The following is a 117,500-nucleotide window of genomic DNA, read 5'->3' as shown; positions in this document are numbered from 1 at the left end:
GTGATTTTAAAGGGTATATTTATCTAGTTTAAATATTTATACTGCAGTAGCCTATAATTGTTATGATAATCTGTTCCCTTTGTCTTCCACTTCTCCATTTCTTTCTTTCTTTCTTTCTTTCTTTCTTTCTTTCTGTCTCATCAGGAAAAAGATCTGAAGCAGTACATGGATGACTGCGGGAGCATCATGAGTGTTCACAATGTCAAGGTAAGTCAGAGGAATACATTTGGTCTGTATTGAAGAAAATTCTGCAGTAATGGAAGAATTACTATTCAATATGATAATTCAAATTGAAATCTATGTGAGTTGAGGTTACAGCTGCCACCTTTTCTTGATTTAGACTTTAGACTATGGCATAAAATTGTCCGGCAGCTTGGCTTTTGAAATATGCGTTTAACATTCCAGTACAAATATGAATCTGAAAGTAAACTTGTGTTTCTTGGATAAAATGGCAGTAATTATGCCATCCACTTTTCAGATGTAACAATAAATTACTTTGTTACTCATTAAAGTAATAGTAAGCCTGTAACAATGAGAAATGCTGTAATGAGTCCTCTCCTCTCCTCTCCTCTCCTCTCCTGTAGATCTTCTTATTCCAGTTATTGCGGGGTCTAGCCTACTGCCACAGGAGGAAGGTCCTCCACAGAGACCTCAAACCCCAGAACCTGCTCATCAATGAAAAGGGAGAGCTCAAACTGGCAGACTTTGGTACTTACTTTGGTTTTACTAGCATCAGTCTTGTTTATTGTCTTGAAATTTCATGTAGTGGTTTGCCAGCGAATTTTCAGATGTTAAACACAAAAACTAAAATAAATGTGTCAAGATTTGCTTAATTTACTGTCACTTTCTGTGTTTGAAATAAGGTTTGGCCCGAGCCAAGTCTGTCCCTACTAAGACCTACTCCAACGAAGTAGTGACATTATGGTACCGGCCACCAGATGTGCTACTGGGCTCCACTGAGTACTCTACACCCATTGACATGTGGTGAGCACACACGCATATATCTACAGTAAACACACACACACACATACCAGTGAAAAACACTGGTATGTGTGCGTGCACTACTTCTCTCTCAGCCACAGCTCTCTGTTGCTCAGTCTTCCTTTGTTCCCTCTCTCTTTTTTTGTCTTTGTCTAATGCACTTCTCACAATCCCCCAAGCTTCCCTTTATGTTTTGCTTAGTGCATTTCTTCCCGTGTGTACATTCGCTCGCACAGCAACAGTGTGCTCTTAGCCGATGCACTATCTGCCCATATCCATTTTGCCTGGGGGTGCGGTTGTACTTCTCTGCTTCCTGTCACCAGTGGTTTCAGGATGTGACAGTGCTTAGTCCTCGCTCACCACTCAAATGTAGCTGTGTCACCTAGCTGTGACGCACATACCTTCTCTCTGCTGTGTCTATAGACTTGGGGAAGAGGACTGGGCTGGGAGCTTAGCATAGCCCAACATAGTCCTACAGCATAGTCTCAACAAGGCAACAGTAAACATGTCGTGGCTCACAATGATGAAGGGCCAATCAGTAGCAAATATGTCACCTTGTTTTGAGCTGTAATTGTAGTTCCTCCTTTGGCCAAAAGGTCAGATGCATCATTTCCCAAGGTTTTGTCAAAATTGGATCAATGGTGTCTGAAATATTGTGTGTGACACATGGATGAGCGAACAAATAATGTAGTGGCCCCCCCCATGGACTGATCAGTGTAATTTTGAAAGTGTGAGAACACAGTGCTGAGATGCATCATACCCCTAAGTTTAGGCAAAATCTAACAAATAAAGAAATGTTGTAGCGCCCCCCTGAGGCCAATCAGTGCAATTTTAAAAAATGCCAGAATAGAACAATGAGAGGCATCATTCCCTCATTCCCTGAAAATCCGATAAGCGGCATTCGAGATATTAGGCATGACATACAGACAATTAAACAAATGTTGTAGCACCCCCCTTAGGACAATGTAATTTTGAAGCTGGCAAAATCCGATCAGTGGTATCCGAGATATTGTGTGTGATGGACAGATGGACTGACCGTGGCTAAATATATGTACATATTGTCCCTCCCCCGACTTCATCGCGAGGGACATATGATAGTGTGTGTGATCAACTGTTCAGTATGAAGTATTCTGACTGTTTTTCTACTGTTCTCGTCTCTGTGTCCAGGGGTGTGGGCTGTATCTTTTATGAAATGATCACAGGCAGACCTCTCTTCCCTGGATCGACTGTGGAGGATGAGCTCCACCTCATATTCCGCATCCTTGGTGAGACAACACCAGAGGAGTTTGGATGTGTATTTGATAGCATATGCATTCTTGTGTGTGTGTGTGTGTGTGTGTGTGTGTGTGTGTACACTTATATATGCTGACTGACCCTCTTTCCCTCCCAACAGGCACTCCTACAGACGAGACTTGGCCAGGCATCACCACCAGTGAAGAGTTTAAGACATACAATTTCCCCCGATACCATGCGGAGCCACTTGTCAACCACGCACCCAGGTGTGTAGATTTGTGTGTGTGTGTGTGTGTGTGTGTGTGTGTGTGTGCGTGGACAGGCGTAGGCATGTGTGTATAGATTAAGTGACTGTGAGACTGTTACAAGTAATAAGAGAAGATGCAGGATTGATTTTCAATAGGAACTGTAGTCAAGCATTTCCGCCTCTGTTGAGATGGCAGGAACACTAGACTGCTCTATATGGCAAGGGTCAGCATTCGACTGACATGACACCCAATTCTCTCTCTCTCTCTCTCTCTCTCTCTCTCTCTTGCTCTCTCTCTCTCTCTCTCTCTCTCTCTCGCTCTCTCTCTGTCACACAGGATAGACAATGATGGCCATGACTTGCTCTCATTGCTTCTACAGGTAAAGAACATTGCTGTATACAGATAATAGCGAATAATAATGAGATCATTTGTTCACCTTTTGCATGGGGACAAAAATAACTCCCATCTCTCTGTTTCTCTACCCCTTCTCCCCTTCTCTCTCTGTGTCTCTCTCTCTCTCTCTCTCTCGCTCTCTCTCTCTAGTTTGAGGCTAAGAAGCGTGTTTCAGCCGAGGAGGCTCTCAGACACCCATATTTCAGAAGTCTTGGGGATCAGGTTCAAACACTGGCTGACAGTGAGTACATTCCTTCATACAAGCAGATTCACACACACACACACACACACACACACACACACACACACACACACATACACATACAGATACAGTACACACCCAGTCTCACCAACCTCCTATGCTTTCAGCTGCATCCATCTTCTCAGTAAAGGACATCCAGCTCCAGAGAGACCCAGGGAAAAGGTCCTCAGTCTACCCAGAGACAGGTGAGTCCTCCAAGATAGGAGAAGCGGGGGGAAAAGAGGGTAATGAGTGAGAATAAAAAAAGTGCCTTTGCTCCAATGCGTAGGTCTTGCTCCCTATCCTCTTCCTTTCTCTATCTCTCTGCCCTTCTCTCTTTCTCTATTTGCCTTTCTCTTTCTCTCTGTCTAACAGTGTGCTTTCTGTTGTGTCTCATGCCACTGTGTGATCATACATGTCACACACAGTCACAGTGTCCCAGTCAATCACCAAAGCTACGCCTGGTTCATACTCCACCAACCCCCAATATTTACAGAAGCTATTGAAATTCACTCTACTGTAACCTCTCTTACATTTAGTAGTTTTAATGTCATAATTCAGATGTAATTATACAATTGGATATTCAGAGATGCATGAAGAAGTCTTAGGTGGTCTTACTTTCCCTTATGTATCCATTGATAACCAAACAAATGGAACAAAGCAGTATGTGGTTGAAGAGATGTTGCTGAAGAGTTCTACTTTTGTCTGAACCAGGCTACTGTACATTCACTGTGCATACTTGACATCTGCTCAGATTTACTCCAATGACTCTGTCTCTATCACTGTCTCAGTCTGTGTGTGTGTCTTCTTTTTCTCTTCCTTGCCTCTTCCACTGCTTCTCTTATCATGTTCTGATGAAACTGTCCCTTCTCTTTCTTTCTCTCTCGGTACCCATGCTCTCTTTTCCTCTATGTCCATCTTTTCCCTAATCCTTTCTATCTATCTTCCTTGTTGTGTGCCCTACTCCAACTCCTCCATAACACCTCGACCCCCCCCCCCCCCTCCACCCCCAAACCCCTCAACCCCTCCCCAACCCTAAAAAGCGATGGCCCATAAGCTAGGCTCCGCCCCCTCGCAGTACTTCCAGAGAGAAGCAGCCAATCCCAGGGCTCAGAGTCACAATCTCTCCTCCCCTTCCACAGGCTGAGTGGCCCCTACCATTCTGGTAAATACGGTCTCTTTCATTCTCTCTTTCTTCTATTCAGTTCTCCCTCTCTTGTTTCTACCTTTTTCCCTTTCACATTGCCTCTTTTCTTCTGTCCATCTGTGCTTTGTCTTGTTGCCATCCAACTTTGTGTATGGCTCTCCTCTCCTCTTGCTGAACTGGTTTGAATGCTGTTCCATCTCTCTTTTCTCCACTTGCACTCCCCGAACCACAACAACATATTTCTTAATATTTCTTAACGTCTTTATGCTCGTATCCTTCGGTCCTTTTTGTTGTTATTTTCTCCATTTTCTTTTTCATTTCTCGCATTTCACCTTCCCCTCGCATCTCAAGCCCCGCTGCATCCAACATGCATCATCTCAGCTTTCACTTTACTTAATCCTCTTTTTCTTTGAGGGAAGCAAGCCGCTCTCGTGTTTTTTCAGGGATATGCTCATCAGATCCTGGGAAGGATGTGATGGGCAGTAGAGAATGGGGAGTCATTTTGATTCTCTTTATTTGCAGTTCTGTTCAGGTTTCTCCAGCGGGAGATGTAGCCTTTTTGTTGAGTCTGTAAGTGTGAGTCTACATGGGTTTGGTGTAGTGTGTGTGTGTTGCATTTTTTCTATTTCTTAGCATGAATATGAGTGTGTGTTTTACTGCACAGTTTTGAGTGTTACAGCTACTGGTAAGTATGGTTTAGGTTTTTGACATGAGGTTACCTAACAGTATCATATAGAAACATATGATCATATTGTTTGGGTCTTGGCCATTGTGATACTATATGGTTTGTTGTTGGCATGGAGTGGAATCTGGTGGTGTGTGTGTGTGTGTGTGTGTGTCCATCAAATCCAAACCATTTTGTCATCTCTCTCTCTCTCTCCTTCTCTCTCCTTCTCTCTCTCTCTCTCTCTCTCTCTCTCTCTCTCTCTCTCTCAGCCCAGGGGAAGAGCAGGAGGCAGAGTGTGTTGTTTTAGTGCTGGCGGGGGCGCTGAGGTGAGGAGGACAGCGACACATGGAGCCGTCCTGTCAGACATACATTCACTGACCCTGCCACACACACACTGAAGGAGACACACACACACACACACACACACACACACACACATACACCCTGACACATGCACGTTGAAGGAGAGAAAACACACACACACACACAGACACACACACTGCAGAATGGAAACAAAACCACACAGAACTAAGACTGAAGAATTCGTACTTGAGAAAACAAAAGCAACTCAACACTAAAGACAGAAAAAAAAAACACAAGAGAAGAGCGTGAAGAGGAGGATGGAAGAAAGGAGGGAGAGGAAGAGATTCTCCTTTGCTGCTACTACTACTGCTGTCCAGAAGAGGGCGGCGCTTAGGATGGTTGGTTTGAACAGAACTTGCTGTATCAGTGAGCTGTGAGGAAGAAGGGAGCTAGTGCCCCTAGGAGTGAAAAAGTGGGCATGTTTTTAAAAAGGAAGGAGAGAGGGAGGAGTGCTCTCGCTCTCTCTTGTCCTTTTTCTTTATCGGACTGTTGTTGTACATAAGAGACTGAGCTGTAGAACTCTGCTTTTTCATAACACGCCTCAGCCTGAATCCAAACTCTGAATATTGCACCTCAACCCTAAACCCTTGCCTAGCCTCTTGACCCTTTATTACATGATCATTAAAAACAGACACTCTCTTCCTCTCTCTCTCTCTCTCTCTCTCTCTCTCTCTCTCTCTCAAATACACACACACACTATTGGTTCACTTGAACGTTAGGGTGTGTAGATCATTGGAGTTTACAGAGATAAACTTTAGCACCTTATTGTCCAGTAGAGGTCAGGTTGCTGTCATTACTTTACCTCATCAGTCACTCAGGCAGAGTAGGATGCAAAGTACACACTAGATGTTAGAACGAAAAAGAGCTAACCGTAGGAAAAATGAAACTTAATTTCACTGATGGAATTGGCCGCTTCTCCACCACGTACACCAAGTACACTCTGCAATTCACAAGCCAAGAATAGACAATAACTACATCCGTCACATGCTCACATGCTGTAAAGAACACTACGCCGCAAGATGCTCCTGGTTCAGTACGTGAGGAGGGCAACCTTACAGGTCGGAGAGGTATAAAGGAAGTGTACAAAAACTCACCTGCTCATTCTCAGACACCCCCTTCCTCTTTTGCCTTGACTCAGAAGTTGTCTTGATTTGTCGTGTGCCGTAGCATTGATGTACAAGTGTTGACGTTGAAATGTTCTCTTTGCACCTGATTTTACCTCTTTAGATCATGAGTAGTCCACTACCGACGACCCTTCCCTCCCCCTCTCCCCACATGCATATATTTTTACTCTTTTTTTTTTTTTTTTTTTAATCTGTATATATGATCATACTTTTTACTTGTCAGAAGCAATGATATCCCAGGATGCCGTTCTTTCAGTCTTTTCTGTGTTCCCGTGGCGGGAGCAGCTGGCGACTGACTGGGGACGTGTTGCACATTCCTTGAGCTCAGGACTAATTGGTAGTGTAGATTTGTGGATGCTGTGAGGTACAGCAGGTCTCGTATGTCTCCCCCCCCTGCTAGAGCCGAGTGTGTTGAGCATGGTTGAGTCCCTTTGCGAAGCTGGTTCAGACTGTATGTGAAGAATAATAATGATAATTTACAGAATCGAAACGTCAGTCTTGTATGTTAGTCATTCTCTGTTAATTTGAGCATAACGTTGCTGTTCAGAGACACCTTACCCATGTCTTTCTTTGTCATCTCTTTAATTAAGCATGTTTGTGTAGTAAGCACACAGATGTTTTCAGTTGGTATGTGAAATAGCTGCTGCCGGATATGGGCACACTGGAAGAGAAAAAATCTGATATGGAACGATCCTTATCACATGACTCTTACTCCAAACACCATATTACCCCATAGTGGGTCTTCATCGTCGCTGGGATGAGAACTAACAACGTCCGGGGACTGTTCATCGAATAAAGTGAAGACAATGACAACATAGTAATCAACTTTCTTTGACAACAAAGTGTATGTGCTGCCAGTGTTGGGACCAGACAATTTGACTAAACGTTGAATCTTCAACCAAGGTACAGTACAGCAAAAACATCTGTTTAGCCTGTGTAACCGGGCACTACAGTCTGTGGATATTTAGCACCACTTAAAGCACTCCTACACACTGTTGTTTCATGCTGTTATTGTTACAGGCTGCCAGAAACAACAGGACCAAAGCATTGTTAAAGAACCAAGTACCAGGTGCTCAATCACACAACTGTTTCACACACCAATCAGTTGACATGTCAACATGTACTGTATCTATGACATGGCTAGTAGGTGTAAAATGGAGTTTCCAGTTCCTCAGACACTGGCCTGCGGTCACTTTTCCCGCCAAATGGATTTGGAGGGTGAAGTGGTCCCAAGTCTGTGTCTGTCAGAAGGACTACTTATTTACCCAGAGTGTGACAGTATGTAGCATGTACATAGATCCCTCACTCTGTATATACAAAAGTGTACAGGTTTGATACAGCTATTCACATTCTGGCTTTTTTCTTTTCTTTAATGAAAGTCATAGCAATATTTCTGTAATCAATAAAAAGCCAAGGTAATAGGATGATTATGATTGAAATTGTGTTCATTTAGAGTGGGGAAAATGACTGTGAATGATCAAACTGTGAGACTTGACCAAAATGACGCGAAAGGTTTTCTGTGCTGTTTAACATGCTGGATCCAAAAGGCTGGAGTGTGGTGTCGAGGCGCAAAGGAATAAAACATACTGATTATTTTGATTTTTACCAATGAAAGCCATAAAGCTCATAAGAAGATGACAAAGGCTTGTTTGTGTGTGAGGGGTGTGTACCATGTTTGAGCACAGACCTTGGAAAGCAAAAGGGTTGTGTACACCTAATAAAAAATAAAAATCATGTGATTACTTATTTCTTGTCATTAAATCCTTTGAAATTATATTGCTATGAAGTGTGATTAACTACACTGTGGTATATGTTTAAATGCCGGACGGCCATCATTACTACAGGGCTATGCCAAAGAGATTTCAACAGCCGATCGCTGCAAATCCTTAAGGAGGAGCTAAATTTTTACTTAAATGATGGTTATCTGAATTTCCTGCTATACGGCATCTAGCTGAAACAAATCATGATGGGACTAAAAATGTACTACACACAAAAACAAAATTCTGTTCTGCTAAAAGAAAAATTGCGCTCACATCTGTCTGATATTTAACTCAAACTGGAATTCAGAAATGTTTGATATAATTTGTAACATACATCTGCAATTAGAAATGTTGTTTTGGCTCTGTCCCTCAAGTGTGTGTGTGTGTGTGTGTGTGTGTGTGTTCTCTTATAGCTTATATGTAAGCTACTTAACCTAAGTAATCCAACCACTGATGTAAATCTCCCTCATGAAAGGGAGATTAATTTCTGACATTAGAGAGGTTTCAAGGATAATCATAAACACTTAAAAATACCACAAACACATCAATCTCATCATTAATTAATATTTATAATTGTCAAAAAATATTTTCAACAAACCATGTCTGCTCTTTAAGCAGTATGCAATTAAAAGAAAGTAGGAGTTGTATTATTGTGAAAATGTATTTTTTAATCTAAAACAATGAATTCAATTTTCACACAACTCCCACAATCCTCATCGCGTATTCAGAGAGAATTATACATCATCAACAAATTATGTGACAGAGGACAAGATAAAGCTGTTGTGTTAATTGTCAGAATACATGAAAAGTTATGACAGTTTCAGACAATCAACATTTGAACACTGCCATTAATGGGAAGTCTCATATTATAGTGTATGATGCCTTCCCTTTCTTTCTGGTTGCCTCCATTTCTATCTATGGGATTGTACAGAATCTCTACGGCCTTCTTCATACCTGACATTAATATGCGTCTCTTATCCAGACTGTGTCTATATGTTAATGTGGTCAAATTCATCTCTGACCACCTCCAGAAATAGATGACTGAATCTTCAGTGCTTCTTGGGTGCGTTTATACCTGGATTTTATGCGTTTATGTGTCTTTGGTCTATCAGATTACATTCGAATCACCCAGGATGCATGTCAGGTATAAAGGGGGATACATATAGGGAGGGACACCATAGGGATACATATACAATGTTATTCTTTCATAAGCTCTTTAGGTGAGACTTTTTGGCTCTTGTTGAGAGAAGAGACGGTGGTTTCCATCTCAAAGACTTGAGGCTCTGAAGCCCACGGGTTCCACCCACACAGGACAGTGGGAACAGCATAGTCCCGGAACTAGAGACACACAGAGAGAGAGAGAGAGAGAGAGAGAGAGAGAGAGAGAGAGAGAGAGAGAGAGAGAGAGAGAGAGAGAGAGAGAGAGAGAGAGAGAGAGAGAGAGAGAGAGAGAGAGAGAGAGGAGTATTTCACACTTGGTGAATACGGTGACACAATATTATCTACATGGAAGCTTTTATATGTGTTAAAGCATGCAGACTATTACTTAATATTTATATTTATATGTTTGTGAATTTATTTGCTTGTCTTTGCTTGTATGTGTGTGAATATACATGTGCGTGATGAAGGATTACCTGTCTGTTCATCAGTATATATATGATGGGGTTGTAGACAGTGCTGCTTTTGGCCAAGTAAACAGGTATGGTAGCGATGAGGGGGTCAATATATAGACTTGGGTCGATGATGACAGCGAGGGCCATGGCTGCATAGGGCAACCAGGTCACCAGGAAGGCCAGCACCATCACCACCACCATGCGCGCCACCTGCACCTCCATACGGTTTGTGCTGCCAGCCTCAGACACCTGCAGCTTGGTCACCTATAGGACATGCACAGAACCAAAATACAAGCAAAATGTATCCAAGCTATCCTTCACACTGTACCCCCTAACCGATGCAGGCCTACATCAGCACCCACCTGTCGCAGCGTCCCTAAGAGACGCAAGTAGGAGACCATGATGATGGAGAAGGGCATGGCGAAGCAGAGGAGGAAGTAAATGATGATATAGGACATGTTCCCCACATCCCGGCTGTACCAGTTAGGGGCGCAGGAGGTCTGGACGCCCTCCAGCTCAAAACTTCCCCAGCCAAACAGAGGCGGAGTGTTCCACACAAACGACCACACCCAGGACAGCACCACTCCACCCACTGCATGCCTGGGGAGGACAGAGAGATCAACATGAGGATGCAGCCGGTGGGTCACATATCAATCTTTGTACACAGTATAAAGGTACCAGGTGAATGTGAACATCTCTGTGACACCTACCTGGTCTGGAACAGGACGGCACCCATGGGACAACACACCACTATATAGCGTTCGACAGCAATTACTGCCACTGAACACAGACTTGCTATACCTGGGGGAGGGAGGAGGGGATGATGTCAGACCAAGCCCACTCTCAGTCTTTGAAAAATGCGCCGCCACTGAGCTTTGCACTGAATAACTGAATAAAAACACACAAATTAAATCATATCAAGTTGAAAATAACACTTTCACATGCAAACTATTTATTTGGGTGAAAAAACAGTGCAGGCTGGCTCTGAACTGACTCACCGAAGAAAGATACGGCAAAGCCCTCCAGCACGCAGCCCAGGCGTCCCAGGCTGAAGTGTCCCATGGCACTGGTCACAGTGGTGGGCAGACCTCCGAACACAGCGCAACCCAGGTCACATATGGCGAGGTTGACCAGGGCGTAGCTGAGCGGCTGCCTCAGCTGTCTGTGCCTCACTGTCACCACGACCACCAGGACATTGAGGATGATCCCCGCCACTGAGAACACACCCATGATAACGGCCAGTATTGTGTAGCCGGTCTGAGACAGGGGGGCCGTGTTGACTGAACTGTGAGATGTTGAAGAGTTTCCATGGAGGCTGAGGTGGTCCATTTTGCTCAGTGTAGATGGGAAGATTAGGTGAGGGATTATTTCCTTGCAGGCTTGCTGAGAACACAAACTGCTTCCTGATGCGAAGATAAAGTTTCAGCAGTCCAGTTGCAACCTAAGTTCAAAAGAAATCCAACTCAAGTCCAAAATGTCAACAGGTCGTGACAGAATGTGCACAAAATGTGAAAACCCCCCCCCAAAAAAACAGTAAGATGAGTCAAAAAGACCATTTGGTAATCCAACAATATCACCACCTGATGCAAGAAGCAGCAAACTGGAGCAAGCAGAGACCATAAGGAGCTGCTTTCTACAGATGCAGCATGACTGCTATTCTAGTGCAGCTCAAAAGGAGAGATGAGGATGGGACCCTCTTAATAAGCCTAATCAGAGGAGAGGGGCTCTACACCATGACATTTAATTCTCGAAAACCAAATCCTTAGATCCGGATTGTGGAGACAATCATTCTGTTTAATATCCTAAAAGTCTGCACTTTCCTTGATTGCTGGGTCTACAGCTGCCCATGAGTAATGGGCAGCTGTAGTAATAATAATATCTAATAATAATAAGATAATAATAATAAGATCTGTGACTGATCTGAGACCTGCAGTTTGGAAAGCTGCTCTCTCTTGTCAAGTCACAGCACTTTCAAGTAGCAAGTAGTAGTAACAAGTAGCCTACTTTAAATCCTATTCTATTCTAATTCTATTCTAGTCTATTTATATTTGTTGCTGAATCATTAAAAATAAATTTTAAGCACCTGAGTATAAATACTGTCAACTGAAGGTGGAGACAAGATGGTTTCTGCACTTAATCGACAATGTCTGGGAGAAACTCAGAGTACATATCGTAGTCTTAGTCAAATCAAACCAATTAAATATAGGCTATCGTGGTCATATCAAAAAACACTGTAAAGTATGTGAAGATAGGGTCTAAAAGCCAGAAATAAATGTGGTAACATTTTAGATATTTTGGATAGTCCAATGTTGATATTCAACTATCAAAAAATAGAATTTCAACAAAGTGTCTTTTGGCTTTGTTGCATCGCTACAGACTATGTAACCCTAACCCTGATCTTGGCCTAGGGCCTAACCCTAACCCTAACCCTAAAATTAATCCAGACCTAAACCCAGACATTGATTATCTATAGACTGGTTTTCAAATCCAAGTAAAGTGTGACCATAAATGTTTTTCTGAAAATAGAATATTATTTTGTTGTATATTTTGGATGTTTGCCTTATGTTCACCACCTTTTTATTTACCCCATCACTGGGTAAAATACACTGCGTGCTCAAATAAGACTAAAAATGCATGGCAAACGATGTCCAACATAAATATTGAGTTTTAACTGTTCACTGGAAATTCTAAATTGCAATATTTCAAACTCCAGTCGATCCAATATACCCCTCCTCCTCGTCCATGCAGATGAAATGCCCTCCCAGTCACTAGGTGGCGGTAAAGAGATATTTTGCGGCAGTACTATCAAAGCTCTTTGAGCGGCAGCTTGAGACTGATCGGTAAACACTCCAGTCAACATGGCTGCCTCCATAAGGAAAGCTGCCCACGACATCGAAACGCGCAAGCGGACCGACGATGTGCTGTTGTCGGAGGGGATCGACTTCAGCTCGCTGCTGCTGTCCCAGGCCGTGCTGGAGGGACTGTCCTCCTCGGGGTTTCAGAAACCCTCCCCGATCCAGCTCAAAGCTATTCCGCTGGGCCGCTGCGGACTCGGTGCGTCCAGCGAGCTGTGTGCTACTGCACGCGTGTGTGTGTGTTTGAGTATGAGAGAGTATGTGTCTAGCAGAAAAAAACAGGGTGATTGAGTAGATCTGCAGTCTATAAGGGCCTATGTATTTATATATTATGCTGTGTCGGTGAACAGATGCCAGAATCATGTTCTGTCCTGTGCTGTTACTAGTATCGATATGAAAATATGTTGTGTGTCCCTCCTGTCAGGCTACACAGCGATGAGAAAGATCAGTGGATAAATTTTCCCCCTCAGTGGAATGATTCACAGAGAAAACCACTATTAGGCTGGTGGTTTTGTTTTTGTCACTGTATATTGGGGGAAAAACGGCACAAATGTGTGTGTGTGGGGGTGGGTGGGTGTGTGCAAACGGTAGCCTATATTCCAGCCCTTAGCTGTAGAGTTGGCTGATTTAAATTATCAAATATTAGGTAACCTAACATTATTTGTGACGCTTCCAGTATTTGTGATAATAAATCACTAAGTGTTACTGCACAATTCAAGACTTGTGCTGCCACACTAGTGCCATAGGTTAGCCAGCATATGAAAGCACTGGAAGTCTTTGGGCTTAAAAGTTTAGACGTTTTCTAACTAATGCCCATCTGTTATTTCAGATTTGATAGTACAAGCCAAGTCTGGTACTGGGAAGACATGTGTGTTCTGCACTATCGCACTGGACTCTCTGATCTTGGAGAATCCCACAACTCAGGTGAGCTGGTTTAGTCCAGTGGATCTAAACCGGAGGGGGGGTCGGGACAGCCCAGGGCGTTACAAGATCATTTGTGGAATATGAACAAATCTATCTTTAATATACAAAATCATTGCCATGTTCTTAATCTTACTGATGAATGCCCTTCTCTTGTGAAATAATGATCACTTGCAGCCTGTATCTTCCAATAATTAATCAAGTAAAATATCCTTAAAAGGGAAAGTAAAATTCATCATTTGGTGTTCACCCTTCGGCAGGTTTTTGCCCAGGGTCTTTAGTAGGCATCACTTTGTTTTTGGGGTCTTAATCTGATGAGGTTGAGAACCAGAGAGTCAGCCTTTCAGTCAAAACTGAGTGCTCATTTTCAAATATGTCAATTGAAAAAAGGAGAGGTACATCAGGTAACTTAGGAGACATTACGTCTTGACCCACTTTAGGACCTGCCTGTATTCTAACACACTGTAATGTTATGAGCTTAAATGTCTTACTGGCTGGGTAATATACTTACCTGATGCCTTTCCATTCTTAATCTGCCTCCAATAAAATATCAGCAGTCATTGACATCTCACTTGCTTCACCAAGAGCCTCCCTCTGTTCTCCTGCAGGTTCTAGTGCTGGCTCCCACACGCGAGATAGCGGTCCAGATCCACTCAGTCGTGATGGCCATTGGCAGTGCCATGGAGGGCCTGGAGTGCCATGTGTTCATCGGCGGCCGTCCCGTGAGCCAGGACAAAACCCATCTGAAGAAGTGCCACATCGCTGTGGGCTCACCAGGTCAGCGGCCAAAAACTGATGCAGGAATAATGGGGGAAGTCACCACCATAACCATGCTGTTATTGTATTTTATAACTATGTTCCTTGTCCTGGTTATGTCCGCAGGTCGCATCAAGCAGCTTATTGAGTTGGGGATGTTGTCCACAGCCAGCATTAGGCTGTTTGTTCTGGATGAGGCAGACAAGCTACTGGAGGAGGGCAGTTTCCAGGAACAGATCAAGTAAGATGGACAGACACAAACATACTGATACATACATTCAGACAGATATATAATAAATTAAACGATAGAGCAGCAGGATGGCAGAGTGAGTAGAAAGGCTGTTCTACAAATGGAGGCCCTGGGTTCAAGCCCTTGATACCCTGTAGAGATCAATGAAGTATCACACACACTCCAAATCATGTACACACTCACAAAATCACACACTCTTAAGTTCACCCACTTCCCTGCTTGTCACTCTTCTGCAGCTGGATCTTCTCCTCTCTGCCCGTGAACAAACAGATGCTTGCGCTCTCTGCCACCTACCCAGAATCCCTTGCTCAGCACCTTGCCCGCTACATGCGAGAGCCCACTTTTGTCAGACTCAATCCCAATGACCCGGGACTTAAAGGTAAGGGCCTTTCCATAGTCAGCCTGTCATTGTCCTATTATTACCATTACCACACAATACCTGAATAAGATTTTGAGACTCTTCCATTTCTTCCTGTGGCTGTCTGGTGATTGACAGTAAGCAGAGTGTAATGTAACGTGTGCACTGATATGAAAACACTCAACTCAGGCACAATGAAATAACAATAAAACAGAGAAATGCTGACAAAACCAAATAAGGCTTCATGTTTACTGTGATGGATTGTGTAGCTCGGGCAATTTTCAACTCTGTGTAAGTTGTTTTTCATACTGTACAAAAGGGAATGGCAGCAAATAGCTTCTTCTGAAGGAAAACAAGCCCTGATATATCAAAATATGCTGACTGAATATGCTGAACACTGCCTGAATGAAGGTTCTCTTGTTTATGTTGTCCTTGTGCGCCCCCTGCCAGGTTTGAAGCAGTACTACAAGCTGGTGCAGTCCCATGCTTTACCTCACAAGGTTTTCGAGGAGAAGGTGCTGCACTTACTGGAGCTGTTCAGTAAAGTCCCATTCAACCAAGCGCTGGTGTTCTCCAACCTGCACACAAGGTGACACTGTTGGTTTAATACATAACTTCTATAAGTGACAATGCTCTTGATAATCATCAGAGAACAAATATATCTTTAACTGGGAATCTGCTCTTTGTGTGCTATTGAATTCATACTGTAGTATGCATGTGAACTATGAAAATTGAATTTGTAGTTTGAAGAACTGTTTCCTAAATCCCTATGTGTTTGTGTGTGTGTGTGTGTGTGTGTGTGTGTGTGTGTGTGTACAGGGCTCAGCACCTAGCAGACATCCTATCCTCCAAAGGCCTACCTGCTGTCTGTATCTCAGGTTAGAAGGGGTTTAGTACAGCAGTGGTATTTGTATAAGGGTGGAATATCATGAGTTGGGTTGATTCTCCCCTTATGTAAAAGGAGGCTTACGGGGATTTAGCATATCTTTTATATTTGTGGCTGTCTAAGCAGAGTTTGTTTCAATTGATGTGATCTGATATGATGTGAGGATTTGTGATGATGTGTACAGGTGGACTGAGTCAGGACCAGAGACTGGAGGCCATGTCGAAACTGAAGCAGTACCAGTGCAGGGTGTTGATCTCCACTGACCTGGTGAGACACACACATCTTGCATCACCCTCTATGTACTTACTAAATCCGTTTCATCAAGCATTTCACTAGCCACTGTTGTTTACTATCAGCTTCTATACTTTGATCCTTGTCTTCCTCTCTCTGTGTGTCCTGTCCTCTCTTTCAGACTTCCAGGGGGATCGATGCAGAGAAAGTGAACCTGGTGATAAACCTGGATGTGCCTCAGGACTGGGAGACCTACATGCATCGTATCGGACGGGCCGGGCGCTTCGGTTAGTCTCTATTTCTGTTTGGTTACCGTGGCAGCATGACATCAGAGGCAGCAGCAATTAGGGTCGTTTCGACGTCCAGCATTTATACATCGTCATATCGCCCAATGGCCGGTGACATCAGACGGGGGGAGGGGCTGTCCGAGTTTCATACTCTGTTTGGTTCACATTAAGGGGACAACAGACATTGTTTTCAGATGAACATTTTTCTCCTAAAACACAAGCTTTACTAGCCTCGCCACAATTTTTACTTACTGTAAACAAGTTAAAAGTGAAGAGAAAGTGCTTCGCTTGGGAACAGGGGATGTGTGAGCTGTGTGTGTGTGTGTGTGAGAGACTTCAGGCTCATCTCTTCCTGACTCAGCGGAGGATTGTTCTCAACGCCTCTTCGATGATTTTGTTGTTTTGGCTAATGGCTACATTCCAAAATGTTATTTTCAAAATATTTAAGAAAAAACTCACCGTTGCCACATGAAAAAGTCACATAGCTAACAGCTATGTGCAATGTTTTGGTCTTTCTCCTGGTGTCATTACTTAAAAACAGTTTCTCCTACTTGTGATTTTGTTCTAAATTACAGTTGATTTGCTTGACCAAGAAGCATTGTCTGCTCTTTCTGTCCACATTAAACACCTCTTGGAAGATTAGCTCTTAGCCTCTTGAGTGTTGGCAGGTTTGTCCCAACTAGCAAGGTCAATAGGTTCCTAATCATCTCCATTTAATTAGAATAATTATCTTGACTTAAAGTGTGTGTTGCCTGGGAAACAAGATATAATTCAAATCTAGCTTGAACACTGTGTGTGTGTGTGTGTGTGTGTGTGTGTGCGCTTGTGTGTGTACCCACTAACCCGGGGCACAAAACTCGCTCACCCTTCTTCACACCCTTCTTGCCTGTTATGAATGGCTTCTCATAAGGAGTGTGCTTTGTTGGCAGGCACTCAGGGGCTGGCGGTGACCTACTGTTGCCATGGTGAGGAGGAGAACAAGATGATGGCCATCGCTCAAAAGTGCAGCCTGAGTTTGTCTGCATTGCCATGTGAGTCCTGTCCACATTAGTGCTGAAACGATTAGTTGATTAATTGATTAGATGATCAACAGAAAATTAATCGGTTGGAATTTTGACAATCGATAAATGATGTATATTAGTATAATATAATATAGAAATATAGTAAAAATACCGAAAAATTACAACGTAACAGATACTAAGATTTGCTTGCTTTTCACCATTTGATAAGCATTTGTGATTATTTTTGACATTTTATAGACTAAATGATTAATTGATTAATCAAAAATAATTATCAATAGCTTAATCGATAATGAAAATAATCGTTAGTCGCAGCCCTAGTCCACATCTCTGCTAGGGGCTTGGTGTATTCATCTTTACATGCAACATGTGCAGCATTTCCCTTTCTTGTTATGTTTTTCCTCTCACTAAAACAAAGCCTTTTATTTAATGTTGATGTAGAAAAGGAATCCCTATCTAGAGTATGTGTTCGTAACTGTTATCTAAACCCTGTCTTCTATCCTCTCAGCCCCCATAGAGCCTGGGTTGATGGAGGAGACCTGTGACTGGGACGTCAGCGTTGAGGCTGCCGCCCCAGGCACCGTTCCCCCACTCTTCTCCAGGACAGAGAAGAAGAGACGGGCCAAGACTGAAGTCCCTGCTTCCTCCTCCTCCAGGGAACAGGAACCCAATCCTGCTTACCCAGAGGACAGCAGACCAAGCCAGCCAGCCAAGGGCCACCCTGCACCCAGGCCGGTGTTAAAGGGTGACAGGCATCCTAAAAAAGTATCTCCCACAAAGGATGTGCTCCTTGCTGCTCCTCGGGCTGCAGGTGATCCTGAGGCCTCTCTGGCTCCCTCTCGTAAGGAGCTGCAGGAGGCCCTGCCGAAGATCCCGCCCCTTAGCTCCTTCAAGAGTCAGAGGTCAGGGTTTCTGACCTTTGAGGAGGCGGAGCTGGACTTCCAGAACTTCATCACCAAAGGGTTGGGGAGATCAGTGGAGGTCATCAGGCAGTTCAAAGGTCAAGGAGAGGACAATGGCTTCCAGCAGGGACATAGAGAGATTCTCACACTCCACGATGACGAAGGTCACACTCTCGCACGGATGCAAAACGGTGAACGTCGGAACACCGACCTTTCACGTCCGAGGTCAACTTCTGGTTCTTCGAGCTCCTACTCTGACATGGAGGAGAACCAGCAGGATGACAAGACACTGGGAGGCTTGGATCAGACTAGAGTAGGCGAACACAGAGCGGTCGCCGTCACCCAGCCTCAGACTGAAGCTAGGCAGAAATCCATCGTGGCCAAACCAAAGGCAGGTCCCACTAGAACCAAAGCTCATGCTCCTTCTATTCCCGAAATGTGTCACCAGACAACCCCTGCACCAAAGGAAAGAGCTTTATCCCAGCCTGAGAACAATGAATTTTCACCAGGCGTTAATCGGAGCAGGCAGACCAACCAGAGGGTTCCAGCACAGACTGGTAGAGATGCATGGAGGGAGATGAATGGAGAGACTGGCAGGGAGAGCAAAAAGATAGGGAAGGAGCGAAAGAGGGAAAGGGAAATGATTGAAGCAGAGGAAGAAGAGGAAGAGGAGGAGGAGGAGGAGGAGGAGGAGTGGAGTACTGAAAGTTACTGGAGAGCCTACTACAGAGCCTGGGATCATTACTACGCCTCCATACCCCCTCTTCAAGAGCACGGTTACCATAGCTACTATAGTGTAGCCCACAACTGGATGGCAGCGTATCGTATGAATGCTGTCTACATTGAGGAACTGCTGAAACACTGACTGGTCGATAGGACTGTCTGCTGAGATTTCCAATCATGCTGTCTGTCTAACAAGAACTCAGTGTTTGCAAGGGGAGCCAAGGGATTTGTCTGAATATCGCCTGCAAACATGAAATTGGACAGAACTAAGTTTTGCACTTTTGGGCTTTAATTCTCTGAAGTTATTCCTCAACTGTTTCTAATGGCACTTATGATTTTTAGGGCTTAAAAAGTATGTTGTTATTCAGTGAGTTCAAAACATGTCCTGTATAATTTACCAATTACCCTTCTAATAAATAATGTTGCATTTTGTTTAAATAGATGTCTCTCCTGGCTCACCACATATACAAGCGAGAGACTTTCTTGTATTGACTCTGCATTGATTCACTGTATCACGTTAAGCTCAGATACATTCCCAATCATGAAAATACTCGATTCATCATTCATTCATTTTTCTTTGAACACATTGGAGGGGAGCGGGGGCATCCAAATCCACTAATCCACTATTAATCTAAACCAGTGTCTAGAAGGGAATGTGAAGAAAGGGACAGAACTGTAATTTCAGCAATCTCCTCAGCAGGGCACAGCAAGGTCAGACATAAACAACACTCCACATGCTCTTGATTACAGGCTAATCAACCACTACCTAACCATTCGCCCAATCAGCACTGGGGAGCACAATTGGAAGACATCCTTGAATAAATCAATTTAAACCTGGGGCGCACTTCAACCACTAATTTGACCAATCTGTGCCGTCATAGGCTAGTCTAGACATCCAGGCCAAGTTTCCCCGACGTGGTTTGTGCTTGATATACAGGACATTCAGCTCTTCTTTTTAAAAGGAAGCGCTGAGGTTATGAATTGCACAAAATAGGATGAATGGCATATACAGGATCACTTGATGTTACCGGTCGTATTCATCATCACCCACGCAGGTGAATGGTTCTTTTTATGCACACACTCAACCAGACCAGAATGACGTGGACTGTAAGCCAGTCTCCCAGAGAGGCATATTTGTCTGCGACGATGTGTGAAAAAAACCCTCAGTTTTCACAAAACGCGCTGTCCACTGAAGGCTTCACCAGGAGAGGAGCCATGAAACACAGGTGAAATTATGGATCTGGACACTTTTTGGAACGAAACAAACGCGCACAACGAGACCCAGGTGGACACGGTGTTTCTCGTGTTCAACTGCGTCGTGCTGAGTTTAACCTTTGTCCTGGGTTTACCTGGGAACTTGTTGGTGTGTTGGGTTGTGTACAGAACCAAGAGTCTTCAGACTTGCAATAACGCGCTGCTCGTCAGTCTGGCCGCCAGTGACCTCCTGAAGTGTTCCGTGGACACACCGCTGCTGCTCTTCTCTTTCCTTCATTATGAGACGGACAGTCAGGTGTCGGTGTCTCTGTGCACCCTGCAGCAGTTCACCTATGCCCTCTGCAGCTGCGTACAGCTGCTCACGTTGGTCAGCATCAGCGTGGAGCGCTTCCAAGCCATCGCCTTCCCTTTCCAAACCGAGAGGAGGAAAGCGCGGATTCGTCTTTGGATCCTGTCCATTTGGGCATGCGGGCTCGTCTTGGCTGCTGTCTCACTCACTCTGTCCAAACAGGCTCTGTTTTACATGCTCTGCCGTCGGCACATCTGGAGGCATCGGGACGAGCATCCTCAGTACGCAGATCCGTTTGGAGCGTACGTGTTGGTGCCGGTGTGGGGATTGTCGCTGACTATGATTGTTATTCACTACGTGCGGATATTTAAAGTTGTAAGGCAGCATAGAAAAAAAGTGTTCGACCGCGGAATCCAGCTGAGGGCGACAGCGGCGGGACACGTGTGGAGCTCTCTCCCTGCTTCAGCACGCCGGATAGCTCCGCCGCGCGCACTCCCCTCTCTCCCGACTGTGGGCTCCGGCAGCCCGCAGCCTCCCCGGCGCACGGTGGTCCTGGTGGCTGAAGCCAGTCCCTCCTGTGTGGACAGTTCCGCGGGAAGCGTCCCGGGCCGACCTCCAGAGATCGTGGGGGCCGTGTGTCTCCTGACGCCCCGCGCCAGGGAGCGGGGGAAGAAACGGATGGAGGGCAAACTGGCCCAGCGTTTCGGGTACATCATCATCGCTTTCACGCTGTTCTGGGTGCCCATGGTGGTTACTCTACTGATGAACATCATCTCGTGGCACGAAACTGACAGAGTGAGTGTCACGTGTAATGCGTGCAATTGCGCATACAATAATTTCACTATATGAAAACAATACTTTTTCATAGGTATTTCATAAAGTACAATAATGCCTGATAGTTCTCATGCAGAAAAATTTTGAATGCGTATTTTGTGCCCAGCTCCATCCCCACTCCCCACTCCCCACACCCCACACCCCACACACTCTCTCTCTCTCCCTGTGTTTCCCCCAGTTTCTGATGGAGCTGGAGACGTCAGCCATGGTGCTGACCTGCGTGCCGGCGGCAGTGGACCCGCTCATCTACACCATGGTCACCCGACAGTTCCGCTCCGAGTTCAGCAAGATCCTGTCCTCCATCCGTGGCTGTCCAGTAAAACTGAGGGCCTGAGGTTTCCGCACTTACAGCCACCTGCTTGGACTGAACACTTGGTCAGGTGGACTGCTGCTCTGAATGAGCAATGACTGTAATTTTAGGAATTGTAAAAACCCTTCTAACTTAATGACATGCATATCTGCATGCTTGCACACATATGCGCATGCTTGCAGGGCTGTACTCAGGAACATTATAATCAAGTCCATGTCAAGTCCTAGACCAGGTCCAGTCGAGTTTGAGTCAAGACCAAGTCCAAAAATAGGTCGAGACCCAGACCAAGTCCTGGACAAATCGAGTCCATGTCAAGTCCAAGACCAGGTCCAGTCGAGTTTGAGTCAAGACCAAGTCCAAAAATAGGTTGAGACCCAAACCAAGTCCTGGAGAAATCGAGTCCTATTCAAGTCCAACACAGAAATAAGCAATACACCCTGCCCTTCTAATGCAAAAATGATAATTAAGGAATTTCTTATTTTTCTCTGGATGAATGAAGATGTAGATTTGGAATGCATGTAACTAGCCAATCATTTTATTGGAGATCAGGTGGAAAAAAAGCATGTTGTGCATCTTTAAAAAAATCATATATGCTGAGAAAAATCGAGTCAGGCAAAAAAAGAACCGAGTCCACATCCGATAGAGGCCGAGACCAAGATGAGTCCGAGTCACAATAGGCACAAGACCAAGACAAGTCCAAACACTACAGCCCTGCATGCTGCTGCTCACACATACACACACACACATCCCTATCTGTAGTGGCACACACACGTACACAGACTAAGAGTCAGAGGCGTGTGAAGAATAGAGCCCACAGGTTTTGTATTTGTGGCAGATATAGATGTTTTTATCAGGCGTTTCACAGTTGGGACACAAGACAAGGTCATAAATAATATCCAACACCTGACAAGATACGCACAGCAGTAGTCTCAACAACGACAGGTGGCAGAGGAGGGCAAAGCAAAGAGTGAGAGGGAAACTGACTGAGCCGAGAAAAGAGACAATCAAAGGAGAGTACGCAACAGAGAGAGAGAGAGAAAGAGAGAGAGACAAACACAGTCACAGACCTCTGTTTTTGTTGTTTGTAAATAAAATGCAATCATTTGACACTTCGAGCGGAGAGATGTTGACATAATCATTTGAACTGTGGCTGACGCAAACCGACCTCCATCTTGAAACAGGGAAGCAGGAAAATAATCTTTTTTTCATTTTTTTTGTTTATCATTGTCCTTTCAACTGAATCTAAAATAACAGGGAACCTCACTTCTGCCATGACCTATGTCATACCCTTGTTATAGTGTGTAACAGACTTGATGCTGTGAATATGAAGTCAATGTCTATAACCCTTCTTTCAAGTTGACACTGAGAAAAGCTCTGCCTGTCTGTGCTTGTTTTCTTTTTGCTCAAGGTAAATTTGCGTACAGTTTCACTAAACACTAATACTGGGTCTAGGCAGCTCTTGTCACTGTGTACAGTACTAAATTACCAGCAATATCGTACTAGGTCACTACTAGTAATACCAGAGGTACAAGATCTCCTGTTCCAACTCAGTGTAGAATAGTTTTGGCTTTCTTTGGGTCGGTACGAACCTCAGAATCAGAGAGAACTACGGCACAACAGCAGCAGAGTGGAATGGGCCTCGAGGTCCTGTGTCCTGTCTGTGTGCTCTATATCAACACTTTGTTTTTATCTATGCCGGGTAGAGGTGGGTGCTTTGTGCGCTAGGACTGAAGTTGTTGTTCCCTGCTTTGGGCGAAACCCTGTCGGTGGTCTCAGTCTATCTAAAGACAGGTCTAGCTCCTGCCTGTGGAGCTGCTGGACTCAGAATGGTGTTCAAGACGAAACAGCCCAACTGAGAGTCAACTAAGAGGTTAGCCGAGCTTAAAGGTCGGGGTCCATAGTTCCAACGGTTAGTGGTTGGGGCTTAGATGAGAGGTAATACTAGAGTTAAAATGGTTCAGAGTACAGACAGAACAGCATGTGTACTTGGTGGCAGAGATCTATGGACGGCTCATCCAGTGTCCTCCATGTCTCTGCGGGTCACCTTTACAACAGACGTCCCCGCTTCAAGTTCTCCAGAAAATAAAGTATATAAAAAAAACAAAAAAAACCAACATAAAAAGGAATCCAATGAACGAGAAATTCCTTGAAAACACCGAGGAGGGACAAAAAGTACAAACACCAAGTTTCCTAACCACATAGAGTACACATACTCAACAACTTTGAAAAATGCCCGCTGAGTTTTTGGGGAGAAAAACGTTGACAACTATAATGACTACTGAAAGCATATTGTTGTTCACACAGGAGGTAGGGATACAACAGGACAACAACGAGAGAGAAAAAGGCAGAGAGAAGAGAGAGAGTAAAAGACAGAGGGAGAGATAGAGAGAGAAAGAGAGAGAGAAAGAGAGAGAACGAGAGGACAGCTTCACTGGTTCTGCCAAACGATGGCCAAATATTACAAAATATTCTATTAACAATATTCACAATGAACCCAGGCTCAGGACAGATCTGTGTCAGAAATTCTCAGCAAATGCCTTGTGCTTTTAATTAATTGTGGTGGTTTGTGTTGAAAATGTACCTTTTTTTTTTGGTTTCCTTGTTAGAGAATTGAGTTATTTGAGGTCCGTTGGGCTAAAGAGCCGAGAGGGAAGAGAAAGGAAGAGAAAGGAAGGGAAATTCAGCGACAGGAAAAACTACAAAACAGAAAGAAATCTCTTTTCGCTCAAACAAAACAGGCACATATTGTGTAAAAGGCTTGTAGCTGCTGAGAATTTTGGACAGAAATGTGTACAATGAACCCTTCAGAGTGGCAGCTAGTCAAATATACCATACATCGAGCCATAGAGACTTCCAGAAGAATTGAAACGCAAGTTTTCAATTAACTTAGACACACACACACACACACACACACACACTCACACCTCCTATCCACCTCCTAAGTTGTTCACAATTCCTCTATCTAGCAAACATACACACATACACAAATATGAAACTCACTAGTAACTCAGACATAGACACACCTACCATGTTTCATCTTTTTAAGAATTTTCACTTCAGTGAAATAATATTGAACCTGAAAAGGAATGGTGGCATATTTATCTCGCAATAGGTTAAGTGGACCAAAATGACACAAAACATAAGGGCATGTCAAATCAGTGGGAAAATGTTTTTGATAATGTACCGTTCTTCTTTCTTTCATTTTGATTTTTCTTTTCTTTCCCCTTGTATCTCCTGCTAGACAGACCATAGGAGTCAAACTGAGGCTGAAATCATAAAAAGGTGCTTTGTGCACAGTGACACATGACTTACTCTGGGAACTCATGTCTGATACTTTGGAGGCACACTCTCACACACCCCCTCATCTAAAATGACTCACAAGACATATTTCCCATACACACACACACACACACACACACAGACACACACACACACGCAGACACACACGCACACATGCATGCCAGCCACACACACGAATAGACTGTATCTAAAAGCCATCCTCCGTCTGTACAGGGAGTCCATGTCGTTACAGTACATGACCAGCAGAGGGCAGGCTCCACCACGGCCAGACTAGGACTCTGAATGCCTTCTCCTCCATCATTCCCAGTCCTCCTCTGTCCCTCAGTCTGTCTCAATGAGTCTTTATCCGTCTTTCTGTGCGACGCGCCTGCTCCCCGGTCTTCACAGTGCGGACACCTTCACAACGTTCTGGAGGGCGGGGCCTGCGGGCGGGTGGGCGTCGCCCTCGGGAGTGGTCGCTGGTGGTGTGGGAATGCTGATGATGGCCGTGGTGATCTGGCCGCTCTGGCAGTTGAGGGGCGCTGGCTCGTCGACGCGCATGTTCAGACTGGAGCGGCTACCAGAGAGAGACAGAGACAGAGGAAGAGGATCAAGGCATGAGGATGTTTCATCTATTTTTGAACATTTCACTTGTTAGATCCGCCTCTGAACCACTAGCTTAGAGTTTTTCCTGTGAAATTCGTACTAGTTTTCAGCCTCTAGGCCTCTGACAATTAATCAAATAAAAGGAAAAGGGAAAATCATTTGTTGCTTGAACTTTTCACCACTCTGCATATACAGCCTGTGACAGGGGGTTTTAGACAACGCTTCGTTTTAAGGGGTCACGAGCCAAAAAGGTTGCGAACCACTTGCCTAGAGGAGAGGGGGGTGGGCTTGTGACTGTGAGGTTGCTGGTTCACATCCCAGACCAGCTAGGCAAATCTAGGTGGGGAAAGTGAATGAGAAACCCTCTTCCCTCCCATAAATACTGTTGAGGAGCCCCTGAGCAAAGAATTTCTCCTCTAATTTCTCCTGCTAGTATGGTCCAAACCTTTCCTGGTTAAATAAAGGTTAAAAACTGTAATGCTTCAGTCAGGACCAACTGCTCTTCATCCAGAAGTATTGGACTGGCCAAATGTAGACAATGTGATGTCAAGTTGAGATGGATTTAATAGAAGAAGAAATTTCAACTATCTACAACATCAACGAAAAAAGGTCAATCCCTCTGAATCAAAGAGCTAAGGGCTTCTTTCCAGACTCACCATTTTGCATTGATGTTCAACAATCATACAAGAATAAATTCATCACACAAGAGGCAGAGATAACAATTTCTCCACTAACTATATAATGTTGTGAGTATTACATTATTAATGCAATGCAGCCACAAGACATGTTGTGTTTCGAGTAAGGGGCACAACTCACTTTCTCTCAACTGTAAATATCTGCTCTCTTGCTGTTACTATGCTATCGCTATTCTTCTCTCCACCTGTATATACTGAATGCAAAAAGTTCAGGCACATTCTGTGAGAGTTGTTGAAAGGCATTCTGGGAAATGTAGGAAACCACTGACTGCAGGTTGAAGGAAAGTACCTCAAAAAAGTCAATTACAACACTTCATCGCAGTGTTCAAAGGTGGAATTTTCATTTAAACTCATTTCATAAATTCAACATCATAACACAGAAGTTAAAGGATATAAAACCCTTTCCGCAATTAAACCAACTTTTTTAAAATCTTAGAGCGTACCTGGTGCTGAGGGGCTGGATGTGGATGGTGCTGAGCTCCTGCAAGCCGTGTTGGTGTGTGTGCGGGTGGTGTGTCAAAGGGTGCATGTGCGCCGGGGCACTGGCATTGGGTAAAGGGGAGTGGCGCTTCTTGCTTCGGCGGGTGCAGCACGTGCCCGTCACTCCGTCTTGGCTGGAGAGGGAGGGGCTTCGAGACGGGTAATTCTGCCCCGCCTCTAGGTAGCTCTGCTGGTAGCACTGCTCATCCACAAACTCGTGGTTCTACACACAAAGAGGAGGGGAGCGAGAAAGGCAAAGGGAGAAAGGTATGGAGAGTGATAAAAAAAGATGTGGCATTTAAGACATTTAGATTTATGTCCATGTATACGGCTTGATATAGCCTCTCGTTTTCTGCATCACTGCCTGGGTCAATAACTCCTTTGAGAATGTGTGATTATTTTTTATAGGTGTGTGTGTGTGTGTGTGCACATGGGCACAAAGTGTTACTCTTTATGGTGTGTTGGACTTGGCTCAGAATCAATTTTCACCATAGTCCAGGGTTTCCTTCCTTCAGTGATTTTCATATAGGCCTTCATACAGTTTTTTTTCACAAATAAGCAGAATGAAGAATGAGTGTGTGTCTCTGTGAGTGTGTGTGTGTGTATGTGTGTGTGTGTGTGTGTGCGTGTCTGAGATGTGCAAGGCTGAAATGTACAGCTCCTTCTTGCAGTGTGTCTATATCACCTCAAACTATGCACAGCCAAATGAGCATGCTTACAGTATATGTCATATGGGAGATGCAGTGTACCGGACATCACGCTACAGCGGGCTGCACTAGTCCATGCACATACATGTAGTTCAAAATGCCTGGCTGTTCGCGGCTTATTTTCATCTCATAAACCACAACTGTACAGAAATATATGTATGATTACATAATCTTGGATTTTCATGTTGATTTTAAATTACTATTTGGAAAACATAAACAACTGAAATGTAATATATTATTGTGTGATTCTGCAAAAAAAATGGGTTTTCTGCCTTGTTTTAATTTGGTATTATTAGGAATATTATTATGATATTATTAACATAATGTGTGTGTGTGTACTCACAGTGGTTTTCTCCAGACAGTGCAGCAGGTGGTGGTGCTGGCTCTCTAATAGAGAGGTAGACTTGGTTAGCCGCTGCTCCTCCTCAATGGAACTCTGTAATGACACACACACACACACACACACACACACACACACACACACACACACACACACACACACACACACACACACACACACACATACACACACACACACACACACACACACACCCTTGAATGCAATGCTACACTTTCTTTTAGGGAAGACACTAATCTGATGTGGGAGGTATGCGGCTGGTAGCTGGCTCAGTACCTGATCTGAAAGGTTCATCTTGTATGGAAGTTGCTTCAGGTGGAGAAGGAGACAAAAGGAGACAGACAGGAAGAGTTTTACTTGTGTTCATAGTTCAGTACTGAGCACAGACAGCTAGCAGGGCCACAGTCATGCCAGTCAAACACATTGAACATTAGCATTCTGACCCTGAAAGGCATGTCTGCCAAGATCAGTGGAGCCAGCACATTGATCTGCGGCGGAAAGGAGAATTCTGGCACAACTCACTTCGAATGGATATATATACAATTCATATAAACATATCCATAATGACATTTTGCCCCCATCTCTGTGATTTCATACACTGGCTACAGGCAACTCGTTAATGACTTGTTTTCCATATTCCTTGGGTTTTTGTGCTGTGGCCTGTTTACGTGTATATTTGTGTGTGTATCTGTGCGTGAACAAGTGGGTGCTATTTCTAGTCCTGTGGTGGCTTGGATACGAGGCTCATTTCCGAGCAGTGGTGAGGTGAGTCAGACAATGAGTGGGCTGCGGAGTGATGTGAGCCCTGTGGACCCTCTGAGAAAGTATAGGAACCAGGACAAACAACCTAGCAGCCATTAGATGATAAATATTCAGCAGTCCATTGGCTTATATTTGCCAGTCCGTATGTTTATATTTGTTTTATTACCCCAATAACTCATGTGATTGTCAAGCCTCGAGTTAATAGAGCTGAAGAGCTGGAGTGTGTAAACAACATATACTGTAAACAGAAAAAAAGTAAGATCATATCCTGATAGAAACCAAAACATGATAGCTGGGATAAAGCTTTAAACACCTTATTCAGTTAACTGTTGCTTTTTGTGTTTTATGTGAACTCTATTTCTCAGGTAATATTTGGAATAGTCTATTCTGTTGATTTATATTTTGCAGGATATTTGCGAACTGGATATAAAGAGTCTTATATGCAACACCTTATCCTGAACATGACCGTAAGCAGGATAAGAGCTAGTGCACAGAATACTCTCTGCACAAAAACACACTCATTGTCTATTGTAAATATTTGCCATAATAGCCTTAGCCTGAGCCTTGGAACATTTCTTTTCAGTACATTGCAGAATGCCATCATTGTGCCTGTCAGAAGTGCAGCAGTGTTCCAGATATACAGGCTTTCAATGGGTTGCATCAGTCTTCCCCAGTAGAATCTGTGGTTGAGCTGTTTATAAAACACAAAGCTGAAAAATACTGCCCTGATCCTGCAATGCTCCGCAGCACTGCCGAAAGCGAAGAAATGCCATGTTTGGAAGATTTGTAGTAGCAATTTCTGTTTGTTAAGCGAGTGTCTAGTGTTGTAAACAGAAGCCTCTTTGCTGAGAGGGTATATTCCTGTGCTGATGACTCGGTTTGTCCTCGGCAAGACGGTGCTCACCTGTGTTCATGTTGCTTATCTGTACCTAACACAGCAGTAAAAGACAGATGTGTAGGCTGAGTTATTTCTGTCCTCCCCTATACCTGCGACTGGAACCCCATATCAGCAGTCTGACTGGACGCGGCTATGGCTCACCACCCAGGTGGCCACCGTACTCTGCAGAGCGGAAGCAGCTAGATCTGCTGAGCAACAAAACACACTGCAATGTACTGTACACATAGCAGGTAGGTGCCTTAAAGGGATATTTCAGTTTTATAACAACTAGCATTTTATTTTCACTGTTTAGCATGCGTAGCCGATAAACAGCTGACCTCTGACATTAGCAGCCAGTAGGAATCTGTAGTTACTACCAGTAGTGAGACTTTTAATTTAACTGTTGCTATTTTTAATTCCAAACTGGCAAAATGAATGTTTGAAAAAATGACCTGACACAGGACACAGGGAAAATGTGAAAGCTATATATCTGTGCAGACAGTAAAGGTGACTGACTGCTCATGAATTCAAATGGCTATATATATATGTAAATAAGAAGAAAAGTGAAATACTGATAATGATGCACTATCACTTTTGAAAATGCTACTGGTTGGATGAGACAGAGTTTTAAAAGAAGACCGCAGGTCTTTATGGTAATTTTATTTAAGTTTGAGCATAAGTGCTGGTATCATTCTGTTTTTGTCCCTGCAATTGCTATTGAATGAATACAGAGAGAGAGAGAGAGAGAGAGAGAGAGTGAGAGAGAGAGAAGGAGAGGAGCACTTGTTTTTTGTTTTTGTGCCGTGTCGGCCCCAGGCCAATGCAGTGCTCGTGAACCGCAACATTTTGGTGAGGCAAGAACATCCTTGAGTTGTGTTTACATTTCCTGCTGCACTGCCTCAAGTCTGTTCCTCAGCTGGGCTCAGAGATGCTCACATTAGGAGTGCCGCTTATCTACTCTGATCACAGTTAGCCGCTCTGATGAGATGCTGTCTGCATTCTAAGAACTGATAATGAAAGGAGAGGTCAGCAAGGCATGCATCCAACTGCTTAGTTACTGAAATCATCAAAATCTTTTTGCTGCAGAATAGGAGAGGACAGCAACTCTGTGAGATGGACTGAGGTCAGGCTTTCTGTGACGTCAATTCAGGAATTACTGCTGGAAGTATGTGGGGTTTGAGTTAATCCTCAGAAAAGGTTAGAAGAGCAGGCACCAAAGTGCTGTGGTGTCTCCGGGTCAGAGGCTGGTCTTACCGTGAGCTCCAGGGCTTCGTTGAAGAGGCCGTTGCGCTTGCTATGGAGGAAGGCGTTGGAGCTGCCTGCCTTGGATATTCGTATCCTGGCCAAGCGGGCTTTCTGCAAAAAGCAAGAAACCAAGGAAACCACTTGTCAGTCACTGCCTTAACCATACCCTATGTCAAAATGATTGTGTATCATTCTGACAAAACCCACTGGTTTGAGTCACGGTACTTTAGCGTGCTTGAACTTCAGGTGGGACCTTATAGTTCAAACCAAACACGTGCCACTAAAGCATTTACTCTGATCTCCTGTGATACTGCTGAATGATTTATGGTGACTACATGATAACTCATTCCCTTGGTTGACAATCAGTCAGTGAGGCAGCTAGGAGTAGTGCAGGCAAATCTAATATGAATTACAATGGCATTAAAGTGTCACCCTGTATTGAAAATACTGTATCCAATCTAATGGGCTCTGTTTGTGCTGCTATGTTAGGAATTGGACTTGCTCCATCGCCTGGTGAAGTGCCTCGGTTTTGTTTATGCAAAATAAATCAAGGAAATGTCCAGGCCCATAATGCTCTACATCTCCAGTCCTGACCCACTATGTTAGCGTCGGCTTGAATACATCTTTACTAATCAAACGCGTATAGCGCGGCTGGTGCACAGACCAATCTCTCTTCCCAGCGTCTCTCCTCTGAAGCAGTCAAGAACAAAGATGAACAAAAAGAAGAGAGCGAAGGAGAGGAACAAAGGAAAGCACAGTGGGCCTTTGAGTGAAATCCCCATCCATCAATAACATATGCTGCATGTGGTCTGCGAGCTGCAACACAGGGAATGGATACACACTGGCCTCCACTATCTGCCTAGTGTGTACTGTACCCACTGTATGGGTGTGTGTGTGTGGGAATGTGCGTCTCAGTAAACCTCTTAGTTACCAGAATGACTGCTTTTACAGAAAAGTGTAATCTGAGTCACTCACTTCTCAAAGGCCTGCCATTTTCCTGTCAAAGTCGACTGCTGCGTGTCAGGCTAGGTGCAGCAACAAAGCGTGTGCATTTCCTCTGTGTACTTGCTTTGCTTGCTGCGCTCCACATAGAACGAAGCATTCATCGAAGAGAAATAAGTAAAAGTATAATGTGAGTTGTGTAAACGATACACAGACAGACAGCTCGTTTACTGGGGTGCCCACACCCTGCTAAGGGGTTAATACAGTGTGTGTGTGTGCATGCCTGTATGTGTTAATGCACGCATGTCCTGTCTACACAGCCCAATTTCCATATATCTACATAGGTGCCATATATCAGCAGAAATAACTGCTCAGTCCCACTCTGGCACAGCTAGAGTATGGTAATATATGGTAATACAGGCTTGTCCCTCCACTTGGGCTCCATTTAAAGTGGGGCAGTGTAGATTGGCCAGCAGTTAGCCTGCCGGCCAGTCTGATAGACTCTAAACTGTTAAATTTAAAAAGGGAAGAGGGATAAACAGGGTTACTAATACAGATTCGTACACAGAAACACACACATTCACTGTGACTAATCTACACTATAGCAACTATAGCACCAAGATGCCCAACTAACTCCCTTCTCATTGTTGTGCTGAATCAGCATCTTTATCTTACACTATCTTTTGTCTCTTTTGGCTTTGCCTCTCTGCACCCCCTCCCTCCCTCCCTTTTCTCCTTGACAGGTATTTCTCGCTCTCTTTGTGCCTAACACCTATGTACCTTTGTGCTGGCACAGCATTCCCACAAGCCTTTGGGATAACCCTTCTTTATGTTCTGGCATTGAGCTCGGCCAATGGGATCGTCTCTCCGGGGTCATCGTGCAAACAGGAGCCTCTGACTCTCCTGTGCCGTGGTTATGGTTGCCAGGCAGCGCAGGGGTAATGGAGGAGGTGTTAAGAACTTGTCCCGCAAGATTGAATCTACTTCTGCTGTTCTCTGATAGATTCCTGGGGCCTTTGGGACCCTGGCGCCTGTGTCTAAGGCCCATCTGTGCGTCCAGGCACAACCACTGCACGACAGATTGAGCCTGAATTGCTGCTGAAGCATCATTGCGAGCAAACAGGAGGGTAAGGGAGCCATGGAGAAAGGGCTTTCATTAACAGACACACACACACACACACACACACACACACACACACACACATGGACTAGCATGTGTAAGGTGCATGGGGAGAAAGAGCACGCACATTCCAACACACAGAAGCAGACACAGATACAGTCACGCACATACAAACACAAAGACGCAAATTTGGACACACACATACACACACACACACACACACACACACACACACACACACACACACACACAAACAGACAGTGTGGAGAGTAAATTGCTCAGTTCTGTTAGAGAAGATTGCAATCACGAAATGGAAACAATTTCTCTGTACTGTGTGTACAGTGACAGTATTTTCTGCCACAGAGACTGTTCTCTGGGTCAGAGCTTCACAGAAAGAGCCGCCATATAAGGGATAATAGAGCATGAGTTTGTTAAATGATTTGAATGGATGACACTGAGGCACAATTCTGCGGTTCATCCAATTTGTTGATATACACGCCAGATTTTTATCCCACTTATACCCTGGTCACTTGCCAAAGATAATAACATTTTCACACTTTTCATATTTAAATCCAAAACATTTTACTCGCAATATCTCTGTTTCCTTGGTAACAGGTAAGGGTCTGACTAATACCCGGAACACAGTAACTTCTGTCTCATATAAACATGTGATTCTTATGCAATAGAGATTTTACTGTACTACTCCAGCAAACGACATGGAAACACAACAGCTTTCTAGTCCAAAACATCCAAAATAATGGACACCCTCCAACCAATCACATGTTCGATGTTCGATATTGCTGCTTGGATTGGTCCAGAGGTTTTCCACACACCCCAAGTGTCAATATATTGATCCAGACACTTTTTTTTTCTCTCTTTGTTTTCCTTCTTCCTGCCATGGAGCCGCGATCTAGGATCAATCAGGCTTCAAAAATTCCAGCTAATGATGCAAGCCAACACAAATGCTTCATTTAACATCACTTGCTGCCAGCTGAGAGATCCAAACTGGCATATCCTCAAATGATTAAAAAAAAAAACAGTTAGATATCCGCTTGGCTCCAATGCCATACTACATTGAGCACAGCCAGCAAGTTATGTTAGAAGTAAAATTTTTAGCTGAGAGTAAAAGTTTAAAATTCATGGCACCTGGTGAGTTACAACTTTGCTAAACTGCATGTATAGGATTTGGCTTAGTAAGAAGTGGAGCAATGGAGCTAGGGGACCGGATTAGGCTCTGCCTCAGGCCTGCCTCGCAACCACGCAAATGAAAGAGGAGACCATCTGACAAGGAAGTCCACACACACATCGGCACAAACACATACACACACACACACACACATACACACACACACACTCACACACACACGCACACACCTTAATAGCTATGGAAGAGCTTTTTCTTTTTCTTTTGGACTTGCCACTCATCTAAACAGTTGCTTTTACACATCCTGACGTTCCTGCCACAGGGAAATAAGTCAATTACTTTCTCTAAAGTATGTTGCTTTACAACAGTAACACACACACACACACACACACACACACATAAACAACAGAGGGACAGAGACCTGAGAGAGTGAGAGAGACAGAGAGAGACAGAGAGAAAGAGAGAGAAAAACTCATTCTTCACTCAGCATATTTGGGGAAAATGGACAGATAGAAAGTCCATCTGGGAGTCAGTGAAGGAAGGAACCGCTCTACTATGGCAAGAATTGATTCAGAGCAAATCAAGTCCTCAGACACCTCTGGCCCACAGATATCTGCCTGTGCAGCAAGGAGAGCTTAGCCTAGGCCTGACACCACTCAGAGAGAAAATACATTTGCTAAGCCTGGATTACCTCCTCTTTATAGACACCAGAGAGGTACAGCACAGCTCTGCAGGATGGCCCGATGCTGTTGTTCAGGAAGTCTTACAAATGACACGATTCATAGTAGAACCCTTGACCCCCTTCAGTGAAATCCTCTGTCACGATCCCTCCGTCTCTCTCTGTTTGGTCTGTCTTCTCGCTATGTGCAGACAACATTATTGATTGTCTAGAAGGGCAAAACACTCTCAGCCAGGAGTCAACTCCACCTTTTGACTTCTTCAACTTTCTAAGGGAGGGCTAGAAACACAAAACACTGGTGCGATGATTTAGGGTAATGTCAAACACAGTGAATAGAGACAGATGCTATGCCGTTTGAGGACGGACCTCTGGTCAAAACCGGAGAATACAAAAGACTTTCAGTGAAAGTGGGAAAAAAGGCAGTAAGATAAAGATGGAAATTGAGTTTTCACGGAACTGGGAACAACAATGGGGGGCAAACAATGAGAGATAGAGCCTGCGGCCCTAAGCCTGGGGCTAGATTCATAATTTATTGTGAAGTAAATTTTTTGGAAGAAAAAGCCCACACAGTTCACTGTTCATCTATAGACTACATTTTTCTTTGTGGCGTACATTTGGGGGTAGTTCACAAGAACTACCCACTGAACTGTAAATTAAGCAGAATTAAAGAGAAATGGGTGTAAATTTTGGAAAGAATAAACCTCCTCCCTTCTGTGTGAGTAGGTTTGAAGTGGCCAATCACTGAACAAAATGAATGTTGTGTTTATTAGAGAAAGGCGAACAAGTTGCAAAAAAACAACATAATGAACAGCTAAAAAAGTGCTGACAAACATTCTTTTTACTCAGACTAATCACTTCGTTCTGGACTATTAATTCCATTTTAGTTGTGTATCTTTTGGCTATAGTTAAGGCTATAGATAAATAGATTTGATCACTGCTTGTACATACTTGTTCATTGTGTCTATCCAAGGAAACAGATACAGGAAACTATAGACAGACTGCTGTTTGAGACAGACACACACTTTGAAACTAAGCTCATCTTTCCTGCCCCTCTCTCTCTCTCTCTCTCTCTCTCTCTTTTTAATCCCTCTGCATCACTTGCCCTCTGTGATTCTTCATTTAAATCTTACTCTCTCTCAGGTGTGCTATTCACAAATTGTAATTAGAGCTTCCTGAGGATATCCTTAACTTTATGCAAATAGGCTCTGAGGAATAACTAAAGGGTAACCTCTGCAGACTGCCACTTTGTCTCAGAACAAAGATCTCCTCCTACTATCACTTGATGGGATCATGCATCAAGCCAGGAAAGGACTTATTCTCAGTGTTCAATTCATTGTGGAACAAAGGCAGTGGCACTGAAGACTATAGCTGGGGCAGTAGAGGGAGTATGTGTCTGTGTTTCCGCTGTGTGTAGCGCCCTGCCACCCACAGCAACTAGTGGCATCCTCATGTATCTTTCCTTTGTGCAGTGAGATAGATCAGCGGCTGTCTCTCCACCGCCACCCAGATGGACGGCTAATTGTAATGGGAGCCCAGAACAGCTAACGATTAGACCTGAATGAAGATGGATGTGGATGGGGGGTGGGGGGTGGGGGAGGATGGGGACAAGCAAGTAAGGAGCACAAAAAAAAAGAAGAGAGAAGAAGAACGAGGGGAGAACAGAGGGGGAGAGGAGGTTGCAAAATGCTGAAGGACTAATACTGCATTTCCTCTCCTCCTCTCCATAACTTCCCTTCCCTGTTCCCCCCCTCTGCTCTCCCCTCTGTCGTTTAAATACTGTGAAAGGCAATCTTGGATGGCCATCTTATTTTACTCTCAGTTAAACATCGCGTTATTCTTAGAAATGATCTCAGGATGAACGGATTGTCTGTGAGATATAACCGGGCGCAGGTAATAAATGCTGAACAAATGGCGTTTTGCTATGGTAAATGACCAGTGACACTAGCTAAATGGTCGGCTTAATGGCTGAGAAGGTCATGTGTCATTAAGGTTATGGAGCATTAAAGAACACTACATGTCACATAGTAGGTAGTAATGGGGCTTTGAAGGATATGGTATGCCTGAGTAATTCATGGCCGGGGTGGGACATTAAAGATCTCAGTTGTCATTAGCAGTGACAGGGGGGCAGGAGAGTGGACCAGATAATGGTAATGACTCTATCATACACCCCAGATTGCCGTCTTTTATAGTATGATAGGCTGTTATATGTTACCTTGATAGAGTCACAGCACATTTCATTAGTGTGACATGTGATAAGCTTAACTGTAGTTGTCATGAAGGACATTTGAAACCCTTTTCAGTGCAACACATTAGCTAAGGAGGCTGCAAGAAAAGGTTTAGGAAAAGTTATTTTAGTTCACTACCAACTGGAACATGAAATCAAATAATTTTCATATCATCAAACATCTCCACTCTCTTTAAACAAATAAGCTTAAATACTACGCTATGCTTAATCTCATAGGCTATGACAGAGCCCGAGCTTGTAAATACTGAAAAATAGAACATTTGCAAAGTTATCATCATCCTCTGCACTCATACCTTGATGTGCAGTAGTAATAATTATGCACTCTTTCAAGGCTTCCAGGTGGAATATTATTAAGTATTTAATAATAAGGCGTTTGAGTAATGGTGTTACAAAATAAAGGAGAAAGCCTATAGCTCATAGGTGCTCCAGCACAGCACTGACCTCACTGAAGGCAAGTGAGTGAGGTGCTGAAGTATGACTTGTGAAGGTGTCACTTAGTGTTGCCTAATGACAACAAACACTGTCATGCTACACTGGTCAGTTAGTGGGCGCTTTTGGAGGTGTGGATGTTTGGTATTGAGTGCTGTTTGGGACACTGCACCACACTGCGGCTCAGCGGAGAACACACAGGAAGGTGGGACAGACCAAGGTCAGGTCTAAACTGACAGGAAGTATGGTGGACACACACACACACACCCACCTACACATACACACACACACACACACACACACACACACACACACACACACACACACACATACACACACAGAGACGCACACACACAGACGCATAGACACACAAGACAGACACGGACTCATGCGCACACGCAGATACACACACACACACACACACACACACACACACACACTCCTTCCTTCCAGCCAACACCTCATCTGGGTGATAGCTATTTCAGGAAAGAACACAGCATTAGGACACACATCGCCTCAAGCTCTCCCCCCTCTCTATTCTCCCCCTGCCTCCCTTGCTCCCTCCTTCCCTCTGGCCTTCACCACTCCTCCTCTCACCACTCCTCCTCTCTCTCTCTGTGCATCAACCCTATACATCTCACCTGTTCCACCCTGTTTTCAATCTACCCAATTTTCTCTGCCCCCCTCCCCCGCCAAACCCCCCCTTCTACCCCCTCTGTGTCTCTTTTCCTCCCTGCATGCTTGGCTGTTAGACCGGAGTCTTGGTTGGCAGACAAGGTTACGGTTAGTTAAGACTGGGCAGCGGTCGGGCCACGGTCGAACTGCAGGACTTTAAACAGATTTAAACTACACCCAGAGCTCGTGCCGAGATGGATGACAGTAATCACGCAGAGAGGGAGAGAGGGAGAGAGAGAGAGAGAGAGAGAGAGAAAATGAATGGAGGCAGGGGAGGAAAGATGAGGGGAGAAGTGCAAAGGAGAGGAGAAGAAATGAGAGGAGAAGGGTTGAAAAGGGCCTCGCTAGGAGAAGAGACAAGTGGGAAGGAAAGGAAAGGAAGGAGATCAGAGGAGAGAAATGAATTCTGAGAATATGTGTCAATGTGTGCACTTCTGGTACCAACTCCAAATAACACGGACTCTATAATTAGCCCGATGCCTTAGCAGGGGACAACACATTGCTATCTATCTCATCAGAACAAAGTCTGTCAGGCTTGCCCTCAAACTACGATTACCAGCCCAGTTCTGTATGCATGCCAGCTGATGCTGCTACCCAATTTGGCCCATGGACACACCGTGACTGATCACATCCATTCTTTAAAGGAAACTCATTTGCATACATTGCTGCGCACCACTGGGCAAACAAACGTTACCGGCTTAAAATCCCAGGGCAAAACTCCCCGAGGCTGTCACGATGCCAAACTCAGCCTCCTCACAGTGCCTGCTATTGACAGGAACACACCACATCATTTAGTACTGTAGCTCTAAAGGCTTGGATATTTTCCAAAGGGAAGATAAGAACCTTTCTCTTAAGCTCCTACAATTCAAACATACAAGTTGTCAAAACCTCTGCCATAAGGCCTCAAATAGATTCCATGAGTGCATTTGTGCCTGTGTATATTTCTGTGTGTGTTGTATTTATATACTTTTATTCTATATTTCTATACATAAAGATCAAATGTCCTCACAAGTATAGAAAGATGAGGAAAATCCTCCAAAGTGAAGATATTCTGCTGCTTTAAGGGGCTATTTCAAGGTTAGGACTTGGGTTTAGGGATATGATTAGAATTAGGAATAGGTTAGGATTAAGGTTAAGGTTAGGGTTTAGGGAATGAATGTTGTAAATGAAGGTCCTCTGAAAAATAGTAATACAAACATGTGGGTGCACACTCATGTGTACTGCTCTGTTGTTACACGTTGTGACCAATGATTTTAAAGCATCATTGGTCACGTTGGGGACCTGAACCCTGTTGAGTCCTCTCCTCTGCAGGCAGAGACATGTCTCAGCTCCCTTCTGGACTGGAGGTCTGGAGGTCCAACCCTCCGGAGCCCATGTTGAGGTGATATGAAACTGTATTCACCTGTACTTTCTGCGCTCGCCGTTTGTCTGCTCTCTGGTTCTGGTGATAGATGCGGCTAAAGTTGGACACGATGACAGGGACGGGCAGGGCAATTACCAGCACCCCACTCAGAGAGCAGATCGAACCGAAGATCTTCCCCGCAATCGTCTTAGGAACCATGTCTCCATACCTGCAAGGGGTGAGAGGGAGAAAGAGAGAGAAGGAAGTTATAGAAATGTCTCTTATTATCCCTTCAATCAAATCTCTTTATGGCAACTCAGTTCAGCTCAACCTCCCATTCACAGTCACACTCAAACACGCACACATAGTTATCCTATCAGCCAGGTCAAATGCCTATTCACACCTCTGGTATAGAACATTCCTCTTTCTTTTTAGGCCACTCACACCCCTGGTGTCCAAACCCCACCAGAATGAAGTCTCCTCCACAGACTCTATCCCATCCCAAGAGAAACAGACTCCCATCAAACCTTCCCTGTCATTGAATGGCACAGTACACTCTACTGTGTCATTCAATGACAGTAGATACTATTAACCTTTAGGAGAGGAGAAAGAGGAGGCCTACGGAGACACAGTGAATGCCAGGGACATTTCTAAAAAGTCATTTAGTCCATCCAATCTGAAATATTTGCAAGTCAAACGCAATCTCATCTGAAGTTCAGAAGACAGACAACACAATTACAATAACCATATTAGATCTGTTCTTTCCTAGGATGAAGCCATACTGTCGGAATGAACAGTGGAAGAAGAAAAAAAGATTGAGGGAAAAAAAATCAAAAGCTCGAAGAGCATGACTCAAGTAAAAAAAGCAACCTTTATTTCTAATGGTGCTCATTTCGTATTCATGAGTAAAAAGTGCAGGTAATTTGTTCTTGTTTTGCTGCTGAACAAGAAGTTCTGCTGGATTCATTTGAACTGATGCCAAGGCAGACTCCAAATAAACCTGACACAAATAGACTTAGGCTTGCAAACTGGGGTTACATTTAACATTACATACAATATATTTAAAGTCTGAATGCAGAAAGCCTTTTATATTAACATCAATAAATGCAGTATTGTAAAAATACACCTTTTGTTCTTCATAATGAGTTGTATTAACATGTAATCCACGGTAAAAATAATGTCTTTTCTTCTAAATCCAACCTCAAGATAGCCAGCTTAGAAAATGCACAATACAGGCAACTATAAGAAATCCTTTTCATTCATCAAATTAATCTCAGCATGTGAAACACTCACCCACCCTCACACACTGCAGCCGGTGGACTCAATCTGCAGGAATTATGGTATGGCTAGTGTTTCATCTGAAAATCACGGTTGCCAATTGTCTGTTTGTTTACATCTCTGCCATATGGATTTCAACAACAAAGTCCCTGCTTAAATAGTATCACAAATACTGTGTCCTACAAAGCCCATGTGCTAGGCATGGAGATGTGTGCTTTGTGTAAGCAGGCAAATAGGATAATGATCCATGGACACAGAGACATCTGTGTACATACGTTTTGCAAATCCGCGGTTTGGTTGGAAGCTGAAAAGGAGAGAGGAGGCACAGCGGAAGAGAGAAAGACAGCAATAGAGAGTCTGTCTCTTCCCTGTCTCCCCACACTCCCCATTCTCGGAAGCATTATGACGTGTCAGAAGAAGTGAAAATTGAGAGATATAGTGGCGTCGGTGAGCTGAGTGAATACACCACAGATAGGTGGAAGTAAAGAGAGATTAAGCTATCCTCAAGCACTAATGGATTTACACACACACATACACACATGCACACATTCTGTCTTTTAGAGATAGAAGGGAGGCAATTTATGGCGAGTGTCAAAAAGCACTTGTGGCATTGTTTTTTCCCCAGTATACTCAGACAACAGCAAAACCACACAGCCATAATGTCTCCCTGTGGTTTTCCCTGTGAATCATTCCACTGAGGGGAAAACTGATCCACTGATTACCATACTTCTCATCACTGAAAGCTATTCCCTGACAGATGGAGGGACAAACAACATTTTTCACATGGATACTAATAGCATAGGATAGAACAGGATTCTGGCATCTATCCCTCGACACATCCATACTATATACTATAGGCCCCTATAGACTTGGCAGAGTGCAGATATCGTCAGTGAACCTGTTTTTGCTGCTTGGCACACACGCATATCAAAAACACTCACTCACACACACACACACCCACTTGCACATGTACAACTTCAATCAAATACATATCGCATTCGCATAAAATTAAGGTAGTTAAAAGCAAAAAGCTCAGTAAATATCAGTGCTGCTGTATTGCTTTATGTCCCATTTAAGTAGCACACTTCACACCAACCTAGCAAGTCATTAGCTAAACAAGGAAGAGACCATTTAAGTAGTAATAACAATGATCGCATTCATAAAATTCATCCAGGTTGACAGATCAGAGAGAATGGCACTGGTGTGTCATGTTGTTTCAGGTCTTAGCAGGCAGGAGAGACCCGAGAGGCTCTCCATAAATGAACAATAATCTGCTTAAGAAGCTGTGCTCATGATAGCCGTTTTATAATGTAGTGAAGCACCTCTGTCACAGTCTGCTGGAGACAGAAAAACATAGAATGGTAACACACGCACACACGCACACACGCACAGACGCACACACACACACACACACACACATATGCACACACACACACACGCGTGCGCGCGCGCACACACAAACAGATTCACACACAGACAGATTAAACCCATTCAGTTCATTTAGGGGGAGGGGGGTGAAAAAGAGATGAAACCTCATACATTAGTCACACATTTTGGCAAAAATAAGCCAAATATGCTGCTATTTAGGTGGGGGCTGGCTCTTGCATCAACAAAGCCAGTGCTGCCCACACACAGCGAACTATCGCTCCATGACCATAACTGAGAACATACTTACAGAGAACATTCATCCTCCTTTCCAAGAACTTTAATGGCCTTTCTACTCAAATTAGGCAATAACAATTCCATCAGCTGTACAAAAGCCCTATCACTACAAAACATTTCATCTCCTCCCTTCTTCAGAAGATGTTTCCATTAGGAGGAATGAAAAGCTAATCATATTCATCTGCAAGCCTTCTTTAATGGGATCCTATCAGATTGCCTGATAGAGGCCCTTCTCTCCTAATACTACAGTCAATTTGCCGCTCCCATTTAGTCAAGCTGGCCTGTCTCTAATGATAGGATCTCTGAGCCATTACACATGCCATGGAGATGGATCTGGGCTCACACACATTAAAGAGAGAGAATGTGGTAATAAGTGGTGTGAGCGTGTGCGCACGTGATAAGCGAGGAGGTGAGATGTCATTTCTTTCCCTCCTGCCAGGATGAATGCAAGCGGCTGTTTGTTACCCTGCGAGGCCACAGTGAACGCGAGAGAAAGAGGTAGAGGGAAAAGCAGCAGAGAGGGAAGAAGAAGAAGAAGATGGATAAGCAGCGAAAAGATATTTTTCTCAGCAGAGTTTGTAGTGCGCCCAAGTGGCTTTACCTCTCTGTCTAACTTTCCCTTTCTCTCTCTCGTTCCATCATCCCCCTCCCTCTCTCTTGCTCTGTCTCTCTCTGATGCTCACACATGTGCACAAACACACACAACACACAGACACAAACACAGGCCGCATGCACAGATCCCATAGGCACACACACACACACAAACAACCAGTCAGGTGGGTAGGTCAGTCCTCGGTCAGGGTTGTCATATTCCATCGTAGGAGGACAGGGTCTCTCTGGGTTATATTAATAAAGTCTTGGAAGGATAGATGGGGGAGGAGGGTGATTGAGTGGGCCTGAGTGCTCTTGTGAAGTTGTGTGTGATGGATGGGCTCAACTGAGAGGGTCTGAGGGTTGACAGACACAAGACACAGATTTGTGATGATGGCAGGTCAAGGCAGGTCAGGTCAGGTCAGGATAGCACGGTACAGCACAACATAGCACAGCTCATCCCCTAAAATACCCACTGTTGAACACACACAAACAACAGAAACAGCACATACAAGCACAACTGTGTTTTCATAGAAAACATATGCTAAAAACCTTCTATAAGCATTAGTTAATTAACACATCAAGTGTTTCATTATACATCTTGTTGCCCATAAACCGCTTTTGTATATGTGCTGAATGCACAATAAAAGAGAAACAGAACTACAACCATAATGCCATTTTTATTGCTATCTGGAGGATAGGAAGCTTCCGTTCCATTTTCCATTTTTCCTACGGACAGGGAGAGAGAGAGAGAGAGAGAGATGAAGTGTTAAGGGTTGGGTTTCTATTTACAGACCAAATCCCACATGATTCCTCTGCAATTTTCCTCACTTCCCTTCAGACATACCCTAAGTGCCTCTGTTTGGACCACAATCCCTTGCTGCAAGTTGACCCCCCGGAGGACTGAAATCACCTCTTGAAGTGCGTGTGTGTGTGTGTTTGTGGCAGTACATTGAGTGTTAGCGTGTGGGTCAGAGGGTTTATGCATCTATGTGTGACATGTATGTTTGTATATACAGTATATACTGTATGTGTGCGTGCATACATGTGTGTGTGTGTGTGTGTGTGTGTCAAGAAATCAGAGTGCAAACCCCCATAAATCCCAGTCTGAACAGGGGTCAGAAGGCAGCAGAGTGCACATGGGGGAAATTGCAAGTGGCACTTCAACTTCCTTTAATCTAGCCAAGGCTGTGGATCCCGTGGGGGGTTTTCAAATTTCAGAGTGAGGAGAGATTGGGAGTCCAAGAAGGCAGGAAGCATAAAAAAAATATTTTGGCCAGTTTGACTTGAACCTTCTCATTTTATACCTCTAGTATGGAAAAAGGGTGAAAAAGTGAGAGAAAAGTGTGTGTTTGCCTGCAAAGAATGCATATCAGGCTGTGTGACTGCATGGTCACATGTATGCTTGTGTGTGTGTGTGTGTGTGTGTGTGTGTGTGTGTGTATGGGGACGGAAGGGGTGCTTGCATGTGTGTGCTTGTATTGAAAGAATCGAGGGTAGTGTATTAGTGGCAGTGTGTAAGTCTGCCACTCTCTGTTCTATTCTATCTGTTCTATAAGTGCTATCCATCATGGTCTCCTGCTGGCAGCAGGTTCGCCGAGGGAGCTGGGACCCTTCAGCACCATGGAGAGCTACTATAGCTCCTATCTATAGCGAAACGCCCGCAGTGCACACACTCACCCTATTCACACTGCTGAATACCAACATCTGTTTGCACCATGCTCAACAACTCCTGATCACATTATCCCTTCAGGATGATTATAGCAATGTCTAGTAGCCTACGCTTATTTTAAGTAGGCTATAGGCAAGTGTTGTGCAAAATGAAAAAGTAGTTTAGTAGGCTATGGGCAAATGTTCTGCAATATGTAAAAGTAGCTTAGTAGGCTATATGCACGTCTTTTACAGAATTAAAGAGATGGTCACCCCTTAGGTACATGCTACCATTTGTGGTCCATAGCTAAAGCTCAAATTCAAACAAGGCAGCAATATCAATATTTGCCTTTAACCTAAGCCAATGCTGCCCCAAAACTGCATGTAAGTTTAATATTTTCATACTATTTTATTCATTTAAAAGCCACACAATTTTCTAATTTGATATTTAAACGATAGGCCTATGTTCATCAAAATATCACATCCCATTGTAGTCCTTATTTAAGAATACAGTAAGGCTAATTTCAGCACCTTGAGCAATTCCTTTTCCTGCCATCGTTGAGCTCCACTTTGAGGAATGCATGTGTTACTACAGTGGCCATAAAAAATGATGCAACATAAAAATAGCCATAAGTGGTAGTAGAGCTCCATTTTTATTGGGAAATCCGCCCCAGACCAGTGAAGCTGAGCTGGTTTGGGCTCAGTAGTGTCTCTCCCCAGGCCTCTAGCCCTCAACCATCCATCCATCTATACTCTCCTCTGACATTTCATGGCCAGTCACTCAGATGGAAGTGACTCTGGTGACACATGGCTCTCCAGGGATGGGACAATCATCTACAATCACCTCCACAAATGTCACTGCCATTCCCTGCCACGGGAATGGCAGGAAAAAGGGAGGGAGAGAGACACAGATGGAAGGAGACAGACAACGGATAGACAGACAGACACATAGATAGATAGATATATAGATAGATAGATAGATAGAAGAGAGAGAGAGGTAGAGAGTGAGAGAGAGAGAGAGAGAGAGAGAGAGAGGTAGAGAGAGAGAGAGAGAGAGAGAGAGAGAGAGAGAGAGAGAAAGCAGGGACACAAGAGATAACATATAAGAGGATAGTAGAGAAAAGGAGAGAGACAACACACAGAAAGAGATACAGCCAGCATTGTTTATGCTAATATGCTAAGGGCCTGATTAATGTGGTTAAATACGCCTTAAGGATTTCTTAATGTGGATTAAGTCAGATACGCTGGAGCTATAGTAATCTCAGCTCTCCCTGAAGGCGGCTCCATACAGACATGATCTCTGATTGTGATCTTGATTTGCCGGGCTTGACTGAGACTTAACTTGAAAATTGATTGCTAAACAGCTGTCCTTATTAGGAAACTCCAGCAGTTCAAAACCAGTTTTTTGTCTGACAGCTATGATGTCTTATTTAAAGACACAAGCAGTTCATGTATCATGATCCTCTGTTAAAGAGCAATATCCAGCGGTTGTTATGAAATACCAACACACAGGAGGACATGTTGGTCTGACTGAATTCCAGGGAAATAACCGGTGAGTCTCTGAAGAGATCAATTTATAAGATTGAGGATCAAGTTCAGAGGTAATTGGGGACAGCTTTGAAAGTCCTGCTATTAACTCTTCTATACTTCACATTAATATTGTGCATCAGGACAACAGCTAAAAACATGACAAATCATTATTACAAATGATTTGGGAGTTTTTGGCAATATATGTTTTGCTCAATAGAAGCAATGTCAATCCTAACTACCAAAGAACATGCAGGCAGGTTAGGTGGTGGTGATGGTAGGCAACAGTGATCTTGGATGCAAATCAACAGGGAATGTTGTCAAGGCCAAATTACCAATTACTACATACAACTCCTAACCCTGGCTTACACTGATCAAATATCTTGTTCAGTAGGACTCATGCTTTATCCTGGCGCAAACAACCAAGGCTACAGAGACAGAAAAAAATAAAAAATAAAAAATATAAATGGATTTTTCCCAGTGAAAATATCATGAGGCCTGTAGCCTATGAGTGAATAACTGTCTCTGAATGGTATGTTAATTGCTGCGTTGACCTTGTTTTGAACAACTCTACGACTGAACCTGGGTATAGTGAATGGTGGAACGATGTTAACAGCCGTAAGCTGTAAAATGATGTGTGAAAATGACAGGTGAATGTTGCTGGCAGCTGCCCGTATGGCCAGTCTTATAGCTCTTCCAATAGATTTACTGTCATTCACGTCCAAGTAATGCCTCCCTCCGCCACCTCTTATTGTCTACAGGAGGAAATAGCTAAAGTAATTTATTGTGTTCACTGTACAGTAGGTTTATCATCAGGGCCTGGGAGATTCTGTGTTAGGTTTAAATGGACCATTGTATTGCTGGAATGTTAAGGAGTACCTTTGGTGTTTACTGTAATGTAATGGCATTTCAAAAATGCTGTGATAGCATTGCAGCTCCAATTCCAGTCTCTCATGTTGTCATGTATGATTTCATAGACATTACAATTGCCATTTCCATGTATGCATTGCTGTGTATATGCATTGGCTTGGCTGCATGCTTATTATGCCCCATGGGAAAGGTGCTGTGCTATGCTATATGCTGTTGCTTTTCACCGCTGGGGACACGGCTGTTTATCCTTTTATGGAGAACACAACAAATAACCATTTGGATGTGCCTGAGAGCAATAGGATGGTCCAAAATCTGTTGAGACAAAACTTACATTTCTAGCCACTGGGTAAATGGAAACACTTCACCACCACCCCAACATTTTAGCTGGATTGCTTAGTTAAATCAGAACAATTAATCCGGCATAAACCTTTTCAAATAAACACAAGATTATATTATTCAGTGCTTACTTATTCATCCCCACACATATAAGCCACCTCAACTGCAAGCCCATGGCAAAATCCAATTTCTCAGCCTTGCAGGGTGCACCGTGAAGCAGGCATATAGGTTATTTCCCCATTTACATTCGTCAAGCGGGGGGGAAGGGGATGGGAGAGGGAAACACACAGATAAGTTGATAAAGTGAAGGGCATTACTCTCATACTGCACTGCACATAGAGGAAAGGTCATTATCATCATTCACTACTTCACAGCCAATCCTACAGTGAATCACATTTGAGGGATGGCCACCATTTCTCTATAACATCCATGCAGTAAGCTGCAGTATATGGCTTGGAATGGAGTAACTATGTAACGATGCAGACTCTCATCCTAACATTTACTTTCTGCAGGTTTGTGTTTTATATCTTGGTAGTTTGTCAATGCATGTATCTGACTGCCCAAAAATCATATAATATAATCTACCAACAGCAGGAATACCAGCCTATCTCGATTATGCTCCCTACTTTTAAATTTTAGGGCTTCTTAGAAGTAGCGAAGCCATAACATAAAGGAATCAACATTAGTAAAGAGAGAGACAGAAGAGTCCGACCATTAAGCAGTGCGAGTACACTAACTTGTCAGGAGGCCGGTGAATAATAGCAAGGGACCCTATTACAAGTCTTGCTCATTTGTGTGTGTCTGTGTGTGTGTGTGTGTGTGTAATTAGCGGTTACCAGACTGCTATCAGCAGAACGCTTCAGTGAATCCACTTCCAAGAGCATCCAGGAAGTGCAAACACAATTACCAGAAGAAGAGAAAGAGCATAACAACATTTAAATATGAATTAGATCTGAGATACGATGAGTCCCCAAGCTTGCACTGCTGACTGCCTGCATGGCGACTAATTCACAGAAAGTACTAACTGCCATTAACACATTTGTGCTCTGGCTGTGTGTGTGCCTGTGTGTGTGTGTGCGCAGATGTAGGCGCATATGTACGTGGTGAGTGTGTGACAGTGATAGAGAGTAAGTGTCTTTGTTTGTGTGGTTGTGTACACACTCCTGAGTACTTCCAAGCCTCAGAGGGCTGATATGAGAGGATGTATGGATAAAACCAGTAATGGCTGTTGGTAATTGAAATTGGAGCCCATCTATCTCTGTGAGTCTGGGCACACAGCGCTGTGGGGGAGAGGAGGAGGAGGAGGGGGGGAGGGGGAGGGAGAAGTTGGTGCACAATTACCTTGATATGTGGTTCAATTATACTGCTAACGAGAACTTACTGCGCTTAGCTTGAAACATGAATATCTGAAGAGAAGTTTGAATTCTTAGACGGATCTCTTTTGTTAGATGCAAGACATTACAATAAAATATTCAGTGTGTCTCATTATTGAACAGTATTTCATGGCACCGCATATTACAGAATATAGGCGTACACACATGACACATCTTTCACACTGCTGGTGAGGTGACTACATCCTAAACAACCTATGTTACAGTCCAGTGGAACAATGCAGCTGCTACTGTATGTCTCCAATAGTGTGTGACATTACTAACTTTGATTCCAATCAGCCGTTCAAGGAGAGAGGTGGCGAGAGAACAAAAGATGAATGAGACTGCAATTACGATTTTCCACAAAACCTGCCACAGACTGAGAACACAAGCCTAATGATTTATCCAGCCAGGATGGGAAACTTTCTCTCTTCCTTTCTCTCTGCCTCTGTGTGTGTATGTGTGTGTGTGTGTGTGTGTGTGTGTGTGTGTGTGAAGTCAGAGAGGCAGCTCAAGCCATCTCCTGACAAAGATTATGAAATTGGATGAAAAGCAGCATTGTGTACAGCTGATTTGGATTGTATGTGCTTTACATGAGCAAAGTGGTGAGATAACAAAATATAGGCCTATGAAATACAGTACTATAATCTGATTATGTGTATGAATGTACATTAGAATAGAGAGAGACAAGCTGATAAAGTGCAGGGCATTACTACTACTGTATAATATTCTATTGTACCATAAAACTTCCAATAATATCTGAGGCTTTTATTTACCTCAATAAAAGAGAGCATCAGGGCTTTATTAAAAACAGACTTTTATTAGAGACAGGCCATTATTGATTTTTGCCCGGTCCATAGTACCCAGTATGCCTAAAAGTGACTGTATTTACCGGTATTGTGTAAACATTTATGGTGCTAAAATTTATACAACCTTCTCTTTATAGAAGGTTTATCAGGGCATCAAAGAGGGCATCTGCTCTCAATTGACCACCCTGAAAAAATAAAGGTAAATAAATAAATATTATTGACATCATTCTATTCTGTTCTATGCCCATTTGACCCAAATATAATCTCTCTTATCCATTTTTTTTAAATTATTTTTTATCCAAACTCGATCCCGTTTGAATCCTCTTCCCAATCCCATTTGTTCCCAGTTCACTCCATCCCATTTCATGTCCTTGCCTTGCTTGACCCCCCCTACTGGAACTGATTTCCAGAGGTGAAAGGAAGCAAGGCTGTCTGGAGAGATAAGAGTGGAGCTCAGGAGAGACTGAAAAAAAAAGGTCAGAGCCTGGAAGTTGAGGGGTCATCTCTACTCTGCAGGAAGCCCAGGGTCACAGCGGCAAGGTGACTGACAGGGAGGCCCCAACATAGATTGCACCCAGAGATGAAGGAGTGAAAAAGAAAAAGAAAGGGAAAAAATAATAGAAAAGAGAGGGGAAAAAGAAGGAAATGAGAGTGAGTAAAGAAAGACTGAAGGGCGGAGGAAAGGAAAAAAAATAAAAGGGAGGTTGCACTGCTGTAGCACTGTGCAAAGAAAAGCGAGTTGAGGGTGACCCAGGCAGAGACAGACACCAAATGAGACAGAGGGGGGGAAGATAAATTGGTAGAAAGAGGAGGGAGAATGGTAAGGCACATTTCAGGACGTCAGATCCACTCTGCCTCCCATTCAGGTCACTGTGATTGTGTTTGTTTGATTCCACTTAACTTGGTCAGACCATTTCCTCCTGTCGCAAAGAGTCTGGACGTGTGTGTGTGTGTGTGTGTGTGTGTGTGTGTGTTTGCTTCAGGTTTGTGTGTGTTTGGGGTGTGTGTGTTTGTGAGAGGGAGATAGCGAGAGAGTGGAAAAAGGAAAGTGGGAGAGAGAGTGAGAGAAAGAAAGAGAATGTGCGCATGTTTGTTAGCCTGGTAAGACCATCCTGATCACGTGACCTCACATTCTGTTTCGCTCCACGGATCAGTCTGGACTTCTAGCCACCCACATCGATTTCCTGAAATTACAATGTACCCGGGCCATTCAGGGACTGCGTCGTAGTTGATGACGTGAAATATAGGCCGCCGCTGGCAAAACAGTAATGGCGTCTCCCGAAGCAACGAGCGGTAACGTTAACGTTAGTAGAGTAAACACAGCCATAAGTGCAGTTATTGCAGAAATAGGCTCAATAACAACAATTAAACAAGAACAAGAGTATGCACTAGCAGAGTTTCTCGGCAGAAAAGATGTTTTCGTCGTTCTGCTGATTTCGCCGTTCTGCTGATTGGCTGAAGGAGTTTGTCTGTCAAGGCAAGTACTCCCGCCCACTGAAATCGATGTGGGCGGCTAGAAGTCCAGACTGATCCGTGGAGCGAAACAGAATGTGAGGTCACGTGATCAGGATGGTCTTGCCAGGCTACATGTTTGTGTGCTTGCATGTGAGTTTCTGTGTGTGTGTGTGTGTGTGTGTGTGTGCACGCATGCGTGTGTGTGCGTGTGTGCTCGCACTATCCCACATACAGCCTTGTTAAGAGAACAGAGGTACACAACAGCAGAGCTGTCCCTTCACTATCTGCTGGCCTATTCACACTGTAAACATCTCACAGATTCACAGGCAGACAAGCAGAACAAAACACACACACACACACACACACACACACACAGAACAAAATGAGAGAAACAGACAACACAGAAGTGATGGAAAAGATCAGACACAATGAAAACAACTTGTCAATGGGGAGCAACAGAAGGCAGCTCCTGCTCAGTTAGACCTTTTTATATAGCAGCACTCACTACACATGCATTTTTTTTTTTTTTTTTTGCTTCATTCATTGGTACAGTTTTGCAACCGGGGAGCTAGAACCACATTTTCATAGCACAATTCAATATCAATATGTCAATAAGTAACCACATGCACCAATTCAAGTAACTCAACATGAGTCCCTGGTGGTGCCATAGGTCTGGAGTGATTGACTAGACTGAAATATTACTGAACTATTGAATTTTCCCCCCAAAGTAGATGGGAATTAATTAAACCGTACTTCACTGGTCTTGGTTATACTCCCACCTGACTCCACAGGTGAAGCTGTTCTGCTACACATAGTTCATGGATCGTAAATCGCTGCCTATCCAATCAATGAACACAAACCCACTAAAACTAAACCAAAGTAGGGCAAGAGACAGGGATATAAGTAAACCGTGTGCATGTCTGTCTTCTTGTCTGCCTATCTGTGTCAGTAAAACCTTCTTTCAGATATTTTCAGGAAATCTCAACATTTTGGTGAGCCTAACCTGAGAAGGCTTTGTAAAGTGAGATAGCGGAATAACCCCCTCTCATCCATCCTCCATTTCAACACCAAGGCCGGTTCTTATTCTCCATTCTTTGATGTTGCCTGTTGTCATGGGGACCTCGGGAGTGCTGCAACGCAGAGTAGCATACAGAGCACCATGTCACTGCGGTTAAGAGGGTTACATTAGCATCAGCAGCAGGTTACATTAGAGCAGGGCTACATTACCCATTAGTGGTAGCAAAAGACATTTGTGGTAGCAGGGCCAGCACAGTTAGCATTTTAGCGCTAATCTAACTTAGCAGGGGTAAACTCTCAGACAATTTAGTTCAAGTGTAATTAGTACTCGACCACTTTCTGAGAGCCACAAGTTCGGAAGCACTTTTCTTTTTGGTAAGCTATACTCTGCACCTCTACACTGCACAACACCGAGTGAAATGAAACAAAAAAAACCCCACTTCAAGTATCAGACAATAGAAAAATACCCAACAATGGTAGTTCTCACGCCAGCACTGAATGTGGATTCTGGGGAGAGCAGAAGTTGATACGCACAATTTGCTGCTCATCTCTCCTTGAATCAAAGATGTCTCTGTCAGATTGTTTATCTGCGGCCTAGAATATTGGCTAGTTGCAGGCCCAGCTTATCACACACTGTTGTACGCTGTCTGACTTATTGACTGTGAGCATGGCAAACATGGCTCTTCTCATCAGTGTCAGACACAGCAGCAGCATCGACTGTAGTGATCCACGACCAAGCCTGATGGAGAGCCAGTCAATGCAGCTTACTAGAGCTGGCCGGTGCCTCTAAATCCGCTTTAGGCTGGTCAATGGTGCTGTCCAGTCAGAGCGTTGGAGATAACAGCAACATGTCATCTCAACTTGACGTGCCCATCCACAGGAAGTCAACAGGGTAAAAGTGAAACTAGTGTATGCTGATTTAGACCTGCAGCACTTAGAAAGTTATTATCCATATTGCATGTAAGAATCAAAAGACCATATAAGCAGCAATGCTGCCCGAAACCAATCTTGGCAATAGCTAACAACAACAGTCAGCCTGTCAGCATGTATCAGTGTTTCTGGATGACGGTAGCTGTCTGGATGTGTGTGTTAGTGGAGAAAAGTAGGCTGCAGGAGAAACTAGGGCATCACTGAGACTCGGGAGAGGTGTCTCCAGCCCAGCCTTCTGTCCTATTTCACTGCCTTGTGAGACTGGCATGTGTGTGTGTGAGGTGTGTGTGTGTTTGTGTGACTCAACAGAGGGAGCACCCTGGGCAGTCAGGGGAAAGCTTCGGGCACTGGAGGAGGAGAGATAACAGGTGAGCTCCAGGGAGGCTACCTGTGGGAGAGACGAGGCCCAGTGACAGGCCTCTTTGCTGGGGTAGAGTGGCTATGCAGAGGCCCCCAGGGCATAGACCAAATGTCAGACAGTCTGTGCACACACGGTGGAAAACTGCTCTGAGGTTTATTCGAATTTGTCACCTGTGTGTGTGTGTGCGTGCGTGCGCGTGTGTGTGCTTGCTCCAAGTAGGCAGATGACTCACAACAGGAAAGAGAGCTGAACAAGGCAGCATAGACAGGTGGGGGAAGCGTGTATGTAGGTGTTTTTGTTTGGTTGCGTGGGTGAAAGAAATAAGCTGTAGAGTGTCACTGTATATAAGCTACACAGTTTCACTGCAAAAATGGACACTGTATAGCACAGCACATACTCTACACCTACAACTACACCCACATCCACACCTACACCCACCCACACATACACACACACATACACACTCACACTTTTTTGTTTACTGTACTATGACAGACATTATTCATCTACCAGTGCCTGCTTTCCTCTAGAGTCTTCCCACACATTCCCTCCACACATCACTTATTCATCCCTGGCATTTTCCCTTGCTAAATAAGGGCAGCCTTTGAACTGACATGCTGGCCCTTTAGTGCTGGAGCCAGGTTACACTCCGGCTCCCTCTGTAAACCTATATCCAGGCAGGGCTCATCCCACTGCAACCCTACCCCACAGTGACCAGGCCTTGTTTTCGTATCAGAATGGATATGTAGGTTAATGCGTGAATCCCGCACAGCTAATTGATCTTTGACCGCGTTGTCCATGCAGCACCGTCATCAGCAGCAGGTATTCTGGTGGGTGTGGAGGCAGTGTCGGGTTTCCAGGTTGGGTTTTGATGGGAGAATTAGCTGGTCATGTATCCTGACGTGTAATGAGGACTGGGCTTGTGTTACAGCAACTGTGGATACAGCACACTACAGACTTAACTAAAACAAGAGTGCACAGAGTACAGAAACAACTATAACACCTGTTGAACAGTGACTACAAGTTAATGCATAAAATGCCTATTAAAAAAACTAGAACTCACCACAGTTTAAATTAAATCTCCTGCATCCCCTATTGTGTGAATAATAAGTTCTTTAGAAAACAAATCTTATCACTCAACATTGAACATGACCAGACCCTCTCTGGATTCAGCAGGTGAGATCCTCTGATGTAGCTTATTCTGTTTTAGCACAGAGAGGTGTTTGAGATGTATTGATTCTGTCTGATTGTGTGTTGACCGACCTCAGAGAGAGAGAGAGAGAGAGAGAGAGAGAGAGAGAGAGAGAGAGAGAGAGAGGAAGAGAGAGGGGGGGTGTAGAGAAGAGGGCAGGCTAGTGGGAAGCACTATCAAATTTTAAGAGGTCAGTGTTTCCTCAAGGTCAAAGGTAAAAATAACCTTCAAAGGAAGCATAGCTTGAAAAATAGTAGCTCTCGTTTCGCTCTGTAGTAGTGGTGTGGATGAATCCATAGCTTAGAAAAGTGATATATTTCACACTGAGAGCTGATAGGCCAATATGAAAAGAACAGGCTGTTAACATGCACTATAAGCCAATTAGTAACCATGGTGATGAATGAAGGAGGAGGGAAGCATGCTGTCTTTAACACAAATAAGCTTTCAGTATAAATTCAGTATAAGTTTTTCAATAAGTTTGCAGCACATTAAACTTACTCTCACACATTATGCAAATATGACAGACATGTGCATGCAGGCACTCGTATGCATGGGTGCAAACATATGTGCATAGCGCACACACCAACACACACACATACACACTCACACATATACACACACTGGAGCTTGAGAATGATTTAGAGCCGGCGTGTTGTAATGGGATCATGCTGGCAACAGTAGAGAAGGATGGAGGATGGGGGAACCCAGCCAACACAAATCATTCCTATCACACATCAGTGCTAATGCCACTGATACTAATCCATCAGACAGCCATCGCTAATGCTGCAGATAGCCAATCTATCAGATTGTGCTGCACGCATACACTGCCCCTCCTCCACACACACACACACACACACACACACACACGCACACACACACACACACACACTTACAGTACACACATGCGCAAACACACACTCACAAATGCACTTCAAGGCTAGGCAGTGTTGAGACAGTGTTGATGTCTGCAAGAGACAGCATTAACTCCTTCAGGCACTCAAATGTGACACAAGCATCATTCTCATAACATACGGCATCATTCAGGCTAACTAGAGTCGGCAAAGAAATGTGCGTTATGAAACTCCAAAGCACAGTGTTTATGGGATTTCCATTTGTGTGGTTTAAAAGAGGGAAAGCAAAGCCATATAAGTGTTGAACCTTTCATTTGATACTAGTTTGTCTTGCTTGATATCTAGCTGTTACATGTTTGCCAGCTAGTTTGTCAGTTTATTATGAAATAAATAAAAAGAGGTTATCACCACAGTGGGCTATTATTCTTGAAATAGATTACTTATTTACTCTGCTGCTCCCCTGATTGCCTCTTAACTGGCTCTATGTCCACTTAAAGGGATTGCATTAACCTCTGCCACTCTCTGTGGGCAGATGAGCTGCTCTCTCACCCTCCCTTTAAGACGTGCTCTGTATTAAACTCTTCCTTCTTTGGCTGGGATCCCTGTCTGGCTTCAGTCCAGATAAATACACACACACACACACACACACACACACACACACACACACACACACACACACACACACACACACACACACACACTTGAGAAACCAGACACACTCCAGCATCTTCTTGTATATCACGGTATAGGATCTGACACTTCTCTGTGGCCAGGTTAGGGTTTTATGCTTTTTTGAAAGCCCTTTGCCACTCAACACTTTTTATATGGATAGGTTCGAGACTGCCTATGAGATATAGGAGTGGGAATTGAGGGTGGGGAGTAGAAAAAGAGAGAGAGCGAGAGAAGCTGAGAGGTTACAGAGAGAGAGCGCATGTTCTTGATTATGGACGCTGCTGGGTTATTGGAGAGAAGAGGATAAAACAGTGGCACATTTTTGGATATGCTGCTTACAGTATGTGGCTCCCTCTGTTTCCTTTTAAATAATGGCAGAGGCTGGACTGACATGCGTTTGCACACACGCTCTTTATAATTCTACAGTCATAAACAGATGGAGATATAGAGACATACACCCACGTACGTATACCCAGCCCCTCTTCATTTCCTCACCCACGTCTTCCTTACATCCGTTCACTCTTTCTCATGATCCCTGTAGAGTTTACCTCTCTTAGCCCACCTGTATGTGAAGCCTGTGCATATTGCCTGACAGCCGGTGTGCCTGGCCCTCTCTGCTGCTCGTGCTGCCCTGCTCTCTGCCCTCTCCAGCTGGCTGTTCTAGCCTCCTGCTCCCTTCTTTGCTGTCCCTACCCAAGCAGCTGGTGTGCCTGCCAATCTCTACCCCTTTCACAGCCCACTCTCCCCTTGACCAGCTTGGAACAATCGTATTTCTTTCCTCCGGGTCTGTTGTTCTTCATCTTTCCTCTCTCTCTCTCTCTCTCTCTCCCTACCTCCCATCCATCCTCTTTTAATGAGAATGTGCTCAATCCATAGAGATCCATAGAGATCCATCTTCAGCAAAAGCAACCGAAAAAGCTCTGGAGGAAGTCAGTCAATGTGTGCATCGGGACGGAGCAGGCATCTGTAGCTGGACCTTGGTCTGCTTGCCAGCATCAACTCAGTGAAGCTCATGATATTTAAGGTCAGAGCGGAAAAAACCAATGAACAAAAACGACTTCTATTCTGAAAGTCTTTTTCCCTCAGCAGAGACAACAACATCAACAACAACAAGAACAAACATGGTTACGGCCCTGACCTTGGATTCAGGCAAGACAGCATCTCTGCTTCCCACATCAGCTCCAGCTCCCTCCCTCCCTCCCCTCCCAGCCTGGGAAGGGTCAGCCTCTTCCACAAATGAAACCCTCATCAACACAAACATGGAGAGCAGGGAGAAAAAACAGCATGTTATTTTTAGGGCTGTTAATGATAGTTGCAGCAGGCCTGGTCCCTCGGTGTTAGCACATGCACAGTGGCACAGAAAGATACACAAACAGATAAATCCACACGCATACAAATGCACACACAAACACACACATGCACACACACATGCACACACACACACACACACTGAGCTACAATTAGACTGTCATGGCCTGACATTCCTTCCACGGAGCTGTGTATGCTGAGGCCAATCGCTCTGTCAAAACATTTCACCACAGCTGGGGAAGGAATATACAACAACAAGACCTGACTCTGTAAGCTCTATCACATGCGCGCATACACACACACACACACACACGCGCGCGCGAAATACACCTCTAACCACATAGAAAACCTAAGATGCACACCACTAGGCCAAGCTGTCTGCCTCTGGAAATATGTCTGTCCGAAGACAAGACAGTATATAAGGGAGTGGAAAACACAATAAATCTGCTGGGCTGCTATTATTTTGTCTACATGCTGGGAGAACAGAGAGCAGCAGGGAGCCATTGAGTCAACGTGCATAAACTCTACTGTACTCTACTGTACACTTTCTGCCCTGTCTGTGTGTACTGTTCAACTGTTTGCCTGGCAGCATTCGCTAAGGGCTTTCCTTTTGAACCTTAAGAGATAAGGTTGGGAGAGATAACCAAACACGACCCCGGTCAAATTAATTATTTCTCATTTTCCATTTACAGAATGTTCTGCTGACTAATTGGTGTCAAAGGAGAGAAAAATATTCCTTTTAAATTCTGCCTCATAAGTTTTTAGTGCACTCTTTTGAGGAAGCAAGACACTTAAGGAAGAAGGCAGGTCCTATATGGAGCCAACTACGATCTCCATTGATAAATTTTCTCTCGGGAGAGTTTTACACTCAACATTCAGATAAAGATAAGATTTAATTGTCTCCATAAAAAAAACTGTCAAAGAAGATTGTGACATACTGTAGCACCAAACCAAGTGTCAGGCAGCTAATCCACCAGTGCGTGCAACGATGTGCAGTGTACAGCTATTAATCTGATCACCAGTTTCAAGATAGGACCAGCTGACAGGGTTGTGGACAAAGTACAGCTGGACACTCCATTCTCCTCAGTAAACATTTAGAGTTGAGTTGAAAGCTTTTCCATTTCAGAGACTCATTGTCTGCAAGGGAGAGGTGTGTACTTGTGAGTGAGTGTCGGTCTACTGTGTATGACTGTTAGCCTATTTCCATATTAGCCTGTCCTATAAAACACGTAATGTGACGTGATTTGAGCATTAGACTTTCTACAACCCGCTCTGTGTGTGTGGGTGCGTGCACGCATGCATGTGTGTGCACGGCTACACGCGTGAGTGCGTGGTAAACCTGGAGCACAAAGACAGCCTTCGGCCAAATGTTCAGGCAAAGTTAGCCTCTTCGCTATATAGCTGGGGGCTGACCCAGGGGTGATGCCTTAGTTCTGCAATTAGCATTCTTATACACACACACAGCACGCAAGATAAACACTCACTTTTTTCAAAGCAGCATAAATATCTCTCACATCTCTCTAAGACATCCAAACACATCCATCTCTTCTCCGAATCAGGGCTCAAGCTGAGGATGACAGCGCTGATATTTCACTACTTGTCCAACTGGTTTTTACTGTGATGGCTAAACGTGCCCGAAAAAAAGTCCAAGGGCTCTGGGGAGAGATGGTCAACAGCACATTATGCTCTGGAGTCAAACTCTGTGCACTGACCTTTACTAGAGCCATATTAGATGTTACACTCCATTCTACTCAAAACCTTAGCCTTAGCCAAAATATACAGCTATTTCTTCTGTCATTCAGCCAAAAGACCGCAAAAAAACTGCCTGCTGTCGTCACTCCCTCCTGCCTGCACCTCGATGACCATGTCTGCTTCAGAGTGACTATTCTGAAAGACAAACTCCACATAAACAAAACCTCTGTCAAAACACTGGCAGGGGGAAGAGATACACAACCTTAAACACAGAGAAAAAACAGGCACACTCATGCTTATACACACACACACACACACACACACATACACACACACACACCAATGACGGCTGTGTCTGGCTGAGCACAGGCTATATCTGCTTCTGCCCTGTAGCTACAGGGGGCAGGGGATGATGCTCCGTTGTTTAGTTCCACACAATTACATTCACAATAACCCAGAGACCCTCAGGTCCCTCACAGCCGAAAGCTCCGTCACATTAGACACCACTTAAGTCCTGTTCCAAAACACCCATAATTGGGTGAATCGTGGGTGAGTTGCTCTAAATTAATGGCTAAATCAACAAGTTGCGCTATCAACTATAACTAGCTCAGAGTCGCTACGCCCACCGGCCTCGGGGCCGTGTGTAGCGGGAGCCCCAGGCCAGCTGCTGAGCCACATCAGGAAGGGAAAAAGGTCTGGGCATTGATGACATTGGTGAGCACCACCACTCCTGTCTTCCTCCCTCATAACCCCCAGCGAAGGGACCTTGGACTTTCACGCTCCGACAAACACAATTAATGGGGGCAAAATGTGGTGCCCTTGGGGCTCCAATGACTCCTGGCTCATTTAATCTGTTCTGCTTTCAGCCTGCATCCCCCTCCAGCGTGGTTTTAGGCAGTGCCTGGCCGGGGGCCGCGGTGGCCGTACCCACTTCAGCATTGCCTTTTGTAGGCTGGAAAGAGACATACACTGGAGATCTATTTCGCACTCCCACGGGGCTTTTTAAGAGAGCAGAATTTTTTTTCTCCTGCCCCCGTGGAGAAACGAGAGAAACAAAGATGGCTTGGGAAAGAAAAAGAGAGTGGAATGGAGAGAAAGAGATGTGGGACACAAGAGAGTCTTCAAATCTGCAGCAATGCCCTAACATGAACATTACAATGAATCCTGCTGATACGCTAATCAAGGCAAAAAAAAGGAAAACCGCAGAGGGAAGAGGGGGAGTGCAAAAAGGACAAAGAGTGCAGAAAGAATAAGAAAGTGTAAGCAGAAAATAATACGTAATATACAGCTGGAAAAAAGACAAAGCAAATTGACAGAGCGAGACTGAATGTAAGCAAGACTGAAAAAGCCACGCAGCAAGAAAGGGAGCGGTTACGCAGCGAGAAGGCAGTAAAAGACAGAGCTGGGGAGCTAAAATCAGCACGCAGAGCCAGCTGCAGCGAGCCAGAGAGAGCATTTAAACAAGTGTTGTGACTCCTACACGGCCCACGCCGCATATCGAACCACATCAGTATACCACAGAACAGGTCCAGCGGGTCATCAGCAGTAACAGCAGCAGCAGCTGAGAATAGCCTTGTAAGGCTTTGCCGCCTGTCAGCCTGCTGCTTGGATTCTAAAGCAGCAGGCGCTGGCTGGCTGCAGAGCTACAGTATGGTGTTTCATGTGGAGCTCAAGGGGCTGATGGGAGGTGTGTGTAGGGTGTATGTAGGCTAGTGGTAGAGTGAACACAGACAGGGCAGAGGAGGGGAGGAGGAAAACACACAAACGCATCAAAAGCAGGAGATGCAGGATGGCTCAAGCGTGTTTTGCCACGCTTTACAGCTAAAGCATGTTTTGCAATGCTGCAGTAGGAAATTCAATTACACTGAACATTTACGATATACAGTAAGTATGACAAGGTTTGTCTCTGTTGTACATGGAATTACAACATACATCTCAATAACCAGTGGATGCTACAGCAGTTATGGTTTAAGGGCATATGAATAGGAGATGGAATATAAACCATGTCATTGTGCCTGGATGAGCAAAGCCTCTGAAAATACAATTGAGTGTATTCTTCCATTATTCTATTTGTGCCCAGTGGTGAGTGGTGCGTGGGAGCACGAGTGTGTGTCTTAATGAAGATGACATCCCCAGTAATAGTATTATATATGGATTAGACGCAGAAACCCCATGGGTACACACTCACACATGTACTTGCATGAATAAACACACTCACACACACACACACACACACGCGCGCACACGCACGCACACGCACACATAAATAATACACTATAATTAAGAACATCTGGTTGGAAAAAAACATCTGCTATCTTGTTTTCTAACCAACAATTATTTTTTGGGAGAGATTTCTGTCTCAGTCTTACATTTTCTCATGTAATTAAGAAAAAACATCTCCATTTATGTAAATTGGATTAGGATTGCTTTTATGCACTAATATGCTGTACTTTCTCAACTTACCCTAACTGAAAAAAGCTGTACTGAAGACTGAGAAAGTATTTAATGTCTCTTGGGGGAATCTACTGTATACTCTAAATGTGACTGTGTATTTATAGCGAAGGGTCATTCTCTCGGTCTCTAGTACATGTTATTGGAATAAATGAGTAACTATAACCTCTTCCTGGTCCTCTGGCACTCCTCTTTTTGCTCCATCTACACTGAATGTACAAATCATTAGGCAATCATTAGACACTTACTCTTTTCATGAAGTCCACTGATGAGGTAAATCAATTTCCCTTATTAAATCTATACCAATCACAGAGGAGGAGATGTAGAGAATTTAGAAAGGAAGATTTTTCAGCTTTGAGACAACTGAGATGTTGATTGCACAAAAGGAGCTGCAACTCAATATCATGAAGATGTTCCTTATATTTTCTACAGTCAGTGTATCTGCTCCGTACTTCCGTACATCATACAGCATCCGACATCATCCACTTGCCTTGGCTTAAACAGTCACAGTGCAATTTGTAGCACTTGTAGTGCCACAGAAAAGATGAAACAGTGAATAATTCAGGCTAGCTATAACTCCCCTTGGTAAGTGTGCGGTTCAGCTCCACTTCATGGCCCGAGGCCCTCTCCACTATTATTACATCTAACGTTCTGTGTGTTCACTTCGAGGCAGTATTGAAGAGAATGGAACATGAAATGGAGAGGATGAAACACATGAGCGTTTGCATACAGACATGATTGTCTACACACTAAGACACGCATCTATATGCTGAGAAAAACACAGATACATAATGGAGCGGACGCAAACGGGAAAAAGATATTAAGGAACTAAGACAGTAAAGCAAGAAAGAAAGAATGAAAGATGAGAAAGAGCAGTGTTGGATTTTCTAAGGCAGCAGGGGAAGGGAGATTGAACTTCAGCTCATCCCATTGAGAGTAAGTTTGATCCTAGGGCTCAGTGTTGTGCCTTAGTCAAAGGGGAGTGATCTGGTGCTGGGGCCCCATAGCTCCTAAAGGCTAAGGCTTGCAAAGCCTCTCATTTCTGCTTCAACTTGGACCTATACCCCGCATTGAATCAGAGGTCTTATACTTTATGCATCAGCCACAGGAAGAAATCTAAGAAAAGTTAAAAAAAAAAAAAAGTTTTAGCTCTGCTGCTGTTAGAAGGGCTTGTTTGACTGCCTGAGTGTGTACGTGTGTATCTGTGTGTTTGAGTATGTGTGTATGTGTGTGCCTCTGAAAGAGAGAGTGAGAAAAAGAGAGACAGAGAGAGAGAGAGGGAGAGAGACATGATAGAGACAGCACCCTGGGAAGTCAGGGGAAAGCTCCAAGCCCTGGAGGGGAAGAGATAACAGGTGAACTTCAGGGATGCTACCTGCGGGGACCTTTTCTTGTGCTAGGAATGGCAGCAGCCACGCCCCCATGGGGATGGCTCTATTCCCAGGAGGTCTGATGTTTGGAACTACATTGTGTTTCATGACTATCTGCGGCCATTTCCTCTACGCTCTCATACACACACACAGCACAACACAACACAACACACACACACAGTGACAGCACAGTGACAGTACAATGACACTTAGTTCATCTGGCATCCCCCAGACAGTTAAGAACTGAGAGACGCCTGCACACACCGCTGGCATGCCAGTGTCATATCCACATCTACAGTTCTCACTTCCTTATCATTCATTATCACCTGAGCAGTTCTCTCGCTTGACTCACATTCAATCAGGGAGGAACCTGTTATCTGTTACCAAATACAGAAAATCAACGGGTGATTTCAACACGCTTTTTCCTTTTTTTTTTGCTTGCTTGCTTGTTCCCGATCCGCCCACAGCAGAATCAGTTTCTGTCATTGTTATAAATCCAGCTTCTATATAATACTCTGTATTCAAAGAGCAAAGTCATGCTTTTATATTCAAGCATGATATCCCAAATGAGCTTTGACGGAGAGAGAGGAGCAGTGTGTTCGCTGGATGACTAGGACTGGCCTTTGAAGCAGGAACAAAGAGAATTCCTGCTGTCCTATCTACTGGCGGCTTTCTTTCTTTCTTTCTTTCTTTCTTTCTTTCTTTCTTTCTTTCTTTCTTTCTTTCTTCTTTCTTTCTTCTTCTTCTTTCTTCCTTTCTTCCTTTTCTTTCTTTCTTTCTTGCATTCTTTCTTGCTTTCTTTTCTCTCTGTCTCTTTTCCTCTCCCTGAAAACAACACCTGTAATCACCTATTCCTTTTCAACTTGCCTTCCCATGGAACAGCACTGGTGGTGATTCATAGCTCTTCACCTTGCCCTTTCTCCAGCCCTTGGCTAAAGGATAGTGTTAAAAACGGTGAATCCAAGGAAATCTCACTGTGGACCTTCTCTGCTACTGTAATAAATCTCTAATTAGAGGGAGGCTTGGAGGGAAAGATGACTCAAGTTTGACTGCAAGGTCAAACACACGTCTCTATTACCAATGGGATTCACATAGATGCAAACATAAAAGCACAGACACACGCCGGCATACTGAACACGCATATTGACACAAACACACATATGGGCCAAAACACAGCCTTGCACACACACACATGATGCTCACAGAGGCAGAGCTGCAAACACACTGACCTCTTTTTGAAGCCTGTGAAGTCACACCTCTGTGCTGTGAGCTATTTTTAGCCATCCTGTCCTCAGACAGTTAACCCACACTGCCCTCACATCCCATATACCCCTGGTGGGACAGCTTTATAGTGCTGGGACCGACTCACCTCAGGCTACACACACATGCACACACATGCACGGATAAACCAAACACACACACACACACACTCGTGAACTACTAGACATAATAGCATTATGCACAAACAGTGACACATCTATGCAGCTTTTCAAATAAATTTACAGACAGATGTGCTCTCACACGCCCCTTTTCCCATTTGAATGCACATATGGGGTGTGTGTGTGTGTGTGTGTGTGTGTGTGTGTGCATACCTGAGACTGTGTGGTGCATATATTGTGGCATTATTACAATATATTATTGCCTATAATATATATATAATATTTGTTTAATGATTGCTTGTCATCTGTTAATATCTATACTATTATGTCCATTAATATACTCTGCTTTGGCAAAATAGGTTTCTTTCCTGCCATGCTAATAAAGCATATTTGAATCAAAATGAGTTGGTAGGAAAGATATGCCAACAAACTGCTCCAGGTGTTTCTCATGTTCCTTAGTCAGAGGCTCTGAGTCAAAGCCTGTACTGCTGTCAGCCGCCTTGTTCAATAATGCATCCCTCTCTCCTCCCCAGACCGCTGCATCCTTCCCTTTATCCTCTGCTCATCCTCCCCTCGCCTCCCTCTCCCCTCCCCAGTGTGGGGCAAACGCCTGCGGCCACACACTGCTCTCTCTTCTCAGGGTCCCACGTCGCTTCCCACCTCTCTTTTTTCTGTCTTTCTGTCTCAGAGCCACAGTCATTCCTTCGCTCCTCCTTGCGTCTTCCTCCATCTATGTTTTCAAATCGCACTTTGAGGATAGAAGAGAGCAATGCTGTTTGACCTTCGTTTGTGTGAGGTGTGAGGTGTGTGTGTGTGTGTGTGTGTATAGGTGTGCATGTATGCTTGTGTAGGTGTGCGAACTGTGAGCATACTGACATCCTATCTTATGGGAATCAGCATATGCTGTCAAATCACATACTCTCCAAGTCAGTCTCTTTTTCCCAAGCACGTCTCTTTTTCTTAATGATGTGCGAGATTACATTTGTGGGAAAAACTAGAGAGGATGTGAGCGATGTCAAGAGTATGAGGATAAAAACCTGCAATATTTTCTCAGCTTGAAATACAGCAAAGCCCGGTCCTCTGTTTATTACTGACCCATGATAAAAGAGGATACTGGTGTCATTAAGACTTTTAGCCATTTTAGCACTGTCTATGTTTACATTTCCCCAATCATTTTGTAATGCATGCCATATGTAATTGGATTTTTCTTTACATTTAATAGTTTTTCGTCGTTTTCAGAATACTAACTTTACGGTATCAAACCTAGCTTGAAATTAACGGATGTCCCGCCTCACAAAGATGCCCCAAATAAGAAGACATGGATGTGGCAATATAGTTTGTATGGCGACATGTTTTTGAGAGAATATTTCCTGGTGGAGACTTGGACATTTCTTCCTGTGGCTGTCTGGTGATTGACAGTAAGCAGAGTGAAGCAGAATGCGCACAATGATATGAAAACTCTCAACTCAGGCACAATGAAATAACGATAAAACAGGGAAACTTTGACAAAACCAAATTAAGGCATCATGTTTACTGTTATGTATTGTGTAGCTCTGGTAATTTTAAACTCTGTGGAAGTTGTTTTTCATATTGTACAAAAATGAATGGCAGCAAATGGCTTCTTCTGCAGGTAGGAAAACAAGCCCTGATATCTCCAGCTACGCTGACTGTGTACAGAGTTCAGACACCAACCAGGAATAATGTAAAGGAGAGGGGCAGCCAAGATGATTGGCACAAACTTAAATTGTAGTCTCTAAATTAGATATAGACCTCATGCCTCAATGGCTTTATTGCTCCAATCATGGTGGCTGAGGAAGGATCAGGATGTGTTTGTCGAACAATATTTAGCCAACTCAGGCTCCCTTCTACAACACTACAGGCTTTTTGCTATTCTGAATGTTCAACAGCAACATCAAAAGATTTTATAGATATTGTTATGACTAGTTTTATTATCAAGATCAACACCATACTAGAGGCATAGAGAAAATCAGCCCCTGTGCTGTGAGAAGTACAGAGATGAATTATGCAACAGAGGAGGAGCATGAAAAGCCAGAGAGAGAAAGAGTGAGAGAGAGAGATAGAGAGAGAGAGAGATAGAGAGGGAGAAAGAGAGAGAGAAAATAAGTTGCCACACATACACGCAGACACAAAATTCCTTTCCGAACCCAATTAGGCTCTGTATGTCTGTTTGATCCATGGCACTGCATCGATGCAAAACCAACACAAACAAAAGTGCTCCTCTGGAGATTGCATAACCCGGCATAATGTGAATACCTCTTTCCACTATCTCTCTTCTCTCACCTCTGTTTCTCTCTCTCTCTCTGTTCTCTCTCTCCTCTCTCTTCTCTTGCTCGTTCTCTGCTTTGAGCTCGGGCCATTGCCAGGTACAGCCTTCATTTTTGTATTTTAATCCAACAGAGAAGGAGATGATCAGACAGAATGAGAGAGAGAATCATAAATTAATCACAGAGACTAAGCAAGAAAACCAAAACCCAAAGAGTGCCAGAAAAGCACAAACGTCCAAGGTAAAAGTATTTTAAACCACTTAATTACCAAAGCACTAATTTCCTTCAGGTCATTAACGATCAAATACATCAATACATCGATACATTTTAAAGCCAAGAAAAAAAGGGGGATGGAGAGAGAGAGAAAGAGAGAAAGATGGTAAAATTATTCAAGTCACTCTTAGATGTTGCAGCACTTGCCTCCATCTGATTCATGAATGTGTGCTGCTGGATGGGGCTGGGGGTTTAGGGTGTGGTTGACGATTGAGTCAGCGTTTGTCTATTTTAGGGCAGGTAGACATTTTTAACCACTGTTGTTTCACCCTAGATCCTGTTGCTGGGAGTGTTGCTCATTGCTACATTGCTCCAAAACTTTCCCAGTGTATCACCAGCCTCACTGAGAGCAAGGTATTAGCAGCCTGGTATACATACATATTATACACACACACACACACACACACACACACACACACACACACACACACCACACACGATGTCACAACAGTTTACATGTTACTCACCTACAGTGGTTTACAGATGAAGCATCAGAGGAAGATGTGGAAGAAAAGACAGAAGACAGTACATAAGTCAGTGTAGAAATCAATAACTCACATCATTTCTTTTAATGTTCCATGTTAAACATTAAAAAAAAAAAGCCATTTCACTTAACACGCCCAATTCAAATAACTTTCTTTATGCTCTGAAAAGCAAAGGGGTTGTACATCACCATGAAGGAGATGTAACTGTCATTTAAACGTCATCTGTTGCCCTGCCATACTGTATTCAAAGCCACATTGAGATTATTGCTGTCACACATGAGTCACCAACCAATCTCCTCTGGCGATCTTTCCCATTCTAAAAACTAATAGTGGCGTTGGATTTCCATGAATCTCATTGTCTTTATCAGAATGGATTGATGCCCATTCAGTCTGTCTCAATTTGTCTCTCTGGAGGCTCCTCTCCTCCTCCCCGCCACCTCACTCTTTCCAATATGCCAGTTGATGAATCCTAAGTGCCGTAATCCACTATCTCCATTTCCTGCCTCTCCTCATGTGCCCTCTATGGAATTACACATAAACCAGTCCTTAATCATTATTTGTCAACACGCACATCATAAAAACAAAGTTATCTCGTGACTGGGGCTGGAAGTCAGAGTTGTCGGTAATGCTGTTAGTGCTTTGGGCTCAGAGCGACAGAGAGCAAGGACAGTATTAAGCATAAAGTAAAGTAAAGCATAAATTAGAACTACAGACATAGAGACTGATTGTAAATGTCCTGCATGTGTCTTTATAGAAAGTTGCCAAAATGTTATATTCAGTGTTGGTGTCAACACAATCCATTACAATGGTCACCCTTCATTTTTTTAATGGCAAATGCAGCATTGACTTTTTTGCCATTCAGTCAGAAGGTAGAGGGAGTGATCTTTCAGGGGGTTAAAAGGTTGGCGTGCGCTAACTTATATAAACATAATCCCACATTTCAATAAAAGGCCATTTAGGATTAGTTCAGAACATGTTGCCCCTCAGCAAAAAGCTAATCTCTTTTCACCTTCGCACTTCCCTCTCTCATCCATTTTCCCTCCACTCCTATCCCTTTCTAAAAAGCCACAGCTGGCAAAGCCTTGCATAGTGTGGCATTGCCAAATAGTGTCCATTAGTGTAGCAGACATGCGCCGCCTACTGATGGCTAATACCTGTTAGCGGGTGTGAATTCAGTCTGGACACAGCTATAATTACTAATTTACCGACCCTTCGATCGACTGTGACTCTAAATATGAAACAGCCTAATCATCAGCCTCTAACCCCCGGCAACTCAGCTGCCAGAACGGGGGCTTAGATGGCCCGGCTGACGTCTGTGATGGTGTGACGCTGAGATGCATTTCTCAGTGACAGAGTGCGTCCCTGACCGGCTCTGAGCCATAATGAGCCCTGCGCACGAGGAGAAACAGGTTTTGGATGGCAAGCAGGTTGTGGGGAGACATTAACGGGCTGCCTGTATGCAGAGCTAAGTGATAATACAATTGGAGTCAGGCTATTTCCTGCCTCCCCTCTGGTGTTATGGGGATGCGTAGGGCGCCGCCGCTCCCTCTGGATTGGGCTAATTGCAATATTTGTCAGCGGCTCCATTAGAGAACATTTCATTTCCACACAAGTTATTGTAATGTGCTAGGAAGGAGCAGGGCAACCAGGAGTGAAGAGCCACTCCACAGTTTTCGATGTAAACAAGGCCATTGAACTGCTTAGAGATGGGAGGAGGACAATGAGAACATGAGTGTCTAATCTGCAAGTCCCCTGCCTGATGTGCAAGTGCCCCTGGAACAAGGTTTTAATTGGCCTGAGGGGGCAAGATCTCACATGCTCCACACAGGAGACACACAGACTTGCATATGGATGCTGAGCCTCACTCCCTGCCTCTCTCTTGAGCAATTACAAGGAAGTAGATTGCACAAACACAGACACATACACACACACACACACACACACACACACAGACGTATACACACAAGTATGCACACACACAAGCGTATATTCAGACAGTGGGAGACATTCCAGTCAGCTGTTCTATTTATACACACTACTAACTAATTACAGTGTTTTCTTGTCCATCCATGCGGACGAGATGTACCATACAGAGATGGAGAAATATATAAATAGCAAAAGGCACACGCACATACACACAAACAGACATAAACACACACATACAAAGACACCCGCCCACACACACACAGTGCAGTAGGAACATTTAGCATCACACAAATGTTTCCATTAGCCCACCGTGGGGATGCACTGTTAGCTGCAATCGCATGACGATGACAACGTTGCCACAGGCAGGGAAAGCACATGGCAGATGGCTGACCTGGAGAACATGGGAAAAACACAGCAGCCCATTCCACAAAACCTCATCAGGTCTTTACAGTCTTAGCTGCAGCTTTAATCTCTATAGCCCAACAGGCCTATAGAGTAGATTCTCTATCTCAGAACAATCGGATATACGTGTAAAAGGATACAGCGGTGAGCAGAGTGGAGTAAATCATGTAACAGCTTACATGGAAAAGCCATGCTAATAGAACGGTGCGACACGGCTGGGTCAGGGCCATGGTCTGACCTCAGGAGCAGGCCGGTGTTCAGTGTGTAGTGTCCAGGGGAGATTACAGGGGGCAGGAGGTAGGTGACAGCAGTAGGAAGGCCAGGATTTGTCAAAGGGGTCAAAGGCCTCTGACCCCGCTGTGGAGCTATCATGTTAGCCACGTGCACGTACGTATCGACACGTAAGCATGCACACTTGAGCGCGTGTGCACACATGTACACAGTATAGCACATGTAACACACACTCAAACAGAAATAAGACATGTTAAAACCAAATTTTGTGAATTACCTCTACACTTTAATCTTTAACATTTTTGATGCCTTTTCATTCTGTTTTAGGCACATTTTTTTAGCCTTGAGTTTTGCCTCTTCCTTTGTAGTGAAGGTTGTGGTTGGAAATTAACAAAGAGAGAGAGAGAGAGAGAGAAGGTCTTGTTACTCGGCAGGAGTATTGTATAGTATATAGTATATTCTTCAGGGGCAGCTATAATGATACATAACTACTAGGTGGGTAATAACTTTAGGTTAAGTCTCCCTTTCAGTAATGTGTGACTAGAGACGGGAAAGTATCAGAAGGGAAGAAAAAACATAGCTGGGAATATAGCAAGGAGACCCTGAGATGCTACATCTGGAGTCACCATGGTAACCATTCCCCAAGAGTCAGCCAGCTGACAATCAAGTCCTGTTAACATAGTGCGTGTGTGTTTGTGTATGTGTGTGTGTGTATGCGTGTGACTGTGTGTGTTCCTGTCACCAGGCTGATGGGGCGAGACAGAGTTTAATCTTAGCAGATTAAGTGTGTCTGCGTTTATCATAAGACTCCCATAAAAGACAGCGCAGCATCAGAATCAGACAGGATTTATAGGATTTCCACACTAATGACTGGCCTATGGAGGATAACATGGTGGAAACTCAAGATGGGAAAACGAGAGGGGTGAGAGAGAGAGAGACAGAGAGAGAGAGGGAGAGAGAGAGAGAGAGAGAGAGAGAGAGAGAGGGAGAGGGAGAGAGAGAGAGAGAGAGGCAGAGAGAGAGAGAGAGAGAGAGGGGGAGAGAGATAGAGAGAGGAGAGAGAATCACTTGAGAAAGAGAGAAGGGGGACCAAAGGGTGAGAATCAGGGTCACAGGAGAATTAGAGAGAAAAACAGAAAGAGAGAGAGACAGCGGGAGAGAGGCACAGTGCATGGTTTAATTAGAAGGGCTATAAATAACCTAGGGCCTGACATTTGAACATGGAGACCTACTGAATGTCTCTCTGTGTTTTCTGCTGGATATGCTTGATGTCTGAACACATGCCACCAATTTCTGTGCTCTCCCCCTCCTCCTCCTCTTCCTCTCTCTTCTCTTCTTATTGAGTTTCTCTCTTGCTTCCTTCCTCTGTCTCTCTCTCCCACACACACACACACACACACACACACACACACACACGCACACACGTCAGTCATGTCTCCATATAATCCTTGCTATATATGTACCAGGAGGGAGTGAAAGTGACATATAAAAAACAGCTTTTTGATTAGCTGCCAGGAAGAGGAATGAACACACGGACAGACTCAACACCCGGTATGATGTCAATACCCAGTGACTAAAAGCTTACTCTGACACCTGGTAGTAATATCCTACAGTCAGAAACACATCTGTCACTTTCTGTTGACACTGGAACACAAACTCTCTGTAAGACATTTGGCGACAGGTCTATTAAATAGCAATAAAGCATCACAAGAAAAGCATAAGACCCCTTTGGGTCAATGAAATCAAAATAGAAATGTGTCCTTCTCCCATTCAGTCAGGAGTGACTGCGTTATTGCTGTTTAGCATAAGGTGTTTTTAATACTGTAATGCAGTGATTCTCAACCTTTTTCAAATCAAGGACCCCTAATTTAGTACACATTAGAGCCACAGACACCCATTTTTTGAGATTTTGTCTCTCGGTCCCAAATCTGAGAATATATGTATTGTTAGATATGATTTTGTCCAGAATCCCATGGCTATCTGTATTGTAGGGAGAGAGAAAACAATGGAACTATAATAAAAATAGTCATTCTTCTACATTCTAATTGTGTTAACGTCTTGTAAATGAAGTTTAACAATTTATCAATTTGCTGGGGACCCCCTGGAACCCCCTCAAGGACCCCTGGTGGTCCCCGGACCCCACGTTGAGAACCAAAGCTCTAATGTAATTTTCCCAGTTCTCATGTCCCCCTATAGCCCTGCATCCATCTCTAGGAATGTTGCTATGGGAACTCTTGTTGCTACAAAATGAGGGATGGGCGAACAATCAGATTTGGAGGGAGAACGGTTGGGGATGGAGTGGTTTAAAAGAAGGGAGAGAAAAAAAAAAGAAAGTGGGAGATAGAGTAATAAGACTGCATTTCTCTTTGTCAAAAAAGAAAGAGGAGGAAACAGAGAGAGAGAGGTGTGGATGGAAGAGACAGGAGAATGCCACTGAAGTGAAGCAGGGACACAGAGGTTGTTCATCTCTGCCTCAGGAGAGCCCACCTGATTTGCCAGCAATAAGACCAGTCATTAGTCACTAAAGCCCAGCGGTAACACTCCTCCACCTCCCTCTCCCTCCATCCGCTCTCCCTCTCTCCACCTCTCAATGTATCTGTCCATCTCTCCCTCCCTTGTACGTGTGGAGAGTGTGATGAAGACACAGAGGTGAGCGAATGAAGCTGGCCCCCTGGACACATATGGACAGATACACAACAGAGTAAAGGACAGCTGATCGATAGGAGCGGCAGTGGCGACCGGATGAGATCACAGGAAGAGGGAGAAAGAAAGGGAGAGAGAGGGAAAGGTGAGAGAAGAGGGAGAGAGAGAGAGGAGAGGTGGCAAAGGGTCAAGCAACCTCAAGCAGGTCTTTCTGAAGTTGCGGTTGCCAAGATTGTTAAATAGATCCCACATAACGGTATTCTTACACATCCAAATTATTAAAACAACTTCAGTTGCCTCCATCCATAATAAGTTGCACATTCATTACAGTATTTGTTTACTTTCCCCGGAGGGAATGAAGGAAAAAACAAGCAATTATTATAGCAGCTCTTAGGATGAATGAGGCGGAACCTGCCCCAAACTCTTGGCTAGCTTTGCTCTGGCCCCGGCTCCCGCTGCCAGGCCATGGTATATTTTAGTTTGAAAATGTGTGCTTGTGGCGTGTTGAACACAAATACACACACACACAGCACATAACAAGTGTTTGTGTGTTTTTGTCTACTGGCTTGTGAGTGTGTGAATATGTGTGTTGTTGAAAACCTCTTTTCTAATTCAATAGGCTGGTAATAAGGCTTCAGTCTGCTCATGTGGTGCAGCCGATAAGCACAAAGGCCAATAATCCATACAAATATTAGCCCAGGTTTTAGAATTGGCAGTGTTGAATGAGTGAATTTGTGTGTGACTGTGTGTGTGTGTGTGTGTGTGTGTGTGTGTGTGTGTGTGTGTGTGTGTGTGTGAGTGTGTGTGTGTGTGTGTGTGTGTGTGTGTGCGGGCTGGTTGGTGGGTGTTGGTGCATGTTTGCTTGCACACTTATTGGACCGTTTGGAAAACAAGGTTTGTGATCCAAATGGGTAAACAAAAACAAAAAAAAGCTCAGGTTTCATTGAGCTGCTGGCAAATCTCTCTGTTTTGTGTGCGCACACGCACACACACACACACACACACACACACACACACACACACACACACACACGGCTGGACAATGACAGAATATAATCTACTGTCTCTCACAGGTAACACTATGTGTGTGTGTCTGTGTTAAGTCTGTTTTGTGTGTTTGTGTGTGTGTGGGTGTGTGTGTGAGTGTGACACTTGTGACCCCTCTATTTGGATCAAATGGAGCAGTACAGTGTGCGTGGTCATGGAGGAGTGGACCTAATTACCCATAGTTCAACGGGGTACAACTAGCTTTGCCGACAATGCCTTTATATAGAAGCCAGCTGCAATAAGAAAGTACTAGAGCGTGTTTCAGTGTGTGTACCTGTACCTGTTCAATATTGCGAGTTAACTGTGTGTGTGTGTGTGTGTGTGTGTGTGTATGTGTGTGTGACATTGTGTGTGGGTATTTGTGTGAGAGTGCCAGTGTGTGCACATTCACCTTAAGAGGATTGCCTCTTTATTTTTCTGTTTTTCTTCCTGGCTGTTTATCTATCTTTCTGAGGAACACTTTTATTACCCAAAATCCTCACTTTTCCCTTTTCTCTCTCCATCACGTCATACGGAGCCTCGTCAGCCGACAGCAGCATCGGGCCTCATTAAAACATCAATGTATCCTTAAGCCATAATCACAGTAAATTGCTGTCAGCCCATCTCACTTTCCCTTTCATAACTCAAGCCCCCTGTCTATCGCCTCTCTCACACACTCTCCAACACAAACTACATGCACAGAAACACATTCAAAAACATACACACATGTACACACTAGACTAAACACACATAAAAGCAGGCAAATGTGCTCAGACACACCCTCCCCACACACAAATACCATTGACTTTGTTCCAATCATTATAGTTGGCCCTTCATTTCTTCACTTCCCTCTATAATGGCAGCAAAATGTAGGAAGTCTCATTATCATTCGAAGTCAAATGCGCTTTGATTGAAATTTGAATTGATTAAGCCTTTAGAGTTGGTACAAGGCGATGCGGGGTCTCTGTGGTCAACAGCCTCTGGAACAACATCCTAATAACATCCTCTTCTGTGTATGGACAGTTCGATTGCACTAATTTCATTATAGATCCCCTGAAGGAAATCAATACATTACCAACACCGAGGTCAATACATTTGCACCTACAGGATCAATATGTCACTAACACAAACCACAAAAATCTGCACACAAACACAAATGCATCTAGTTTTCTAGTGATCACAGACCCAAAAGCCAGGATGACCAATGTTGGATTTATTTCCAAGGCATGCCAGGCAAAGCTCATTAAAAAAAAAAAAAAAAAAAAAAAGATTCTATATATAGATTTAGTTTCAACAAGTATTTGAGAAAATGACTGCTGTGCAAAATATAGCAGGAACATCAGAGTTTTCCTTTAATATATTGTGTGTGGACTGTGCATTTATTTTTCATGCTTTGTTTGTGTATAATGTTTAATATGGGCTGCTGAGTGCATCAGTGAGCATTATCTGTCTCTTTGCCTAGCAAACAATGGCACCGAAGTAGAAATAAATCATGCAAATTCATTGTGTCATGCTGATAGGTAAAAAGATATATGCTTGTTGGTATATTTAACTTTATAAATACATTCACTCAACCAGCCAAACATGCATATACATTACATACATACAAACGCACACATTTTCTCCTTTTTATGCCTCTCTCTCATACACACACGTGCACGTGCACGTGCACACACACACACACACACACACACACACACATACACACACACACACACACACACACACACACACACACACACACACACACACACACAAATCAAGCATAACCTCACTACCCTCACTACACGTTCCAGGCACAGCATAATAAAGCAAGCCTTTCTCTCTGAAAAGCCATGCCAGGCCACAGTGAGCAGTGCTGTTGTGCTCATCTGTGGTGCCTCCAGGTAGCCACTGTGCTACTGTGTTAGCCAGGCCAGCTCACTCTCTGTGCCTGCTAATGTAGGCACTCAGGAAGACTGGGCTCTGAAGTAAGTCAGTGGAGCATAGAAGACACACACACACACACACACACACACATTCACGCGCGCAAGCACACAGACACCCACATGCACACACGTTTCTTGGCAATTGTAGCATCTTTGGGCTGAGAGACTTTCTGGGTCAGAGTAGTGCAGTTAATTTACCAAGACGGGGTAAGAGCTGAAAGGGAGAGCAACATTACCAGTGAGCAATACCCCCTGCAACTCACACGCGCACACACACACACACACATGCGCAGATACACACAAACGCACACAGGCACAGGCACACACATACACACAACATGCATTCTAGGATTGTGAAATGATGTCCTGGTATGATATACTCCCCGCTGTGCCACACCACCTCGGAATACGCATCAGCAAACCCAAACATTAAGGCACCCATATCCTGAAGCATAATGTCATACACATTAGAACACAGGTTGAATGTTGTGCACTCGCTTGGCTCTGCTGCTGCAATGGGCCATTTGAGCCGATGATTTATTTCTATACAGGGCTCTTCTAAGGGCTGTTATTGATCTGTCTGTCTGCAGAGAGAGGACCCATATGAGTTTCTGCACATTTGTGTGTGTCCCTGTGTGTATGTGGGTGCAAAAACATGTACATGTGTGCTTGTGCATGCATGCATAACATGCATGTAGCAATCAACTCACACATTGACATAGCAGAGTATGCCTAAAATTTATTTTGAGGACTTTTGTCCAACACTAAGCCGCAAATCCTCTTTGACCAGAAATCCTCAAGAGGAAAAAACACACAAAGCCAAAAGACAAACAACACAAAAAGCTGGGCTGGGCTTACTAAGTCTTCAAACATGTGGTTGAGTCAAGTGATGGTCACTTAGTGTTAATCTCAGAGATGAACGGCTCGACCCTAAACTGTTTCCAGCTGACCTTTGAATTGTGGAAGAGAAATCTCTCTCAGTCCTTAAAAAGACGCTGTATCATACATTGTGTGTGTGTGTGTGTGTGTGTGTGTGTGTGTGTGTTATCTCATCCCAGTGCGTCAGCATGTTGTGGCTGTCCCCAGTGGTCTCAGCTGCCCGCTTGGTAATTAGTCTGTATGCTAACAGAGCAGGAATGGAGCTCCCACTGAGACCTCCGTGACAGTGTTACCCTGGCACAGAGGACCCTAGTGTGTGCACGTACACACACACACACGCACTCACACACCCAAACACATAAACACACAAATATGAGACCCGCATACACTAATACAATACACACATAGACAGCTCTCCAGGGGCTTGTGTCTCTTGGGGCGGCATTAGACAGTTGTGTGTTGTGGGTAAACATTTGGACAAAAGAGGCCAAACACACACACTCCAGAGACACAGATCATGAGGACGCTCAGGAGTGGCTGAATGCCGCATAGCAGAATTGGACAAACAGTCACGTACATTATAGCCTTTCCACCAGACAACAGGAGCAGCACATTCCTGCTACATGTTATTGCCTTATGTCAGGCCTATGATGAATCTCCATTTCCTCCTGTGACAGGAAGAGCGATGTGGCACACATTACAGCGGGCCAGCCTGCATGCCGCCTGCTATTCCATTGTGCGTATCATAGATTACCAAGGTGTTACGCAGCTTTTGGCCCTCTTGCCAGCGCAACACACCAGATGCATCTTTGTCATTGTCATTTCCCTGGAAATTGAGGTGAGGGTTCAACAGTTCCTCGTTAGCCATCACAGACAGCAGCAACGCAGGGCCAGCGCCTGGGGAAGATCTGGTGTCAGCCTCATCACATTAACAATAGTGATCATCGTGAACGCCCAGTGGTTGGGTTAATGCAGGTTAAAACATCAACATCACAAAGAAGGGAGCCTGACTAATCACTCAGCTGGCGTGATTTCCCATCCTCAGAAATTAATGCAAGTCAAGCTGCAGCAGGTTGGTCCGTTCTCCCAGCGTACGGACACTATGTGTGTGTGTGTGTGTGTGTGTGCGTGCATGTGTGTGTGTGTGTGTGTGTGTGCGTGCATGTGTGTGAAGGCTGGCAAGCTGCTGAGGCACTGTCTCCTGATGGAGCTTCACAGGGAAACTATTCATTTTTCATTACTGACCATAAGAAGGGACATGATTCAATATTATGGTAATAAATTGCTCCCACTCTTAAATATCTCACTCAGGGGAGGAGCGGCAGAGCTACAGTAAGGCAGGGCACAGTGCCAGACAGGCCAGGTAGCATCCTCAGCCTAGATACACACACACACACACACACACACACACACACACACTGTCACATTTGGTAACACTTTATTTGGATAGCCCAACGTTTATATTCAACTAACTATAAGGTGACAAAAAGTAGATATTCAACAAAGTGTCACTTTGCTTAATTAACTCTTAACACTTTGCCAACATTGGACAATCTAAGTTACCCTACATTCACACATACAGTAGGCCTTCATGTACGCAATACATGCACGGTTGCATGCATGGGCAGACATTAACACACACACACACACAAACACATACCCACATCTGCACGCTCAAACACACGCACACATGCATGAATGCACGCGCAAATGTGTTACTACAACATCGTAAAGTCCGATAGTAAAGTCTCATGCTAATGAATCCCACTGAAACCCCAGCACTTGTAGTTAAGCCTCATTGCCTCACAATGACAGTGTTGCAAGGGCTCAAGGGCTCCCTAGACGTCTTCGCTCCCTTCCTCTCTCTCTCCTTCTGCTGCTCTCTCCTTCCTCCTTCTCTCTTTCCCTCTTTCTTTCATTCTGTCCATCTCCAGCTCTCTGAGTTACTGTCAGAGCAGACAGGGAGCCATGCCGCATCATTAAGCGTCTCTAGCAGTACAGTCTACGCTCCAGATGCAGAGTACAAGGCTTTTATGTGCTGTGGCTGCTGATGGACTGTCTAATTTTCTATTAATGGAGGCAACACAGCCTCATTGCTCATTAAAAATGAATGGAGACAAGCTCTCTGCACTGATAATTACACATACAGACACCTGGGTATGGTCGACCCTGCTTAATCCCAACAACAGTGGCTACTGGGTTCTTAGAGAGACACAGACAGGGAGAGAGATGATCGATGGACAGACAAAAAAGGGGTTGGCAACACAGAAGTACTTTTACTAGTAGAATAATAAGGCCAGGGAAAGGGATATTTCACAGCTGGCGTGAAAGTCCTACCACAGAATGATTTATCTCTGGCCATGACAGAGAGATAAGGATATCAGTATATTAATGCTTCAAAGCAATAGAAGCAATAGGATTTGAGGATAAAAGCTAAAAATAGATCAATTGAGCCTATGGGGGGCCTCACCAATACAACCCAAGCTTCTTCACTTTGGAGTCAACATAGAGGGCTCTATTTTCATGAGTCAGTGGCGCATGGAGCAGTTAACGGCGAATGGCGCGTGGCACACCTGTGGCGCAGTTGGAATCATGGTGGGATTAAGAGGAATACATTATCAGTAGGTGAGGCAGGGGCTGGCGTCATGAATCAAATCACATCTTTTCCTTCCCTCTAAATGCAGTGCGCTCTGCACCATGGCACTCAATTTGGTGATGGAGAGACGAGGATCCACCACTAAAGCTTCTCTGAGGAGGAAACTGATGTCATTGTGCGGGAGGTGCAGAATTGCCACAGGTGAATATACGGCACCTTAAATTAAATTAGACTGGGAGGAGATAGCACATTTGGTTTCCATGTTGCTTTGATCCTAGGAGAACCGTTGCCCAATGTAGGAAAGGTTCAGTGACGTTACACAAAGCCAAACAAAGGTTGCCGGTGAACTGCAGGAAAGTTTGGCTATGGGAGGGAGATCATCCACCAGCCAGTCCCAGACATCTAGGGAGGATGCAGCCGCCTCCACAATCCCCGTCAAAGTGCATACTGACAGTTCTTGGATGAAAATAATTCAACCACTGCCACATGTGTATATAGAATGAATGAAAAATATGGGGCGCCCGGTGGCTCAACCGGTAGAACGCATACCATTAAGGCAAAGTCCTAATCACAGCGGCACAGCTTTGAATCCGGCCTGTGCCCTTTGCTGCATGTCATCCCCTCTCTCTGCCCTGTCTTTCCTGTCAATCTCTACTGCAACTGTCAATAAAGGTGAAAATGCAAAAAAAAAAGAATGAATTCAAAATGTTGCATCTTATTTTTTCCTGCTTAAGGGATTTATTTCAAAGTCAAATTGGCCTACATATCATCCACAAAAAAAGATTTGGCAAGCTTTTGAATAGGATCACATCGCTTGGTAGAGTCACAAAGATAGAACAGAACATGACTGTGTCTTGTGCCATGCGCTGCTGACCTGGTCTGAGCATGCAGGTGGCACAAACTCAAATCCCTGTAATCCTTGACACCAAAATTACGCTGTGCTGCCTGATCGTTGCTGACACACCCCCTACTGCGCCTCTCCTCCCACTTCAGTGCAGTCAAGTTCATACCGAGTTACCAAAATACCAAACGGGCACAGGTGAGAAAAAAAACCTGTGTGTACCCGACGAAAATGCCACTTCGCCACTTTTGTCATGAAAATAGAGCCCAGAGGATCATTCATTTTGATAAACATCAACATTAGTAGAGGAAGAGGAAAGGGTAATACTGATATTAGAGATGATGGTTTTGTTCCAGCTATGCAACCATGGGACTATAGGCATGTTTCCCTTCACACAACATAAGAGAAAACAAGATAGAAGAGGAGAACAAAAGCTGACAGGAGAATGCATAACAACAACACACAGAAGGCGAAAAGGTGATATAGAGAGAATGAGAGAGAGAGACAGAGAGAGAGAGAGAGGGGGAGAGAGAGAGAGAGAGGGAGAGAGAGAGAGAGAGAATGCAAGGGAGAGAAAGAGAAGGTTAATGATGGCTGTCTTAGCCTCCATAAAACTACTGTATGAGGGTGCTGCCATAATGCTAAAGCAGGCAGGTAATTAACTAAAACGCCTAATTAATTCTAATGAAAGAGAGATGCAGATGAGCGAGGCAGAAATATGAAATGATGACAGTAAGAGAGGAAGTGACAGTGAGATTAAGAGTGAGTGAGGGAGTGCGGTGATCAGTGAGTCGGGGCTGGCTGGCATAAAGCACACAGCGGCACGCATTCAGCCGTGCAAACGTGACTGTTTGTTCAATTACAGCTAATTTATGTTTACACAGGAAAGCGGAAAGAAACCTAAACAGGGCCAAACAGCCTCCAGGGCCAAAGCTATTAAGTAAAGCAGCCTTTTTTATTGATTGGCCCGCATATTAAAAATGCAGCCGCCATCAAGCCCTCCTGTTTAACTATGCTCACATTAGAGGCAGAGACACAGTGATAAATTGCCTTGGGATGACGGGAGATACCTGTTCCTGATTCTCTGAACTCTCTCCCCAGATGACACACTTCCACCCAAGCAGGACTGTTCCCCGGCTAAAAGTGCTGCGCCATCGCTCGGGCTGAATCACAATTAAACAGGCAAACTGTTTAGAGCTCATACATAAATCAGCTCTACAAAAATACTTGAACTGACTCGTACTCATGCGTTCACACTAAGAGTCATTTATCAAAGTCTGTGCATGGGCAATACACAATATTGATTTTTATTATTTAAAATTAAGATTTTGTTATTTGGCCTGTGGGGGTAGAATAATTATCATGTTTTTCTCAATAGTGTGAAATTGTGTTTATGATAAGCTTTGCTGAGGCTAGATTGAAATGAATGCAGCCCAGAGGTGAACCCATTCTAGAGATACTAAAGCTCACATTTAGTTTAGTTTAATTATTTGTGCAGTCACATAATATCAATGTGAAATGATACATTATAGTAATAAAATACAATGAAAAAGAAGAGAAAAAATACAGATTTGTGCAGGTGAGATTTAAAAACGCTGGAAGGTACTTATAAAAACATCACACCTCAAAAAATGACAAACAAATACACAACTGAATTGGATAACACAAGGTGAGTGGCAACACAAGGTGGAAAATGGCATAACAACAACAAGATGCATTAAATGATGATAGAAAGCCCTGATGCAGAAAATGAAGTCATGGGGGAAGTGAGAGTGTGCTAGTGAGCGGGAGGGTGTGTGTGAATGAGTGTGTTAGGGTGTGTGTGTATGTTCAAAGACAGAAAGATAGAAGTCGTGACAGAGAGAGAGGGAGAGAAAGAGAATTTTTCTGTGGAGTTACTGAGGGAAAACTTCAAGCAGCATGGTTCATCAGACAGGTCCTCAGACTAGATTTGAGATGGTTGAAAGACGCAGATTCATTGGCAATGTGAGTGTAACTAGGCTCCTCTATACAATATGGATTGTTATTATTTACAATTAAGATTTTGCCATTTGACCTGTGAGGTTGAGTAATCATCAAGTTTATCTTAGTGATGTGAAATTGGAGACCTGACAGGTAGGTTGGACTCTGGAAAGGTGCAGGATGTTAGAGTATGAACCTGTGAATTCAGATGCAAGTAAACTTTGAAGGGCAAGGGAAGGGGTTCAGGTTGATGCAAAACTCGTTGCCTTGATAAAACATTCTATTTCCAAAAGTTCAGCTAGATCGGATTATTCCCCCACTGACGCCTGTGCGGTTTTGAACTCATGCAATGGTTTTTGAATGGGCTTCATAGGCCTGCTCAGTCCTTCAACTATCATGAAAACGTTCAATTCAGGTAAATAAAATAAACAGCAACAACAACCGCCTCCTCCTCCTCCTCCTAGTCCACAGGAGACAAGGAGGAGAAGAAGTCAGTTCAGACTATGGAGATGCATGAGTGCAGCATAATGATTCCCAGCAATTGTCACCTTGTGTATCATAATGCACATATGATGTTGATTTACTAAAGGGAAAACAAGATAATAAGAATGACAACAGAAAGAAATGGAAAGATAGTTACTGCCTCCTAGCACAGATGCTATTTTAAGATATGGAAATTATGTTTTGATGAAAACATAGATTTCCAGGATGTATAATATTCCTCTCATTCAACAAAACACTGAATTATGGAGATGGTTATTCAAGCAATATCACCTTATCTGCAACCAAAGCACTTCAGTTCATATACTGCTATTTCCATTCTGCCTGTGAAGAACCGTAATGACTTCTCTCTACAGGACTGAAACACTTTGTGAACAACAGAAAGAAAGAAGAAAGCCTCAGACATTTTCCATCACAAAAATGTCTCAATACAAATTTCAGCACAGCACAAAAGCAGACATCCTTTTTCAGGTGGAATGTATTCCTTTCAAAAATGTTTGTTGTACATCACATATGTCCGTCCTTTCAGCAGAAGATGACAAAGATGGTCAAATAAATGGCTGTTCATTTTCCTTGCCACAACAAAATATCTGAGATCAGTGAAACACAAATCAGGGGACAGAAAGCTTAATTGCCTGGATCTCAAAGTAGAGCCCATCAAATTATAAAAAAAAAACAACACATGCAAACACATACACACACACACAGACAAACACACACACACATGCATATACACGTGTACGCATACCCAAAAGCACTGACTGTCAATTGCACAGATGAGAAAGATAAAAATCCAAACGTGTCAAAAGCTCTGTTGAAGCACTGTAGCTGCAGGGTTAATTTGTTGGGTTTGACTGTGTGCCTCCATGCATGGATGTGTACAAGCGTGTGTGTATGAGTGTGTGTGTGTGTATGAGAAAGCGAGAGAGATAGAGAGAGAGAACGAGAGAGAGAGAGAGAGAGAGAGAGAGCGATGGCCCGGTCCAGCCACTGCTCTGCGCCCCACAACCACGGGTGACAGAATCTGGATAATTTGTCATATTCATTATTCCACAGGCCATGAATACCAAGAGAGAGAGAGGAGCGAAAGAAAGATGCAGACGGCCGGCCAGCCAGCCACCACAACAAGCCCTATTTACCCTATCACACAATCTGTTAGCACTGACAGATTACCCCACATCACTGGGCCCAACATTAGTCTTTGACAGCGCACACTTCGCATTGTTTCCCCCTCGCTCTCCTCCTCTCTCCCTCTGTCCTCGCTTCCTCGCTCTCTCTCTCTTTCCATCTTTCATGCTTGCCCGGGAATCCAAGCAGTTTCATATTTCCATTAGATGGAGATCAGGACGTTCTAACATCAGGTTTGACACGGGACATAAATAGTTATTACAGATGAGGAGAGGCGGTGCGCAGTGTAGGGAAGGGTCTTGACTTACATACTCCCCACCCCCAGCTCTGCTTGGGGCTGTAAATAAGTAAACAGTAAACAACGGGGCTCTGTAATGATGTCAGGCTGACTTATGTACCCAGCCCTTTTTAATAAAGGATAATATGGTGATGAAGCATCACCTGGGCCATGGAGTGATAAACATCACTGACTCAAAGCTTATTTTGTTGTACATGTGCCGTATTCACATGCATGCTCGCATATGGAAAGACACAGCCACAAAATGGACACACACACACACACACACACACACACACACACAGGCACAAGCACAAGGATGATAGGCAGATAATAAGATCAGACAGGAGCAGTGAAATGTTGTCATACCTATGCAGTCAAATGATGGTACGGTGCCCTTCTAACCCAATGTGCCAACCTCTACCCCCCCCCCCCCCCCCCCCCCCCACACACACACACACACACACATACACACACTGCTGTTGATGACATCATGTTGGAGCACTGTCAACTTTCACTTTCACTTTCCATCACTCCCAGCCAACTCCCCCCCCCCCCCACTCCCTCTTCCTTCCTCTCTCCATCTCCCTCCCTTCCCCCCTCCCTCCCTCCCTCCCCAACCCGTCTTTCCTTACCCCTCCCAACACCCTCCATCCTGGGAGACAGGCAGCTCCACCTGGTTCATTATGTGTCTTAGCGTGAGCGCTACCCTCTCCCGCTTCGACCTGACTGCCTCCCGGGGCGAACCCGATCCTCCCCGCCCCTGAACCCCGCCGCTAAAGTCAGTGGTTCACTCCTCCCAGGACAATGTCAGGTCTGCTGTCCATCTGTCACGGTAAGACCTGCCAGAATCACACGTACAGATCCACCACATATAAAGAGCTGTACGGCTCTGTGATATGACTGGAGCAATCACTGAACCTATTGCTTAAGCATGAAATGAATACAGCACAATTGCACTGACAAGCCATTGTACTGTAGCTGGTCTAAAGAAGTGGCTGCAACATAGCGCACATGAGAGAGAATTTGTTCTGCCTTGGCACAGCTACTGTACGATGTTCTGATGTTAAAAATAACCTGCTGTAAAGGTGGTGGAAACGCAGCCTATTAGATAAACTTCAAAACAGATTCGAACCATTAAACCCGTCCATACTGTTGCTCCAGCACTGAATGCAGATGCTTATTCATTTATTCTGTTCCAAACCAAGTATGAAATGAAGGTGCCAAATTGTGGCCAAAGGGAGAAAGAATTGCTTTAACGAGAGTACATTTGGATCTCGGGCATATCTTGTCTGAGTGAAAGGAGTAGCAGTAGGGGAATTGTGTGTGTGTGTGTGTGTGTGTGTGTGTGTGTGTGTGTCTGCCGTGTGGGTGTGTGAGCATGTGTGGAGTGCTGTGCTTTGCCAGGGAGCCCACTGCGAGAGCACAGTCATCTAATCTAAGATCAAGCAGCCTTGGACACCTCCTCACTGGCATCCACTGGGAACAGGATGGAGGGCTGGACTCAAAACCCATCCATCCACATCACTCGTTCCCTCCCTCCCTCCTTACATATCTCTCTCGCTTCTCCATGTATCCCTTCGGTACTTCGCCAATTCTCCTTATGCCTAGCTATACCATTCCTCAACATGTTATTCTATATCTGTCCTTGTGTCTTTTAGCCTTTATCTCCGTTTGCATACTAACACACTAGATATGCATTACAGTGAGAGCATAACTGGATTAGAGTCTCTTGAGGTTAAATGTCTTGTATGTGTAATGTCAGTATAATGACATTATCACAACATACACAAAGGTTAAAAGAATCCCAGCAAACCTTGTGATGCATCCCAGGAGACGGCCTGAGCTGCTGAAGCGGCGGCCTTCATGCGAGGCCAGGTACATACAGTAGCAGCTGTACTTGGTATTCTAGACTTAGGCCTGACGGCGCTTCAGAAACAGGGCTCAGATCACGTTTGACTCCCGTTGATGGACCACGAATCAGATGAGTTGCCATTAATGATTCACACTGGGTCTGGATTAGCTGGAGGTTCCTGGCAGATAAATGAGCCTATTTTCTGGTTGCTCCAAGGTTAGCGAGACCTCGGCAAGCGCGCTCCTGGGGCTAGCTCAGCCCCATCATTACGGGCCCCAGCTGGTAGCTAAGTTACCGTTCTCAACCCAAGGCATGCCATTCATCCATTTGAAGACAGAAGGGCAGACGGAAAGAGACACAGAGTGATTCATAGATACTGATTTGGCTCCAAGGGCCGGAGCAAACGAACAAAGCTTATGAAGCTAGTCGTCGTGATCAAAGCTCTTTTTTGTTTACCGCTGCTCCCCGACCCGTGGCCTATTCAGCGATTCTGTCAATGATCATGTGACACACACTTGTTCCTCCTTTACTCTTTCATCATTCTATCTTGTTTCTGCTCACATGTTTTAAATTAAAATGAAGATGGTTAATATCATTTCTTTTGGCTGATTTTACACAAGGCACCTGCAGTATGTCTTTACAGATATACACACAGACTCCTACACATATGCATTTAAGAGGTCAGAATGTGGGGCAGTTTGGGGTTCAGTGCCGTGCTCAAGGGGTGCTGGTGGGTGCTGGCGGGCACAATAGATACTGACTGGTCATACTGGCTACCCGCCAGGCATCAGCTCACAGCTGGAATACATCGAACAAACAACCATTTGGTAGCCCTTCTACCTCAAGGCCAGCCTCACCTCTGACCTCCACACCTCCTCTGCACCTCTCAACCATCTGTGCTCCATCCATTCCCTCATCTGACTGTACATATTAATGCGGTCTTCTCTCATTTTTTAGCCCTCTACTCCCTCCTCCATCTACCATCTTTTCTTCATTCCTCCACCTCCATCTCTACCCCTTCTGGGAAATCATTGTTGATCACTTCTTTCATCTAATCCCCGCACCTTTTCCTCTCCTCCCCCACCTGTCCATTTCCCTTATCCTTCTGTGACAGACTGGAGAACCCTCAATCAATCTTTCAGTTATTCATCAATCCTCTTGTCTTCACTGATCAATCCCATCCACCTGATCCCATCCCCTTTTTCCTCTACAGCCCCCTTTTTACTATTCCTCTCCTTTATTTTCACCATCCTGTCTGTCCATCCTCCTTTTTCTCATCTTCACATGCTTCTCATCTACCATTTGTTTTTTTCCTCTCTTCCTCCCTCCGTCCCTCTACTCACCTCTACTGTCTTCCCTCCCTCTGTGTGTTCTGTTAAGGCAGCATTGGATCAATCTCATGAATAGGTGGGCTAGCCACAGGCATGTAAGCTGATGGCTTATACTCTCCTCCTACCGCCCCCATTAAGACACACACACACACACCTGCCACTTCCCACACAAACAGAGTCTGACTAAGACTCAACACAAGCATGCCCACGTGTGCACACAAACAAGCAAACACACACACACACCACACACACATACACACACACACACACACATACACACAGGCGTCCATTGTGAATATGAAGCCCATTTCCGCTGTATAGGCTAATTCCCCACTCAGATCAGATACCTGGTATCCATTGATGTGGGAGGAAAATAAAAGCAGAGATTTGGAGTGTGGTAATTCCATTTCCTTTGCACTCCATATCTGTGCTCTCAGCAGGGGAGAGTGCCACAGGGGAGCAGTAAATAGAGGGATGTAGGCCTAGAAATGGTCATGAGTGGCAGTGATGGGTACGTGACCGGGTGTTTGAGAGAGATGAAAAGTGCTTCAGATAAAAAGATGAAGGAGGAGTGAAGGTGCAGTGGGAGACTCCAAGAGAGTGCTGAACGTGCATGACAGAATATAGTGAGGAAAAAGGCAGCGATATACAATATGTTAATATCAGAGGTAAAACGGAAGGATAGAGGAGTGTGTGTGTGTGTTTGTGTGCGCATGTGTCAGACAGTCAGTCAGTCAGTCAGTCAATCTGTCTGACTGTTTTAATGTCTGTGTGTCTATCCTTTGGCCCTTGGGGGATGAACTGCTGTCAGTCCTGCTGTTGAGACAGCCTGCACCTCGGGGCTCAGCCAGCCCATCTTATTCACATGAGCTGACCTAAAAGACAAACTAAATGATGCAGCTTGCAAAGGGACAGGAGTTGGGGGGAAAAAATTATGTATGAGGGTGTATGTGAAAAGGGGAGGGACAGATGTCATTGAGGGTGGGGAGAGATTGGGGTTAAAGACAAGATGAGGTTGAGGGCTTGAACCCAATTACCTGGAGCAAGGAATGAGGAAATAAGAAGCTAGATTAAGAGGAATAAATGAGAAAGCAAAAGAATGGCAAATCTGAGTTACCCGATCAGAGAAGCAGAGTCTGAACGGTGAACTGGTGCAATATGAGAATCCCACTCAGTGTGATCTTCCCATAGTCTAATCTCTCCAAAGGTACAGTAGCATGTGTTTCCAACCCTCTCTAACTCTTTTTACATAATCAGGGCTACTTGACCTACCATCTCGCTCTGCGCCTCCTCACTTACACAACTCTCCCACCTACGACTCTCTACATCTTTTATGTCCAAGAATCATGGAGTAGAGAGAGGGAAGAGAGAAAAAGGGAGCTACAATACTCTAACGCCCAATATATATAGCTGTCTGCTGCTGCTGCTACTGAACTTATGAGTAATTCAGGGAGTCAAATGCACATACCCATGTTCAGAGCCCACTGTACAGCACATTAAACCACAACACTGCAAATTGACTTGTCATCCCTGGTTGAATCCCAGCCCTTTTTTTGCAAAGATTTATTGCAGTGCTGTAGGAAAATCTTTTTAAATATAGGAGACAAATTTGAAGAAATTTCCAATCTCTGGTGGATTCTCTAATTCTTTACTGCAGTCTCCTATCGTATCCTCTCCCTCCCTCTTGCACCTCTCCTCCCCTCTTCTCCTTTCCCCCCCTTATCATCTGCAGGATAACATCACTTCTTCTATGTCTTTTCAACACTCAAGATGTTACTGATACCAAAAATAGTTCTTTCCACCTCCCACACACCTCCTCGGTGCAAGGGCTCATTGGAGCGGGTCAGGGGTGAAAGTCAGCCCTCGTCAATCTGGAGGCTTCTGTCAGTGGGCCGCCTGCAGACACTCCTCTGCCAACCCTGCTCCACCAAATGACTCCGCCATGACAACCCCGTACCAATCAAAAGCTCTGGTCTTGTGACCTCCCCAGCTACCTGCAGCACCAGTGAAGGTGAGAGACAGACAGATTGATTACACAGCCGGTGTCTAGGTCATTATACAGCCTTGTCTACCCTGTGTATCTCTTCATCTTTCTACTTCTCTTTTCTTTATGTCCCCCCCCCCCCTTTTCTCTCCGAGAAGCCTTCGACCCCCATTACATTTTTGGTAAATGACATGGGAGCCCTTTGCTATGAAAAGAAAGGTGATGGCAGAGGGAGAAGAAAGCAGGGTGGGGGAAAAGAGGAGGTGTGAATGGAAGGAGGAGAAGTTAGAGATTAACAGAGCCGCTTTCAATGGGGTCTGTAACCGAACTGAATGAGCTGGCAGACAACAGACAGGGGGAGTGAGAGAGAGAGGGGATTGCAGAGGACAAAGTCAAAGACAAAGAGAGGAAGAAACAGAGGATGAGGCACCAACATACTGCTGCATATGCAACATATGTAATTTGGTTGCAGCAGTGATGGTGGTGGCGTGGGGTTGGGGGTGGTTGAATGTCTTTATCCCTCTTTCTCTCTCTCTCTCTCTCTCTCTCTGTTGCTCTCTCTCTCTCTCTTTCTCTGCAATATGCAATACTATGTATGTCAGATGCTATTGCTACCACTGTCATAAAACTGCCACCCCTGACCTGGATCTCTTTATGGACATCATTGCTTACACACACACACACACACACACACACACACACACACACACACACGAGTTGTGCAGAGTATACCATAAATACTATAATTTATAGTATTTCTGTTCCAACAGCTCAACATCAAGGCAGCACCGCCTGCTTTGAAGAACAGCCTACCGCTGGGATCAGTAGCTGCGATCAGTATGACTTTAACTTACAATATCTGCTGGAAAAATTAGAAAATAATATTAGTAATCACTCTTTGATTCCTTGTTGTGAACTGAATGCTCACACTGAGCAAGTCAGCTTTGGCACATTATCCCTTTCTTCCTCGATATGACTGGTGTGAAATTAATTACTCCTGCAGTGAGAGTTGGGTGTCGAAGGGAAATGATGAAGGGGATTATTTTAATGGCAACAAACCTCCCAACACTCGCACATGCATACACACACACACACACACACACACAAACATAAACACACATACACAAACAATGCGCAAACACACATTTTTCTTCTGTTGGAAATGATCATGGGGATTGACTTCAGTAAATGGTTTGAGTTCAATTAGACTCATCTTTAATAGGCCGTATTAATCTAAAATGTTTTTCCTTCAGAAATTCTTTGTATTTCTCTATGAAGCCTTTCAACGCTTGCAAAAAACAAACAGAAAAAACACCCAGTGTGTTTGTACAAAACACACGTATTATAGGGTATATCATTGATCAGTGTGTGTGTGTGCTTGTGTACTGTACATGTTTCGATTATGTTGCCCTGTATGCACTCATACTCATATAGATTGTGTGCGTGTGTCTGCATTGGTGTCCATAATTGCCTCCTTTCTTTCACGTATAGTAGACTCATCAAGTCTGTCCATCCCCATCCTCTATGCCGATAAATAATAGATGGTGGCAGTACAGTAGGAATGCATGGGAGACAGAGCTGTGATAGATGAATGTTTCATGCTGCCACGGCTTCATTATATGGATGTCTGAGGTACCTCCATGCCCGTCTGCTGCATGCATCAACAATGGCACTCTGTCAATGTCTTGTGCATGTTTCATGTGCATATACCCTTCCCCACTACCTCATCTTTTCCCCACCGCCCTTCCATTCTCCCCTCCCTCCGCTCCTCCCTCTTTATAATAATAATGCACAGATACAGAGTCATGTGTGTGTCTCTCAGATGTTTTATTCAGCTGTGTCTATGATCAGATATTGTATTCTACTGCCTTGACCTGCTGAAGTCGGTAAAAGGCCTGGATCTGCAGCCTTTGATATATCTATCGCATTTTATTGGCTGCTAGCATTAAGGTTTTATAGATTTTGTGTGTGTGTGTGTGTATGAGTCTGTTGGTGCATATAAGAGTTTCAAACCAGAGTTTTACCATTTTAACGGGCTCACGCACATTTTGGGAAAACAAAAAACACGCACGCTTAACATCCACAACAACATATGCCCACACTGAAACTGCAGTAACAAGGGCCGATATATGCAGGCAAAACTGAGAAGAGACTATTGATTTTGTGGAGGAGAGGAGGCTGATAACGGATGTGAGAATTTGTCATCCAGGGAGAGCCTCAGAGGGAAATGGCCAGTGCAATCATCAGCACAGAAGAGCCTGTAGGGAGGCAGACACACACACACACACACACACACACACACACACACACACACACACACACACACACACACTTCCTTATAAAGACACAGAGGGACAGGATGCTTGGCACAAGACAGAGATACTAACAAAACAAATAGGGAGATCAGCCCTAATGGAGAAGGGAGCAAACATCCAATTTGTCTCAGACACACACACGCACACGCACCAACCCAAACCTCAAAGCAAAAGCTGACAAAAGGAGCCCGTGAAAGCCAAATGTTATCTGGAGTAACAGTTGGTTCTAAACCACCTGTGCTACACATCATATACACACCATCATATATATGCTGTATACAGCCATGTGGATGATAATCTCAAGTGTGACGAACGCAAACGATGTCCAATTATAGCCACAACAGGTGTCTGATGTGGAAGGAGGGCAAACAAAGTGAGTCACCATTTATAAACCAGATGCTCAGCGTAGAAGGAAGAATAGTTTGACTCCTCCTTGCTTTTTAAGAGAGGGGAGAGTGACAAAGAGACAGAGAGAGAGAGAGAGAGAGAGAGAGAGAGAGAAATACACACAGTAGCAACAGTGTTTTATCAGGTCACCTCAGTAATTAAACACATACAGCTGTGGTTACATGAGCGAGTGAAAGTGAGAGTCACAGAGAGAGAGAGAGAGAGAGAGAGAGAGAGATAGAGAGTGAGAGAGAGAGAGAGAGAGAGAGAGAGAGAGAGAGAGAGAGAGAGAGAGAGGTGATAATGAATAATGAAACAGATGGAGAAACATCATTGGAGCAGATTTGGGATTAGAATACACTGAAAATGGAGTAGAGGCTGAGGAGGGGGATCTTCACACTCTACCACTGATCCTCTTAGGTGGGAATCTCTGCTGCTGCAGCTCTATGTGTGTGTCTGTGTGTGTGTGTGTGTGTGTTCGTGTTCATAATTATGTACTCAACACATAATTCTCATTTACAGCCCAGGGTTACCACGGAAACACAAACAGCCGAGGAACAGATGACGTGTTTAAAAATACGACACCTAAAAAAACGATCACACCTCACCTTCGTGTGTGCTTCTCACATACACAGCTACCGTGTGTGTGTGTGTGACTGGGTGTGTGTGTCTGTGTGTGTGTGAGACCACAGAGTGTATGTTCTGCGCGGCGGTGTGTGAGAGTCGGGCTGTGAGAACGTGGAGGAGACAGGTGGGGAGGAGACAGAAGGAGGGAGAAGCGTTGAGGAAGGGGAGATAATAGGAGGGAGGGAGGGAATGATGAAGGGAGTGTGGATGGTTTCTATTTTTAGCCCGGCTGTGTGATACATGCCAATAGGTGTTCAAACCACAGACTGAGAGAGGTGAGACTGTGATCCTGTACATTTCTACATTCCACAGTCAACACTGAAATGGTATCTTTATACGCTATCATAAATAATGCATTTCCATATAGATATAACCATAACTACTATATTTTGGTCCATTTGTCAGATGAGAAACTGGGAGATAGCTTTTGCCCTGAAATATTCTCTCTCCCTCCCTGGTGGCAAAGGTTCCAAGCATCAATAAAATTAAGTATATTGCATGTGTTGAAATTAAATTGAGTGTGCTAGGGCAGCAACAGTAAAATAAATAAATAAATAAAAATAACATTCATATCATGATAAAAATGAAATCAGGATTATATCCATAAAGCCATTCAATCACTTGTTAATCCCAAAATGAGTGGGGTTTGGAACAAAAGACCCAGAAGTACATACACACACACACACATCGGAGAAGGATTAAGTGACATCGATCAATAAACCCCAATCGCAGAGCAATATCAAAACATCACAACAGTAACGGATCCAAACAACATGATCGGCACTACACCCAGTCCTGCGGTCGAACACCAGTATGAGCGATGGCATAGAGAAGGTCAGACCTGCTGTGGCCAAGCTATAATCTAAGATGCGGCTTCCACGTTTGGTACATCTTAATCTTTGTTTGTAATGCTGCGGCGCAGGAGCCAAAACCACTTATTGAATTGCACGGCTATCGCATCAATCACCCTGTGCTGTGACCAGCCCCCGCTCACTAAAGCATTTATCTGATCATCCTCTCATAAATGGCCTGATGAATAGCGCCGTTCTCGGACTTTGGTCTGATCATAATTGCATCTGTCTCCAATCAGGACTCTCTCTTGTCCCCTTCTGTCTCTGCATCAGTCTGCCCCTCTCCCTCTCTCTCATATGCATACGTATGCATGCATGCACGTATACATGCACGCAAACACACACGCACACACGCACACACACACACACACACACACAGGTACACATACATTCATAATCATGCACATACACTCACACTTGGAGCAGTAGAGCCCTCAATAGTAGCCATCTGTGAATTTCTAAAAGCATTTGGCCAGGTTCTGGGTATCAGTCTGCTTGTCCATGGGGTCTGACCCAAATCTGTTACTGTTTCCCAGCATGCCTTCTGTTTAGAACACACATCAATGACCTCACGGCTGGAGACTGGCGCGCAGGCCAAGTTCACCACTAAGAGCTGCTCTGCTGGGAGGAGGAAAAACACACACGCGCACGCACACGCACACGTACACACACACACGCACACGCACACGCACACACACACACACACACGCACAAACTCAAACCTTCTACCTCTCTGCTGTCTCTTCCTCGTAACATTAGTTAACTCCCTGTCCATCTTTTCTCTCTCTGGTGTCCTCTTTGTCTCTCCTGACTTGATGGTCAATGGATTGCACTCTACAACCTGAGCTACACCAATTGTATATTCTACCCTCAACCTCCCTGCTTTCACTTCCACTTCAGGTTTCTCCCCGCCTCCCCTCTCTTCAAGTCTTTCTCTGTCTCAGTGGTGGTACAGGGTGCTTTGGTCAAACTCACTGTGGGTGCGGTAAGCCGGGATAAACAGCCATGAGAGGTCAACTGTCCAAGGGTATGAAGGAACGAGATAGCTAACATTTTACATGACATGACTTCAAGGAGTAAGCTCAGCTCAAACTGTTTTATGCTGCAGGAAAGAAACAGGTAACGGTTAATTGAAAGCGTGAACGTGCGATTCACAATCACAATTCACACTGCTAATTATAGCAGCCCAGGCCTCATCTGCATCTGTTTAAAAGTCACAGCTCCCCTATGGTACAGCTAGAGCACAGCCACAGAAACACGGAGCGAGACACAGCAGGCCGACAGCAGAGCTGACTCCATCTCTGTCGCCTCTCTCTCTTTCTCTCTCTCTCTCTCTCTCTCTCTCTCTCTCTCTCTCTCGCTCTCTGTCTGTCACTCATCCTCCTCTCAGTCTCTTCTCTCTTGACAATTTTGTTTCTGACTTGCTGGCTCATGCATGCATGCAGCTCATCAAGTCCACTGCCATCCCGATGACTACAACTCACGGAGCCATGGACGGGACAGCGCCCAGAGCCCTGCCTGGCCAAAGTGTGTCTGGCCAGGGGGAACTATGGGAAGCTGTTGTTCCACTTCCAGCCACCTGCTGCCAGCCTAGTCCACCTGGCCTGCGAACATCCATCATGGTCTGAAGCACTAGCCTACAGCATCCATCACCACGGCCTGATCTACATCCACCCATTAGGCTGCCGCTATAGTCGCCGCTCAACACTGATTAGCCACATTGGTAATGGGAGTGGATAGGAACCTGGATAGCATGGACAGATAAATCCCCAAGGCTGGTACAGGAGTTTTAGCCATGCAGACAGCTCACTGAGAATGCAAAGTGTTTGCTGTAGTGGAGAGAACCGGGAGACAGTGTGCAGTGATTCAACTGTAAAATAAAAGGATAGTTTTCTTTTTTTCAAAATGTCAATATGTTGTGCGGCGAAAGGGCAATAGCATCTGTGTTTTTCTATTTCTGATAAGTATCCCCCAGAGATGCAGAAACAAGCCGAACATGTTTTAAATTCTAATGTGTCTGAGCCATGGGGGACGGTGTGCGATCAGCAGTGAATCCCTTCAGAGAGACATACAGCTAATTCTCATTCTACCGGAGCAGCGGAGGGAAATTTCTATATTAACTTTCTAGAAGTATAGGCTCCACCGAGAGTGTTTATCTATTCATTACCGTGAATTCTCTCTGAAATGTAACAACCCTCTGTGAAATGCAATTAAGTCGCACACCATGTTGTTCTGTGTGTGTGAATGTTAAAGGGACTAAGATCGAATCAATGGGATTTATATGTCCTTGTGCTTCATCCCTCTCCTCCTCATCCCTTACTCTCTCAGTATTAATAATGAACGGCGGAGGATTTTCTCTTTCACCTCACAAACATGCTGGGGAGATGAGATTCCCCTGCTGTGTGTCTACACATGCCCAAGGCTATTGAGCAGAGAGCAGAAACTCTGATAAATTAATTGTAATAGAGCCTGGTTTGAGATGATGTTGTATGGAAAATGTTCCTCTGCACTGCAGTGATACAAGATACTCACTGCACATAGTTATGTTCAAAGTCACTGTGTGTGTGTGTGTGTGTGTGTGTGTGTGTGTGTGTGTGTGTGGGTGGGACATGCATGCTTGTGTAGGTCTGTAAGGCATTGTAGTGCAAGGATGGAAAGGAAATGTACCAGTTTTACCACAATATAATTAAGTCAGAATATGCAGAGATGGAGATTTTACACACAAGCCTTTCCACAACATTATAATGTAGGTGGAGAGAAAACAGAAAGAGAATGGAAAGTTAGATGAATATCTGAGGGAGTGAGGCAAAGAGAACGAGAGACAGAAGATAGAGGAAGATGCAATATGTAATAAAGAGAAACAGAGAGACGGAGAGAGATAAGAGCGCTGATCAATAAAGTGAGATAGCATTTTAGATTACATATTGCAACTGATATCTGAAGAGTTTCATTTCAAAATAAAATCTCTCGCCATTTATAAAAAAGTGACACTGACGGCAAAATGATTGATGGCGCAAAATTAAAACAAATTACAATGCTTTCAAAGGATATTAAGGAGGTGAAGTTCTTGGTTGCCGAAATGACACTTTTACAGATTGGATCCTCTGTATTTTAGGAACAGCAACTGATACATTTCAGATAGTGATTTTTGTCCTAAATTGGATAGCTTTTAGTAAATTGAACTAAATAGAACTTTACAGAGAGACTAAATGTAATGACAGCTCCTCCCTTCCTTGCACCCCATCTGCCCACCTCATGTTCAGTTAATATCCTATTTCCAGTATAGATCTCCTCTGAGGTTATGTCCTATCCACTGAATACCGCAAAAGCACTTGTGTCTCTGCACAGATACAAGATCGATCTTCCCACACGGCACACGTGTTCAGTTGTCCCTCATATGTAATACCTGAAGGGTATTGTCCATGTATACTGTATCAAGGTTATGGCCCATCTTCCCTAAGCAGCTCAACTGGTTTCCTGATGCTACTGTACATTCAACATGATTTGTTATCCGCAGTAAAGTGATACCTTTGACGAATCCCCAGCCTTGAGAACGGTCTCTAAATCAATATTGCATACCAGCTGGAAATTGGATGAACTTATGAGCTTCTGTTTTGGGCATGTAATTGATGTTTTGTTAATTCAATACTAATAAGATTAAAACATAACGCAGCTTGTCGCCTCTGAAATGAGGCTGGTGAAATCTCTTACTGAGCGGTAGTGGACCATGGCCTTGTGAGAGAGGTGGAAGAGGGGTTACTCACAAGACGGGTTAGGAAATTGAATTAATATTGCCACTAGTCAACCTTTGAAGGGAAAAAAAGGCTTACTGAAATCTATTAGTGATGTTAAGCCGTGACTTGACTTTTATGCTCTTCTCAGTGGTTGGTGCTGTCAGCTGGCACATGGCAGTATTAATCCCTCAGCATGGGTAATCCCCCAAAGAAGTTTGCGTGAGAAAAAGGTCACTCTCAGCTTTGTGAAGGACACATCCTATATCCATGAAGGGACCAGACAGAATGGCAACAAATAGTAGAGAAGTCTGTAATTCATATTCCCTGCCTCAAAGAAGAGCTGCACCAGGTGTTTCACTGGAGCTCAGCACTATAATATAGTATGAGCATTGGGAATGTTAAATTGTGGAGTTAGAAGTGCGCTTTTATATACTGCAGCAAATCAAACATCGTGGCAAGAAAGCTTTAGTAAGATCATCCTCATAGCAGCCTGTCAGGGCACAGAGAAAATGTTTTAATGAGGAGAGGAGAGGAGAGGAGAGGAGTCAGTAGGACGTAGGCAACCTAATGCACACACACACACACACACACACACACACACAAACACACCAAGGCAGGGGAACAGCTCCAGAGACAAGCATTAATCCCCACAGATTTAGTGTTGCAGAACAATTGCTTTTGTCACCCTGGATAATCAGCACAGAACACAGTTTATGAATTATAGTATGCCAAGAGAGAGAGCGAAAGAGAGAGAATGGGAGAGACAGAGAGAGAGAGAGAGAGAGAGAAGAGAAGATGCATATGTGTTATGTGTCAGCACGAGAGAGTGAGAGAGCACAAATAAATGGAACAATGACGTCTACCTATTCAAAAGCCTTGGCTGTGAATCTGGGCAGATTAATCAGAGTCATTCAGCCAGCGTTTATCACATTCTCTACAGGGAAATGAGAGGCGATTTATTTCTATAACTTGGCCTACATATATGGAGAACTATCACTCACATTCACTTCAGCCCCCATTATCTACTCAATAATGAGCGTGTCTGCCCAGTGGAGACAATACAGTCTAATCTATCCTTGTTTACATTCAAGGCAGTGTTGTAAGCGTTTGCTCAAAGCCAACTATATCAAGGGCCACTCCAATAAAACGACTAGAACAATGCCACAATGCCACTAAGCGATGCTGTAATCTTCTTCTGAAATCGGCCCTGATATAAGCCGTGCAGTGAAATCTAACCGAAGAGGAGTTAGCATACGCATAGACAGAGACACAAAACACAGACTCACACACACACACACACACACACACACACACACTTCGACATAGTCTGCCTGGTGCAGTAGACGAAGAGAGGGGGATCTAGGGCTTGATGCAGTGGGACAGGCTTCACCGTGTCTCCCCAGTCCCACTCAGCAGGCAGCAGCCATCAGCTGTCCAGGATGCGGCTAAACACCCTGGAAACTGATAATCACTGCCTCAATTTCAGGCTCTTCTCTGAGAGCCTGCTGGTAATTGAATTGGAGGAGTGGGCACAAGCATAGTGGGCACGGAGGGACCATGGCTGAAGGCAATCAGCTGTGACTGAGAGAGAGAGAGAGAGAGAGGGTGTGAGAGAGAGAGCGAGAGAGCGAGAGAGAGCGAGAGAGAGAGAGAGAGAGAGATGATATAATGAAATCCTCACACATCTGACATACTGTTCCTGTGCTTCAGTACCTTGAGCGTCACTCCAATCACTTTAGCCCAGTTAGTTTAGATGAAGTTAGTCAGGACACAGTGTCCTATGACAGGACAGCATTTGCATGCATGGCACGTCAATGATGAAAGGGGGCGGCAAAACAAAGAACACGCTTGAAATACCTTAGTGAAAGACCCTCCCTGTCAATTACCCTTCACAGTCACATTGGCCACAGCACACTCCCCCCTTGGCTGACAGGTGGCCAGGTAAATGCATCTCACACAAGCTTGAAAGCCTTGGCGCTCGATACTCTTTTCAAAAAATGGGCAACCAGCCAGATCTCGGCATGAAAAGAGGGTAAAATAAGTAGCAACAACAAAACAGAGGAGCCTGAGCAAGAATCTATGTGAGCTGAAAATAGTTCACTCAGTGGCAGGTTTCAGAAGAGAGACTGGGGTGCAGTATTGACTTGTGCGACCTGAAACACAAAAACACAACCAGCAGGCACCAGCTCTACCAGCTAGTACATGCCTTCCTTTAGACTTGTTTAAGTCTTATTTACTATTCATATAAAGGTTACAGACTGTTTTCTTTTAAAGTTTGTAGACTGACTGATTTTCAACTGCTGATGACAGCAATAGCATGTTGTAAGTTACATTCACTGGTATAGGCAGAAAACTGAAAATGTTGCTGATTATTGATGTGTACCTGGAAACTGTGGACCTAGAAAATGACTCCAGTGATTTTCCGCTATGTATATAACAACCCCAATATAGTCATTCACAAGTCAGCCGCCACGGACCTGAAACTAAATGTGGAAGCACATAATTACCTTAGCAAGGTACACTGAGTTAAAGAACAGAACATACTTTTTAGCAGTGGGAGAGAACCAGACACATAGTAAACATCACTTAAACACATCCAGATGCGCACGCACACACACACACACACACACATTGCCTCAGGGCGACACATCATTACAGCAGGGCAGAGAAAAAGAAAGTGGAGAAAGGAGGAGAGGGGAGGAGAGGGACGGGGACAGTGAGGGACAGAGTGAAAGCAGGGGAAAAAATGGTGGAGAGACAGAGAGAGAGAGAGAGAGAAAATAAGGTAAGAGAGGTGAAAATGGACTGGCATTTCTATTTTCTGACCTCCTTTCTGTTGCTTTTTATCTGGTAGCAAGAGGCACGAGGGTCAGTGGGTTGGCTGTGAGGCAGCAGCATTGAGCACATCCTCTCTCTTGTGTCTCTACACAGACACCCAGTCCTCTGGAGGGCACAGCGAGGAGGAGTAGGAGGAGCAGGAGGGGGGCGAGGAGGAGGAGGAAGAGGAGGAGGAGGGCGGTGAGGGCGAGGAGGGAGAAAGTGAGGGGAGATTAACAATAGGGAGGTCAAACCAAGAGTTGGGGGAAATTCAATTTTTTTCAGATAGATACGTTTGTGTGTGTGTTAGCATGTGCTTGTGTGTGTGTGTGTGTGTGTGTGTGTGTGTGTGTGTGTGTGTGTGTGTGTGTGTGTGTGTGTGTGTGTGTGTAGAAAGGCTTGGAGACGTCCCCATTCATCCAGGAGGCCTTGGGATAATGAATCATTTTGGTATCAGTGAGTTCACATGGAGGTCAGCGCTGTATGGAAACCATCTTAGGGACAGAGGTGACTGTAGATGTAACTGCAGCTTTTAAATACACTCAGACAACTACAGGCCACTCTGGTTTGTTTCCACAGTCAGTAAGAAAGATGGCAAATATATTATACACAAGCATCTATATCTTTCTGTATAGGAATATAAAAATATGGTGGATTTTCTGTAATGTCCAAGATTTATTCTGTAATTGTATTTGTCCCCAAAGTCAAGATAAATAGGTATTAGCACTCATTCATGGCATTGGCTATTGCCCTACTTAATTCAGGGATGAAGAGATGGTATGGTGACAATGGTGGTGATGATGATGATGATGATGATGATGACAGAGTTGATGATGATGATGATCATGAAGAGGATGTTGATGTTGATGCTGATGACGATGTTGTTGCTGATGACGTTTTTCTTGCTGCTATCGATTACAGTATTGCCGGTCACTTTAGTACTGTATTTTTTTGAGTATTATTATCACTTGTTGCTGATATACACTTAACATGGATGCATCCACTGGGTCATTGCACACTATTTTCTAGCATTTAGCATTTCACTATTTTTATTTTTGTAGTCTGTTATATTAGTGTCGTCTTGTGTTGTTGTTGCCATGCTACAAGAACCATTTGGGACAAATAACCTTGAATTTATCCTATAATGACATGTCAACATTCTTTCAATACATACAAACCATTGGGCCTGGCTGAAAGCTTCAACTATTAGGCTCTCATTGTTGTTGCAGTGTTGTTATTGTTGTTGTACTGTCTCTCATCCCACATTTCTTACCTGTTGCACATAGCCATGACGCAGAGCCATAAATCACTCGCAGTCCTAACCCCTGCAGTGTCTGACATGTCAAGGTTTGAAAACAGGGGGCATAATTAATCATCCAGTCATTATAAAGACTCTAAATATGAAACCTGACTGTATTGACTGATGTAAGAGCAGGTTAGCCCATCACCAATCTTCTCATCTTTAACTATGAAGGTTAAGAACAGACCTGAACCAAAATCACTAGGGGCTAAAGGGCTTCTCTAACCACTCTCATAAATTAAAGATGAAGGATCAGTGACATCACATTTAGCCGCTATCTTTCCGTCAACCTCTCATCACCCATTCTAATTAGGAGCGGTAACAAAGGCCCCCACGTTGCTCTATACTGCCCTATCAATACCCACTCATCTGCATTGATCACCGCTTTTCACAGCCTGTTGGCTCCGAGATAAATGCACTATAAATCTGAGCAAGGTGACAATGAGTTGTGAAAAGGGGGTGGAAGCACATGCATATTCACAAGACACACACATGCGCACATGGACATCACACAAGCAGGCAAATACACACACACACACACACACACACACTCACTGTCCATGTGCGCTAAACCTTAGCCAACAACAGAGTGTATGTGAGCGGTCTTTGTGTGGCTGTGTGGGAGACACAGAGGATTGTATTGATCTTGGAGGAGCAGCGATCAGAAGAAGCTGGTCTCTGATTAGGATATTAATCATAGTCTGGCCTGGCTATGCTAATGACCGCAACACAACGCAACGCTCCAGCTCTCATCAATACTGTAGTCTGTATCAATTGGAAGAACCTAATGAGTCCGCACCGATGACACGATGCACAGAGAATGCTGGAGATGTTCTGCATTTTGCAATAGAACACATTTTAAGAAACCACTAGAACCAATTGGATTGCAATGTGTCAGAAAAGCCAGAGATCTGACTGTAAAACATGGATTCCCAGTTCTTACAAAATCAAGCTCAGTGACCCAAATATGTCAATAAAAAGACTTAGAGAAGATCCCTGCTTATCGAACCTCAGTGTTGTCAACTGACTACCAAATAGGCATAAAGAGGAGAGCAAATGCAGATTCTGTACAGTCCTGTGGAGCATTTGTGCCGATGACGTATGTTTTTTTTCTGAATACATGAAAAAGATTGTGGGAGTTGTGTGAAAATTCACAGTTAAGGAGTGAGGATTCATAGTTACATTTTAAAAATAATAGAACTTTCACTTCCTTTTATTACATAATTAGATACTCTTGGTAAAGAGAAAAGGGTAGAAGAGGAGAAAATGACTTTCTAAAGTGCTGTAATAAGTGACAATGGTTGATATTTGCACAAGTATAGAGGAGTGAAGTATCTCACCCCAGAATTTGTCTTTTGATGACCAAAAACATAGTCTGTTGTATTGATTTCGACTTATTGTTAGAAGTCAATACATGCATCTGCAATAAAAACAAAGTATTTTATAATATGTATACATACATGCTCTTGAATATTTTTAATTTGTCTTCCTTTGTAATTTCAACACATTTTAGTGTGCTGAACATTTCCTACTCCCAACAACCTCCATTCTCCCAGGTTTTTGGCACAACAAAGTTCAGCTGTAATAATACATTAGACTTTAGATGATTAAAATGTAAGCTAGCAAAGCTCTTGGTCCCAACACTAAGCGCCATTATCCAGTATGAAAAAACTAGTCTTGAAACAGATTATGAATATACTTATTAGATATGTAAGCCAAAAATCTGGTTAAAGACCATTACAAACTTTACTGCCGCTAAAAGTAATTACAAACTGGGATCACACTAGGGCTATTAAGGCTTATTTTATTTAATTATTTTACTGTGCCTGTTTTACAATGCAAGTGAACTTCTTGAAGTCTGGATGGACCGCTAACTCATAGTTCAGGTTTAGAGGTCACTACCTCTCTCTCTCTCTCAAACCCACACAAGCACTTTATCCTTCTCACCTCAATCTCTTCACTTCCCACTGTTCCACCCTCTCTCCCTCTCTTCCTACCCAAACAGAAAACGGTTTATTATATGGGTTCAACCAAATATGACAAATCCTAACAGTGATTCTCTTTCAAAGGTCAAAATCAATTTGGTTAACAACCTAGGAGTAAAATCCCTCACAAGTCCTATTCCCTAAATGTCTCTGCTGTAACTAAAGCCTCCCATACACTGTGTGCCTGCTTGCCTCCCTTAATTTGTAGGATTTAGGCTTTAAGCTTTTTTGTTCTGAAACCAGTTTGTGCCAAACTACGTCCCCTGTGTCTCCTGCTCCAATCGGGTTTTGGTATGAATCAAAGGGCAGATGCAGTAAATGGACGCACAACTGTCTCTATGTCCACTCGTCTCTCTTTTTTCTCCATCCTTCATTCTCTCTCTTTTCCTCTCTCTCACCCCACCCTCTATTTCGCTCCTCTTCTGCCATGTTGTTGTTATGGAACCATCCTCCATTTCCAGGGCAAGAGGCGAGCTGTACTCCAAACAGCTATTCACCTGGTGTTTCATTGCCTATTGTTGCGGGGGGGATTATGGATTCTGATTCAGTCTGGATTATTGTCAGATAAACAATACACTCATAAAAGCCACAGCAGGCAAAGCAGCATGTATGTGGCACAGGTAGGGCACCCTTGTTGGGAGGCAGTCTGCGTGTCAGAGTGATAATAAACACGGATTTGTGCATGCAAACACACAATCAGACATGCGTGCATACACATATACACACACACATCAAAACTCAAAACACACACGAACACAATATTTCTCTAAGTGCAGCACAAACACTAGGGGAAAAGCACACAAGTTAGCAGTAAATTAAACATGAGAGTGCAGATGATATGAGTGTCTCCGGGAGGAGAACAAAGCCGAACGCACTCTCAACAGCACAAAACTAAGCCCCGAGGCAAGTAGACAGGAAGACAAGAAGTCAAGGAAAAACATCATCTGTGGGAACTGGTTTTCATCTTATTCAGTCAGATGAGCACAAATGGCTGCACAGCAGACAGCCAGGATACTTTTCCAAAGATTCTAATATGACTTGGTGGGGAAAAGAGTGAAAAAGTTTGAACAGAGCTGGTACTTCTGAATTTCTAATTACAAACTCGACTCATTGGATGATTTGGATGACCCTGTGAAACAGACCTACGCATATCGTCAGGAAAACCCACACACAAGGACTCAGAGCAGACACACACAAGACAATACACAGCGGTCTCTGTGTTTGTGTGTTTACACGTGCACAAATGTGCACCTGACTGTGTGCTGTCAGTGTGTGTGTCAGTGTGTGTGTGTGTGTGTGTGTGTGTGTGTGTGTGTGTGTGTGTGTGGATGGGTGGGTGCATGTGTGTGTGTGTGTGGACGGGTCGGTGCATGTGTGCGTGCATGTGCGTGAATGTGCGTGTATGTGTGTGTGTGTGTTTATGACGTAAACAGAGAGCAGAGAGCAGAATGTCAGGCAGGTTTACATTAGTCAGCAGATGTAGTGGGCCACATCATTAGTCACTCTGACACCCACTTCTGGCCCCTTGCTTTATTGATGAGGCCAAGCTCAACCCCCCCCCCCAACACACACCCTCTTCTTGACACACACACACACACACACACACACTCTCCTCCACGACAATCTTAAAAGCAACAGGAGACCGGTTTAGCGACTCAGGTCTCACTCCGCTGGGGGAGAGATGGGTAGAGCATGAGAGAGTATATGCTAGCATGGACAGCAGTGCTAGCTACAGAGCGTGTGCACAGAATTAACAGACAATAGGACAAAGAATGATATTTTCCACCATTCAGTGGCTATTCATCTCTCAAGAGACCGAACAACCCATCCAGAATCAAACAGCTGCTCCACACCAGATCTTCGGGGCAGGTTGTGAATGGCAGGGCATGATGACAGGGTGCCAAGCGTGTCACAGCAATGAGCTCAGAGCCATTTATGGCCTCCATGACTCTGACATTTAGCGGGATGCTGCAATTTGTCAGCCTCTCAGTCTGAGTCACACATCCACAACAGCAGCCCCTCATAAAACACATTACCATTAGGTCTAATAGTTCCACATCACAGACCTGTGTGTGTTTGTGTTTGTGTGTGTGTGTGTGTGTGTGTGCACGTGTGCACGTATGTGTGTGCATGCACGTAGTATGCATTCACCCACTGTAAGAATAAATCATGTATGTGTGGTTCCTCTTGCTAACATAACTGAAAACGACAGGAGGAAATATATGGTGACATAAAAATGAAGAAAAACAGGAGCTCACAAATGAATGCATCAACATGTTCTTCATCTTGTAAAACTCAATCAAAGGCAATTTATAGGTTTGTGAAAGGAAACAATTATAGCAGCCCTGGGCGGCAGGTTAATTAGGCATCCGGTGTAAAATGGAAATATGCGTGCCTTTAAAGATTGTGTTTTAATAACAATAATTATCTATGCCTGGTGCCCAAATGCAAATAATTGAACCACTCCTTTGCCTCTTAAAATGGAGAGTATTTTGATATTCCCCGTCAGAGCCTTTATAGCATGAAGCACTTAATTTTCAAGGCCAACAACAAGTGTAAAGCACGGAGTGAATGAACGAGGGGACTCTCAAGACGTCAAGTCACTGTCTCGGTTCATTCTCAAGTAGTATTTCTTCTAACCGCAGGGAGAAGGAATTAAGTGTGTAATCTTTGTCTCTTTCTCTTTTTTTTCTGTTTCACTGAGATGCTTTCACCTTTCCTCCATTCTCTACCTCATAATGTCCTTCTGCTTGTTGTCTCTCTGTCTCTGCCTCTCTCTCTGTCTCTGTCTTTTTCTCTCTCTCTGTGCATCTCTCTCTCACGCTTTCCTCCCATAGGTGATGTATAAAGGGCAGGCAATGGCACAGCCATTACTGAGAGAGAACACAACATCTTGATGGCTGCTCTACCCCCAGAAGAATACTGTGGGCTGTAAAAACACAGAGAACACAGTCTACTGAAAAATGCCTTTTCTCTGTAGTCTTCTGTCACTATGAGTAAAGTTTGTAAAGTATGCTTTGGCACCGACTTCCTCTGCAATTGTATGTTTCCTGGGCCGCGGAATCAGACATATGTTTTAAGTCAAATCACGGACCACATAATCAAGCATACACATACATACACAACACTCACACACAAAATACACAACTGCCACATACATATGCACACACACACATACAGTAGGCATACACTCATGCATGCACATACACACACAGCACTCACAAGCACACAAAAGAGGTGTCTGCTTTGCTCTTACCCGAGCGTCGTCATAGTAACGATGGTGTACCAGAAGGAGGCTGGGATGCTGGTGAATTTGCTGGAGGAGGAACCCTTCTCTGCGTAGAACATGACGGTAGCAAAGATGATTATGGCCATGGTGAGGGAGAAGAGCAGGAAGCCAAGCTCCGAGGCGCAGCTCTTGAGCGTGTAGCCCAGGATGCGCAGGCCCTGCGAGTGACGGGAGAACTTAAAGATACGGAACACGCGGAAAACACGGAGCGTCACAAACGCGCCACTCACGTCCTCATTGTCAGTCATCACCAGGCCGATGTAGTAGGGCAAGATGGCCACCACATCGATGATGCTCATGACGGACCTCATGAAGCGGTAGCGGCTGGGCGCGGCAAACAGGCGCATCAGGTACTCCACGGTGAAGATCATGACGCAGGCCGTGTCCATGCAGAAGAAGGCCACGGTGTAGCGCTCGCCGCACGGCACCTCCTTCTGGTTGGGCACGGTGCCGCAGGGCACCGTCTCCACCACGTTGGTGATGACAGAGATAGCGATGAAGAAGCCGGTGACGTAGTAGAAGACGAGGGCCATGGTGGAAGTGTGGGGGTTCTCGAAAGCCCGCCACATAGTCTCCCTGAAGGTCATGTTGGGCAGCTTGCTGTCCTTGTTGTCCTCCTGGTCATCCATCAGACGCTCTGCGTTCTCCCTCTTCCTGTCCTTGTACTCTTCGTAGCAGCAGTCGCCGATGATCTCAGGGATGATGCCGAAGAAAGACAGCTCCTCATCGTAGGAGGAGATGCACTCGTAGCGCGGGTAGTGGAGCTTGCCCGTGCGGTAGAAGTTGAGCACGCTGCGGAACACGTCGGGGTCCCGGTCGAAGAAGTACTCTTTGGTCTCCTCGTTGTAGAAGAACTCCTTCTCGGAGCTGCCCAGCAGGGTGTCTGGATAGCGGTCCAGAGTGTTCTTCCAGGTCTGGAAGCGCCGCCCGCTGACATTAAGGATGATCAGCTCATCTTGCCGCTTGTTCTTCTCTGTGGGTGCCACGGGCATGGGCAAGTTGGCCACGGGCATCCAGCCGATCGCAGCTGCCCGGGCAAAGGGAAGCCATGCCGCTACTCCCGCCGCCATGCTGAGTCCGGCTTGGGGCGTAGGGGGGAACAAGTCCAGCACCTTCACAACCAGCTTGACTTCAGCTCATTCACCATCTAGAGGCAGAGAGGGAGGGAGGTTTGTAAGGATAGGAAGAGCAGGAGCGAGGGTTTGACAGTGACAGGGGAAGAGAGTGAGAGCAAACAAAGGGAAGACAGGAAAAAAGGAAGAGGATTTGAAAGAGAAGAGATATGAGGATATGAATGTTAAAGATGTAGGGAGAGAGAACAGTGAAGTGAGAGAAACCAGATCCAGCGGGAAAGGTGAGCCAGAGAGAAGAGGGAATGGATGTAACAATGGAGACAATAAAGCAAAGATATAACTCATAGACTAACAAGGCAGTCTAGCTGGAGACAACATAAAAAGTATAATTAATGGGAATAATATCAAAAGCACACTTAGGTTGAGAAACCTTTATGGTGCACTGCTTAGGCTACAATATATTGCTATTTGATATAGTAAGTAAGTAATGTGATTGCAGGGACATATTGCAATTTCCTATGAGCATCATCTTCCCCATAACTACTTTAAGGCAATATTTATCAGAACCCCTCTACTGAGTTACAGTTTCATTGCAGCCTTCTGAGCACTCCAATTGACTATATCACAGTTATAATAAAGCCAAGCCAAATACATTATAATATGTATATGTCGTTTTTATGTAAAGTCTTTTCTGGAAAGAGGTAAACCAACAAGGCTATACTTTGAGAGAGCTGCGATACAATCAAGCGATTCAGAACCTGTTGAGTTGCAACTCGGATGGACATAGACGAAAGCAGATATATCTTTATAGATACCAAGAAACGCTATAGCCTACTCACTCAAGATTCATCAGTTAAAATAAAGGGGACATGTGGTCTTTCGTATTTTAACAGAAAAACGCAGCCTAATGGTACCATCCCTATTCAGATATAAAAATGACTAACCCTAATAGCCGAATAAACGAAAGCAGCAGAATTTACAGGCTAATTGTCAATTAAATAGGCTACAGTCTTTTTTAACTGCTTTTATTTTGCCGACAGCCTTTTCTAAACTGTATTCTTCAATTTTAACTCACCAATGCAAAATTCTACATCCAAAGAAATGCAGCCTTCTTCCAGAGCAGTTCCGTTGCTGGTCGTAGGTTTGGTTATTTCTGAAAGCGTTTCTAAAAAAAAAAAAAAAATAGCAATAAAGAAGTTATTTAACAGACAGGAAAAACATATGAGGGAAAGGTTTCTATTCAGGTGAAATCAGAAAAATATCGGCTAGTAACGTACCACAGCTGTTTTAATTCTGTTTCCATTATGCGAAGGGAGAAATAATGAGAGGACTCCGCGGAGAAGACCGTCTTTCCATCCGCCTTGGCTTTGGAGAAGAGTGGTGGGGAACTGACGGAGGAGGAGCGCTCTCTCTCTCTCTCTCTCTCTCTCTCTCTTTCAGAATGACAGATCGGACTGAGGTTCTCTCTCTCTCTCTCTCTCTCTCTCTCTCTCTCTCTCTCTCTCTCTCTCTCCGCGGCGCGCACGGCGGACTGTGGACTAAACTGCACTTATGGGAAACCTCAATCCGACCGGGACTCAAAACGAGGCGCAGAAACTGGGTTACTCATTGATGAGAAAAAAAAAGAGAAAAATAAAAGAATATAGCCTATTCCAGAGTCGACAGTCAACATTCATTGACAAAAAAAATAGGTTTCTCCTCTATATGACTGAAATTGGATATCTGTCCATTCATCAGTGTGTTCTATTAAACCAATATACTTCCACCCATTAAAGACTAATACAAGACAACGTCTCCCAGCCTCACTTATCCACAGGATAGTCTAGACCCCAAAGACACAAAATACCCCTTAAAAAGACATATTATATAGAGTAAACATGAAACATGCATTAAAGGAGGACATGAGCCTCATCAAAGCCTGACAATACATGAATCAGCCAATAGTATAACCGAAAACTACAATAAAAGAGGGCAGAAAACAATATTTTACAGTATCTCTATAGCCTGTGGAGTTTGAGGTACAGTATTTGTTGGTCCTTGATATTCTCAGTTTACATTCTCCTCTGATGGCCTGGGTGTCTACAGAGCCTGGTTATCATCTCTACATGTAGGTTTACTCATGAAAGCAAAGATTCCAAAACAAAAGAGCTCCAGTGGAAAACCTCTCAGAGCAATCACTGTCTGCACTGAGGAGAAGCAGTGCCAGGGTGTATAGCTCCTAAGTAAGCTTGGGTTTCCGTGAAGTATAACGCTCAGCCTTTGCTCAGCCTGTGCACAATCCTCTATCTCCGGCAAGCTGTTCAACACCACATACAGATAGGCTACAGTGTAAATCCTTCAGACTAGTGGTGGAGTCCGAGCCAGGTTTCAAGAAATGTCTGAATCCATTTAGACAGCAGGTCATTTCCATTATCGGTTCAGTTAATACACATAGGTCAGTTTAGTTTGGCTTTTTCAAAGCTTTATTGAAAGATGTCAATCAAGTCTGCAATGTGCAACGCAGCCATCAATGCTAAAGCTGATAATTAGGATGAGAGTCATCTTTGTGTGAGTATATGGTCATTTATATTCAAGCTCACACAGTGTCAATGTCTGTGTACCCACATTATTCAAAGCTTTGCAGAGCAATATGCACCCCTAATTGAACCAACCGGGACCCTCTCCCTCCGATACCCAGTCCACTGGAATATCAATGGGGTCAGGCCATGCAACACACACACACACACACACACACACATACACAGACTGTGACACATACATTTGATTATGATTACGGATACACACATGCGCAAAAAAAAAAAAAAAACGGCACTCCGGCATACACGATATTGACAGATACACAAAAAAAGATGCAGACACACACATAGTGAGATTCACAGTCTCTAAGTGACACTTGACAAACTGTAAGTGATAAGTAAGCTACAACTGCATAGCACACATTATTAGACGCCCTCCTCACACGCATACACACATATAACCACACACATATCCTTGTACTTCTATCCTTACGAGGACCTTCCATTGACTACATTAATTCTCTGACCATAAACTAGCCCCTTGAAGAAAGGAGGACTGGCCAATACTATCCCACTTTGCAAAATGTCCTCCTGCACTCCTAAAACTCAAACCGGTTCTCACAAGAATAGAAGTACTAGGACATACACACACACAAACACATACACAAACACGTAAACACACAGAATGGCCTTTTCTACTGATAGTCTTTGAGCGATTCCAACTATTCAAATGTCACTGAATAACAAGGTGGGTTGAACTCGGTTTTGCATGGTCAACTGCCCTCTGTAATTCTCTGAAGACACTACATTGACATTAAAATCCAAAATACTTTCTGTCCTGCCGTGCCTCAAGAGACACAAACTAGCCATGCTTGACTGACAATAAATTTTAAACTTTGAGGACTTATTGAGTCTGTTATAATAGTATAGCAGGTTTATTACACAGCAGTACTGACAACTCTGAGGTAGACAGTGTGCCCATATCAGTGGATTATCACACCAAGCACTGTCACAGTGTCCACCTAATCAGTTTCCCATTCATGTCAACAGAGCAGCTTGGTTGACATTACATTATTAGTGGGCATTCTAATTTCTATATCTTTTGGGAAGTCTTGTTCATATTCACAATTATAAACAAATTGCTCAAGATGGCAGCATGTGACTTCTGCTTCAGGATGGCTTCTCTCTTTTTATATTTATCAGATGTACATCAGCAGTACATATACACATTGAAGAGCTACATCTATCCTTATGTACACTGATCCAGACATATTGAAAATATCAGGCATTCGATAGGACATGTGAAAGCCTCTGGCATCAAAGCAGGAGGATACTGTCCCCCAACCTGATGCCGTGTCTGTACATCTGTCCTTGCAGCAACTCTCAACCTCCTCTGTGAAAGATGTGAGATAAAGGGTCTCTGGCTTAATCCTCTGATCTGATAAGCACAGTGTACTGATGAAAATGTTGAGGTAAAGGTGACAAGTAATTGCCCCCACTCTATCACGCTTAGTGCTGTAACCTTGATATCACTGCTAACTCCTGACTGCTGATGACCACCTCAAGGTACACACACACACACACACACACACACACACACACACACACACACACACACACACACACTGTACCATACCATATAGTTTCAAATCCACTCATGCGTATACACCTACTTCTGTACACATTCTTGTACAGTATGCAACCCCCCCCCCACACACACACACACACTCACACACACTCACACACAAACAACCAGCATCCAGTAAAGTAAGCACAAATAAACACTCAAATACGCAACCTCTCCTTCTCTCCTATGCACTTTTTCACCTGAATAAACTCACAGGCTTTTGTTTTGACATTTCCCCCCGTGTGCGTTTGTTTGTCTGCTTCCTTACGTTCAATTATTCATAAATTCCCCACAACCTACCTTCTTAGTTTGTCTAATCCCCATTAGGTATCTGAAGTCTTCCTTTGGGGATTTAGTCTCTCACTGTGTTGGAGTTTATCCCTGCTGTGCCAAACAGAGACTTGGCAGCCCCTCTGTCTACTGTTCAGGAAGGCAGTCAATGGCACACGGGGGTTATAGATGTGCTCTTGGCCCCCTTCCAGCACACAAAGAGACTAAGACAGCACATCCTACACCCAACCCAACCCTCCAAAATGTCAAGCTTTGTCTACCCGTAACGATGCCCCAAACTGTGTTGGCTCTCACCAAGGGACGAGGGGAGCAGTGTTGTCAAAGCAGGCTGTACACCTCCTCAAATCAACATTTGAGACTTGTATATTTCTGCACACTGCAGCGCACATTTCAGTAACAGTAGACAACAGCATCAGCATAGATGCAGTTAATAAACCATGATTTTCACTCCTTGTCATCCAAAGGAGGTGGCTCGCAGTTGAAAGCTCATTGGACCATACAGATAAGGGGGTAAAATCCAACTAAAAGTGAACGTTAGTGTGCCAACGTAAGGAATGCATGATGCAATTTTATCCACTGGGCTCATGCCTATTTGATCATACCCCACACTAAGTTTTTGACAGAGGGTGCAACGGCCAAGCAGGCTGGAGGAGAATTTTCTCGCTCTCAGACAGAGATGCTGGGAGAAAAGACCCTGAAACTCACCTCTGCCTCTCTATTCCCGCTTGTCTCTTTCATCATTGTGCTCCTCGGGGCAATGGGAGGTGTAAAGAGGTCTTTGACCTTCCAGACCTATACCGACTCCCAAGCATCAACACACTTTCTGACCTCTGTGAACACACACAGGCCCTACAGCAGCATGTTGTAAAGCGTTCAAGGAATGAGGCAGTGTGTATTCCTGCACCCCAGACAGCTTTATATTGATGAATGACATATCTTGCCTTAGTATCTCTCAAAGGCACTATGAAGCCTCTCTAAAAAGCTCTACCTATGCCACACTATACCTGCACCATCTGCGGCCCCTCATACTGCTGTGCATTTTAATTTCTGTATTTGTGCTTGTGCTTTTTAATTTACTTCATCTTTGCCAGATCTGTTGTCTGATGGATTGGTCTGTTGGGAAGGCTACCCACTTGAAACAGACCAGTTTAATAAGCCACAAAAGGAACTTGTTTGTGAATCCCCCATACACAAATATTAATTATGGCACAATCCCTTGTTGACAAGCAAGGGATTGAAGCAAAGGAATGGATGGTAGTTTAATTTTCTTCCACTGTCAGAGCTTCCAGAATATAATATGTTTATTTTTAAATGCATTTTGCTCTAAATTTTGTGAGACTGTAAATTCTGACATTGTGAAATGGGAGAACATCTTTAATTGATTTTGAAGTGCTACTCACAAGACATTACAAGGCATCCAATTAGAGTGTGATGAGTGCAATGTAATTGCATCAGAACATGATTTAATAATAAGTTATGGATATGGCATTACGGTGTTATGAGACTAATTTTCTTATGGATGTTAAAAAGAGTTAAGAAAAAGAGAATGTACAAAATCGAGAAAATGCAAATCTCTACATGGTTGGAAGGAAGATTTTTTTAACCATTTATTCCAGGCTGTGCTTGTGTGATGAAGTCCATGCTAAAATCCCACAGAGATCGGCCCTGATATCACATTCAAAAGGAAGGAATATCCTCCCATCCATCATCCATCTATCCATCCATCCATCCCTCCATCTATCCACCCAGCGTCTTTTTCCTCCAACTCCTCCTGAGGAGTTTCCAGGTCAGCTGGGAGATGTAGCCCCTCCAGCGGAGTGTCCTGGGTCTGCACCGAGGCCTTCTCCAAGTCGGGCATGCCCAGTACACTCCAAAGGCGCCCGGGGGGCATCCCCGGGCATCATCCTTACCCAGTGCTAGCTCAACTGGCTCTTCTGTTTTCACCACCACGGTCCAATACAAGCCTGCATTATTGAAGCTGATGCACCTAACCAGCGGTCAATCTCACAATCCTCCACAGTCCTCCACCACTTGGGGCAGCTGCTCACCCCTCACCTGGATGGGACAAGCCACCTTTTTCTGGGAGACAACCATGGCCTTGGACTTGGAGGTGCTGAAAATCATCCCAGCCACATCACAAACCGCTCCAGTGCACATTGGAGATCTGATGAAGCCAGAAGGACGACATCATCTGCAAACAGCATAGATGCCATCCTAATGTCACTGACCTGGACACTGGATGCAAAGGTTGTGAACACATTCAAGTGTATAAGGACTGAATGCTCACAGCAGTGACCCCGGGTCCCAATACTCCCACACACGATACCTCAGGGAATGTGTTTGTTAGCCTTTTCCAAAGCCACAAAACGCATGTAGACAGGAATTGCAAATTCTTCTGACCCCTCGATTATCTGTGAGAGGGTAAAAAGCTGGTCGACTGTTCCATGACCAGGACAAAATCCACATTGCTCCTCCTGAATTTGAGGTTTCCCAGCTTTCCCAGGGGAACATCACTCCTGTCTGCCAATCCAGTGGCACTGTTCCCAAAATCCATGCGACACTGAAGAAATGTGTGAAGACAGAATAGTTATCATTTTAAAAATGTTATTGGTCATGTTCTAATGCCTCTTATAAGAGATTAAAGATGAAGTTTGAACAACATACGATACGAATAGGTGAGTGTATCACTTCACCCTATATGTTTTCACCCTGGATATTTTTACATGTGAGACCTTTCATTTTATTTAATTCAAATCTGGTTAAGAAATTCCATTAAATTTTCATATTTTATTTGATTTAATGAATAGTTCCTGGCGCAACCGTGTATCTCATTAAAGTCATGCAACCACGTAATGAAAACTGCCTCATGTCATTTTCTGATGTGATCGTAATGCTCTTATGATATGCCTTGAACACACTTCTGATGTCTTGAAATGACATACAGATATATTTTCTCTTTTATGAGTGAGAGCAAACACTATTGCTAACTCTGAAGGTGGACGTCCTTCACATCAGGACTGAGCCTTCCACAGCGAATTGGACTCATGGGACCAAGCAGCAATCTACCCGTCATAGCCCTACCACCACATTTACATTGAACAGACACACTTTTCCCTGAATCACTCACAGTCAGTGTGGAACAGTGAGCCAGAGAGGCACACAGTCAATGTAACCTTTTCAGGGCAACACACACACACATCCATACGACAGCATACTTTACTTTACAAGGCCAGGACTGAAATACAAATGGTGGGTTTTCTACCTTCAGTCTAAACACCATTCGCAGATGATGCACACAGATGCTTTGATGGGACCAATATGGTAAAGTGCAGATATATAAGTCAGGGCTTACTGTTTAAGGTTAACACCTTCAACACAAACACACAAGCACGTGGACAAGCAGATTTATTCTGCCCTGTGACACAAAACTTCCAGTGGGACCCAAGGTTAAAAGAGCATTACTTCTCTCCACTCATCTCCTTTCCCTTTCTCTGTGACTCATCTCTAATGCCTCTAAGTGAGATTAATAGAGCGTTCAATTCTCATTCCAGTGGCTCCTGTGCATCCAATTAAAGAACATGCGCAGTCAAACATTGTAAATATCAAGGATCACACAGAATCACTTTGTAGATATTTGGCTGAGGAAGTCGATGAGACATGGAGGAGAGCAGATACAGCTCTTTGATCTTATCTTTGACACTCTTTCCTACCTGAGATATAGTCATAGTTCAAGACTTGTGCATGACAAATTAGCAATTGACTCTTTTTGCCAAATTAAACCAATCACTTTTTAAGAGTAACTGTTTCTTTTTAATTGGTATTAGGAGTTGGGAATCTGCCTGGATGATTACTAAAGTACCTGGAACTCCCTTGCATCCTAATGGTGATGCTGAGAAGTAATCATGTAAGGTTAATAAGGGTGTGTGGTGGTAATCAGGGCAGGTCGGCCTGGTAGAGCGGTTACTGCCTTCTGGCCTTTTGTTAGCAAAGTCATCAAAGAAAGAAGAAGAAAACTCCAATCATCTCCAGGCATTCAGGTGGCAAAGAAGAACTGGTATATAACAGAGATTTAATACATCTTTTGGATTAATGGAATAAGATATTTTAACAATATTCCTTAACTGTAATAAATATTTTTACAGACATAGGTCTACTGTATGTTATTCTCTAACCGCAAACTTTCAGACTTTGAACGTCTTGTGTTCCCTCACTACAAAACAGGGGGAAGACAAGTTCAGTTTTGACAAGTGGAAGATGATGGGCAGATAAAGTTATTTTCCCTCACTTTCTCTAGATATATTTCACAAGGGGGTTTTATATTTTGTACCCTTTCCATTGATCCCTCGCTAAGACTGGAGGGTTTACACGCACTGTTACCAAATTTATAAGTTGGGAGTTTCCTTCCTCCCTCTCCTCCTTCTCATCCATCTTCACTCTCTTTCTTTAATTCCCCCTCTCCCTTCCATCTCCATCCCACTGTGCATTACCCAGAGTGTCTGTAAGACACAACAAGAAAATGAAAGAAACAAAAATAGTCTTGCCGCCACAATCTCTGTCACACCTACAAGGGCAAGAACACATCCAGATGGTCCACTGGGACACACACGCACACACACACATACACAAAAACCTTAGCCTGGTCTAAGACAGCCTATTGCCACGAGGGTTATAGCCATTCTCCAGTTTGGCAATGTGAGGAGTGACTTTGACAAGATCAAATCTAACTCGGAGAGAGCTGGCTGTCCTTTTCTGGTAGGGGAAGGATACTGATGACTGTTGAGGATAGCAGCAGACAGAGTAATGGTCTGGGGTGATGGTGAGAGGCTTGGCACTGATCACGCTGTCACTTTTAGGTGGGGAGATGGGGAAGAGGCCAATGCTTATGCAGTAACCAAGGCAACGCTGGCTTAAAGGATAGTGGCTGTTTGAATCTCTATTTTCTGTGTGTGTTTGTATGTGTAATTATGTATGAATGTTTTGTATAATGTGGGCATAAATAAATGATCCAAATGTGTTTACATCTGTGTGTGTGTATGTGCATGTGCGCTCGTGCATACATGCATGTGTGTGTGTGAATGTTTAATATAGAGCGGACATAAATAAATTATTCAAATCTGTATGTGTATGTGTGCGTATGTGTTTGTGTGTGTATTATTGTGTGCGTGATGCAGTTTCACCTTTTTTATTCAGTTCTTTGAGATTGCTTGTCTTCCTATGCATATGCATTACTCATTATTTATGTAACTAATATGACGGAACATAACCCTGCCATGCGTGATCTGTAGACTAATGAATACATTACAGTCAATACAGTGAATTCACCTGGGAATACGAACCAGGATATATGATTCTATTTTAGTATACAGTAAGCATTCTGAGTATTTTTTTACACATTAATGGAGAGGACAATGTCAATGTCAAAATCCATCAATCAAATTTGACTGTGCCCTTTGGGCAAGAACATCTCTAAAGTTATGAACTCACTGTACCTTGCTGTTGCCTCGACATTTTTCCTGGCAACCTTGCTCACTCTCTCTCACTCTCAATCTTCCTGTCTGTCTTTCTCTTGCTTGGTCATGCTGTCTCTCTCTCTCCTGCTCTTTGTGTATGTGTATGTCTCTATGTGTCTATGTTTGTGTGTGTGTGTGTGTGTGTGTGTGTGTGTGTGTGTGTGTGTGTGTTTGTGTGTGGGTATGACTTAAGTCACTTTCAGGGACACAAACCAGACTTAAGACCAGTTGATTGGGGACGGCTTGTGTGGTTAAGGTTAGGGTTAGGTTAAGGTTAGGGTAAGGGTTAGGTTTAGGCAAGTAGTGTTTATGGTTATGATTAGGGTAAGTCTCCAGGAAATGAATGTAAGTCTATGTAAATACCCCAAAAGTGACATAAGTAAGACTCTGTGTGTGTGTGTGTGTGTGTGTGTGTGTGTGTGTGTGTGTGTGTGTGTATGTGTGTGTGTGTGTGTGTGCGTGTGTGTGTGTGTGTGTGTATGTGTGTGTGTGTGTGTGTGTGTGTGTGTGTGTGTGTGTATGTGAAGAAAACAGCATCTGAAGTTGGATAGGAGCAGCATGTCATCTGGTCATCTGTACATACCATAACCATAAGTTTCTCCCATAACTAAAATTACCCACTCAGGTAGAATGCTTTACCCTTGACATTACATTAAATTACAG

The 117,500-nt window shown here is 44.1% G+C and overlaps 5 protein-coding genes across 6 annotated transcripts in view; 3 read left to right on the top strand and 2 right to left on the bottom strand.

Moving 5' to 3' along the window:
• The window catches only part of LOC139663746 (cyclin-dependent kinase 17-like), a 37,152-nt gene extending 29,043 nt beyond the window's left edge, over positions 1-8,109 (top strand). The window contains exons 8-16 of one of the 2 annotated variants that reach the window (XM_071542473.1): positions 145-207; positions 585-708; positions 864-984; positions 2,149-2,246; positions 2,375-2,480; positions 2,799-2,841; positions 3,006-3,096; positions 3,225-3,302; positions 5,180-8,109. In XM_071542473.1, coding sequence (XP_071398574.1) covers positions 145-207; positions 585-708; positions 864-984; positions 2,149-2,246; positions 2,375-2,480; positions 2,799-2,841; positions 3,006-3,096; positions 3,225-3,302; positions 5,180-5,217 — 762 coding nt within the window. In that variant the 3' untranslated portion in view covers positions 5,218-8,109. Of the gene's footprint in view, positions 1-144; positions 208-584; positions 709-863; positions 985-2,148; positions 2,247-2,374; positions 2,481-2,798; positions 2,842-3,005; positions 3,097-3,224; positions 3,303-4,139; positions 4,244-5,179 lie in introns of those variants that run through there. The other variant, XM_071542472.1, reaches the window with a different exon arrangement.
• Positions 8,110-9,354: 1,245 nt separating this feature from the next.
• On the bottom strand, positions 9,355-11,108 carry parapinopsina (parapinopsin a). The gene is made up of 5 exons (XM_071542507.1): positions 10,769-11,108; positions 10,481-10,571; positions 10,133-10,370; positions 9,792-10,034; positions 9,355-9,495 (listed from the first exon to the last, which is right to left on the bottom strand). Exons 1-5 carry the CDS (start codon positions 11,097-11,099, stop codon positions 9,355-9,357), a joined length of 1,044 nt encoding a protein of 347 aa, XP_071398608.1. The 5' UTR covers positions 11,100-11,108.
• A 1,520-nt stretch (positions 11,109-12,628) lies between these two features.
• Positions 12,629-19,372, top strand: ddx20 (DEAD (Asp-Glu-Ala-Asp) box polypeptide 20). The gene is made up of 11 exons (XM_071542508.1): positions 12,629-12,824; positions 13,455-13,549; positions 14,155-14,323; positions 14,429-14,543; positions 14,789-14,931; positions 15,361-15,499; positions 15,730-15,788; positions 15,981-16,063; positions 16,209-16,314; positions 17,244-17,345; positions 17,842-19,372. Exons 1-11 carry the CDS (start codon positions 12,629-12,631, stop codon positions 19,098-19,100), a joined length of 2,466 nt encoding a protein of 821 aa, XP_071398609.1. The 3' UTR covers positions 19,101-19,372.
• A 1,760-nt stretch (positions 19,373-21,132) lies between these two features.
• On the top strand, positions 21,133-21,649 carry LOC139663749 (5-hydroxytryptamine receptor 2A-like). The gene is made up of 2 exons (XM_071542477.1): positions 21,133-21,257; positions 21,475-21,649. Exons 1-2 carry the CDS (start codon positions 21,141-21,143, stop codon positions 21,628-21,630), a joined length of 273 nt encoding a protein of 90 aa, XP_071398578.1. The 5' UTR covers positions 21,133-21,140; the 3' UTR covers positions 21,631-21,649.
• A 3,638-nt stretch (positions 21,650-25,287) lies between these two features.
• kcnd3 (potassium voltage-gated channel, Shal-related subfamily, member 3) lies at positions 25,288-106,890 on the bottom strand. The gene is made up of 6 exons (XM_071542498.1): positions 105,788-106,890; positions 39,258-39,420; positions 30,632-30,726; positions 27,717-27,807; positions 26,630-26,889; positions 25,288-25,462 (listed from the first exon to the last, which is right to left on the bottom strand). Exons 1-6 carry the CDS (start codon positions 106,888-106,890, stop codon positions 25,288-25,290), a joined length of 1,887 nt encoding a protein of 628 aa, XP_071398599.1.
• Positions 106,891-117,500: the final 10,610 nt, after the last annotated feature.

This window comes from Centroberyx affinis, unplaced genomic scaffold, assembly GCF_046629955.1.
Source record: "Centroberyx affinis isolate AG114_WGS23_722 - 3 ecotype Tasmania unplaced genomic scaffold, CSIRO-AGI_Caff_v1 ptg004114l_1, whole genome shotgun sequence".
Lineage (NCBI taxonomy): Eukaryota > Metazoa > Chordata > Actinopteri > Beryciformes > Berycidae > Centroberyx > Centroberyx affinis.
Note: the sequence above shows the minus strand (reverse complement) of the source record. Positions and strands in the feature narration are given on the sequence as shown.

What these genes read in the sequence shown, in the direction of transcription:
- kcnd3 (XM_071542498.1), bottom strand. Translation starts at nt 106,890, where the DNA reads ATGGCGGCGGGAGTAGCGGCATGGCTTCCCTTTGCCCGGGCAGCTGCG. An exon ending in CTCTTCAACGAAGCCCTGGA is followed by an intron (nt 27,808 to 30,631) that starts GCTCACGGTAAG and finishes GTCATTACAGAG; the next exon opens with TTCCATTGAGGAGGAGCAGC. An exon ending in ACTGTCTGGAGAAAACCACT is followed by an intron (nt 26,890 to 27,716) that starts GTGAGTACACAC and finishes CTTTGTGTGTAG; the next exon opens with AACCACGAGTTTGTGGATGA.
- ddx20 (XM_071542508.1), top strand. Translation starts at nt 12,629, where the DNA reads ATGGCTGCCTCCATAAGGAAAGCTGCCCACGACATCGAAACGCGCAAG. An exon ending in CAATGACCCGGGACTTAAAG is followed by an intron (nt 14,932 to 15,360) that starts GTAAGGGCCTTT and finishes GCCCCCTGCCAG; the next exon opens with GTTTGAAGCAGTACTACAAG. An exon ending in ACCTGCTGTCTGTATCTCAG is followed by an intron (nt 15,789 to 15,980) that starts GTTAGAAGGGGT and finishes TGATGTGTACAG; the next exon opens with GTGGACTGAGTCAGGACCAG.
- parapinopsina (XM_071542507.1), bottom strand. Translation starts at nt 11,099, where the DNA reads ATGGACCACCTCAGCCTCCATGGAAACTCTTCAACATCTCACAGTTCA. An exon ending in CTTTGCCGTATCTTTCTTCG is followed by an intron (nt 10,572 to 10,768) that starts GTGAGTCAGTTC and finishes TCCCTCCCCCAG; the next exon opens with GTATAGCAAGTCTGTGTTCA. An exon ending in GCCGTCCTGTTCCAGACCAG is followed by an intron (nt 10,371 to 10,480) that starts GTAGGTGTCACA and finishes TGTCCTCCCCAG; the next exon opens with GCATGCAGTGGGTGGAGTGG.
- LOC139663749 (XM_071542477.1), top strand. Translation starts at nt 21,141, where the DNA reads ATGGAGGGCAAACTGGCCCAGCGTTTCGGGTACATCATCATCGCTTTC. An exon ending in CGTGGCACGAAACTGACAGA is followed by an intron (nt 21,258 to 21,474) that starts GTGAGTGTCACG and finishes TGTTTCCCCCAG; the next exon opens with TTTCTGATGGAGCTGGAGAC.